The following is a 127,981-nucleotide window of genomic DNA, read 5'->3' as shown; positions in this document are numbered from 1 at the left end:
GGTTTCACTGAAGTCTTTCATGGTGTTACAATGAGAGGCTCTGTACGTGATGTGAGGCTATATAACTGAAGGCTGATTTTCGCTGGTATTTTGTTCTATATTCTATAAATTTCTTTAATGCGTTTAAACCTAAGACTCTAGACAGAGAATATAATCTTGATTAGAACAAAATTTTCTGACTTTATTTTAAATGTTGTCCCAGAAAATAAACCGTTGTCAGTACAATTGGTATTGATTTATTTCATGTTTGTTTACTGTTAGTTTTTTTAAGTATGAAGGATGATGTTATCATCCAATTTATTATGCAGACATTATTCAAGAAGCATGAAGTTTGGTTTCAGATATCTTAAGACATATAGAACCTGTTGTTTGACTGTACAAGAATATTCTACCAGTTTGTATTTTCCTGCATATTAAATACAAATAACAGTTTTAATGCTTTCATGGTTACTGAAAATGTACTATACTCCAGATGGCATTTCTGTTTTAATTTATACTGTACCAATACTCAATAAAAATGCAAAAGTCTAAGTTCTAGACATACATTATCTATATATTTTCATAGATAAAAATGTTATCTCTAGTTTAAGCAGTTAACATATTGTAGATTTTTTGATTGTTTGACTACCAGTAGAATTATTCCTTGAGATACCAAAGTCCTGAGTTCATGGCATGTGGCTCATAAAAACACCAGTGGATCAGAGTTTGACTTTTGAGTTAATTTAAAATAACCAAAATGAGATTATTAAAATCTCCGTTGTAAATTAACATTCTTGCATTGGGTAGTTAATTCATGAAAAGGGCCCAAATGACATACAGTAGACAGTCAATTTTATGCTAATTTTAGAATATAACTTCAACTTATTCCAGCACACAGTACCTTCATTTCGTGTCATAGTTTTGTATTATGTGTATTGTTTTGTGTTATTAGAAATAACTGTCCTGAGCACTATTTGTATTTTGTGAAGTACTGTGCATCTACTTTAGTTTGTTCTTTTCAATTAAAATTTATTTAACTTGGCAATAGCACATAAGCACGATATTGTTCAATCTGAAGTCACTGTAAAAGAGGAATCTTGTTTCTGTATTCTGTCTTGCTAATAGCTGTGGCATACATTAGATCAAGCATACAAGTTTTCTATTATTTCTCAAAGGTGGGGGTTGTGACTGAGTTTGTAAAGGTAGCTAATTAAGAGTTTGTAAAGTCTTTCCGAACAAAAGCTTGTCTCCTGACTGCCAAAGCCCAAATATCTTTCTCATAATAAGTGCACACAGGATAATCTCATCTTCTTAATGATGTGAATCTGTCATTTATTAACATCATTAACTTTGGCAAAAGAGGGCGTTCTAATTGAGGTCTTAGTCTTTTGTGGCTAGTTCATTAGGAAGTTAATTCACACAGTCTGAAGGAAGCCAGTTATTTTCATGACAAAAGAAAAGCAAACAGTGACTATGTATAGAAACAATAAGACCTGCAGGAAGCTAATAGATTATTCAGAATATGAATACTTGTACAAATTGCCTGGTGTAAACATTTGGCCAGTCTCTTGTAGTTAGACTTAATCAAAATTGTTCTGAAGCTCACAAGATCCTACGAATAAATCTGCTGTTGTTTTTTTTAAGTCAGATATGCCCAAACACTGTCGAATTACAGTGTTTGGTCATAATTCTTAATGTAAATATTATCAGCAGTTAAAGTTTGTACACATGTCAACTGGATTCACAAGGGTTTTGTACAAATAGATAAAGAAAAAAAATGTATTTTATTGCCATACAGCTTGACGCAATGCAGAATATATCTATACTAAATGCTGCCTTGCAATGTTACCTCTGCCACTCAACCTATTGAAAGATTCTAATTGAGACATTCTTCAGTTAAGAAGTAAATGGGGACATGCAGTAATTGACAAATATATTTGGGATAAAAATGTAAAATAAATGGTGTAATGAAATATTTATTCTTTTGCAATCATTCAAGTACTTCACAAAGTGTAAATTGCACTTGATATTTTTTATATTTCAGAATTATTGGTGACGGTCATGTTTCTGTTGTATCAGAAGAAAATGTTGTATGTTTGATTAAACTAACTGTAAGATTTTTTGTTTTTATTTATGTAATTTAATGATTTGTGGACAGCACACACAGGTTTAACAAATGTAGTGAATATTCTTACAAAAACACACTACACTGTATATTTAAATACAGTTGGTGGCAGGTGGCATTTGAAGCATTTTTTCCATGTCTAATTCAATTCTGCTGCTATATTTGCAGTATAGTTACTTCTCAAATCACTATCTTGTCTCATATAAATGCGTTTGTAGAAAATTAAACAAAAATCACATATTCCAGCCATTCTATCAAGAACTATCTTTTTTATATGAGAAAGTAAAAAAACAACAAACAGTGTCACCACACATCTTAATCCCGTGGAGTGGGCTCATTATAGAGTTTATTCATACACACACTCAAGGACACACACGTAATCTACACAACAAAAGAAAGACAAATATTGGATTCTTGGGAACAGGAGGAAGATTAAGAAGCATAAAGATTGCACACAATATCAGATTACCTGGAGTAAACATCCGCTTGTGTTCCCATTACTCTAAATGTGTTTACAAAATAATGTTATCTATCCTTATTTGAATATAAATAATTGAATACTTTCTCTTTGTTTAATTAAAATAATGTGTGGTGTGTTTCCCAGGGCAGATACACCTACATGTAACTTATTAAGCGTGTTATTAAATTAACTAGTACTGTATAATGCTGGATAAAAGATTTTCTATTATTGACATCAACAGTTGTTTATTATATTTATTCTACTTTTTTTAACGTTTTCATTAGAAATATGCTTGATTTCAGAAGGAAACTTTGTGCAATGTTTTTTTTACAATGATGAATCCATTTTTGGACATTTAATAAGAATGAGCATGTCTTAAAACCTATAATAATTCCCATTAAAAATTCATTGGAACACTTGAGATTGGATTCATTAAGAGCTCCCAGGATATATAAAGGGCTAGGTGCATCTGTCCGTTGCTTTTTCAAATATCCAATTCATTCTTTTGAGTCTTCCACCAGACAAAGAGGTTCCTGCTACAAATGTGGAAAGCCCTTGACCTTTTTTAAGGATACAAACTGTGATGACACCTAATCACTGATGCAGCTTTAGTAATGCTTGTAAATTTACTGGATGTACTCATCCAAATAAGAAATATAGTAAATATAGTAAATTCAACTACCCATCAAATGTTTTTACAAAAATGTTTATTGCAGAATAAAGTGATTATTAGCTGTTTATTAAAACAATTCAAATAATGCGCCAGTAAGTTAAGAATCATCTGAACAACAGTTAGTCACATACTACCTCGTTCATACGGTATAAAGAATACATACAGTAATAATGAATTCCCAAGCTCACCTTTAATGACAAGTATAATGCAAAAAATAGAATTATCAATGAACAGAAACATTTTTCACACATGCTTGAACATCGTGAGAGTTATCCACCTCTGATTAGCCACCTCTTATGTGCAATAAGTACTCATGTGCTACCTAGGTGATTTACAAAATATAGAAATACATTCAAAAGTGTATTTTCCTCCACAGATGTTGGTTTATATTACACAACAGAGTGCAAGAATTTGCTTTACACATCAAGATAAATATTATCCCTAAACCCACCTCAAAACATGTACCAATATTGTCTACTGTTGTCCCAAGGGAAATTTCAAACACTACCCTATTGGTTGTTAAACACAGTACTCTATAGGTCTGTCAGGAGCTGAATCTCTTTGTGCGCCTAAACTGTGGGGTATTCATTTTAGGAACAGTTGTTTCCCATTATTTACAGACATGCTAGATGAAGAGTCCAAACAATATAGAATAGACTCTTTTATTTCACCCAGTGCTCAAAATGTCTTGGATTGCAGTGTCCTATTCGTGAGATACCTACATGTAAAAAAAGATACAAAATGTATGCAACAAAGGATATCTTCAACTTTTTTTTTCTTCCAGTGAAAACAGGCCTATTTAAGAGCTTTTATTTGTGCAAAACCTCTCATTAACTCCACTCATGCTGTCTTCCTCAGCTTGCCATTGCTTAAGTAGCGTGTTTTTTTTAAAGCTACCAATTAGTACCTCATCAGCTCCAATTAGAGGAGACAAAACCTGTGTAAAGATAACTCAATGAGAGGGGGCGGCACAACATAGTGTAATCACTTAAGAACCACTAAGCATTCACTGCTGCGAACTGCATCAGGCCCATTCACCTTGGTCTCCTTTCTGGACTCTTTTTAGGCCTAGTTTTGTTGTGCTGGGAAGATAGGCCTCCCAGGAGTCTCAGAAGCCTCCTATTCAGAAGCTACCTGTTTACAGCTCATAAAGCACTAGGGTCTAGACAATCCCATATTGTTCGCTCAATGCTTCCTTAAACTTAGGCCCCAACAAGGGCATGCTTTCAGTGGTTGCGCAGAATAAGTTAAAGGGATGGCTTTAGCCTCATTAAGAATGTATTTGCACTGTCCTATAATTACATGGGAGGGCAACAATGTATTTTTTTTTTCACTGAAGGTTTTTGGGGCAGTTAATTTGGTGCTTGTACTAAATGCCTTAAAAGCATTAATTAGTGCGCAGTGAAACCCTAATTTCCTCCATAGCTTTCCTCGCTATTTACTCCTCCTGTTTTATCCAAGGTTGGATGAGCTACTCTAATAAAATTACCTCATTAATGTCTTTATTCCAGCACAGTAACTCATTCATTCTCTGCCATTTAGCATTAATTTGATGCTGCCAGAGGAAGGAGGGTGCATTCACGTCTCCAATTCAGATTTTTCTCTTTTTTAATGGGTAGTTCTAAATAATGAAGAAGACAAGCGGTGAGATATAATTAGGAACAAGGAGCACTTCAGCAAATATTTGAAATCTTTTAAGGCTGGCCCCTGTATACTGTCGATTAATTACTTCCAAATGGGATTCTACTGAAAATGATTGCCAACTTTTTTTTCTTCTAGCTGGGAAAAAATACATTTTCCCTTCTTTCTCCTTTAGCTACTTTTAATCTAATGCAAATTATGCCACCTTACTGAACTTCCAATGTTTATAAAATCATTAAAAAGATTACAAATAGTTACATTGTGAGATACTGTAAATGACTTACATGTAAATACTATAGCTGTGTTTAATGAGTCACATCTTTTAGAAACAATTTAGTTTCTTTGTTCTTATTGTGTATTTACTCTATATTCTGCAGATAGAAGTGAAATGTTAAGACAAACTAAGAAGTAAAATTCTCAATAGATGGCGGCAGGCATATTTTCTGTTTTTTAAAGCTTAATGAAAGCTTAATAATGATTTTATAGACTTTAATCTCATAGCAATAATGTTTATATATGCAATATTTTTGTGTTTGGAGAGGTGTGAATGAAATTGTGGAGCTGAATGACTTTCTAAAGATGCCAGTAGAGAAAACTAATGTAAATTTTGAGATAATTTAAATTTCACACAATTTCAAAAGTACCTATATAGCCAGTGTTGCTGTATATGATATTTATAGTCACTTTTGAAATTAGGGTATTTGTGGACCAAAACATACTGTAAGTGTCATTTTCTATTAATGTTTTTTTAGTTTCAATTGAAAAACAAACATCAACTAAAAATTAACAAAATGTACTGTTTACTTTTATCAGTTGTATTTATGTGAATATAATTTATATAAATTATTTTGTGGGCAGTTAATAGATCAATCTACTGTATATTGGATTAAGAATCTATAAACTGATAGGACTGTTGTACTGTATCTTTTTATTTAATTTTCCTAAATGTTATGCAGATTTATACTCTACTCTTCTCTTTTAGTTCCAACATTTTAAAGCATTTATTCAAATATACAGTATAAATTTTTTGAGAAAACTTGAGGAACCAGTATACTATAATTCATGGTTTCTAAGAGAAGAGGACTCTTTATTCTGTTAAGCTTTATGTTGTTGGCCAACTTGCCCTTATGAAAAGTGGAGTAGAAAATTTTGCACACTATTTTTGTAGGGTTTCCAACCAGCTTTGCTTTACTTTTTCCCCCCCGTATGCCACTACATATTTACTTTTGCCTGGACCACCTAGACAAAAATCCCAGTATGATGAAATTGAAAATATAGTTACTGTAGTGAGTGATTTGCTTTACATAAACTGTAAAATGCACTTACATGCATCCCTGTTCTTCACCCAGAGGGTAAATCAAATCGAATTATATTAAACCATATACTATATGCTGAAACCATAATAACATAAAATAAAAATAACAATGGTAAAGGTAATAAATTCTAAAGACGCTCTCAAGTCTTACATTGTGTCGCTATACACCAGAGAAGTTGCACAGACTTGGGCTGAAAATACTGCGTAACATATGAAAACAGTCCAAAAAAACCACAACAAAATAGTCAAAGTACACCCTATTAAAGCAGCATGTAATCAACATTTTTACAATGTGTAATCAACAATATTATTAAAAACAGTAAATGTTTAACAGAGAGCAACGATTCAACAAGACAGTATTATGTGGCTGGATATATTTCTTTGAAAATTGCCAATATTTTCATGTTTCAGGTAGCCATCTTCTCTCTTAGTTTACTCAGAGTTTACTTAGTTTAACAATTAAAGTAAAAGGGATTTTTTCAGGTTCTTTTCTTTTTTCAGCCTTCAACATCTACTGTACAGTTTTTCAATGCAAGATTGTGAGGAACAGTGTGTGTGTGTAGACTAATTCAAGTTATCTTTGTTTGATTAAAAATTGTTATGTTTTTAAAAAATTATTTCAATGAACTGCAGAATGCTTATAAACACCGAAACAACAGTAAATATTGAGATGCTTTGGAACTTTAACAATACCGATTTAAAGAAAAACTTGGTATCACATTCTATTTATTGTTAACTTATTTAGCAAAAACCTTTCTCTTATTTAGAATACATTTCTTATTATTTTTAACCACTTTTTTGTAGGTATGAGTCCAATGTTCTAACTTTCCCTCCACATGTAATATAGATTTCACCTTAAAAAATTATTTCATTCATAAATATAATGTTATTAAATCGAAAGATATAATTTGTCCTTCTAAATGATATTTTCTCACAATGAAGATTTATTTCAATCCTTTGGCCTTGCCCTTTTTTAAATCAATTTAAAGTTTAAGTTTAAAATGCTACCATCTAGTGGTTGTTTTGAGATAAAAAGCAACTGGTATCCATTAAGGAACTTAAGACAATACAGAAATTGTGTCTTGAAGGCTATAAAACGTAAAACACAAAATATATTGAAAATAAACTTTAAACACAATAGTGCACACTTATCATATTTTGCATGGTGTTCCCAAATCATGTACTTTGTAATAAAAACAAAGAGTTTTGTGTGTTTTAATTTCTGTGAAAGGTTAGATATTAGAAATATTTTTTGCTCTGTGTTTAGGTTCACTTCTAGTATTTGAATCAAAGATGTCAAAATCTAATATTCATCTTACTGAAATAAGAAAAGAGTTGCAAACAACAGTAGACATATTGAACTGATTTCTCTGTTAGTAGAAGACTGATCCAAGATTCTCATCTAGTTGTTTCTTGAAGAAGCCATGGTAAACTAAGATTTGGTTTATGTTATGTTTAAAACTAAACTCTTCAACAGCACAAGTTCATTGCATTGTAATAGAGTCAAATTAGAATTAATTTACTATTTTTATATATATTCTCTTTGTACACTGTCAGAATAACCTAAACCTTGCTAGAACCTCTACAGTTAAATTTAAGTAATACCGTACAACTACACAAAAGTTTGACAATGTTCTTCTGAAAGTCTGTGAATCATCAGTTTATAAACTTCTTTTTTAATTTCGCATTCACTGTAAAGCCCCTTCACGCCAACCTCTAAAATGCTCATATAAAACGTGCTGTTCATAACACTATTCTGTTTTAACTTTTTTAAGGCCATTGTTAACATGCTATTTTCAAAATTTATTAAGATTTTAACATTTACAGACACAGTATATTTTTTGTTTGTTATACTGTAGCAAATAGATTTATAGGAATATCGAAAAATGGTTCAACTAGGAAAGACAACCCTAAAGTCTATTTTTAAACCTTAATTTAAAAATCTGTATACTAAGAAAAAAGAGAAGTCATTGATATTATGCCTTGCATTTATTATTAACTTAAACCATTGCAAATCAACTCATGATTAATTAAATTAAATAACTACCAGTAAATAAACTTAAACTGTCAGACCAGCTTGCGATTTTAAATCCACTTCCCATTCTTAAAAAAAACAGGCTAAAAAAGAAAAAAATATGCAGGGAAAGACAGGCTTATTCATTGTTTTGCGCTCCGGATGAAAAAGGTACACTTTGTTACGACTTGGCAGACAGTCCAGCAGTAGCAGAACGATTCCATTTGCCCTCCTGCCTCTGAACAATCATATGACTTTAACCACATCAAAAACACTGCCAAGGCTGAGAAAAGGAAAGAAGGGAAAAACAGAAAGAGTATTTAATTAGGTTGGGCAGAAGGTCAAATCCATTAAGAACCCAGTTGTCATCATCAATTGGGATCTAACCTTTACACACCCGGCCTGGGTCCATTTTAATGATCGAATCCAAGGTGGATCTCGGCTCCACTAGCCCTCAGACCTGTGAAGCAACTGTTCTCTGGGATTAAAATAAAAAGATGCAAAATGAAATCTTTTCAGGACTTTAATGTAATGTATTGGGATTTTTCTTTAAAAAAATGATACATTCATATATCAGTTCATATTTTTTTCTACATTTTAATCTGGCAACTGTCTAAACTTACATTTACTACAGCATTTCACCTAATAATGATTAAGATACAGTAAGATATCAATAAAACATATTTGTACACGTTTGTAACTGTCTCTTAGGAGACAGCAGATTTTGATGCCCCCCCAAAAGAACAATCTGCAGTTGATGTCAACCTTTTCGTCCTGGATTGTGTTTCAGTAAGATTTCAAAGTCTCAACCAAAACCCTGAGTGATAGTATGCATTAAATAGACACAGTTGTGATATTATTATAAGTGGCTTATCAATAGATATATGAGAATTATACAGAGAGGCACTTTTTTAGTCTGGGCGGATTTTTTCATGGCTAGTGTTTAACAAAAGGATCTTCTCTGTTTTAGCACTCCTCTAGTGGTAGTTTCTGTTATGAATTTTTATTTTATTTTGTGCTAGCTTCCACATACAGTACAGAAGCATACAGCATACATCCTCTGATGTTCGGTGTCAGAATGTTAAGGTTTACCTGGACTAATTTATCCCTTCTCCACAGCTTTAAGATGTTGATTTGAAATAGACATACCATAGAAACACTGCTGGACTCTGGACCCTGAGGACCAGATTTGCAAATACATGATGAAATGAAATACATTACATCTCCTCTCCTTTAAAACAAGACTAAAACTATTTGGGTTTTTGTAGGTGGTTTTGATGAAGAGCAAAGTCAGATCATTTAGGTTGCTTCTTTTCTGTCTTAAAGCTGACTCCAATCAGGGGCAGTTGTGTTCTAACTGGAATAGATTGCACCGCCAAAAAATCGTAGTTTTCACAGCTGGGGCTCTCTATGTACAGTACACCACAGCACCTTGAATCTAATTAGTCATTTCCGAACTCCAATATCCAGTCTTGCATTGTTTGTGTCATGACACAGCGAGCAAATGAAGAAAGCCATGTTTTGCTAAAAGGTTGTCAAAAGCCAAAAGCCAAGGCAAAAGCTAGATCTCAGTGAAGGCTCAGAGAGAGATGATAGTTGACAGAGATAGTCAACGCAGGTTGGAGAGTGAAGGCAGGCAGAGATTGGAGAAATATAGGACAGCTTAGCTATCAGGGCATGGTGGCTGCCACCACACAGTAAGACGGGAGCTTTGGTCCTGTGCCACTGATCCAGTGCTTGGCTGGATATACTGGATGTTGACTGGCAGAGCGGGTCCGAGACAGCCTGAGTAATAGGCTGAGTTCAAGCTGAGTGTCCTTATGGAACCAGGCTAGTTGTGCTGCAAGCAATACCCTGGTTAGAAGGTATCTCGATGACAGAGCACTAGATCAGTGACAGATCAAGGTATAAATATCCTGGGCAAGTGGAATAAGCACATGTTAATTGGAGGCAGGCAGTTACAACAATTGGCCTGAGCAAGTTTGCCCAGGGCATAACAGTTTCTAGAAATGCTTGATCAAGTCCAAGTCAAATACTTTTATACCATAACAACTAGTTGCATGAAATTTGGTTCAGTGAGCATAAAAATACAAATATATGACATAAAGCCAATAACAAAGTGCACCACCCAAGACATTCACAAACGATCCTAAACACATTCTAATCACTCTTCCCGGAAAGTAGTTTTCATTTCTGCAACTGCCTCTTGTGCCATTTGTATATTCAGGGTGTTCTTTCAATCCAAACATTGCAAACAGATATTGTGTGCTACAGTCTATGGTCTAAGGTGTAAGCTGCAGTAGTACTCTTCATAGCAAAGATGTGGAAGCTAGCAGAAACATGTCTGAGAAAGGGTGTGAGAATGTCATATGAATTTATAGACACGCTATTGATGACTGTGCATTGTGACTGATAACAACTTCATTCCTGCAGGGCCATCACATATAATCATGCTCTGGCCTTAAAGACGGTGACCATGTGACTGACATGAAGGTGATCCATTTTTTGGTGGTTTACGACATGTAATAACACATCCTTCTTGCAGTGCCAACTCAAACTGGTACTTGGTGCACTGACATGAGAGAGCTTGCAGGATTTTGCCTGAGGTCTTAGAAAAGTAATTATTGTAACCTTCACTTCACTATGCTGTAAATTCTTACTAATCTGTAATTTTCCTACTGGAAGTGTGAGAACTACCTAATGTACACACTCAACCTGTCACACCCTCTACAGCTAGAGGGCGCTCCTACTCTGTCCTGTTCCCAGTTTCTTTGTGCTTTGCTTGTCCTTCTGGTGTGTCTCTGTCAGGGGATATATATTTCCGGGTCACCCTTTCCTCCTCACTCAGCATTGAACGATCGGATATCTTGAGACCTAGCACCAGGTCGTCTCCTCCGAGACCTGAGGGCATAGGTTTCTATCTGACATTGTCTGACCTCCTGAGCCCGGGCTAACCCCCATTTTGCTGCTACGCATAGGGTCTTTTTTGCTCTCCTGGCCATTCCACGGCTTGCCCTTCTGACATCTGTGACACAACCCTTTCTGTGAGATGAAACTTTTTAAGGCTATCTAACTAATTGGAACATCTTTTGTCCCATTGAATGGGAGATTAAAAATCATGAGAGGTACCCGTCTTTATTCAGTACATCAAAACTATGCCTTTTCCTACTCCTGGCCTATTTTTTGAAAATGCCAGTAAACTGTATGTTTCTAATTGGGATTGGTATGAAATGTTTTTTAATTTTTAACTAATTTCTGTGCATTAAAGCTACTGTATCTTGCATTGTATTTTCACTTGCTCATCAGCTTAGGTGCTTTCAGGTATTGTAGTTGAAGAGGGGACTTCCTGGGCAATGATTTTCTGAAAAGCCTCTCTCTTGTACAGGATGTCTGAGACAATGGAGACACAAGCTCCTTCAAGCTCCCCTTCCTTTACAGCTCTCTTCTCTATAAAGTTATAAATTCTAGCCCTCTGAGGCCATGAAAAATAGTTGTATTTCCGTATGATTACTGTTAATATCTCCAACTCATTTGGAATCAGGTTAAGTTTGCATTTCACTGTAATGGGTCGTATTATGTGCCCTTTTCATATTAGGTAGGGGATCAGTCTACTGATATAAAATAAAGAATGTTCTTGAAAATGTTTGCTTTCGGTTTGCTGAGCTATTTTGAGACTTATTGTTTTGCATTATGTTGTTTGGTAATATTTCAAAAATGCTAATGAAAGACATATCTCAGAGGAATCAATAAGGATACAGTATATTAAAACCTCTGTTATTAACTTCTTTAAGCCGCAAATGTATGAGTAAATTGAGAAAATTGTTTTTCCTAGAGAAATTAAATATTTAAATCTAAATGAGACAGTTTTATTAGTTACTGTGAAATACCTATATAATACTTTCCTCTTTATTACAATTCATGTTTTTATTAATCTCTTTTTAAAGGGATACACATAATGTACAGACAAATATGTACGTTTTCCTGTGCAATATATTTGATTTACAAAAAGATGGTACCAAATTTAATTGGGAAAGTGAATAAAACATAGAGAAACATTCTCATATAATTCCTTTATGTTGCATTAGCTTTTTAATGACTTCAGATTTGAAAGCATGGCTAAGAAATTATAAGGTCAATAAGCACCCTTTCTGTTGCCACAATTAAGAACTAATTCACATTTATTAGTGTTTTTAAGGGCTGAAGCTCTTCCCTTGCTTCATTTAGCCCTAATAATAGACTAACAGGATTTCTTGATGAAGGAAGCTGAGCACAGCAAGCGTTGTCTACCATAATCACAAAGCTTAAGCCAAGAACTCCATACACATTCACAATAGAAACCCCTTAAAATCTGCAAAAATATGCTATAATTGTAGGGTAATCGGGAATAGGAACTAGGTGATACCTCCTACATTGACATTTTCTTCAAAAAACAAGTGATACGGAAAAAAAATAGTATCAATATATAGAAATAACTGTCTAATGAGTGAATGAGTGAATGAAGTGCCACAATTTCCAGACACACAGCTACCCATAGTGAGATATTTTACTATAGAAATTTTCCAGAGAAAATATAAACTACAAGAATTACATGAACAATAGGATCAAGTAATCAACAATCAAGTCTAAAAAAATCTCTTAAAACAAATGTGCAAAAGCCTTTAAAGTTCTAGTATTTTCTTTTTTAATAAATAGTCCCATGGGTGAAAAAGAATAAATCGCTGTTAAAAGATTGCAGAACTATTTTTTAATCAGTGATGACATTTACATATTGTTTTAATTCACGATCTTACTGTAATTGCTATGTTCTGCAGTGTAGCACTGGACTATTTCAAAATGGACTCTGCTACTGTATTTAAAGATGGACTGTTGTTTTGAGCTAATATGAAAGAACATGAAAATAGATTAGGAGGTGACAGAAACACTTAACAAGGCTGATTCTCTGTATTAGAAGGTTTGCATTAATATTGTTTCAGAACATAGCCAGCCATACTTACATACTAATGCTTATATAGTACTCTAATCAACATTCCACTGGATTAAAGCCAATATCTCTGCTTGATGGGTGGCAGCGCAGAGTATTAGAGACAGCCATTGCCACACACATTTTTTGGTATTGAACTAACATGGAACTATACTGTTTACTACACACACGACACACCAACTGCACATGACAAGCTTCCTGTAATGAGTCCCCTGTTTTGTTAGATCTTTGCTAGGGAATAACTTTATATAGTCTCATTTATTCTAAATAATGTTTTCTCAGTTTTTTTAAATCTTGCTACAGTAGTTAGAAATATCTTTGCAAAAAATAATGTACGAATTTTATAGTCTCAATTCAGAAAAAAACTTTTTATTATTCTAGAAATGTGGAATACCTAATTTCAGATCCCATTTTGTGATCATTTGTATTCGCCAGAGCATATAATAAACAATATACTTCAGAGCTTGCAGACACAAAAATGTATTTAGCAATACATTGCTAAAGAAAATATACAGTATATGCAGCTATGCAAAAGTCTTAGACACAATCAATGATGCATATATTGAATGTATTGAGTATAAGCATGAACAGTTTATTTGGAACCTCCACTAGTGCTTCTTATTATTTTAGCAAGTTTGTCTGTTATTAATATAGTTTATTTTGAGTCAGAAACCAATAGTCTAGTAGCAATACGGAAATCACTTTGATCACATACTACTACTTTTTTTGTAGATATACAGATCAATCAGGATTAAATGTTTGCTGGCAAAACGTGACATAAATTGCAACACAAGATATCAGGATTGTATTTCTACATAAAGAAGAAAAAATCCAAAATGAAAAGAATAAAACAAAATGTATAAGATGTTTGCAAAGCAGGATATATATATATATTATAGCTCCCCCTTTAACACAAATTAAGATTTACTGTAGCTAGTTAATAGTCTTCTTATTTTGAAATTACACTCTCAGGAAGCAGGTGTAATGATACCTTCTCCAATGGTCTCTAACAATAATCTTCTCCAAGACCATATACTGTATATCACACTTCACACATACCAAGACAGAACAGAATCAGTTCAGCTTGCAATACCAGAAGGACAAAAATGGAGAGTGTTTTCCTAACACTTATTATATTAACAATATATTGCAAATACTGCAAAAGAGCAACCAAAAGATGCAGGTTGAAGGTGTCCCTACTTTCTTGATTTATTATCCTAACAATTTACAGCTTATCTCAAATTTGCTTAGAAAAAATAAATCTTATTAATCCTTGACCATATTGCCTTTTCCCAAAGTACTGTTCTTGTCAAAACTACCATAGAGGTCTGCTTTAGACATGGACATATCTGCTTGTCATCTGCTTATATTCATGGAAAAATAACCCTCACATATAGTGACAACATTTGAACAAACCTGTATAGGCTGTGCTGTGCTGTGTGGTGACTCTGTGGCTATGGGGCTATGGATCTGTGCCTGTGGCTGGAAGGTTGTGAGTGTGTATGCCGCGGCCGGCAGAGGAATCCTACTCCATTGGACCTCTGAGCAAGGCCCTTAACCCCAACTGCTCCAGGGGCACCGTATGAATGGCTGACTCTGTGCTCTGACCCCAAGCTTCTCTCCCTGTCTGTGTGTCTCATGGAGAGCAAGTTGGGGTATGTGAAAAGACAAATTCCTAATGCAAGAAATTGAATATGGCCAATAAAGTGTTTATCTTAGTGGATTACTTACTTATCTTAGTGGAAAATGTGGAAATAGGAAAACATGGAAGGGAGATTCCAGAAACTGTGTTTACACCTGAGGCATTTTTATATGGATGGGGCAGTGGTCCTATGACCTCATCTAACACATTGCTGGTGGTCCTCAGTTCTCAGTTCAGTGCCACTTCCGAGACTGCAGGCCTAAGTCAATATGCTGTAGTTGAAGGTGTGATCTCCAGTCCACAGTTTCTTTTGAGCAAAAATACTCTGGATTTTGTTACTACAATATTAAAGATTGCCAAGCTTTTTTAAACTTTTACATGCATTCTACTTGTTTATTTGCATACAATACATTTCATATGTATTTGCTCTTTCTTACAACTCATATTTTTCTTTCACACTTACTTAAACCAGAAGGTTATGCTTTCATATTCCTTGGCACACTGATGCTGCACCCTTGACTAAGGTACTTCACTCAGATGTATCCAGTAACATTTCTCCATCTGTATAAACAGATACAAATATTGCTATGGATAAAAATAGGGAAATAATTATTAATTATTAATCAAGATGACGATGCTTGCTCATTTATGTCTTTCTATTTAGTGAATCCCACTCACAGTTAACTAACAGCAGCGCAAATTCATGCTGTTATGTCTGGTTTAAAAATATCAATGTGCTCACAGGGAAACATGCTTTTTCCTCAAACGTTTAACTTATTAATAAAAAGTCATCTTAATTTACTTCAGAACCACATCTCTCAGTTGATAAGGGGGTCAAATCCAGTCCATATAAATACTTAACTAACCAACAGTAATGGTTATTCTTTTTAAAAAATGAGGTCATAACTGATTGTTTATACAGTATGTGCATTTATTTAGTATAATGTTTGATTCCATTTTGAAGAAAGAGCATTTATGTTACGACTATTAAAATAAATGAAGGAGTAATTTCAATGGCCAATTTAAGGTGTTCAGGAGCTCACAGGGTATTACAGTGAGCCTTTTCTGCCACCTTGTGTTTGTTTTGCATTACAGGGTCTTTTTTAAGATACAGCTGAAGCTCTGTGGCCATCTAGTGGTGTCTCGTAATGCAAATGTTTTATAGCCAGAGTAGTAGACATGCAAAGATACTGTACATCAGCACTATTGTCAGAAACAGATAGAGAAAGAGAGGAACTACAGAGTAACGTATTAAGCTCTTTTGCACAGTATGATACAAAAATGACACATCATAAATACTGTTTTTTTATTGTTCAATGTTTATGCAGTATAATACAACAAGAAAGAAAAAATATTTTAACAGAATCGCTGTATGAACATGGAAGTGCTGAGAATCACTAAACACTGATGACACACTGTACTTTACTTGACTTCACAGATAACACATATAACAAAATAACATGATCAAGTCCGAACTGCTGTAGTCCACCTGTTATTATGAACCTGAAATCTAAAATAAGCAGCATATATGGAAGAGAAATATGACTTGAAAATGTTTTGAAGTACAGTACATCAGACAAAACATTGAAAACATGTATGCCTATATACTGGTTCCTGAGCCAGACATTGACATAACTGAGTTTTTCATTATGTTTTCAGCAGTATTTGAATAGATTTTTCTAGACATTGAAAACTCTCCATTGTAACGCTAAAATATGCTTTCACAAAGTTTAATATTTCATTTCCATGTGGTATTTTTAAAAACAAGATGAATGAGCCAGTACAAGCAGTCACTGCCCCTCACAATCCACTGCTGCCAGATCAAAGCAGAGGTTGCCATGGTAGCCCCTTGAAACAGCTTGCCAGGAAAATTATGTTCTACAGGAAGTGTTTTTGTTGTACAAGAAAGTGGAATCCTTTCTTCAGAACTAGTGTAGAAAATCCCAGCCATCCTATGATCATGATAGGAGGCACTATGCTTCATGGATGAACTATAAATTAGGGATCTGAGAGCAGTGTTTGGAAAGAAGAGGGATACAAACTAAGGCATCATGGTCAAAAGCTGTCCAGTCCTTTTTATAAATACTGTATCTCCAGTTCTTTTAAATTCTCACATAAGAGTCCCCTTATCCCACTTCATCTACAGATTCTCCAGAATGTGCTGTTGCAGAATGAAGGTGGAGTTACTGTCGAGATGATTGCCCTTCCAGCCCAGGCTTTGGTTAATAAGGCACCACCATGTGCCTTTCTAATATGAAAAATGTTACAGTAACTTGTAGGATTTGAATATGTACAACAGTATATGCATCTAGAAATATACAGTACAATAAGAAAATCAGCTGAACAGGTGAAAGACTGATGCTAACATATGCCAGAATACCTCATGATGTTGGATCATTAAATTTGTTGTAAGCATTTTTGCTGGCTTGAATAATGTAGAAAGCAGCACCATAAAGCATAAACCTACTGTAGGAAAATGTTCTTGCAATATTGATAATAATGTGTCATATATTATCCCAATATACAGTAATTATACATGCACTTCATATGCAAGAGCATATCTACAATTTCGATTCTTGATGATGCCACAATTTCTAACTAAAATCTATTATCTTTTGGATTTTCCTTGCAGACATACATAGTTTTAGCATACATACTGGAAATTATCAGGAATAACAGAAATTCATGTACTGATACAGATACCTGCTGGCAGTAATTTTTACTAAGACCTCTTCTATGGGATGATTCTGCCATAGTCATTGGGATAATCTTGTGTCGTAGTTGAACAATTTGGGAAGAGAATGAAAGAGAGTCTCAGCTAAAGCATTTAACATTGAAAACTTTCCATTCCTCTGCAAACTCAGAATCAACCTTGGCTGCTCACATATGCTAGACAGATTATGCAATTGTACCTCTGGCTATTATGGAAGTCAAATCCTCAGTTTTATGTTCCTTGTCTTGATTTATATTCTGTGGATGATAAAATTAAATTATGTTTGTTCTATTTGCAAGGCCATAGTGAACATTAAAAAGTCTGTGTTTTGTATGACTAATAAAACAGATAAAAATATTAAAATTCCATACCTAAACCATACCTTCATTTCTTTAATATAAACTGTAAAAGATACAATGCACTTGGTGTGGGCAAATGAGTACACTGTGAATTAACAGATGTGGAGTTGTCTCCAAAACCCATCACTTTTCTTCTTTGTTGCCTCACCAGGATAACAAAATATACGTTTACATCTGTACTTCAGGAAAATACAGACTGCAATCTTGCAGGGAAACTACAGGTACAGCATATAGGCTTGTTTTGTAAGCAAACACTTTCTTAGGCAACTCTTTTACAAAACAAAATTTATCAGGACTCAAAAACAAATGTAAGCAGCACTAAAACATCAAAACATTTTCAGCCAAGCCCAAAAAACATGTAGAGGTCACGGGTAGTGGATTCCACCTTCTGTCATGAATTCCTCCAAAGACCTTTATAGCTTTCTAGTTGACCTTTGCAGGCCAGTCTCCACCATTCTAATAGTGTCTCCTTCTGGTATGTTTATCGTACATTAATAATGCATGAATATTTGGAGGCTTATTTGGAGCCCGGTACTTTTTACACTTTTTTTAAATTATCCCTCTGAATATTCATAGTTTGGAAAATGTCAAAAAATGGGTCAACTTTATCTCGAGGTCAACTACCTAATTTTCTGAATGTATTTTCATGGATTCAAGATCGTCTTTCTTTCAAGAAGAAATTTGTTTCTCCTTGCTGGTAAACTCACCTGATTCCTATAAGACTTTCTGCTAAATCTATAAAAAACACCTACTGTATATACAGTATACATAACTTTAAATATCCTACAGTATATTATATAGTATTTTATTATAATAGTATATTATATAGTATATCTTAGGTGTATGTTTATTGATAATCACAGTGGATTAGTGTTTTGACAAGGTAATTTTAACTTTTTTCACCATAATTTGGTATTGTTAAAGTTACTACCTACTGTATAATAAACTATAAACAACTAGGTTCCAAATCATACAGACATTTCCTTTTTTCTTTGGAAACAACATATTAACATATAAAAAAAAATATGGATAAGTTACGATAACTTTGTCTTGTTATATGTATATTATCTAATATATCTTAAGTTTACTTGCATACAATAGTATTACATATGTTGAATACTTTGTCTTTAATCCTTGCAAATTGTTTGCCTTATCACACACACCTGGTTTTCCTTTCGTGCATATCAACACCTGAGACCAAAGACTAATTTCTGTGGAAGGAATTTTGCAGAAAAAGTTCTCTGTGTGTACAAGATTTTCTCAAAACTGCAGATAGTTTGTACCATGTGTATTCTCTCTGAGATTTTTTTTTTCCTTTTGCCACTTTCATTTCTAAAACAATATGAGATAGCTATGAATGTATGGGTTTGTGGAATGGTCAAAACTAGCCTACATCTGGCAACTTTTATAATTATCTAGTGATAAATGTGCTTAGTAGTGAACTTACTTGAATTACTATTACTATTACTTGGATGAATGTAATTGGAGTGTCTGCAAGTTTTATAAATGACAAAACAGAGGCATTTTCTTGACTCATTCTAGGAGCCCTAACAAAAATTAAAACGATGTATTGCCTTCAAACATCTAGTTGAGTTAACATCCAGTTCTCTAAATTCAGCTTTGATCCAAAACCACTCATAAATCACCATAATAATACGTCATTTAGCGGTTGAAAAGAATGACATGCTGTGGTCACAATTTGTGTAAGTGGTCTTGGAAATTGGTCAGCGTCCTCTTTTTCTTTACTCAGATGCAATGGTATTTTCTCCCATTGCTTCACAGATGATCAACTTTGAAGGCAACATCTGTGACTATGAAATAAGAGAAAAAGAGCAAATGAAAACAGATGTTAGCACCACATTGTCTTACAATTTACCTGATATATAATAAGAATTCAGTTTGACTTCACATCCATCAGTTGTGCTTCAATCTTTCTCTCTGTGAATTTTCTCAGATAATTTCCACTGGTCTTTAGCTTTGATTGAATATCATGCATCTACACTTAAACCATGAAATACAGATATAGTCATGGATATTTCTGTGTTTATGTTTCTTTTTTAAAAAAGTCAGATTATACTTAATGAAAGCCTATTGTTTTTGCCTCACGACAAATTTACTTTAATATGAAGTGTCTTATCGAGTCATCTGTACATGCTTGCAGTGCTAACTGGAGTTACAAATGTGGACTTTATTAATTGTCTGGGGTCATATTTAAAATAATAAAATGTACACATCATATAACATACATTTGAAAATCTTGTAAAAAAACTTTTCTCTTGAAGATATAGTAAAAACAAGGGCACTTATTTTACAAGTAACGCTTAAAAATTAAACACAAAACACAGTTCTTCCAAAAACAATTTAATCATGTGCCCAAAAATAGCTTCAGAAAAATAGCATCTGGAATATATTTATATACATATATTACAAAAATAAAGATTTCAAGAAAGAAACCAAATTATTGTTGTAAGCTATTCTATAAAATGTAAGATTATTTTGATATGTACACCAGAATATTTTTTTCCTGCACGTCTACAGATGGATATTTAAAGTCTTTTATTTTTAATTTACTACTAATGTAAAGCTCTAGTGGGTTTTCTTTTCCGGACATTTTTCGATGTCCCTCTTTGCCGAAAATCCTCTCCTGAACCCAGATCCACTGTTTCCTGGGTTTCTTTCCAGGTGTCAGAAGGCATTGGGAACTCTTCTCCAGAAGAATGGGTTCTGTGACCAAACACTTTGCTTTGGAGTTCTGCAATGTCATTTCTGATGTCTGCCATCATCAACAGCAAGAAATCAAAGGATCCTGGTGGGCCCTTTAATGTGAAAAAAAAAAAACCATTGTATGCAATGTTGATTGTGGTGATTTTTTATTCCCAAGGCCAAATGTTCCACTGTTTCAGTGCAGCATCATTTTTCCCCTGACATTTGGAAAGTTTCTCTTATGAACATGATATTGTTTGTAATATTTGACAACATGAAGCAAAACTACTTAAATTAACCTGGTGTTCAACATTTTTGACCCAGAACACTCACCGTGCACAATTCTCCCCTTTCACAGTGTTTACATGCAATCTTGAAATGTTTAGCACAAAAATACGAAACACTCTGGATAACTAATACAAAAAATGTGGAACGTCCATTTTGGTCAATATCATTTCCAAGTGTGGATAATTCACATTTATCACAGCAGGTGTGCTTCAAAGGTTACTGACATTACATGCAAATCATTACACATCCACAGTAATTCTTTGCATTTCTGGACAGTACAGACTATAGAAAAATGGCTGTACTGTAATTGAGAATCAATTCCACATAAACATTCAGGGTACTGAGAAGATTCACACAAGGTATCACATAAGCAACTCTTAAAATACACAAAAACAAAGATACAGCGTATTGTACATCAAGTAGTTGGAAACATGACCTGTACTAATATGATTCTAACTCTAAACAATTTTCACACTATTTTTGTAAAAATCAGAAAGTGCAGACAATTCAATATTAGCGCCATATTGTATCAATCTTTTTCTATGTCTATGTAAACATTTAATATTAGCATATTCATTTCCTTTCTCACATTATGTAAAATGTCAACAGAAATGTTAAAAGAAGTGAAGACAAATTAGAAAGAGGCAGTTACGTGAAGAGAGGTGAAAATGATGGGGACAAGACAGGTAACAGTATTTTAAGAATTACTTACAGGGGGTCCTGCTGGTCCCTGAGCACCTCTCTCTCCCTATAAACAAAATCCAAAAGTATCTGACTATAGTTATTTCTAGGAAAGCATATAATAAATGATACATGATGCCAGACCTGCGACTGGTACAAAATAAAATACATTTCTGCTGTTTACATTCCTGAAATAGTCTTAAACTCCACCATATGTAAATAATAATCTAAGTATATTTCATTGTTTTGTAGGTTTGCTTTTCTAAGAAAGTTTCAGAATTATTCACAACAGATATTTCAGCTTTTCCATAAACCCGTTATTGGTAATAACCCAAATGTTTTGGTTAAGATAATTGGGCATATGTAAAAATAGTTATAATAGCTTCATCATTTTTATTTCATTGACTGTAGGATAATCAACCTGCACAATACATGTAAATAATTAAGAACAAGAAAGGTTACAGATATGTCATTAGGAACGTTTGTCTTTCCCTGGTGACACTGGATCCTGTTTTTTTTTCAGATTCTGCTCTGTGAACCATTATGTAATGTTATTTCTTTAATATGTACAGTAGTTTAATTTGACATTTGTTTGAATTTTAATATTTTGGGGGGTTGGTTAAATAAAATTGAATTGCATTTATTGTGAATTATGACATTATATTTTCATTAAAGACACTTCAAAATGGTTTTAAATAGGTGTCACATATCCAAAAATTGATAGAGCAGACATTCGTTTCAATGCTAGTTCAGAACCAGCCAAGCCAGAAAGCTGAAACATACCTTTGCGCCATCTCTTCCAGGAGCTCCTGGTGGACCCTGAAAAAGTCCAGTAAGATCAAAAACATAAAGCAATTATATTATACCAAAACATTTATCACAGATTTTTTGGGGGTGAGGTTCGATTACTATAAGGTGACATCAGTTTGGCACCGTACAACTCTGGAAAGTCTTATCCAGAGACACTGCAGAAAGAAAGTTTTGATTTATATTTAATCTTAAATGAGAACAGAAGGCCTCGCACTTTAGATGCTGAAATTCATAATTTAACATGTAAGTTGAAAGTTGTTGATACAGCAACCCTCTCCTTAGAAAACTAAAGGGAAATGTCATTTTAATGGCGGTCTGAAGGGGAAAAGAAACAAAGAAAAAATACAATGGTAAGGAAAAATCTCTCGATTTCAAAACCACTGTCACAAAAGAGTTTATGAGCAAGAAAGGTTTTCTTACAGGAACACTATGTTTGTATTCTGGATTTCATATTTTCTTTGGTGAAACCATTAATCAAATACGTATATCATCATTTTTATTTTTCCTCAGCTTGAACTGGAGAGTCTCTTTCATGTGTCATACACAGTAGATGTTTTAAGACTTGCAGCCATGCCATCTTATGATTTAGCTCACTAAAGTTCTGGTAGAGCACAGGACGTTGATGCTTCATTTGAAACACTAGTTTGCTTTATTCACCTAATTAGCTGCTGAAGTGAAAAAAATAAATTAACCCTGTCCTCTAAATAAAAACAATTGTCAGGATTTCCTGCAATCCATATTCAAGACATATAAACACTGTGTTACAGATTATGATTCACAGAGTACTATTGCATCATTCAGCTATCATATGTTCATTTAAAGGTATTGGGCAACACATATAAGAAATTGCCTCAAGTTATTTGCTGGTATTATTTGTTGGTCCCTCTCAGTCAATAGTAACTAACTTAAATCACAGCTTTCCTTGCCATTTGATTTTAAAATCATCATGTGCATTTCTGAGAAAACATATTAGTAATGCATGCAGAAATTCACTATAATTTATACTGCACAAAGGTTGTATTGGCTCCTTTGAATACTGTACATTGTTGATAGCACTTCAAAATAACAGGCTATTTAGCAAGAATTTAATGTGGAACTGAGATTGTTAGTCATTACTGGGTAATACATATAATTTGCTGATAGAATGGCTTGCAAAATAATATTTCCATACTGCCTGAGATATTCAGGTTTTACTGTTGATATTCAGTCAAACTCAGTATTCCATATTGTTACCAGTCATTAAATAATATAATAATGGATTTGGCTGCATGTACTTTATGAGTAGGGTGTACTGTGATGTTTGACAGGGGTAAAAAGCAAATTACATTGTTACATTTTCATTGCATCTTAACAGCATTTCCAGGTATGTGATTTTCAGACATACATGAATGTTTTCTTCTTCATGTTTGTTTACCTTGTTTGCATTAGTTTGTTTACCATACCTTGACACAAAAGTTTTCTTTGCTCTTGATCTAATTAGTCTATAAAAGGGTTTACTTATTTAACCCTAGAAGGCAGCCCTCATATGTCTGGAAGAACCAAAGTGAAAAAAAATCAATTTTAAGGCTTGCATCTTAGATTTAATGTAAATTAAGTGAAATTTACACAATGTAAATAGATATCTAAGCAAGGAGGTCTAGTTGTATAAAGAGCCTTGGCAGGAACAGTGATTGGCACAATTTTCCCATTTAAATATTTGGAAGATGAGTTTTAATCACTTGTTAGTTCATACTGGTGGTTGAAACACTTTAACTGGAGGTTGTCATTGTTTTGAATAAGAAACTGCAAACTCTTTGATTTACACTTTTTACACAGCAAAGTGTGAACAAAGGAAGTCTGTAGCTTTTCTACATGTCTGATAGCTCCATCTAGAAGAAAGAATTCACTTATAAAGGCCTCATTTATCTGAAGACCATCCAATACAGGATACTTTCCCTTTTAGGACTCCTCTGGACTCTGAACAAGTAGGAAAAGACTAAAGTGTTAATAGTTGATCAAATTGCAAGGAATGCAAGAGATTGAAAAAGGCATCTTATCCTTCAAGTACACCAAGTACTGAAAATACTTCTGCAACTCAAACTTAGAGTGTGTTTTAGTCACCAACTTTTTGTTTCTGCTTTGCACTGTTGAACTTTCTGAGACACTTTTTGGCTGTAAAAGGCAGAAACAATACAGAGCGCTCTTTGCATTTTTTTCAATTTCCATTAAAACTTTTGAAGAGCACATTTATAGCATGCGTCATTGAAACAGGACTTGTCTGTTCGTTTAGGTTAGATGAAACAGCTCCACATCCTCTGCCAGAGTTCCTTTGAGGCTTTTTGGCTATTGCTCAGTGTTAAATCGAGAGATAAATATTAGCCCTATCTGGGTAATGGGTGATGAATCCTTTCCACTGTTTTATTTTCCTTATAGCATTGAACTTGTGTTATGCTAGGAGAGCATAGCTATAAAAAGGTAATTTCACTAAGATGATTACTAACACAGAACAAAGTAGTTCACAGCCTGTATGACTGTCTGTGTCCATATAGATATGCTTACACTGTTGTGATTTGTAGCAAATTATAAACTAGAACTTTACTATTTTATTCACTTCAATCAATTCACTTGAACTTCATTCAATTGCCAATTATTATATCTGTTTGTTACATAGAATGTTCATTACATAGAACATGCTCTTTTGTGATTTTATTCCCCTATATCTCAGTCTCTATGTATATGCTCTCTGTATAGTCTCTGTCACTGCGTACAGTATATAATTTTGTCAAAGACTGTGATACTGACCACGGGGCCTCGCCTTCCATGTTTGATGAGAGACAAATCAGGAGAAGGTCCAATTGGTCCCATCATCCCTCTGGGTCCAGGCAGGCCTGGAGGCCCTGGGGGTCCAGCCTGTCCAGAAGATCCCTTTGGTCCAGGAGGTCCTGCATCAGATCACAACATTTTCATTTTTGTAATACAACTATTGTTTGTCCACAATCTTAATCACGTTGATCCCAGGTCTAGCTGTTCCTGTGTAAACTTCACTTCACATTTTTATTCCCAAATAAAACAGCATCAAAACTTTTATTCCTCTTTTTTATTGCCATAGGTTCTCTTGATAAGCTTAGTAGCTTTAATGTTACCTTTAACTCTTTCAATTAACTCTTTCCCTCTGTATTTATCTTTAGTAGAAGGGATAATCTGTATTAATAATACCTTTGGACTAAACTAAATGGCAGGTCACCCCATTCTACAAATCATCCAGTAGATGGTACCCTTAGCAGAGTTGTTCAGTTTGGAATGTACAAATGTTCCCTGTGGAAACTAAAAAATGTGAAATTCAATGTTATTGTAATGATATCAGTTATACTTTTGAGGTGATGGTACTTATTTTTCCTAATATGCAGTTTTGGTTGCATAGACTAAAAGTGATAGGATTTGAACCAGCAATACTTGATCAGTGAACATACTGTATTGTGTACTCCAGATGTCTTAACTTCTCTAAAGAGACTACAGGAAAAGGTGGAATTATTGTGTGTGTTTTGGACTCTGTTGCTCAATGCAACACATTGCACAATCTCATGTGTAAGTTTGTTAGTGTATAACTTGTCTGTTGCCCTCTCTGTCCCCTTAGATCTCCCAGAACCATGATAACCCGGAGCTCCTATTTTGCAAGTCTGCACTTTGATGTACTTATCTGAACCATTGCTTGCCTGTTACTGACTGACCAGTAAAAAGCACAAAAGAAATCTGGTACTGTGTTCCTTCATCATCAATAGGATGCAACCCATGCCATGATATATTTCTTAAACATACAGTAATATACTTTCAGAAGATGCACCAACAATGTTAAGAAAAAAGGTTAATATACTTTAGAAAGTTTCAAACCTGACAAAGCTTACCAGCTGGGCCTGGCTGGCCAGGGGGTCCAGGTAAGTATGAGTGTGGCAGTTTTTCACGGGTTATCTGTTTGTTAACTTCTGCACTATTGGGCAACAAGGCAATCTAGAACAGTAACAGAAAAAATGGTTTGCTTCAATGCTGCTGATAGTCATTTGCATCCACTTTATTCTGAAGCCATCAGCTCTCTGTTGTGACAAAAAGGTCACAAATGAGAAAATGTGAAAAATGCCCCCTTCTGAGCAAAGAAATAAAGTATTTAATTAGAATATAATCTTATATTTTAAATACTCTTAAACCTCAATTGCTAATAAATGGATGGGCTTCAAAGCCTCAGATACTAGCCTAGAGGTAGAGCTGTAGCACTGTGTAGTTTGAAAGTATTGAATGTTAAGTTATCTGCATTGTTTGCTTTAGCCGAGGGCTGATCAAATTGTCTCACCCCACCAACTAAGATATTTGTTGTTAAAATAGTAGCCCTCTACTGGGGCAAACACTCCCTCGCTCAGTCTGATTGCATTTGGCAATTGCATCATTTGAGCAAACATCTGGACTACTGATACATTTCCAGTCTATCGTCAGCTCAACTTCCATATTCTGTTCCCCGTGGGATGAAATGCTGAGTGAGAAGTACTACCAGGAGTAGATTGCCAACATTTCCATAGTTTTCCCTCCGGGGCCACACCAGTTTCTCATTTACAACTCATTCTTATGGCTCTCTGCTTTTTGAAAAGATAAGGGCCATTCTTATGGTGCTCTGCTCTCCTAAGTGATACAGACTATTTCACTTCAAAATCGTTGTCAAAGAGTGAGATAGAGGAAAAAGAGAAATTGCAAAAAATTGTATCTCTTTAAATAGAGCACAAACATGAAAACATGACTTTGCAGGTATTGGGTTTTCTGAATAAGTTTTAATTACTTGTTGGTCTGTCTTTAACTGGTTATGAAGTTTAAATAATGTTTTAAGGTGTTCAACAATATAGCCTTTTGTAGGTATAATTCCCAAAAGTCTAGCACAGCCCCTGTTGCCATAAATTAACATATTAGCCCCTTGGCATACAAATGTTACATTTTACATTATACATGCACAGATGTCATGTGGAGTTTGAAACTGTCAATGATAATCATATGGATTGACAGCTGACAGTATATTTAAGTAACTCCCCTCAGGAAGTGGTATCACACCTGGAACTGTACAGCTTTTGAGTTCTGCACTATGGCATTAAGGTCTCTCTGTAGTTCAATTGAATTGTGAGAGTCTGAATCAATGAAGAATACTAATCCATTGAAAGCGACATAAATCATTGGTTCTGATTTATTACCAACTAAAACAATTTACTAGTGTTAATTATTTATAAACAATCCTTCTTCAATAAACAGACAATTTTGTAGAGCAGAAAGGCTCCAAAACCACTCATGGAAAAGCAATGAAATGGAGTGTTCAGCACCCTGTCACATTCGGAAAAGACCCTAAAAAAGATGTGTATCAAACCATAGACATCAGCAACATATTCAAAGCATCTGAGCTACACAATCCCTACAGTAAAAGTATTTACATTTTAATAAATGATGAGGGAGGTTTCCTGGGCTAGGTATGAGAATTTATGAATAGATAAGGGTACTTAAAAAATACCTATCTTGTAATACCTACTGTACTGCACAGAGAATTAATGAAAAACTAAGAAGTGTACAGTATACTGGCCTTCTAGTTCCAACAGTATTTCATTAAATGCTATGAAGCTTCAATATAACTCTACAGTGATTTATTTTCCCACTATAAACTGGAAAAAGAAAAAAAACAGATGTCAAATGAGACTTAGTCTCCAACAAAAAAAAAAGATTTCCCATGTTTTTCATTAGCAACATTCTGCCGTTGCAGAGATATTCTGCATTTGCACAGGATGTTTGCTTTTTTGTGTATTGTTTTTAATTCCTTTGGTGGCAGCCTGCAATGACATTCACATCTCTTTCTAGCACAAGTGAAGGTAGATGTTAAACCAAACATTCCAAGAAAAAGCATAGGGGTATTTTACTAAATCGCACACAGATCTTTAGCTTTTTAGATGCACCTCTGGTGTTTAATGTTCATGTTTATTTTCTTGACCATCAAAGTGAAAGCATTATTAGCTGTAAAGAGTGCACAAGATTCATATTACAGCTGTAGGAGGAATCAAATATCTGTTACATGGTGTAGAGAGTTTAAGGTAGCAAAAACCATTGATCCCCAGTGTGTCACTGGTTTAATAAAGGCTGATGTACTCTAAATTACATTAACCTGGTTAACTGAGATCTCAAGCATTTTTACTTGGTTTGGTTTTGGAATCAATGAAATCTAAAGAATTTTCTAAAACATTTACTAGTATACAATCCTTATTTTAATAGGTTTAATTAAAGATGAGGCTGGATCACAAGAAAGTTGTTAAAATCTATGAAACTTTATTCCTATTATGCTGGACATTACAATAGTGTGAACATTCATTAGAACATCACATATTTCTGTTGTTTTGTGCATATGAAATTCAAAATGGCAAACATTCTGAAAACTGATCAAAATGGCAAATATAATATTGTCTAAGTTCATGGCTAGCTGTAATATGCTAAAAACGATTGATTTCCAATATCCAGAGGAAAGTAACACAAAACTACAAATAATAAAAAGCATGTGAAGTTTTAGAGTTCTGCCTAATTAAAACTTCAAGAAAAAGTTAAATCAAAGCACACCATGGACTTTGAGAAATTACATTCATATGATTCCAAAAACAGTACACTTGCCAAGCTTTTATTTGAGGCCAAAAGAGTCTCAAATTAATGCTGAATATTAACATGGTAGGAACAGTCTTATATAACTATTTTCATCATGTAATTTTATTTCTAAGCTTATGGTAAATAAATATATAATTTATTCAATGTGTCAACACCTTTGTACGGTACGTGCAAAGCTCAATGCATGACAGATGCTGAGGCATTCCGATAATTGTGTAAACTGAATGTGTTCTGAAATGCTTAGATGTTGCACTGGAAAAAGCACCATACAATTGTGATGAATAGAGTGTTTTGAAAATGCACTGCTCCTGAAAAAAAAATGGTAATCTACCGTAAATACCTTTTGTTTGAGCTGTAATACCGTCATCTTTATCTGATGAAAGTCCTCACACGTAGCTGAACATGTTCCGGCTTTCATCACATTATCTGACTTCTGAAAGTGACCAGCTAGAAAAGAACAAAGAAGCCAGTTAATATCAATCTCGTCTGTTTTAAAGCTATTTTAAAGCAGACAAATACATGTAATGAGGCAATACCAATTAAACTGAAATAATTCTACCTCTTTCAGAAACACCTTCTCAGTTTAGGATGGCTGTTAAGACCCTATAGTCCAATGAATGATGTGTATGAATATTACAGGAGCTCTCACCCAAATACAATGCTGCAGGAGTTAGATAGAAGGGTGTTTCTTCTAAAATGTCACTCATTCCAAGATTCATATTACAGCTGTAAGAAGGATCAAATATCTGTTATATGGTGTAGGGATTTTAAGGTAGCAAAAATCTTTGCTTGCCAGTGTGCCGCTGAGCCAAATGTCCGTGGCTGCTAACTTTGACCTATATATACAAAAGGCAGAATGAGAAGTCATGTGACAGTTTTACTCTCATGTAGCATTGGGATTGGACAATAGCTAAGTATGTTCACATCTAATGTACCTATCAATGGCATGTAAATACAGTATTATCTAAGATCTTTATTTTAGATTGTTATTTTCTCACATTAATCTTGATTGTGCCTGAAATTAGAACAAAATTCTCATCTTTATTCTTAACGTTTTGAGCTGTACTGCATGTCACAAAGTAAACAGGTTTTAAAAGCTGTTCTTTGATCAGGCTCTTTTCTAAATGGCAAACAAAAGATTAAATAAAGTTAACTGGATCACAGATCCAAACTATCAGTCTAAACGTCAGTTAGATAGTCTTTCTTTATTTTCAATACTGCTTTACATATTCCAGACTCACTATCAGTAAGTGTTTGTGGTATTTTGAATAAATGCAATTCTGGGCACTGTTCAGGCATTCTGATGGTATTCTCATTTCATTCTTTTTCATCATTTTTCTCCTTTACCTAAATACTGACATGTTGAAGGATGAGACACCTTGCTTTTAATCATTACCATACTATAGCATTTGCAAATTTAAGAAACATATACTGGATTGCTGTCAGGTTGTATTTTTCTTCATTTAACAATTGGATATTTAACAATTTAACAATTCTGCTTTCAAAGTTTTGGCCTGCATATGAAATGATAAAACATGTTATGTTGTCATTGTCATCATCATTATCAGTTTTCAATTATCAAACCACAGCTCCACTGCTCGTTGGAGGTCTCCAGTCTCCCCATGATCTTTCCCCAAGTGTCCATCTTCATTTATCCACATTCAGATTGCCTCTGCCAAAGTAATAATTTCAACTTGCCATCTTACAGGTGGTCTGCTTCTTGAATGCTTTCCTTGGTCCAACAATTGTTCTGTCTGCTAAACTCTCACAATGCAACATGCTCTTTTGTTTGTGTTATAACACATTTGTTTCATTTCTTGTCTCTGCTTGTTATTCCAAACATACATCTTTCTGTGCTTCTTTGGGTCATCTGTATTTTCTCTGTCATTTTTTTTTTATTAATAAGGAATTATCCCATATGATAATAGAGGCCACACACATGTTTTGAAGACTTTCCTTTCAAGGTAGAAAGGCAATTTCCTCTGTAGATTCATGCTTAATCTTCAGAAAGTACTCCAGCTTATCCTTTCACTTCTTTTTATTTGGTAAATACAACACCTCTTGCCCTGAGCCTGACAAATGTATCCTACTGTTTAGTATTGGTTTTGTCATGATATACTAAAACAATCTTTATTATGGCTTTTTTTGTGGAAGTAATTTTATGAACAACATGATGGAATAGTGTACGTCTCATGCAATGACGTTTATGCTAGAATGAAGGTTCTGTTGTTGAGAATAAAAGTTTTTAGGAAGCATTATATCAGTAGTAAACCTATTTGTGGCTGACTTTGAGCTTTGAGTAATTTTACTATTAACTGTACCTTCAATGAACTGAATATTGTAGGTAATCAACCATACCATACTTTAAGATATATTGTATATTACCAATTTTCTAAACTGCTTTATCTAATACAGAGTTATGGAGGAGCTGGAGCCGAACCCAGCAGGCAACACACACAAAGCAGGATGCACCCTGGACAGGAAGCCAGTCCATGTCCACACAGCCACAAACACGCACACTTACACCAGGGCCAATTTTCCAGAAGGCAATTAATCTACCAATTTGTCTCTGGACTCTGGAAGGAGCACCTGAAGGAAACCCATGCGAACATAGTGAGGCCATACTGTACAAACTTCACATAGATAGCACCCCAGGAACTGAACTCAGGGCCCCAATACAGCAAGGCAGCAATTCTAATCACTGCATCACTGGGCCTCCCTAAACAAAAATAATTAGGCTAATTGCTTAATTGATTATTCAGGCTGTAACAAATACCAGAAAGCACTAGGCCCTCACATTGAGATGCCTCTTCTATGCCGATAAAGGGGTCCTACTACTCACTTTATTGTGACTGGAAATAAGATGGAGGAGAAAAAGCAATCAAGAGATTGTGGAAACAATTTTCATTCCCCTTACTTTTGTAGGGTTGTTTTTATGAAGATAAAATATATAATGCTTTGCTTTTAAAAATGATCAAGAGCTTTTTAAAATGTTTTTCTGCTTGCCTTTAATGTTGTCGAGTATGCATTTTGTTCAGCATATACTGTATTGTCACTGATTTTGCAAGGCTTACATTAGACAACATCTGCAGTCAGCTCTTTCATGGACCACTGGATATTCAATTTAGATTTCCTTCTAAATGAAAGAAGGCAAAGCTGTGTCCAGATTTTAGATCTTGGGTGTTGCAATTGGAAGGGTTCAGCTCAAGGCATCGCTGTGGTCCGGTTAAACAAAGTTCAGATTACAGGAGTGATTGAAGGTTTTGCTGCACACCAAAGCAGCTGTATCATAGTTACAGTAAATGACAGCAGGGCAAAGTGTGACTTGTCTGAATTAGCTGGTCTCTCAGTTTTATCCTGCCACATGCAGTGATGATTATACAGTCTGCCATGTTTCTTTTGAATAAAGTAAATATTAAGAAAATTTGAAATGAAAAAAATAAAGCCAAGAATGGAATGTTTGACAGATTTGTCAAACATTCAGAAAAGGAGAATGGTCTAAGGTCCATGGATATTATGCAAAATGGATCAAAACAACAAAATACCTGCCAGATTTTTTGCTTAATATAAAAATCATATTTTGTACCATTATACAGGAAGGTACTGGAATTTCAGAAAAGCAATAGCTTTGGATAAAAGGCATCAGAATAAAAAAAACATGATCACAAAAGATTAACCTCTTTCCCCTTTTGTGCAGGTTTTTCCATCATCTTCTAAAAAGTAGCCTTTCTCACATTCACATCTGTAGCTCCCTGGAGTGTTGATACAGATCTGGGAGCAAATTGTTTCATTTTTGTTGGCGCATTCATCAATGTCTGCAAAGAAACACATTGGTAAAAAACAAGGAATGTTGTGATCTCATACACTGTCATCTTTCAAGAAGAGAATAAACTTCTACAAATGAAGATATGGGTTTGAAGATTGTACCATCTATTGTGAAATAGAATTGTAAATTGTGAAAAACTGAAAATAAATGACACAGCGGTTGACAGTTTTACAGTACTGTACATCATGCACAGTATTCTATTTGGAAATAACTAGGTAAAGATATGACCCCTTCATGTCTAGCTGATCCCACTTTTCATTATAACTTTGCTCAATATTGCTGCTTAAAGCTACAATTTTTACAATATAAAATGTGTCCTTTTGAATAGCTGTCAGTACATGCATTACATAACACATAACATAATTAATTTAGCTTGTAGCTGTAGATTGTAGCTGATTTTTTTAAAATTTGCATAATTAATTATAAAAGAAGATGTGAATATTAAATGACAATGGCATTGCATACAACATGTATCACCCTAACAACTTAATCTTACTTGTGAAATGCTATGCAATTTGATCCAATATAAAAATGGCTCTGTTATGAAATATGTTATGAATGAAATATTAGACTACATATTGTTACCCTTTTCTACATGTACTGTATGCTTTACATATCCTAACACAGCATGAGAAATGGGATTGTGAAATTAAAAGAAATATTACACTTAGACCTACCAAAGCATTCCAATTAGCTCCCTAATATGAAGAAATTTTAAATAAACTAAAAAGGCAAAACAATATAAACAATTATAAAACCATTACATAAACATTGATAATTTCAGCATTCTTGGGTTTGGAAAGGTGTTTTATAAATATACATTAATAGGACATGAAACTAATATAGAAACACTGTACACAAATTTGTTTAAATATAGTATATTAAGAAGTAGAAATTCAGATAAAATAGAAATAAGGTAAGAAAAACAAAACAACTAAAAATAAACATTTTTAAAGAAAGGGAGAATGCAGTTTAAAAAGAATCTTGTCTATGTAATTAGGGACTGAAGTCTTAGTTTTTTTTGTCATTTATCCACCCAGTCTTGAAATGAACATTTGTTATTTTGCAGTATACAGATTGAGTTGAAGGCTATATTAGATATACTGGATTAACTAATGAATTCTAGGTCCTTGCTGTTTTTGGCACACTTGTTACTGTGTTAGCTAAGGAGACCACACACCATACTTGTTTCTAGCACATCTGTACAGACGACTCACAAACAATGACTGATCCCAAAGAAAAATCTACACCACATCAATTCTCACCAAGGCAATAAGGCTTCTCTCTGTTTCTGTGCCTCTCTCTGTCGTAACGGTACCCAGCGTAGCAGGTACAAAGCACTCGGCCAAAATGATCGGTGCACTGCTGCTCACAGGGTGCTCCTGCACACACATCATAGTCTGGAACAATGTCAAGGACATAACAGGAATGAAAGCAAACACATTTATAAATGAATTCAATTACAAAGCAATATACAATTATGAAACAATCACAAATAAGCATAAAAGAATAAATATATCCATCCAGTACAATTTAACAGAACCAATTATGACTTAATTTAGCCTCACTTATAAATATTAACTGTCAGACCTGTGGCTCAGCAGAAAGATGTGTGAGTATCATAGCTCTGATTTTTTTTGTAAATCTTTTCCTGTCTTGTGTTTAAATTATCCATTTGGATCTCTCTATGTTGCCTGTGGAGTCTTTTTTTTTTAATCTAGGACTATAAAAGGTGGAAAAGCTACATCAGCTTTTGCTACTATAATTCCCAGGCAGAGGAATCAGATGATGATGTTGAGTAATTTCAATTGCTGCTGTAGAACAATGAAAGAAAAAAAAAACAGTTCTTAACTGCCATGTTCTTAAGGTAACATAGTTATATCACGCTACAGGCCATGACTCACTCATCACATGATTCAAAACTAAACTCCCTGTATGAGCACAATACACCACTGGTAGCATTGTAAAAACATTGTGTTTCTAGCTAGAAGAAAGTATTCCACATTTGGTTTACAGGAAAAGGAAAGTACAAAAGAAACAACACATGGTTTTTCCAAACTGCACTTTGCAAAATTGTTACATTACCTTCTGGAATGCATTGTCCCAGCACAAATTTAAAACCTTCACAGCATTTTTTCCTGCAAGGAAAAACAAATATGTGCTTTATGTGGCGGGAAATTATTGCTATTTTTGTTAGTGCTCCCCAACTAGCATACAACCCTCTATTAGAAAGCTTATTGAAGCATAAGCCTTTGATACTGACTTGCTAAACTTTCTGTATAGGAGTTTCCACAACTGTTTTTTGAATTATTATCATACATAGTATAATATAATTCCCATGTACTGCACATCGTGCAGCCCAGACAAAAGATCATGCTAGGTTTCTGTATGTTTGTTGCCTTGCCTGTTTTATACTTTAGTATAAAAAACATCTACTGCCGTTTTCTCTGCCCTAGGTTTCTCTGGGAAGACAATCATGGATTGTTGATCCTGTGTCCATTCCTGGCATTTTTTTACCATTACCCCATCATAACCTGCAAGATTAGATAATGGTTCTACACAATGATATATTTTAGTACACCATGTCTACAATTCTATAAACTATAAATGTCATTTTATAGTTGAATATGACAACCTTCACATTTTAAATGAGTGGATATTGAAAGGAAGATCCATTATTTAAACATGCTGTGATATGCAGTATTATGTTAAAATATTCTATACACTGTAAGAATGGTACAGTCATGAGCCAACTGCAAAACATACTCTGCAAATTTACCATGATTAACTATTCTAATGGATATGGTCCACCTCTGACTACAACATGGCCTCAGTAAACCGCAAATTAAAATGTATTACTGTATACTGGTGTTGAAAACCCGCCAAACAGACAAACAATTTGTGAGTATATTAAAAAGAGTGATTCAGCACTCTATTAACAACATACAGTACCTATGATACTGTAATGTTGCATTTCTTCGAAAAATGTCAATTTAATCTTCAATTTAAACTGCTTCTATATGACAGCACCAAGATTTACACATAACACACTGGAGAACTGAAGTTTCTTCCAGTAGTATATGCTGGAAGGATTAGATTAAAGCAGTAATCAACCTTTATTTAATTTAATGACAAGCTGAACTGCTGGTGACTCTACATAATAAGAAATGTACTGTACATCAGACACATTTACTGCTCCATAGAGTGCCCTCAAAACTGCATGTGGTAGTATAACAGCCATCATCATTCATTTTTTGTCATTTTCTTTCTGCTGACATATCCACAGTTTTCTTAAAATTAAGACCACAAAAATCTGTAGAAATACTGTGAGTTATTCGTGTGAATGCTTTCCCCCTGTTTACTAAAAAAATTATTTGGCAGGGAGAAAGAATAGAGGGAGTTGGGTGCAGTGTGGAGGATGCAGAAAGCAACCATTTTATGCAGCACTGAAGTTAGACCATCAGGACCAATGTTACAAAACATTCCAGTTCGTCACTGTGGGAAAGGGGAATGGTAGACAACACTGCAGCTGGAGGCAGAGGAATGGGGTTAACATGGTGGAGTACACTTAAAATAAAGACACTGTTTTAAACATAACCTCCTCACCTTTTTATTCAAAATTGGAATTTGTCCTGAGCTATTTTCTTAACGGCAAAATCAATGTTTGTCTCGTCATTATTCTTAAAAGAACATCAGTTTACCAAGAATGTATAGGTAAATACCAGATTCAGTTTCCTACAGTATGTGCATGTTTTGACTTTTAATTACGTTTTATTTGTTATTCTATTACATCAGCTGTACGTTTTCTTTCTTTGAAACTGTATTCAAAAATTATTTTTATTGCTTAGCCTTCGCATCCTAGCAATTTTTAATTTGAAGGAGGTTGTGGCTCTAGAAACGTGGAGGATGTGCAAGCATCTTCAATTACAACTTATCTTTCCGCTTTCAATGCAATGTGTTGTGTACTTCCTGTATTTCCAAGTTGAGCAAGAATTCAAAACACTCCAGAAATGCACCCCCCCACGCCTCTTATTCAACATATATTTGCAGCTATGAAACACTGTCTGTGTTAAAGCCCTTAAGAGTTTGACAAGCCTTTCATCTGTTCTACCGATCTAAGATACATTCACAAACTCCTTGGTGGCCATGCACTGACAGGGCAAGTAATGAATGGAAACCAGACTCTTCTAGCTTCCTCTCTTGAGCTCTAACAACTAACCCAATACGAAAGGGCAACCTAATAATCAGTTTGGTGCATAAACCTCTACTGGATCAGAGCAGTATTATGGTCATGGTTTAAATTATGCTGTGTTTCATCCATGGGGCTTCCAGAATCTGACAAGGACCAGCATAGAGAAACATTCTCCACCATTGCTAAATTCAATGCAGGTTTGCTTATTTGGAGTATTAAAAGAGAATTACTGTTTGGCTCCACTCTGGTATATCTAGGTGATCTTGAACACAACACTGGAATGCCCTATATGTGACCCCAGGTTTTATCACAGAATAACATCACTTTATATGCAAAAAATACTGATAGCAAACAGTATGCCTCCTAAAATAAACAGCAAGAAAAAGACCATGTAAAGACAAATAAACCACAGCAGGAATAATTTTACTTGTATTGGAAAAATATAAACAAAAAAGTCATGTCTCTATTACTCAAACATAAAAAATGATTTATCAATTTACCAAGAAATTACCAAGAAAACATAAGTTAGGTATTTTAAATTTAAACCAAAGCTTCATCCTTATCTGTTTCTTAGTAAGAATGTTTTTTAAACTTAAAATTCAGTATGTTACTATGAAATAAAAATGTCGTAGTGTTTTATTAACAGAAAGGGAAATATTTTCATCCCAACTTCAGGAAAAAAAAAACTCTATTTGTAGTAACAGCCTTATTTCATTTATAGGAACTCGGCTTTTGACAGGATATCTGGACAATCCAGATTAATGATTGCAAAGTTTCTGACATTTAATATCAAATACTTGGCAAAATTAGTGTTAATGAAATAATACAGATTTCACAATTAATCTGTGTTTTAACTAGCTTTGTATGGGAATGTCAATGATAAAAAACACAAAAACAAAGAAGAAGAAAACAACTATATATCTGGGAAGAAGTCTTTGAAGCATCACCCTTTATCTTGCTGCCAAAACCAAACTCATAGGCTTGTTAATACAAATAGTTTATATTACAAATACTGTCTACCAGAGACCATGCACAAATAATAAAGATAATTTGAAAGAAATATATTAATTTAGTACATCTGCAGTAATTAAAAGTAAATGAATTAAACAGCTAGCCCTCAACATAGTACTATGAAATTGATCTGTACTAGAAACAAGGAACAAATTATCATGAGTGTGATAAAGTGGGACTCCAAGTGAAAACCAGATGTTCCGACTATACTCCTGGGAGTTGACATGAAGCTGATATTGATTAGCAGAGGTCAATGTACTCATGCAGTGAAATAATTATTTTGGTAACCAAACACATTTTCTGTGGCTGGTTACTGATTAAGTCTGAGAATGGGGGTATGAAGGTGGAAGGTGCTGTGCAGACTCTCCAGCTGAGAACAGTTCATAATGGTCTCCATCATAAGACTTAAAAAAAAGTAACTTACAAAGCACCACAGATATGAGATATACCATCCGCACTGTTGTGACGCTTCAAAAAGAAAGAAAATAACATCAACTAAAGGACAACACGTTATTTGATCAAGTAATAATAATAATAATAATAAACTTTATTTTATATAGCGCCTTTAAAGGTGGCTTCTCAAAGCGCTTTACAGGATGACATTAACAATAAATAAGAAGACTACAACAATAAATAAGAAAAATTTCACAAGACAGGACACAATTATAATTACAGCAATACAACAATAACAATAGAGGAGACCGTGGAAGATGGTATTAAGAAGAGCAGAGGGGTGAAGAATGGAACCAGTTAAGTAAAGGCTTTTCTGAAAAGGAGGGTTTTGAGTCTGGATTTGAAGGAGTTTAGAGAAGGTGACTCTCTAATATCCTTGGGCAAGGAGTTCCAGAGCTTGGGGGCATAGCAGGAGAAGGCCCTGTCGCCCATACAATGTAGACGGGCTTGGGGGACAGTAAGGAGGGCAGAATTTGAAGAGCGGAGGTTGCGAGGTGGGGAGTAGGGCGATAAAAGTTCAGACAGGTATTGAGGTGCCAAGCCATGTAAAGCCTTGTAGGTGAGCATGAGGATTTTAAAGTCTACGCGGAATTTGACCGGAAGCCAGTGCAAGGACTCCAGGATAGGAGTAATGTGAACACTTGCACTAGATCTGGTCAGGATTCTGGCTGCTGAATTTTGGACATACTGCAGCTTGTTCAGAGTAGATTTAGATACCCCAGGGAGCAGAGCATTGCAGTAGTCAATTCGAGAGAATACAAATATGTTGATCAGCTTTTCAGCCACAGTTAATGATAGCATAGGGCGTAGTCTTGCGATATTTCTAAGGTGAAAAAAAGATGTTTTGACAGTATGCTGTACATGTGGGTCGAATGTTAAGCCAGAATCGAATATAACCCCAAGGTTTTTCAATTTTGATTGGAGCTCAAGTACAGAGCCATCTACAGACAGGGTTACAGGACTGGCTTTGCGAAGTTGATGGGGGGTACCAATAAGCATGACTTCAGTCTTGTCACAGTTAAGATGAAGGAAGTTTTGAGTCATCCAAATTTTTATGTCAGAGATGCAATTAGATAGAATAGAGACAGCCACATCAGTGTCGGGTTTGGAATGGATGTATATTTGAGTATCGTCAGCGTAAAAATGAAAGCTGAGGCCATGTGATCTTAAAAGCTGACCAAGTGGGAACATGTAAATGCTGAAGAGCAAGGGGCCCAGTATTGAGCCCTGAGGGACACCAGACTTGACAAGACCAATTTCAGACCTGTACCCATTGAGAGAGACAAAGTGACAGCGATCAGTGAGGTAAGACTTAAACCATTTGAGGGCAGTGTCAGAGACTCCAAACACAGTCTCGAGACGAGAAAGCAAGATGTTATGGTCAACAGTGTCAAAGGCAGCACTGAGATCAAGAAGGATGAGTATGGAAAGAGAACCAGAATCAGAAGCTATTAGGAGATCGTTGGTGACTTTGACTAGGGCGGTTTCTGTGCTGTGAAGTTGACGGAAGCCAGATTGGAGGGGTTCGAAAAGGTTGTTTGTCATGAGGTGGTTATGTAACTGAAGTGTGACAGCACGTTCTAGAATTTTAGAGAGAAAGGGTAAGTTGGAGATAGGGCGAAAGTTGTTAAGATTGTACTCAGTAAACAAAGTGTGGACCAATTGTATCACTTGGAATTGATACAATAACTGCTTTGATTACCCAAGAAGTGCTGAAGAACCCTGGTTTCATGTCTCACTCAATGAATGCCCACAGTGTGAATTAATTAACTGATTAACCTTGATGACACCAAGCTTTGAAATAGTGCAGAAGCTGGATCCCCCCTATAAATTAAAACATAGAAAATATATCCTGAGGCATAAAGAGAAAGAAAGTTTATGTATTATTCTCATCTAAATTGCTGAGTACTTGTAACTATTTTCTTGACCCACTTTGAGCTTTTTATCATTTTCTGAGGATGCTCTTTAGACAGAAAAATAATATTTTTAGTCTCTGAAAGAATAAACTTAAAAATTAATAAAACAAGGGATATTTATTCCAGAAAAGCATGTACAATACTGTAAAAACTAAAATGTGATTAAAAGAAATTTAGTTCACATACAAATAGGACAATAGGTAATACATTCTCAAGGATAATCACAGAAGGCATTAATGTCACTGGTGACTGCTAGACCTTACAGCTTCCTTCACACCCTCTGGTTGATAATGAAAATGTTAATGCAGCTTTTAGTGTGAAAAATAAATAAAAGGAAATGTACTGTGGCATAGACTCCATTGATATTGTTTCCATGATGTAGTATTTTGTGGACATATAGAAAGTATACAAAATATAAAATACATTTAACATTCACCTCTGTTTTAGGTGTGAGCTTTTGTTAAATCAAGGGCACTGCCTCAGGAGAATCCAACACTTGTAGTCAGTAATTTTAACTCCATGGGTTAATGTTTTGTTAGACTACTTTTTTATTTTACACCCAAGCAATATGGAATGGGAACTTGTTTATTTGGGTCACAGTAACAACTTCTGTTGCTCCTTCTCCTACCAACCAGCACATCAAGTTCTTTATCTACTGATTGCCAGGACTGTTGGTTCCAACTGCAGAAACAGCAGTACTGCCTGGAGGCAGTACTGGGAGTTGTTAGAGCTTCTGTTGTGCTGAATGCCATGAAAGTCCTGCCCAACTCAACTTGATACCAGCTCTGCTCTTGTGGTGCTGTTTCATTTGTCACCTTTGCTTCGTACAATATATACTCATTGCAGTTGCCAGTGAAATAACCCAGGCTTGAACGCAAAACATTTAGACACGGAGTTCAACTTACTTTTCTGGGAGCCCCTTGATTATCAAACCTTTGATGAAAAGATTGCAAAGAAACCAAAGTTATACAGCAGCTTAAAGTTTTAACAAGGTCATAGTGCCAGCTGAATACAAAGCCATGTATTAAACATCCGACATTCACAATTCCTCCTTGTTTTATGTCATTGGTTTAATAATATGTTACATCTAAATGACACGTAAAGAAACAGTGAAAGTTATCTTGTTTGGGTGATATGATAAAGGTCCTTTAAATCGTTTCATTATGGATAGACACCATTATGTTAAAAACAAGAACTATTGTTAGCCTAATAGTTGTAGACCACAGGTACAAAGGATGATAAAAGAATAGGCTATAAAAGAAAAACTACTTAATAAAATATTTTTTATGATAATAGGTCAGATACAAAACCCCAAAACCACAAAGCCTCAACCAAAATAAAATGCAACTTTAAAGTCTCAAGCACAATTGCAAAATTTCCCTCTTTGGCGTTCCAAACAGCTGGCTTTGTTGATCATTAGTTTCTACCTCCCACTCAGCATGTTGTCTTTTTGCAAAGTGTAAAAGAGATCTGATAATATGTGGAGGAAGTGACAGCTGTGGACCAACATGTGCAAGCAGTGTGGCAGTGGCTCAATTGGAAGGTTTGTTTTCTTTGCCTACGTCACCAGGCCATTTCTTTGACTGAGCAAACCCATTTTCTTTGACCGAGAAAAACCGATGCCGGTGAACCAAATTCTTATTGTCACCTGGAGACAAGGTAGCTACTGATAAATGATAATATAATTGCCCATTAACCAGGGGGCACACTAAATAATAAATCAGTTATTGATGGATTTATAGCTCTTGGCTCACTCAAGTCTAGAGGGAGTTTCATTTATGACACCGCTGTGATAATCCTTACAAGACATATGAGGTACTGAAAATGATACCTTGCATCATGGTGGAACAGAATATGGTTTAATCTAGCTCAATATATGTCAGTTACATTGTAAATAGGCAACACCATTTCTAAATAAGAATTTTCATACTCTCATGGTATTTTTATTTCTTATTATTTTGTAGAATTTGGCATTTCGTTCATTCTTCTTTTATCTTACAATACCTTACAGCCAAGTTAGGTCTAGAATTATGTTAAGCTCAAAATAAATTTTAATTCAAACACTGACACTCAAGTCTAAGCCTCTGAACTAAGAAGGAGGTGTGAATTAGATATGCATCACTATAAAGCATGTTTGACCTGTGATCAGAAATTACATTTTTATGGTAGTTTTTCAGACTCACAGTACTGTATATTTTGTTGTCAAAGAGCAAAGCCTTAATGGATTGAATGTTTAGGATTTCATTTTACACATCAAACCAAACCTTGTTCATTAATTAAATAAAATAAAAGGTCTCTGCAGCATTTGAAAGTTTACTGTATCTTATAGAATATTGTCATTCCCTGCAGAGCATCTTACAGGAGCCAAAACCTGTTTGAGTCACAATGTGAAAGTAGACATAAACACCTCTCTTTCTCCTATAATGAAGTGGTTTGGAAATATTAGGTTCAGTTTTGTGTTCATTTTCTCTGCCAGGGTGATGCTGTGAATGTTCCTGCCACCTAAGCTTTGCAGTTGTTGGAGGACATTTTCGAAGATGGCTGCTACAGTAGGTCATCATCATTCCATATAATAATACCAGGAAACACAAACCCACCATAAGTCTTTACAGTGTTATGAGAGATACTGGACCACCAATCTCACATCTCTGAAGTGGTACCCCTTCATTTACATCTCGCCATACCCTGAAAGAAGTGCCAGTCTAGCAGATCTGTACAGTACCTGACAGTGCAAGTAAGACAGTTCAGTGCAAGTCGACAGTTACAGTAAGTTTTGGCACCAGGAGCCTGTCATAGATTTCTAGTGCAACTGAATATTTTTTAACAGTATGACACATGCCTAAACACGTTCAGAGATTATGTGGAAAAGTGATGTGCCACATGGCCTAATTATTAGTTTTATCCAAGGCCTTATCAAACCCTTTCAAACATCAAATAAATGTATCTTTATGCAAATACATCCTTTACCCTGAGAAAATCTGTCACCTTATTTATTAAAAGATCCTCACAATATGATTTTTAAGATCTCCACTCTATACATGAAAAAAGTAAGTATTCAGCATCTGGAGTTGGCTTTAGTGTAAGTACCTGCAACTTCTAATGAATAACCTGCAAAATCCTAATTGACTCAATGTGCTATGCAATGGAAGACTTTCTCTTTAAAGGGAGAAGGCCCTGCTCAAAAGTGTGGTATGCCCTATTTCAAAAGACATTCTACATTTTGGATGATTTCACACTATATTCCACTCTAGGATCTGGTGTGTTGATCCGCAGCCTCACAGTATAATTTTTTGTCAAAGAGCAAATTCCTGATTGATTGCATGTTTAGTGTCTCACTTAACACATCAAATCAAACCCTAATTCAAAAACCCAATTTTTTAAGAAAAAGCCTAGATTCTAATGGTAACAGACTCTTGCTAGCCCAGTCTATGCCAGAAGTTGTCACAGACCCACGCAAAAGTTGTTTTTCTTCATAAAATCAATTTTCCACATGCTCCACATTAATCCAATAATAAGAGTTGTTTTGAAAGGGCAAGTAGAACTGATTGATATATCATATGATTCAAAATCCTGGGTTGGTATTATAACAATTTCCCAATATGTTTGGGAAATTTGTAAAGTTATACAAATCACCTTTGAGAAGAATCTGTCTGAAACTCACGGAAACAGGCAATACACAAAAGAAACAGGGAATAGCTTGGCCCATCTGCTTCATACTGTATGCACTTTGGTTGAGAACTGACTCAGACCTCGTGACTCAGAACACAGCTATAGCCGTGACATTGCACACATAGCCATTGACATGGGCAAGCACAAGGGAATGAAACTATAAAATGTCAAATAATACCCGTCTTTGACCATGGGCAGAAATGCTGGTGTGACACCCCTGGCTCCATGTCAAGTCATCCAGACGTCTGAACTGGTGTAGGAAAGTTTACAGTTAACAATGCAGACTGGCCAAATGTATTCAGCAGTCAATTTCTCACAGTATAGGCAATGTGGGGAAATTAGTCATCTTGCATTATGGTAATGTCAAAGTGCTGTTGCTGGAGTACAGGAATCATATTCAGTCAGAATATCATGTTGATGCATGTCTGCAGATCATGTACAGTGTATACTGTAAGAACACACTGTAAGTCACAATTAGAAAACAGAGGGGGGCATTTGTCACATTTTCCTGCTTGGTTGCTAGGAACTTATTAACCCAAGGTTATGTCCAGGATTATTTCCAACAGCAAAGCCAAGAAGTTTGTTCCAGATATCCTTTACCTTCTTTGTAAAAAATGTTTCCTTTTTACTGTCCTCATGTCCCTACTTGACAATTGGTACTGAAGTGTTTGGGTTGGTTGGTCAACCAAGAGATTAAAATCTCCTTTAGACTTAAGAGATACGACCCTTTTAAAGTGTTTGTGTATAACTTCAAATACAGTAGTAAAAAAAAACCTGGGCACTATTGTTGCAACACAAGCTAACCCTTGAGGAAAATATGGATGCCATTATGTAGGTAGAGCCAAAAACAATTGTTCTTTCTCAGAATACTCCACTTCAATGTGTGTAGTACAACAATAACTTTATTCTATAAAACTTCAATTGAATCTGTTCCAACATTCGTTGCAGTAGCCTGGTTTGGTATCCTTAATGCACGTGATAAAAACAGACTAAGCAGCATAATAAAGTTAGGTACTGTAGGTCCCCTTTCCAGGCCATAAAGGCCCATGAGGAATTTGGGGGAAAGTGCCACCATTTTTTCTCAACCATCCAACACTTGAAGTGGAGGTGGTGTGGTCAGCATCACGATCCGGCCAGCCTATTACCCCCGGAAGGATTAACCTCCAGTACTCATTTGGAAAGCAGGCTGAGTGGACCTGGGGGCTGTCTGGAAGGAATTAGAGCAACCTCCATCACTTGCACCTACCTGGGATTGAACCCAGGATCTTCCGGTTAGGAGCTAGACACCCGCGCCGTCTGAGCTACCATGGCTCCAGATAATAAAAGTAACCAGCAAAATTATCAGTACACAACCGCTATAGCTGTCAGACATCTACATGAAACAAATAGTGCAGAAGGTAATTATAATCATTGACTGTCAAGACTTCTTCTTGCATAGTGAATTTGAGTTCCTTTCATCAGGGTGTTGATTTAGAATATGTAGATTAAAGTGCAACTAAGTTATCTTTTATTCCAACAGCTATTACTCTGTTTAATTTAGACAAGTAATTATATATTTTAATTAATTTATAAACAGGTATATTTTTTCATCTTGTTTCTTATTTGTTAATGGATTCATGTTGTGATAAGTGTATTGTGTTCTGTCTTTTACCTGCCTGCAAAGAAACTTTCCCATCTACTGTAGGTCAATAAAGGAAGTACCGTAAGTGTCACGCCCTCTGCAGCCAGAGGGCGCTCCTTCTCTGTCCTGTCCCTAGTTTCCGGTCTGCTGTCCTTCCTGTCCCTCTCTTTCCCTTGGGCTATATATTTCCGGGTCTTGCACTCTGTCCTGGCTCAGCATTGATGTTCGGATGTCCTGAGACCCGCCTAGCACCAGGGCGCCCCACGTCCGCTCCCTGAGGGCATAGGTTTCTATACGGCATTCCTGAACTCTTTGCACTAATGAGCCCGGGCCTTTTTCCCGTCTCGCCGCTACGCATATGGGTCTTTTTCCGCTCTCCTGCTCCCCACGGTTAGTCCCTTTGGACGTCCGTGACAGTAAGTGCCTCCTATTCTGTTCCAAATACAGTATGTACAGTACATGCATCCTTGTCGCCTATTGTTTGCACATGTCTAAACCGAATTCCTTTTGCAGGGGATTTGCCCTCTCATGAATAGTGTCAAAATAACTTATTTCCTGTTTGAATATGTTCTTAAAAGAAGAATTGGCCAATCAGGCAGTATGTAGCTGCGAAGCTAGATGTACAGTAGCTGTTACATGTTCAATTTTATCTTGTACAGGTACTCTTTCAATATAATATTCAATATAACAACAGATCTTTACATATGGTACACCATGTAAAGTTTCTTATAGAAAGAAACTTCCCATACACTGTTCTCATTAGATCTGCCACCTCTTCTGATAGCACCTTGAAATGTGTATATAGCTAGACTAACTTTGAATGGTTAAAATTACCTTATTGGATGAAACATAGGTTGAAACATTACAGTTGAAACATAGTAGTTCAGGTGGGTAGCTGCGTCAGCATGCGTAGGCTGCAAAGGAACAAGTAATAGGTTTATTCCATGCTGAAAAAAAGAAGAAAGAGAACACAACGTTTCGGCCGTGGAGCCTTCTTCAGGTGTGAGAGAGACAGGGCAGTAGGCAAAGGTAAAGTAGCGGGAGAACAAAGGTTGAGAGGGAGGAGGAGTGAGAGGCGGGAGCAGGGGACAGAAAGAGAGGCCAATCAAGAGGTGTGAAGTCAGAATGGGTGCAGAGAGGTGTGAAATGAAACTTCCAATGAATGGAGAAAATTTAAAAGAACAGTAATCTGTCGTTAAGGGAAGGGAGAATGTGTGATCCTAGCTGCAGAATAATTTTAGTTTCGGTGGTCTTTCTGATGTATGAGTTCGGAAAACCGTCTTTGAGAACACAGACGGAGAGATTAGAGTGGTCGTGGCCGTCAGAGGTGAAATGAGAAACAATGGGCTTGGAGAGATCTTTAATCTTCACAGCCCTGACGTGTTCTCTGAAGCGGTCTCCGAGTCTCCTTCCTGTTTCCCCAATGTAGATGGCTGGGCATTTACTGCAAGAGATACAGTAAATAAGGTTGCTGGAGGTACAAGATGCTGTCTGGGTGATCCGGAATTGTCCTGAGGGGCCTTGAATGAGTGTGGTGGTGGCTGTGTACTTGCAGGTGATACAGCGAGCTCTTTTGCAAGGGAAAGTGCCTGGTGTGGATGGTTGCTGAGGGCGGTCAAGGGAGCTGTGGACAAGGAGGTTACGCAGATTAGGTGGTCGGCGATATGAGATGATAGGGCGATCAGAAAAGAGGGCCCCAATGGAGGGATCATCCTGTAGGATGGAAAAGTTCTGGTTAATGGTCCTGGGGATAGGAAGTGTGTTAGGGTGGTAAGGAAGCACCAAAGGAATGCGGTTGTTACGGCGGGAGTTCCTGATCGGGTTGATGGTAAGATGGCACCATGGGTTGATGGCACCATCAACCACCATCAACCAGTTGAAACATAGGTTTATTTTCCTGCAAACCTTTCTTGGTACTGAGGCAGCATTGTTTTAGACTTATACTAGAATTTCACAAGAAGTGCTGTGCCCTGCAGTCATAACTGTAAGCAAGTTAGGTAATATGCAAATATTTTTGTCAAAGCCTTTAGCATGTACCCTATGTAGCAGTTTTGTTCTTAGATTCAAGATTTCTTTATTTGCCATATACAACAAGTGCATTGGAATGCTAACTCGTTCAGCTGTACCCAGTAACATTAGAGAAAGTGATTTTCTTTGCGGACCTCACAACCCTCTGTATGGCTTTTCTGTCCTGTACTGTGGCTCCACCATACCACACCGTAATACCACCAGTCAGGACACTCTCAATTGTATTATGGTAAAAATTGGTGAGCATTGTCTTGCTTATCCCCCACTTCCTTAACTGTCTCAGGAAGCGAAGGCACTGGTGGGCTTTATTGAGGATGGCAGCAGTGTTCTCTGACTAGCTCAGCCTCTCAGAGATCTAGAGGCCGAGGAACCTGAAGGTACTGACAGCTCGACTGGAGCCCCGTGAATGATGATGGGTGTGTGACTTCCACTGTGCCTCCTGAAGTCCACTATAATCTCTTTTGTTTTGCCGATGTTAAGTGTGAGGTTGTTGTTCTGGCACCACTCCACTAGCTTATCAGCTCCTGTTGCTGATAAGCTGTGGTCGTCAGGAAACTTGATGATGCGGTTGCTGTTAAATCTAGCCACACAGTCATGTGTAAATAGAGACTACAGCCATGGGCTCAGGCAGCAGCCCTGGGGGGGCCCCGTGTTGAGGATCAGAGGGGATGAGGTTTTGTTTCCAATCCTCACCACTTGGGGTCTGCCTGTCAGGAAGTCCAGGACCCAGTTGCAGATGGAGTTGCGGAGGCCCAGACCCCTGAGTTTGACCACCAACCTGCCTGGCACAATTGTGTTGAAGGCTGAGCTGAAGTCAATAAATAACATCCTGGCATAGGTGTTCCTCTTGTCCAGGTGCTCAAGAGTGGTGTGAAGGGCCAGTATTACTATTCTAATATTAATATTCTTAGTATTAATACTAAGAATGCTAGTATTCTTAGTATTAATAAATACAGTTTTGACAAAGTACAAAAGGGGCCATTCCAACAGCTATTACTCTGCTTCATTTAGACAAGTAATTATATATTTAATTAAGTTATGTAGTAAGAAAACAAAGTGAAAATATATATATATATTATCACCTGAACTCCCATATACAACCCCTTAAATTATAATCCTGTTTAAAGCATGTTGTTAGTGGGAACTGGACAGTTTATAAGTTTTGATAAATCTCCTTCATCAACCACCATTTATCTAATAATTCTCCTTGCACAACACAATTTCCTTTAATTGTTTTCTTATGTTTTAAAATGGATCAGCTTTTAATTCCACCATAGAGTATACAGACCACTTTATTGCACTCTTATGCTTTGTGCATCTTGATAGCAAGATCAAGAGAACAGAACATAACACATTGCTCACATTCCTAGACTCCCAGCCAGATGTTTTCTTTTTTGTTGCAATACCCCCCACACACCTCTTATGAGGCTTAGGGGTGTAGTGGGTTACTTTTGCAGTGCAAGGCTAAATCGTGAAGCTGTAACTAGTTTTTACATTTCGGTTGCATTTGTGTTACCATTTATATTTAATAAAAATCTTCAGATTTACTGCAGTGGTTAACACTATTCTTATTCTGCAGAATGGAGACTGATCTAAATGTTGTAATTTGACAAAATTGGGGCAGATGAACATCAAGACTCAATCCCTCTATGATTAATTTGCAAACCTATACATATCATAGATTATGGAAAGGGACACAGGCTAACAAACTGATTAACTGATGTAAATGACACCTAATCTATGACAATTGGTGTGTAAATAACAAATATTTTTATAAGTATTAATGTGGAATCTGAAAGCTTTTTTACTGGGCATTTTCAGTGAAACTTCTGAGCTTTAGCCAAGTAAAACCTGTCCTTCATTTTAAAAAGAATTAGGGTCATTATTGTCTGGGCCTCATTCGTATATTTGTTCTGCAGAATTCATGAAAGATGAAGCCCCTTATCATATGACAGCCTATAGAAAAAACTAAAATGAGACATAACTCTGCCGCAGACTCACTGGCTGTTCTGAATGGCATCAGAGATTTGTAAACCATGTACCCAAACCATGAATTGGCTGCTTAAAATGCCTACAGCTAATGAGGGACATATGCATCAGAAAACCAAAATAATTACTCGAAAACTTGAAATAAACATGAAAAACACTATAATGCGTGTTAGATTTTTTTTCATTTATTTCTCACTGAAGGAAAACAAGTCATTTTGCAACAGCTTTTCATGATAAATTAAAAACTTTTCTTTGAAACACCTTTCACAAAACTGAATTGACTTTTTAATGCAGAGGAGCACTCTATTGCCAACTTGGCCATGTCTATGATCCTGCTCTTGGCTCACTTAGGCTCCATCCTATTCAAGACACCTATCAACAAGGAACTAAGTACAAAGACAATACTTTTTTATTACATTTGTAGTGAAAACATATCAGTAACCCACAGTAAAGGACAGTGGGATTTGTATCAAACATAAGAACGTAAGATTTTTTTTTGTATTTTCCAATCTATAAAAACAAGCTTTGATCTGAATTTCCACTGCAGATTTATTTCTACATTTCATATTACATTTTAAGCAAGAAAGAGAGAAAAAGGCAGAATGATTTAGTCTTCAATGAATTTAACTAGCCCTTCAAAAAACCATAAGAAATCAGTTCTGTTTTTCAAGGGCAGAAGGTGAACAGAGTCATGATTGTTTGAATGTCAGCTATACACTGGTGTAATATGAGTATTTTGTCATTTACGACTGGTAGTACAATTTGATTGTGCTTCTGGTTTTTGGAGTTTTATCCAAAACTCCAAAGCAGGAGGTGTTTGAAAAGTTACCCCAGAGATCACAATGTGATCAATACTGAGAAACACCAAAAGCCACAAAGTAAAAAAAAACACCTAAAAGACTAAAAGTTTGCACCTAATAAAAAAAAAACTTGAGTTTTCACTCATCCATTCTGGTAGTAGTAGCAGTGGCAGTAGTAGTAGCAAAATATTCTACAAGAATCTAGATTTACCTCCAGTAAATTAATTGAACAGTCATAACTCACTGCGATACATTGAAATACACCCTTTGTAGTGTGTCCCATCTTATTATATTTGAACAATTGTTTTCATTTGTGGTCCAGACAGATCAGTGTTACAGTGTCCACCATTCCCAGCAAATTCTAAAGGACATCAATGAAAATGTTTCAGAGGACCAAAAAAACACATCAAAGATTACAATGTGTTATGCTAATATTCAAACACTATAAAACATAGCAAGGTATATGAAATGGCTCAACTGTAAGTTATTAAAAGAGAAGGCTGTTATATACTGTAATAGCACCACATGTGAGATGGGTATATCAAGTAACTGTTGTAATCTGAATAAGAACAATCCAATGGACACTCTATACCAAAGGTAAAGTCTGCCAGTAACTACACAGAGAAATATTTCTAAGAGGAAACAGGGAAATAGTTTCATATTTTGTATCCAAATTGAAAAGTCTAATGGGAATAGGTTAACAGGAAGACATAAATTATAACTGCTGTACCTTAGAAATCTGTTCCGATACCCTTTTGTTCTCCAATTTTTTAGTTATTTTTTGACAGCACATTGAGAGAAACATTTGCATGCCAATAATATCTTTGTCCCTGGACCAAAAGGATATGGATCAGACTCTGGTAATAACTCTTTTAAAATCATTTGGGGAAAATTGTTGCAGTCTGCTCTCCTTATTACTAGATTTAGTAATTTACTCCACTAGTGCTGTTATTTTGTTGTAGTACAATTCACGTTTCTCATTTTTTTGCAAATTGACTTAGATTACATTATTAAAGCATCACACTTTACAACAGTGAATACTCTCCTAAAATATCTTTAGGTAAATGTTTCTAGAATTTTACTTTGGATACCTAAACATACAGTAAACCAGGTCTTATTTTGACTTATTCAATGGCAAATATTTGGAAAACAAAATTCTTCTCTCACCACTATATAACATAAAATATTCTATATTTAGCTGTGCATTTTAATCTATCAATTAGTTGAGTGAAATGGCTTCCTCTCGTTTGTAACCTTTCATATGTTCTTCATTAATTAATCTATCGTTTTCTGAAGCTCCACACACTGTTGTGTCCTCAGCAGCACAAAATGATCCCGAGATACATGTTGATGCTCTTATCAAACTAACAAGGCTGTCCTGTGTTTCCACTCCCCTAAAGTGACACTAGGAATATTAATTAAAAATAAAATAGAGTCTAGTGAGGCATTTTGTTTTCTCAGGTCGTTTCCACAAACAAAAAATTCCAACCACCAAAATGTAGGGGCAAAGAAGTCAGTCTAGCTTAGCATGTTACATGATGTGCAAGGTGATCCAAGTCTGTGCTGGCTTACAAGCTGTCAAAAGTAGTCTAATTGACTTTCTGACCTGCCCATGAGGGCAATATTAAACTCAATTAAACAAACCCTGCATGGCAGCTGCAAAAATTCAAATGTTCACATAAGAATTTTCCAACCTGCTATGGAGCATTACACACATATGCTCTAGGAAAACACATTAAAAATAGTTCTGGCTGTCAGCCTTTGAGGATACAAGAATGAAAGTTAGGATCCAGTTTGGAGTATGGAGTAGTGGTTAAGGTTCTAGGATGTTCAACTAAAAGGTTGTGTGTTAAATACCTGGTAGAATGCTTTTGTTGTAGCCTTAAGCAAGGTATAATAAAAGTATAAAGTCAAATTTAATGCTGTATTAAAAGGCATTGAATTGTAAATTGCTTTATCTTCATAAGTAAAGGATAAAGAATTTGAATATTCTGATATTCTGAAGAATATTAGAAAGTGAAGTCTTTAAGCTTTCAGATTCTTCTTTGCTGTAACCCTTATAAAAAAATCACACTTTGACATAAATATTTTCACAATAAAAATATTGAAAAATCAAGATACTTGTTGCAAATAATTCGTTTTCATTATGATAATTGTAAACCTTTCATTAATAGATAATGTAGAAAACATAAGGAAGTGTTGAAAGAACAAATTGAAATTTATGGTTTAAAAAAACTATAAACTATTAATAATCAGTAATTAATATTAAAATTCACACTGTGATAAATTGTTGCACTTCTTCCACATCTTGTAAAAACATTAATTTACAAGACTGTGTTCAAGCATACATTAAATCTGACAATCAGAAAATAAGTAAAATATATACTTATAAAATAAAAAATGAAGGTAAAATATAATTTAAAATTAAGACAGGGTTCACTTTTTTTCCGTCTCTCCGTACTCTCTCTCACCCACTGCGATTCGGACACAGAATGGTTAAAAATGGGGGAAGGTCAGGCAGGCAGAGGGAAAGGGGAAGGGGGGGGGGGGCGTCTTCCCACCTCTATGACTAAAGAAAGTGTCAAAGAGAAATGGCATTAAGTGACATACAGAGCTGAAAAAGTTTGGTTCAGTCTTTTTCCCTTTAAAGGTACACTCATTGCGGAAGAATTTTCACCTCGAACATTTCCCACCAGCTAAGACGCAGAAACAAACTGAATACAAAATGTACTTGCGTAAATAGCGATTACAAACATTTAATGCAGGATCAGCGAGGGCACAAGCCCAAGAATCTGAATTTGATACAATATTATTAATAATGTATTCTGTATTGCATTGAAATTTGAATGTTTTACAAATATAAGAGGCGATACACAACATGTAAAAATAACCATTTTCCCTCCTTTAACTTAAAAAAAATCAGTGAAGAAATCCTAAATCAAGAAACCATCACTTATAGTAACTCATCCAGATACACACACTCATGCCTCATCAGCTATAATAGTGGACTATTTTTACTGTATATATTCGGCTATGTAAGAAACAAAGTAATTCTCTGATCGGGCTTTGAACCGCCTGGGTGCAGCGCACTTCATGACAGTCCATTGTCTATTACCACTATAAAGACAATAATATATTTTTTAAAAACAAACGTCAAATGTTTCCAAAGTGTCCCCTTGCGATATTTTAGCTGCTTAGTTACATGACTCCATATTAATATTACTATCAACAGGTATTAAATCAGTATAACTTTTTTTTTACAATAACAGCAAGCGGTGTTCCTAACACAAATTCTTAGAAAAGGAAAAAACGTTATAACTTTTTATGAATTACAGTATATAAGCTTTATAAGCACGTTAAAATCACAACCTTATGTAAGTTACCAAGTTGAAGACTTTGATGCATAAAATATTTATGCTTAATTAAAATATTTACAGTATGAAGAAGGTGGAAGGTTGTCCAACTAAGGAATCTTGCTTTAATCAAATATACCTACGTTTTAATCAGTTTAATGTTTAACATGCTGTAAAACACAGTTTAAAATTATTAAAAGTCTGAACGGTATCCAATTTAAATTCTGTAAATGGCAAAAGATTGTCCCTCAGCATTGACTGGGATTTGAAACTGGGCATTTTCTGCCTACAGCCCAAATGCTGCACATCAGACGTTAAGCTCGGCTCAGCTAAGCCCATCTCCATCTGGTGGTATTACAAGGTAATTTCACCCTATATAAAAAAAAACATGCAGTACTTTCTAGTTCGTTGCGGATCATCCACAGCGTTTTAGGGCAGCATAGGTTGTTGTTTTTTGAATGGCTGGATTACAGTAAAGGTTTCAGGTTGGAAGTTACCAGAAATTAAAAAAAGCATTAAGAAGAAACTTCAGGGCCACCCTCTTTCAGGTCACTGTATATACAGTATGTAATTAAAATATGAAAAAATACCTTAGTTTAAACCTCTAGCTAAAAATACAAAGCATGAAAAAATAAAGAGAATTTAAAATAGAACTGTTGGGAATAAAGAAAAAGAATGGTCTAATACAGATGCAGCCATTCAAAATGGGTGAGGTATTTCGCGGCATACCCCGGTGGGCGTGTCACAGTATCATGCAGTATCACGCGGTGTCACGTGTGTCACGTGACTAACTATCCGGCGTCGCCTTGTAAAACCGCCAGGGGGAGCTTAACCTCTCATGTACAGCATTTGAGCCTTTAATTTTGAACTGTGTATTACAGCATGTTAATCATCAGTCATTAAAATGTTGGTATATATTATGAAAGCAAGATTGCTCAGTTGGACAGAAGTACACAACCTACCTTTATCAGAAATATTTATGCATCAAAGCCTTTACTGAAGATATTACTAATAGTATTAATAATGGATGACTTTGGACAAGCTGTATACTCAAAGTATAATTTCTTTAGCACATTTGTACAAGCACTTGGAATCTGTCCAAGCCATACTTTGTCAGGCATTTTGTTTTACTTCAACGGGGCATAAAAACTTCCTTGCTTTTAACAGGGCGTTTCATAATTTCTAGCTACGAAAATGATTTAAAATGCGACACCTATCATTCAACTAGAGCTTAAAATATCACAAGCAAAAATACACACCGGTATTCCATTTCTCCCTAAACATTGTAAGCTTCGAAGTCTTTAACTAACGTGATACCGGAGTCAACAAGCATACTTTTAGAATTTGATTAAAAGGGAATATAATATGGAATCGCGTATCTAAAGAATTTAATAACGGTATGATTATATCCGTGTACTGCGGCAGGACTGTGTAAGGCTGTTTCGCCTACTTGATCATGTGAGCTGTCTTGTAGCCTACTGGTCTAGGTGCGTGACTACCAACTGGCAGGTTGTGTGTTCGAATCCAGCTGGTCCTGGACTTTTATTTTAACAAACATTTCTTCGAAAAAATAGGTAAGCGATATTATGGACAATCAATTGACTTTTATATTTCAAAATATCGCAACATGATCGATATTTGCGATATTTTGAATATATCTTCCCTTCTGACAGCGGTTCCTGCTTCTATTGTGTGTGTGTGTGCAACAGTAAATTTTTATAGAGAAATGGAGGCTGGACAGTATGCGTTACAATATAAACATTTATATTGATTTAAATCGTGTTCTGATTTAAATCGCAAACGCGTGTTTAATTATGTGTTTTTTAATCATGATCAGGCTAATGCATTTCTACATTTTGTCAAGACAGCTTGTGTTTAAATTGAGTGTAAGGTAATTTATGCTTCTAAAGTCATGGTCAGTATTGTTGTACTGTGCTGTACTGTGTCACATTATTTTATAGCGTTTTTATTGCGTTATTAAATCCGGTGGCGCTGTGTTAGTTTCCTGACTCACATTATTTAAACTGCGACACTGATCATTCATCTCTAAATAAACTTTATTTTATATAGCGTTTTAAGCGAATAGGTAATTAGATTGCTCATAAACCTAATCACTTTTTCTACATAAACACAGCGTGATTGCTCTCTGAAAATGCTTTTCCTTTATTTTTAAAGTAGGCTCAGATTTCAACTATAGATCGTATTATTATAAACTTTCTTGGAAAAATGTATTTTATGTAAACCATGTTTGCTATTAATTCATTTAGGGCTAAAATACGTTCATTGTCTTCTAATCGAGTCGAGTTGACATTGGAAGCCTGCCACACCCGGACCGTTAAACCAACGCATTAGCACGTCAAAGCCCATTGAGCCAGTATTGGCTTTAGTATCCCCCCCTTCTCCCCTCAATTCAATTCAATTCAAGGTGTTTTATTTGCATGACAGATGGGTACAAGCAGTGTTGGGTACTGTATGTATATTGTAACGCTTACGGCAGACAGGCACTGTGTAGGAGCCGGCGCACCAGAGCAGCGCCTGCAATTTTTATATTTATAACTTAGTTTTTTAAATTAGTCAAGCAATACGAAGCATCTCCTTTTACTTAGTGCCTGAGCATACTGCAACGCGTGTGAAGCCCATAAACGATATTAATTTTGGAACTTAAACATACAGTATATGGCTGGTCTCGGTACTTTAAAGAAAACATACACACCAGTATTCCATTTCTCCCTAAACATTTTAAGCATCGAAGTCTTTAACTAACGCGATACCGGAGTCAACAAGCATACTTTTAGAATTTGATTAAAAGGGAATATAATATGGAATCGCGTATCTCCAGAATTTAAAGACCAGACAATCGCAAACTCGTTTTCAATAAAATTATTTTATTCATTCAGCAGTTTGTGAGAGGGACATCCAGCAGGGAGAGACACACACACCGGTTTTCATTGACAACATTGTTTTTTTTTCAATTCCTCTTGTCTAACAGGAATGTTTTGTTTGTGGACAGACTGTTAGACAAGAGGAAAAGACCGCCTCCTCCTACGAAGCATTTCGTTGATCCGATCACGAATTCTTTTCCAGTCGTACGCAGCAAGGGTTAAGAATCTCCGATTCACCATCGTACTAATGGTTTCCCGGTGATTGGGTTTAAAAAAAACAAAAAACATACTAACAACTGTGCCATCCTACTCCTTAGTTAATACATTTTATTATTCATAAACAGTTAACATTGTTAGCAAAATATTTTGAATTATATTTAACCCTATTTTTTCTTTAGTTTTGTATTTAACTTATTATATGATAGTCAGACTTAATGTATATTTGAACAATGAAAATATATTTTTACAAGATTTTACATTAAGCACTTAAAATTAATATGGTTAATAATAGTAAACTGTAACATGCTGTAACAAGATCGGTTACAAGAAGAAAATGGGTGGATTTTTAGAAACATCCCATCAGACATCCCATCATATTCACAACGTGAAATCTAGAAAATAATATTACGTAACCAAAATCCCCAATATGGAAACAGAACCTGTGTAATTGTTGATAGATGATGTACTCGTAACATTTTTTCAAGACGAACTACAACATTTAAAAAATGACTTGTATGTACTTGATATCTCTAATCAATCCACGGGTCCCAGCACAAAACGAAAGTAAAACGCATACCGTTTCTCGCTTCTTATTGCTCAAAAGTAATTTGACCGTATGAAATGCATAATATAAACCTAGAAACATATACGTGAGCAGTACTTAAGCACTGTAGTATTGGTGTTAAGACATACCTCTCAAATACTGTAAATCAAGTTAAAAATATCTCAAGACCGATTCTGGTCGTAATGAAACCATGCAAGGGAGTTTTTATGTCCGTTGCAGTTCTTTTGCAACATGAATATAATTATATCGTTATTAATTTCTTGAGATACGCGATTCCATATTATATTCCCTTTTAATCAAATTCTAAAAGTATGCTTGTTGACTCCGGTATCACGTTAGTTAAAGACTTCGAAGCTTACAATGTTTAGGGAGAAATGGAATACCGGTGTGTATTTTTTTCTTTAAAGTACCGAGACCAGCCATATACTGTATGTTTATGTTAAGATTTCCCTTCAGTGGTAAAATTAGATATGAATATTCAATACTTAAACGGGCACAGTTAAGACATTAAATATACATATACATATTGTATACAGTACAGTTTGCATACGGTAATATGTTTATGTTACGCGATTAAAAAATAAATAAATAAAACTGGAAGGTCCAGCACCACCATTATGTTTATATGGTTGTTTTTGTTGGTTGGTTGTTATTATGGTTATTAATAATACGATCTATAGTTGAAATCTGAGCCTAAATAAAAAGAAAAAGCAAGTGATTAGGTTTATGAGCAATCTAATTACTTATTCGTTTAAAACGCTATATAAAATAAAGTTTATTATTAATTTTTAAAATACATGACTTTGCTAAAATTTATTTGAAAATAAAAACAATTACAACCGCCAGGGGAGAGAGAGAACAGGGGAGGGATGTTGGTTTTGCATAAGGGGCGGGGCTATGGAAAGTAGGTATGTTTGGGAATGTGTAGTTACATGCTCTGGCTGTTTGTGAATTATCGTTGTTGAGTATGGAGTGTTGAGGTATTGATTTTGTGTAATGCTTTATGTTGAAAATTGAGGTGGATTTTGTTTATGATAAACAGGATAAACTGGGATGGGAGGAAGGTTTGGTTTTGCATAAGGGGCGGGGTTATGATAATTGGAGGACTTTGCGAGTGTAAAATGGTTTGATTATTTGATTTTGTATTGTGGTTGTTATCTATGTTTTTGGTTGGTATTATGTTTATATGGTTGTTTTTGTTGGTTGGTTGTTATTATGGTTATTAATAATACGATCTATAGTTGAAATCTGAGCCTAAATAAAAAGAAAAAGCAAGTGATTAGGTTTATGAGCAATCTAATTACTTATTCGTTTAAAAAGCTATATAAAATAAAGTTTATTATTAATTTGCTGGACAGAGCGGTGAACATTATTATGCATGAGACAAAGATAACGATCCTGATCAGTTTAGAAATCTGTGTACGCTGTAAGGTTTTTACTTCTTAAACTTTTAAAATACACGTTTTGAATAGAAAGAAATCCTCTTCCTGGTATAGCACACCAGCACATCTTTTTTCTCCAATCAGAGGGGTGTCAGATGGTGTGAGCCAATCACCATTCTGCGTTGGGTAGCAACGGGTGACTGTTCTCAGGCGGAAGATGTAAGCAGCTTAATGTTCGTGTTAAATTTTTTTTTTAAATTCAATTAAACGGGCACAGTTAAGACATTAAATATACATATACATACTGTATACAGTACAGTTTGCATACGGTAATATGTTTATGTTACGCGATTAAAAAATAAATAAATAAAAATGAAAAGTCCAGCACCAGCTGGATTCGAACACACAACCTGCCAGTTGGTAGTCACGCACCTAGACCAGTAGGCTACAAGACAGCTCGCATGATTAGGCAGGCGAAACAGCCCTACATAGCTCTGCCGCAGTACACGGATATAATCATACCGTTATTAAATTCTTTAGATACGCGATTCCATATTATATTCCCTTTTAATCAAATTCTAAAAGTATGCTTGTTGACTCCGGTATCACGTTAGTTAAAGACTTCGAAGCTTACAATGTTTAGGGAGAAATGGAATACTGGTGTGTATTTTTTTCTTTAAAGTACCAAGACCAGCCATATACTGTATGTTTACGTTCCAAAATTAATATCGTTTATGGCCTTCACACGCTTTACAGTATGCTCCTATTCTTTTTATGCTCAGCTACTAAGATTTCCCTTCAGTGGTAAAATTCAATATCTACAACGGGCACAGTAAAGACGTTTACAGTACAGTAAGTCTTTCTACGACAGACCAACGGACCACGAGTGCCCCTGTCGGTCAACCAATCACGCACCGCGGTATCGCGTGTCATCTTACCTGCGGTATCTGTACTGCGGTGTCTGTACCGCGCACTTTGAATGGCTGCATCTGTACCATCAACAAGCAGATGTCCATTAAATTTCTGTTATGACATTTATTTAAAATGATAACTAAACATCTCTTGTGGTGATATTAATTCTGCATTGTAGAATGTCATGCTGTGCGGTCATTTTTGGGAAACCCTTGTTGTTTTCCTATGGCATATAAGGATAGCATTTCTTATGGATGGTGTACACACAAGGATATCAACTTCCTGACTTTTAATAAACAACACAGCATTGCATAGTTTATTCTCATTCATTATGTCAGCACTCTTCACTTAAATAAAATTTACTGAGTGAAATAAATTCAAGGCAAACATTAAATTGCATGTGACTGCTTCATTAATGGTACAAAGTGAAGTACAGTATGCAGAACTGGAGAGCTGATGCTGCACTAATGTCCAATGTCTAAAATGTATTCTGAAGGATTTAGATGAACCTTAAGAATTTGTTGTATGTTCATTTATTTTCCAATTTAAACTGTAAACTGCCCAGAATTAAACCCTAACATTATTTATTATGTTGAAATACTGAATTTTTCACTTCAGGGCTCTTTTGTTGAAGAGTGAGTAGAAGTATTGATATCGGTCTGCTTTGTGACTCATTACTTATGTGTCAGTGAATGAGAGACAGCCTGACACTGTGTTTTGTGCTGCAGACTTACAGTACCCACCTCAAACATTCAGTGCTGATCATTCCAATTAAGCTTTTAATTTACTTACTACTAATAAAACAACTTTAAGTGTATGTATTTAGAAAATCTATTCTAACTTATTCCTTATGAATATAAGCATGAGTCATTCTTGCCTTTGAATACAAAGATTGCAAAACTCCTTTGGAAATCCAAATATTTTCTCTGTTACTAATTACATACTACATGTATAACTACAGACATAGCACCAATATCACATTCTTTGATCTGAGCCTGTTTTTGGAGTCACTGAATATTTCTGTACGAAAAAGGCAATCCATAATTTTTACCAGCTTTGCCGCAGCAAAAAAAACAGTTTCTGTGCCAGCTAATTGCTTTTGCTGTCAAAAATCCCTATTATGTTGTTTCAATCCCCTTTTATAATTATCTTTGCTCATCAACCTTGAAAACATTAGAAATTTAGTGTTCCAGTGTGTACTGTGCAGTAAAGAGCAAAACCTAGAATTGCAAGAGTGAAACCAAACTGAACCCTTTTCACCTTTGTGCTTTTACCTTTGCTTGGAGCTACAGATGGATTCATCATAACCACCTCACAAAAGTTCCTGTTCCAGAACAAAAACATTGAAATTTTAGAAATGTCTAACTCTGCAACTAATTATCTTGCAGGGCTTCTTTCATTTGTTATGCTTTAATGTGTTTGAGAATTATTTGCTTGAAAATTCTTGAATGAAATAATAAATTACTTCATGTAAACATTTCTGAATAACAGCACTTGCAAGTCAGATATGGTCCCAAATACTGTAGGCTACAGTTGTGGTACTTTGCAACATTTGCTGCATAATGCCTAGCTGGTTTGATGAAACAGCAGGGGCAAGCATATAAGATAGTAGGAGACTGGCATGGTTAGTTTCTTGGGAATGTAAAGACCAAGAAAATGAAACAAAACAATCCTAACTAGTGTCAAATTGATATAGAAAATTGATCGTTTATTTATAGTTTGACAGAAGAATGATTGTTATTTTTCGAGCCCATGACAAATCAGTACCAACCAGTTTACATTGAAAGCAGAAGGTTACAGTTTGCTATGCTGCTGCATGCAACTGGAGCTATTTTTAAACCAAAACAGCAATTTCAACAAAAAAAAAGTAAAAGTGCAGACTGTACCTTTTTGCTACTTGTAAGTGTGTAAATGCTACCTATCTGAAAGAATCACATCCCGACTTATTGGTTTAACTTTGTGCTATTTGCTTGCTCCACTTACTAGTTTCTGCAGAATCAACACTCAGGGGACAAAGAGCTGGCAATAAGCCATAAGCAGACAGCATTGAATTAGACAGGTGCAGGTTTACAGTCACAATGACAAAGAAAACCTGTTCAGTCTGGTGAATATACTATGAAATGAAGTGGCCATTTTTCCTAATGTGGCTTGTCTGAAAACTGTATTATAAGGTTGGTGAATAATTTCTCATTAACGTTTAGGGTTTTCTCGACATACCAAAGGTCTCATAAACTGCTAAATGACGACATTTGAAAAGTATTAAACTGCTCGAATTAAGCTGATTTAGGTCAGTGCTTCAGAGCAAACCAATTGATTGCAAATCAATTGTTCAGGCATACTTTCCTGTATTGTCATAATATAGTTTATAATACATGACTGAATTAACTTTTATTACTATATATTTCTGATCTTCACACCAATCATAGTTTCTACTGTAAAAATGCAACATGACATACAGTAGGTGCTGCAGCATCACTGTGATCCACAGCTAAGTGAATTCTTTTCAACAATTCAACAGTTATGAAAAAATAAGACACAAAACAAAAAAATACTTTGATCTCAAAGTTGATGTGATTGCAGGGAGGTTTTGATTTAAAGTATCTGGTAATAAATCTCTTACTTTTCTACTCTGGTGTCATACCACACTATGATAGCATGCATTTTGTAAATAGTTTTAAGATGAATCTTACTATGAAAGGAAGCAAAATAACCAAAAGAAAAGATCAACCTTTCATCTGGAAACACAGTAAAGAGACCATGAATCAACGGCATGAATACATAGTCTACAAATAACTCTGAACATCCCCCTAGGTAGGATTTTTTTTCTTTTCGTTTTATGACAACAAACCTATATTATTTTTATTTGCAAGACTTTTTGACACTTTCAAATTTAAATGTAATTTTATACATTACTAAAACTGATTATACAATTTTGTACGCTGTTGGACACTTACAAATGTGCAAGTGAATAAAATGTGTTCAAAAACATTGTGGTTTCTTAAAATTCAGCAAAATAACTAAAATACATACAGTACAATTTACCAACACAAAAAAGAACAAAAAGAAAGAAAATCCTACCTAGGGGGATGCCACATAGGTTTTCTTTTAGTCCAGCACAGACACATATTGCCTCCTTTCACATTGCTTAACCTTTAAATTGCTTTCATTGGTTTGAAAGTACAGTACAGATTAACTTTAAATAAAAAAAACGAAACAATGCAAAGCTACAGAACATGAAAACAAATCACAGGCTCTACAAATGAGAAATGTATTCAAAATCTGGAATAATAATGAAGGAATTAAAGACTTAATGATCTCAGTATCACATGTCTCTTCCTCTGCTGTTACAGGAAATTACAAGAAGTAAGATTCTCTGCAAGATGCGAGACAGGCTTAAGCACTCCCACTTTCACTCTTCAGATCTTTAAACAAAACCATATAACGCTGACCTGAAGCCAAATAAATATTCATTGAAAATAATAGTGTACTACTGTTCTCCGAAATGTAATTCTGAGAAAAAAATGCTTTCCAAAACAAAGAAAGAAATGGTGTTGGTTCTGTACTGGAACTTAATGTGATAATGCCACATTATCTTGACTCAGACATACCGCTGATGTCTCCCAAAGACTGCAAACTAAAGGTGGCCATCCCGATTGACGTATGGTACTGTACTGTACTGTAGCTCATTTGACATTTTGTTAGCTATGTCTGTTTAAAATTTCATCCATCACTGATGTGCAACATCCACCTACATGATGCACAGCAGTCATCATTCAGCAGCAGTCCCAAACTGCTTTAGCAAGTGGATCTTTAGGTGGGACAGATTGCGCTAGATAAGAGTACAAATTAGTTAGGACACTGGGTTAATATCCCTGCACCGACAAACAATGCTATGGGGTCAAAAATAATCAAGCCAGGACTAATGTCTAATCAGATGCACCCCCTTAGTACATCATTTCCCATTGGAATGGAAATTACCTACCAGTGGGAAGAAATGTGCCAACTGGTCCACTGACACCTTGAAAAAGCAGCAACCTGGCTTTCTTCAGAAATCTCTATTCTACTGTAAGTGTTGACCTGGCCTACCCTTGTGTAGTTTTTGAGATCCCAATGAGATCAGGACAGCATCTATTCTCCATCTTTAATGGATTTTCTTTTATGCCTTGCCCTTTTTTCTGCTGATGAATCTGAAATAGTCTTCTGTGTTGAACATGTCTATTATGCTTAGAATGTTATAGACTTATATCAATTCTTTTCAGGGAATTCATAGGTTTGGTATCCAAAACATTGGTTTGGAGAAAATGTTATATTTACCATTACCACAGTAAAAGAACAGTAATGGATGAAGTGAATCATCAATCAGATATATCCTGTATATAAATATTTTACACAGCTCAGGAAAATATGCCTCTGGTTTGAGAGTAGTGTCATTCACTATTGAACAGATTTTTAATTACCTTGGGTGTTGCATACAGTAGGTTTGATTTAATGTATAAAACACTGCCATTCTGGCAGAGGAACTCTCCTAAACCAAAAAGGCCATGAGAACAAATTCAACCCCATTTTCTGCACACTGCCAAAGTGTAACGTATAAATGCCAAGTTGTGTGAATTTGAGAGCTGTGAGCAATTTTTATTTCAGTCCTGCAAAATATCTCAAATGATTCTTGTTGAAATATGGTCTGTTATCATACTTCACCTTGAAAGTCACACTCTCTCTGAAAAAAAATATATTTTTGTCATGAATTCCCCCAAACTGAGCAGATTATATACTGTATGTGTAGCATGTTCATTGTGGACAGATCCCCATGGACAAATGTAACCTTGGAGGAGAGAGTTGTGCAATTTGTCTTTACTCATGCCAGTAGGAAATCAGTAAGAAAGTCTAATTTGAGAAGACAACATCATGAGGAAAAGGCTTAGACTGACTTTCAATTAAGATAAAGGTAAATACCAAGTTAAACAAGTGATGTGAACAAGTAAACAGCTGTCTTAATACTACCCTCTTTTTAGTCCTTCCAAAAGTTTTTTTCATACCCCAAGAATGGTGTAAACAAGATCTGTATCTGAAATCTGCATTTATTTCACTATAAGTACAATATAAAGAAATGGAAAAGTGAACTTTGTGGAAATTACCCCTTTATGAAGTTGCGTATTGAGAGATGTAAGTGTAAGAAAATGATTAACCTTGATGAAACACATTTCCAGGATCACTTACAGTACAGAGATGATCATTTACAATGAAATTTGGTTCAAAGTAAAATGTTTTTTTTTGTCTCTCAAACAGGGGCCATTTTAAAATAGAAAATTATGCACAAGTAAAAGGTGAAAAGCATTATTTTTATTTTTCCTTTTCAGCATTTCCTAACATATCCAAGCCCACCCTGTGAGTTTTTACTGTGTTATATAATTTTAATAATTTTGTTAATCCAGAAATAACTTGGATTTTGTAACTCAAGCAAAATGAATGTTTTGCACTTCAAGAATCATCACAACCCAGGATGACTGTCAAACCTATTTAATCTAACCCAAATGTCAAAATGATACTGTATGTATATACATACTTTATATCCAAATAAATAACATAAAACTTTCAGAATAAGATTCCTTTTCATAAACAAATATGCAGAAACCCAGAAATAGCCCGTGAAAACCAATAAAATACATCAAGTCCTGAATATAACCTTTCCCACCTTTGAGAGAAAAGGAAATACGGATGAAGGTAATGCTTCAGTAAAATCTCCTGGGCTTGCATTTTATCACATACTGCAATAGCTCTTACATAAAAGGACCTGGAAAACATTACACAATTGACTGACACCTATATTAAAATGCAAAAACATGCCTACAAGATTAAAGGGATTGTGTGTAAATGCCAAGAAATACTATAAGTGAAGCAGTGTTTTAGATATTTTATTAAGAATACTGTAGACATCCAGCTGTTTGCAATACAAAAAGATTGGTATGACTGTTTTTAATAGTGCTGTGTAATATTCCTGTTGGCTTGTTTTGGTCCTGATGGACTGATAAATTATCAACTTATCTTTCCTATAGGGGAGTACAAATAAACCTTGTCATATTCAAAAAACAAAACATTGTCTTCTACACTCAGGTCAATGGTAGGATCCCATAATATATTAACAACTGAAATATAGACTCTGGCCTATAGTATTTGGAATGCAGCAATCTGATGTCAATAAGTCATCATCACTGTTTAGCAAAACAACAGTGAACTAAAACAATGATGTTGATGCACAATGAAGTTTTACAGTTCCAGGCCTTTTGGGTTACTACTGGCTCTACAGCATTATCTAAAGCCTGAAATGTAAGAACCCACTCACATTCAATATTACCAACACCCCGCCCTTGAAATATGAATTAACCAAGTACAGGTTAATTGCAATTGTTTCTCAGATTTGAATTGTAAATTTCTGAAGAGGATCATTGAGGCTACGAAAAAGTTTTAAATATTAAGAGCTGGCATAAGTGCTGTTTTAATGCAGTCACTTAAAAACAAGTTCCCACATCTCTTTACAGGCATGTTCTGTGCAAAATATTAGACATGGGTATTTTACAGTAGGATTTTAACAACCAATGTTCTATGCTTTTTAAAAAACACAATACTGACTGCTTTTTTATGACTTAACCACTGGAATGTCTTAACTTCTCAAGTCAATCTTTATGGTGATTTTATGAAGGCCCAATTCAACCTTTTTAGAAAAACAAAGTAGAACTCCTTGAACGATTCGTTTCCTTTTTGGAAATGATGCATTCACCCAATGCTTGACTGGACAGTTAACTCTGTTTATACAATATCACTGTATCACTGTTCTCTGTCTCCAGATTTTGGTGCTTTCTGCAGTTTCCTATTATGAAAAAATTGAAAAAGAATTACACCAATATATTTTTATGCCTCTGAAAGTAAATGTTTTTTTTCATTATTAGCAAAAGACCAGCTGGAAACACTATAAGATAATACTTGAGGACTTGAGGATTGAACATACATACCAAAACAAATGAAAGCTACTAGCTCAACAGGTTTATTAAAAATTGGGAAGGATGTAAAAAGACTATCAAAGGACCATAATGATTTATTGACTTACAATTTGAAAACTGGGCTGCATGTTAGATTGATGAACTATGGTCATTAATGGGTGACATAGGTAGTAACGTTGCCTCACAGCTCTGGGGCCTAGGGTTGAATTCCAGTTTTGCAAGTAGAGTTTATAGAAAGATTAGATTTGGTTAACTATTCTCAGTTTCTTTCGGGAGGGATTACTGTATATTACATACTTGATCGGCACTCCTCTATCTGCTCTGATGTGTAGTGATCACTGCTCCATGTCAACCAGCTGGTGCTAAACTTCAGTAGTGGATTAAACTGGTCACTTCCTACAGTACATGCAAATCTCTTTGGGATCCTTCAGGTTGAGAACTGCTTAGCATACCCCTTTAATTCTTAGTAATTACCATCAAAAATATCCACATTGTTTAATCAAGCCAGCAAAGGACACATTTAAAAGCTGAGGAAAAGTGCTACACATGGATCCCTGTGAACACATCAGAGCAATTTCACCACAGAATAAATATATATATATAAGATATTAGTATAAAGAAACAAAATAACTGAATGTCTCTGATTAAGTAAGGTTGTATAGGTAATTCATTTCTGCTATCATATCCCACCAGAATGCCAAAGTAAATATTGTTACATTGTAGTGTGCACTTACATTGACATGGATATCATCATCCATTAAAAAAATATATCTTTAATTATACAGGATTTTATTTTTTTTAAGTAATGGATTAATCTTTTAAGTGGCATGTTTAGATGTAAAAACTAAAACCCTTACCATCATACAGTTAGCCATTTAGTACAAGTAATTTCTAAAATATATTGATAATACCAGCAGAAGAAGTTAATCATGATTACTGTATATGCTCTGGAATTCAAATATTTGTGAGGATAACTGTTGTACCTTTCTAAAGCACCCTGCCAAACTGATTATAAACACTTGAAGGAAGCAGGTATACAAAACACAGTAAGAGTCCAACTAAAAATAATTACAGGCTGTTTTAAAGAGCTGTTTTTCTGCTATTTCAACAGTGTTGTTTTTGCACTTCATCCAGAGGGCTCCTTTGTCCTACTGAAACCTGACTAAGATGGCAAAATGGGAAGGAATTAAACTGTGAAATCTAACTCCTTTTTCGATTAATGTCATTGTGAGAACACAGCTTTCCTTAGGTATGGTATTACCAGTAAAAGCTATGAAATTACAAACTTTAGAATTAGAAGTCTGTAGGTCAGGGATACATTACTAACAAGTTGGTTTGAAAGGTCTGTTCATTTGGGGCCATTAAATGTAATTCTGCAGACTAGATTCTGTGCTCCTAACATAATATATATATGATTTTAAAGCATTTTCTGGATAGTTTATTACCATGTTTCTTAATATAATTTTAACTAAAAGGTTTTCTCTCAATCGAATGGCACTAAGGGGCACATAGAAGTATAGACGTTTAACTTTGATTCAGTCCACAAGGCATCATAAACAGGGCATGACATGTGGCATAATAACAACCTCATAACCCTGCATGCATGTTTAGGAGATTTCGGCACAGTCTTTGAGAAGTATTTCAGAGATTCATTTAACCTAAGGAAAATCAGAAAAAAAAGAAACATTTTTGAAGAACTGTGCAATGTGATGTTGGGACTAAATCTACCAAGTATGTTCAGATTTCTATTGAATGTAAATGTGTAATAATTAAAGAACACTTCTGACAATACTACAGTAGCACTATATAGTCATTGATCTTGCTTCATCAAAGTATCACGGTGTGATAATTGCAGTTCTGTTGCTGCTGATGGAATCCAATAAGGTTACAGGCTGTCTGGCTTCAGTGCCACCCAGCACCACTCACCAGACAGAGGTGAAATCAAACTAGAATGCAATACCCTCAATACAGATGTAACAAAATTAGTAATATCCCACATTCAACTACTCAACAAATGAGTTCACAATAAAGGAGTAGTAGTTCATAGGCAAGAGCAAGTGCAATAAGTGGTTATATGCAAAAATCATGGGTATTATTCGATTAAGGGGACCTAGGGTGATTGTGGGGAAGCATACTTACAGGTTCTGGAATCTATGTGGAATCCAGTATTCTGGTGTTGATGTGTGGGATGTGTGTGATGTATGTGTTGATGTATTTTATGTGTTGTAATGTTGATTTTTACTGTTTGCATGTTTACTGTTTTTAGTTTCTTAGTGAGTAAGACTTAGCTATAGAAAACACATTTCTGAGAAATCAAACTATAAAGTATTAGAATATCATATCAAAAATCCGCTTGACCAAATCTTCGGCTGCAGAATTCAGTGTTTCCGGTTTCAAAGAGGGTTATGTCACCTACTGTGACTCAGTACCAAGGAACATTTTCTCCCTCTAAATACCACCTCCTCCACAGCAACCTGAGCATTTGATAGACATCAGTCACTGTAATCTGATATCAAATGCAAGAAGTGTAATTTTGCCCTTGCTGGGCTTTGATCACAGGCATTCTGGGTGCAGAGTCACACAACACTGGTCTTGTGATTGATGAAGCCCACTGTGGTTAAGGTGTAGGTCCCCTGCTGTGTGAGAATTCAGAATTATCTAGGTACAAAGAGGGTGACTCCCATTTCCAAGGCATTACCAATGGGACATGTTACACAATGTGTCAAAGTAACTGATCACTGCAAGGAAAACCAAAATTAGCAGTAATCCCTGAGCAAGACAACAATCCTGTCCATCTTAATCAAACTGAAAAGAAAAGCAGGAAAAGTGTGTGGAAAGAGGATGATTTGAATGTACAGTACAGTGAGAGTATACTGGCTTGCAGTAACTTTAGATATGAATTCTGACCAGGAAAATTCAATTCAATGAGTTAGGGCATCATAACTATGTCATGCTGTAATGCTTTATAAAAATGAAATCTACTGAGCATGTACAGCAGCATGATTGGAAATCTTATATATAGTAAATGGTGTACATGAAAGATATGTACTGTACATATATACAGTATATATTTGCATCTGTACTGTTAAAACCTATAGACATCCTTCGTTGTTAAAATGTTAGCATGCCATTGCCTTACACTGTATCTGTTTTAACAATAAAAAGAAGAACTTGTTTCAAAGAAGCTAATTCCATATCAATAATATATCAGTTTATAATCAACAATATATTGATTCAGAAAATTGATAGTCTACAGCATTACAATTCTGACTTGTGACATTGACTGGTTATTGGGAACCTTATATCTTTACATGTTTAGTAGTTTGGGCTTTTCAGGGAACTCTGTGATCAGTGGCTTTCTGCAGAAGAGAGCAAACAAAATTGTATTTGGTCATCTTTGCCAATTTTATGTCTTGAGCTACAGTACACAAACCCTATTCTCATTTTGTCTGAAAAAAATTGAAACATGGCCAAGGGTTGTAATCTGTGTCCAATCCTGACAAGAAAAATTCCACATTTTCGCATACTGAATGAATGAATGTCTGAATTTATTTCAGCAACTTGGATGGATCTAAAATGACGTTGTCTTTTGGATGAATTTTTAATAGTGTATTGCATCCAGCTGATAGAACAGCATTTCAAAACTCTTTCCCCTTAATCCTCACATAAACAGATCTAACACTTGCTTCTATGATATGAAATGTGCTGGGTGTGCTGTCAATACTAAACAATAGCACTAGAGTACTGAAACAAAGGGCATAATGTTTAGCAATGTACACATTTAATTATTTCAAAAACTTGGCAACACTTTTTAACTATACCCTACAGTATGTCCCAAAAAGGGTACAATTGGTAGTAGAAATTCAAACTATGCAGTCTTGCAGCAATGTAGCGTTGCCTTCAATGATTATGAAACTTAGGAATCACATTGTTGCTCAAAGTATGTCACTGAAGAATGCTGGTGTACACATACCAAGATAATCTGGATAAAGTAGTGTTCCATTAGGGAACTGTACTGGTGAAGCAAAAAAAAATCTGAGGACCAGTACCAGGACCAATAAATATGTTAACTAAATATTTCCAGTATTCTGTTTAAAAGGGCTAATTAAATTTTGACAAACTTACTCTTAGAATGATTCAGAATTTATGAATCTATGTGGAAACCTTGACATTTAGTTTTGGCAGAGAGCTTTCTGAATTAAGTGCAAAATTGAGCTTTTATTTATTCAAGAGACAATGGTATGTGGACAGCTTCCAAAAATAAAAATATGCTTTAACAAAAAACCATAGAAAAAGAAAAGAAAATACTATATTGTCAGAAAGCATCGTAGAACACAATAATTGTTAGCATTAAAGATCCAAGACACAGACATCAGACAGTGTTACAAAACTAACAGTGCTGTGCAGAAAACCAAGCTTCATAAGAATTAGACATTTTGAGATGTGATGGGGTTTGAAAAGTTTCCTTCACACACCTTAAACTTTCTATGTAGTAACACATATCAGGTCATTTGACTTAGCCGTTCTTCTACAAGGTTCTGGGTTATATTCATATCTGAGAATGTAGAATGGATTGCATCTTGTGTAGAGACCATGGGTTATGACTGGATTGATACTATCGCTAGATTTACATTTAAGCCTTTTTTTTACAGGTTCTTGCTTAATAGGAATGATGAGGTAAAGAGAAGGCTAAGACATTAATGACAGTAGTGTCTGAATGCATGATACTCACTGGTGGGCAGTTCTGATTTCATCTGCTTTTATGGTAGCAAATCTACAGTATAAGCAGTGTGTAAAACTATAACTTGAAAGTCATTCACTTAAAGAGCCAAAATAGTGGGTTACATTTCCAGAATCTTACATGATAAATTAAACACTGCTATTTTTTTTCAGGTTAATAAATAATGCAAAATTACCTTTTCAAATATTTACAACACCAATTCAATACGATTGCAAGAAGACCTTGCAAACAGAAAGGTGAAATCTGCCCTTCGCATTAAAATATTCAATACATTGTACATTTTTGTTCTCTTAGTTGATTTCAGGCTAAATATACCTTTGAATTCCTTTGACTAATGTAAATTGCTTTACGAACAATATTGCAAAGAAAGCTTTAAATATAAGACAAACATTCTGACTTCATTCTGATAATTTTTGTAGTGAGTTGTTGAACTCCATGAGATTGCAAGTTTAGTTTGCAATGTAGTTATTTCAGGAAATAAGTTTATATACAAATATAAATATAGCAAATATACAAAACCATGGATTTTGACCAAAACCTAAGAATATACATGCCAGACAAGCGGACTGACAAATGATTAAGCAAATTCTAGTCAGAAAATTAATTAACATCATAGCTGCCTTTTGTATCCATTAAAATATTACTGATCTTTTTGGCTTTTTGTCATGTTGTGAGCATGTAAGCAATAATGTTGGTTAATTTGAACTGCATATTGACTGAATTTGGAATTGAAATTGAAACTAAATATGTTACCACCTGTTTCTGCTAGAATGGAACACAGATTGCCACATCGTGCTGCACATTTGAAAAAATAAACTTCAGCTTTGAAAAAAACTTTTTTTCAAACAGAATTTTTTTTTCAGCTTTGCTCATGTTCACAGTATTATTGTACTATTTTATTAATCCAATTTTCATCCAAAAATAGCACCTATAAACCCAAAACATACATATACAGCACAAGTATTAGAAATATGCAATTCTGGTAAATTCTCCATTGCTAGCTAGATCTTCTGGCTCATATTCATAGAAAGCTTCTTGTTTCTGGCTGTATATAGATATAAATTAAACACATTTTAAATAAAAAAATGATGGTACCATATTTTATATATTATATTGTATAGTGTCCATATACATCTACAGTATTTGACAAGAGATTAAATTGTTTCAATAATCTTTGTACTGTAAGAGTTTTTATAGGGAAAAAACATACTTTGTTGGATGAACTACTAGTTGACAAGCATAAAAGTATGAAGTATAATCTTTCTTTCTTAGGTTCTATTTTGGACTTCAGTCATGTTTTTAACAAGTCTGAACAGACTATAAGCTAGATCCAGTCATTTGTACCATATGAGATTGAATACAACTAGTGTCTGCCAAGAGCACAAATTTGACCTAAGAATGTAAGAAACGAAAACCTTTAGTTTCTCTGGATGTTACTCAACAGAGCACATTCAGTAAATAAAGAGAGCAGGATTCCATAGTAAAATATTTCACCTCAAGTGTGCTTTCCTCTTCCTAATTGCTATCTGGGATACAACAGATTGCTCAACAGCAGTGATTCCAAACTAACAACATTGTTCCCTGCGGTTCAATGACCATCACCCCAAGGTACTATTTTGCTGATTTTATGGATCTTAAAATGTGAGTTTTATGTTATACACTTGAGAGTATGGCATACTTATTTTTATGACCTATCTCACCTTTTAAAAAAGCGAGCCCAGCTCTCACTCCATGTACTGTATCTCTGTTGTCCTGTTTTCTTTTAAGAGATGAATTCTCATAACTGGAAGTTAGCCCGCTTAATAAAATGGTTGAGGTTTTTAATATGTAACAGAGAGAATAAAGTCCATATATGATTGTAATTCTCTTAAAAAGCCTTATTATAATTTGCCTAATTATTATTTCATGAAGCTCATTGTGAGTTCCCAACAGAATTAAACAGGCAAGAGGAGGTTGAGGACCTTTGCTTCCTGCTTCAGTGAAAACAATGTCACCCCTAGATAATGTTATGTACTTAGTTTTAGGCATGATTGTAAGTTTCTTGTTCATTATAAATCATTGTTTATAATCAGTTGCAGTGTACACATAGATTATGTTGCCTTATTACCCAGAACTTGATTGGGAGCAAGATCCTCTGAATCATTTCCTGTATTGTTGATTTCCTAGAAAAAAACAACAGCTGTGGGCTTTTCTTAAACAGAAAGAAATGTGTATGTGTGGGTATATTATAGTACGTGGACATAGAATTCTGTTACGGTTTTCAAAGTCTACTGCTAACATTTAGAAAAAGACTTTACTATGAATTGCACAACCTGTAATGGGAACTGTTTGTTACAGGGAAAGACCACCATGAAGAGTCAAACAATATAGAAACATTTGTTTATTGCATTTATTAATTATCTGTGTAAATTGCTCCACTGAAGAATATTTTCTCTTACTCTTAGCATGCCCAAGAGTTCCTTAGACACAGTTTATGGAGCCAGTCATGTATTTCTGTTCTTGTTCCGACCAAAAATTAATGACATTTAAAACATTAAAGCACATTTAACAGAACTCTTTTTGGACTGCTGAGTAATTCCATTTAATAAGCATACCCAGGTTCACACAATGAAATTGAATACTGAGGTGGAAACACACTTACCCACTCTTAAGCTTGTTCAGTGTCTAGAAAGCAGCACCAGTATCTTTTGAAATCATACAAAGCAGGGGATGAAGTAGTTATGATAACAACTATTAGACTATGATAGAAGCTGGCATGTCCATTTACACTGTTGCAGAATATCACGTTGCTCTGGAGCATGACAATCAAACATAAACACCAAGATTACCAGCATTACTGGAGACGTGCCATACAGCTGTATTCAACTTCAAAATGCTTTGTGGAAACAGAGCTTGACATTCTGCTTGTCCCACTGTGTAATGATACACAATGATGGAAATCAATGTTGGTAATTATATTAAATACCTATTTACCATCTTTGGAGGCTACTTGTGAGGCTGTAGTTTTTTCATATATGCAATCTTCATCTATTGACTTTCTATTTCTGATAAAATGAAAAATTTGAAATATTGCAGATATCTATTTAACGTACAATAACCTTCACAATCTTGCTCATTCAGTCTCCTGGTCTGCAGGAGTCACTGTGAAACACACGAAGCAGCCCCTGGGTGATTTTGCTCTCTACCCATGAGAAAAAAAAGGAATGATTTGCTTTAGTACTGAATTTCTCTTGCTTCCATAGTTCTGACTCTATTATCCATCTTAGTTGAGCCTAGACGACCAAATGGTCTCCTGGTCTCATGACTCCCCTGCACTCTCAGTGCCCTAAAAAGTTCATTCACTTACTTTGGTTGAGCTTGTTTATTTGCTTTACAAATTAGTGTCCGTTAAAAATTAAAGGCTTATCATTCCACTGCAACATGACACTTGTTTTTTTTTAATCTGCAGTCTGCAATTCTCAATATAGCCATACTTCAATGTGGGTCTGTTGTGTGAATTAATCTTTTAGGGGTGCAAGTCAGACACAGGATTTTAGGATTCTCTCATAGTCCCCACAAACGTAGAAAATGTAAAAGTATACAGTTATAAAAGTAAGACACTCTACTTCTAACACCTAGAGTTGTTGTAGTAGAATTTCAGTGAGTACTTGAATCTGTATACCATTACCTGCTATATGATTTCAATGTGTGGACTGTACTGTAAGTAGATTACAAATGGAAGACCTGCATTACTTCATTTGCTTTTTTAGTCCATAATGAAGATGGCAAAACAGCATTAGCACTCCTGAAAAACTATTTTTTTCAGAATCATACAGAATTATTTTTGTATTAAAGCAGCAAGACACTTGTTTGAAAACGGATTAAACCACATTCCATTGTATTATTTTCAGAGCCAACATTATGTTGTGATAAATGACTTGTAAGGGTCTTGCTTACTATTATTAAGGAATTCAAATGTAAAATTCCAACAAATCAGAAGAATTGTGATCTGACATTAAGTCAGCTTAATGTAAAATCTCCCTCTGCCAAATCTGCCACTTATCTCCATTTCATAAGGTCAGCAATACGGAGAACAACTACTTAAGGTTTAGTAAACTGAATAAAAAAATAGTTCCAAAAATGACATCATTTCATTTGCTTCAAGTGAAAACAGAATGAAATCCTCATATTAAACAATATGGGGCTAGAAGCTCATACTTGGGGCACAATTTTGAAATCCAATAAATCTTTCGAGCAGTTGGTCAAAGAGTTGAAACTGTAAGTACTGTATGTTGCAGTATGTGAGATAGCAACCACACACATACTATATCATTTGGATAGCATTGCCACAGTTTCAGGAAAGGAGATCTCTTTGTCTCTTCTCTGTTCTCTGTCCCAATTTATTTGTTGTATTGTACACATGATATACTGTAAATAAGATGCTTGGTTTTCAAGGACGATTGACATCTCTTCTGCAAAGTACAAACTGCAGATTTCAGGAATCCAATTTTCCTTTTTTTTCATGAATTTCTGTATACTTTGGTCTTACAGGTTGGTGGAAATGGTGATGTAGAGTAAGAATTAAATTGTGCTGTATACGTATTTAAAGGTCTGTGCTTCACCTTGCATCACAAAAATGTGTGGCATTGTCATTGCACTGCTTATATTTTGATCTTGAAATGTTTCTGTGTTTGGTTTGTTGTTTGGTTCTGTAATAGGATTAAGGCTGTAGTGGGTAATCCCTAACCTTTAACAAATAACAAATTTAACATCAGCAAAAGCCAAGGAAGGAACACTGGGCTTACTTTACTAATCATTTCTATGACTGAAAGCCAATGGAAGTTCACAGTGGAACACTAGGTCAATTGCTTTTGCATGCATGCTCTTTTTTGCAGTGAGGGACTGATTTATGGGGACAAAGAAGTGGAATTTCTGTTTTCTCTGCAACTGAATCTTAATTTTTGGTGAACACTGGAACTGAATGCAATTCAAACCACCATACCTACAGTATATATTTGCAAATAGGTTTTGTTTGTATGAGTAAATAATGACATTTACAATAACCCCCACAAGCCCATTTCTTAATGTGCAAAATCTATAAAAATGTAGTGATCTATAGACAATGATTACTAATACTGTATACTGTACAGTACAACACTACAGTACATGTATAGAAAAAAAAAACTAATAATCCAAGATGCATGCCTTTCCTTAAAAAATGTTTAAAAATAGTTTTATAAACCACTACAAAGCTGAATGGCTTCCATGAAGCAACTTCAGATTAAGTCTTAAAGAAACAACCATTGTATAAACAGAAGAATTCAGACAAACAATTTTGAATCACGTTAAGTAGTCTTTAGGTCTTGATCCTTCTATGTTCTTTTTCTCTGCTATTACACAGACACACAATACTCTAAAACATTCTCATATTATACACAGAATATCCTCCTCCTAACCACAGACATTAAAGATGCAGAACTAAACAGCCACCGGAACTTGTTTTGACTTGTTAAAAGGGAAGAAGACCAAAGGAGATAGTTTTTAAAAATCTGGATCTTATCCCGTCATTCTTCAGACACAAAAAAAAGAATTAAAATGCACTTCTTAAAATCAAGTAATGCAGTACACCTGGATGGCATTACCTACTGCAGGATACTAGTGAACCTCTAGAATGAGCAGACTATTAATGAAGAGCCTGCATTTCTCCTACTTCTTTAATCCATGATAAACACATGGAAGCGACTGCAGCCATCTGAGTTATTTGTGCTGAGGTCTAAAACTACACAGAAACCAATCTTAGAAATAGTCCTTGTATGACAATATGTAATTCACCTTGTTCCATAGAAATATGCAGAAGAACATGTTGCAAGGAAGATTTCTGTCCACTTCAGTAGTACACTACAATGACCATTCAGACCCTGATCATACTGTAACATGTGGAATTACTTTATAGTGGAATGGCGGTCCCTCAGCTTTATAATTGTATGACAAAATGATCTGACGGTTTATGAAAATAACTCATTTTAAATTACCAAACATGGGTAGAAAAGTATTTAAAATAACTAAAGTTGAACAGGGTTTATTGTACATGATCTATATTCATTGCTATATTGTTGTGGCATAAGATTAGACTGGGACTGAGCTTATATCAATACAGTTCAGTCAAGTTCGTTACTAGAACATTTTCTGATCTTACAAGCTTCTGCTTTTGCAGTTGCCACCTGCGGTACTGTAAAAAAAACAGATCTGCATATAAATAATAAGAAAGACTAAGTAATCTGCATAGTAATGAAATGATACCTCTTCAAAATAACATGTTTATAGTTGCGCAATAGTAAAAACCAATGAAGCTCTCTTGGGGCAACTAGTGCGGAACCAGCAGACCATTTAATTTTACAGTAGGTTCATACTCCAGCTCACCAACATTATTATTATGAGTGTTACATCCATATGTTATAAAAACAACATTTCTTAAACTTTGCTTTCATTCATTTCATGCTGAAAGACATCTTTACATAGAAAATGTTTCTTGCGTGTTTTCAAATCGGGCTAGTAATTTTCTACCTCATTTCTACATGGATAAATTAACTTTAATGTGAATGTCAACAGTAAACGAACCAGAGGGTCAGAGTCTCTTTGTGTACCGATTCTCTAAACTACTGTAACATTTGTGGCTGACGAGCATTCTTAAATGTAATTTACTCAGACTTTAAAGTTATTTCATGCTTTTCACTGCTTTCAAAATCGCAGCATGAATCAGAGTACAATTAGGAGTTTGCATAAACTACAGATTAGGTTGTACCGAATGCATCTCCTGCGTTTGCACATGTAGTCTACAGGGGGTGAGCCTTTATTTATTCCGATAATTAAAACAAGTGCTCTTCAGTCTAGCAGCAAAGATGTAACAGAAATCTGCGTTGGCCACACACACGAAATAATCATGTCAGAGGTGACGTCAAATAGTTCCAGTGACATCCCACAGTGATAAAACTCTTCTGCAATCACCTACCACTTCTGTATTCATTCGTGTTGCACACGTTTGCGGTTTGGTAGATAAAAGGAACAGAATATTTGAAGTAAATTTATTGGTACATTTTCGTTTCACTTGCCAAGCCACATACAGTAATTAATCCCAAAAAAACTTCCGTGCTTTATATTACTTGTGTTAAACACCAAAACGCTGTGGAACCTACAGTATGGATGTAATACTGGAAATGTAATACATGGGCTACTGTACTTCTGTAACACTGATATAATTTGTGCAATACAGCGCTTGAAAGATTAAGATTTTTTACTCAGCAATATTAAGGTTTTTTCCTGTACTATTTTTTATTGTTGCGAATTTTTTTATTTCTAGGAAAAGCAGTTACCTTGGCAAAACATACATTCAGAACACGTGTCAAATTAAAATGCGTAAATCTAGAATTATGAAAAAAATCTAAACTGTATTCTGTATTTTTAGTCTCAGATCACAATCAACTAGTGAAAGTAAAAAACTGAAATGCAAGAAATATGCCATGACAGACTTCTTATCTAAATTTTAAAAACGTATCAACAACGTACCTATAGCATGTGGTGAGTTCTCCCGTAGGCTTTAAGCAAGGGTACTTGGTTGTTGCAATTTTATTTTCAGAACAGACCTCTCTGTATAGAAAACGAAGATAATTTAGTAAACTGTAAAGAACAGTCAACAGGTACATACTGTAGAACGGTTATTTAAAGTACGGGCTGAAGTGGATTGAGTTGATTTAGAATTTATGTTTTTTACACATCATATACAATATTCTTAATAAGAAATAAGATCTTTTTTACTTAAAGACACCTAAAACGTTAACACCGCTACTATTAAAAAACAAAATTATACAACAAATCAATCATTACAGAAAATAAATAATAGTTCATTCATATTAAAGCATATTGGCTTTACCTTTCAGAATCATCAAGTTCTTCCCTGTACGTCCAGGACAACCCCTGACACAACAACATACCTATCAAAACAACCCTTATATTAATCCCCTGATTCTTGTAACTCATTTCCTCAGGTGAAGTTGAACAGAAGTAACCCAAGCCGCGCAACAGCTGTAGAGCGAGTCTGCTGATGTTACTTTAAATAAGAGAGCAGAAGGCTTGGAAATGAGTGATTGGCTCCGAGATGCAGCTGTTTCGTCTCGGCTGGCTCTCCCTCTCTCTCTCTCCCTCCCTGTCTCTCTCTCCCTGTGTGGGTGTTAATTTGATTTTCAGGTCTAAACTTTTTTTTTCTCTTCAGAATACGCCACTGTATCACTTTTGAATCTTTTAAATCCTTGCTTAACAGTTGTCTATTAGTGACACAAAATTATTATTAGGTAATATAGTTGTAATTATGGGATTACTTCAGTTTATAACATAAAATCAGACTGTTCCCCCCGATATCGTTGAGGTAGGGGTGTGTAGTTTTCGTCGCATGTTGACATAATGTGGAGTTATTTTCTTTCTATGCTGCAGAAGGCGTTTAAAATGTTCTTCAGTTTCCCCTACTGTGCGTGTACAGTATTAATCTTTTCATGACTAGACATGCTTTAAATTGGCTTCACACGAGCAAAATTGGCTACAGTGATGGATATATATACTGTATACAGTATATATTTGACTCTCCTGGACTGACTCTAAAAAGACCATCGCAAATTCACAAAGCACTGTAGCTACAATGAGCATGAACAAGCAAATATTATCAACCTTTTGCTATTACTACATTTCGACTGTATTTCTTAAGCATTCACATTAAATATTTCTTGAATGAGATGTCTAGGTTAGTAAAAAATAGATTTGATTATGAATACTTTTTAGTAAAGGCGATTCATCTGATAAATTAGTACGTTTTTTTAATTATCGATATTTTTTTTTTCCATTGGATTGTTACTCAAGTTCTAGTTCAACAGGGTAGTTGTACTACAAGTAGTTTGGTCGTACTGTATTTCAGCAGTATACATCTGTGTGTCATATTGTAAACTTTGAAGCACAGTATATAAATAGTTTGAACTGTCTGGATAGTGTATGTAGACCTTGTGTATGAAAAGTACTGGTTGGCACAGTGGGATGACATCTCCTCCAGGCTCCTGAGTTTCATTGCAACTTTGGGTATTTGTCTGTGGGGAGGTTTCACATTTTTCTTGTATTTGTGTGGGCTTTTGAATAGTGTGGTTTTCTTCCAACACCCAAAGATATGCAGTTTAGATTTGGTTGGCAGTTTTACATCAGCCAATAGGGTTTATTCTGTGGTCAAATTACCAATAAAATACTGTATGCATGGCATAATATGCAACACATGACCAGGAGACAGTATAGGACACAAGAAGTGTACTCTTAAGGAGATTTTGTAAAGCAGCAGAGATTGCTGTTTCACATAAAAGACTCCAGGAATTCAAGTAATGCATGAATTTGGATAGAAAAATGACTAAGAGGTAGACAGAGTACAGATAAGACGACAGTGATCAAATTGGGGGTACAGTAACAACAATGGAGGACCACAAGAATCTATATTATAAAAATGGCCTATATTCTGTCATATTTTGTAAACCAGTCAGGTAATACCAAAATAGAAGGACCACTATGCACTGTAGAATAATATAAAAAAAGAAATTTAGGATTGGACAGAAAAAAGCAGATTATTATCAATGATTGTTTGAAAAGGCTGGATCAATATGGTCAGCCACTCTAATAGGTACAGTACTCTGGCAAAGTGAGTCAGAGAGCAATCATAAGCCACATACTGTATAGTACTGTATGTTATTTCAGTTTCAGTTGAACACGTGAACATGTTTTTTTTTCCCCCAGACAATAAAAGGAAAATTAAAATCTTCCATCAGAACCACTTATTTCTTTACATGTTTCATATTTCAATGTTTAAGATTGTGTAATAAATTATTTTTGAATGTGGTGGTCTGTAGCACACTTATAACATATTTTGGCTGCATTAAATAAGTATATCCACTTAAGCAATATTCTTCATTCATCAATTCTAATTTTAATGTTTTTGATTGTAGATCCTTCCTCCACAATTATTGTTGCCCATTTCCACACAAATAGAAACTAATAAGAAAGGTATTTAAAACTGAAATGTGAGACAAGGAGGTGCTTTTTTACATAAAGAATTGTACTGTAGGATTTTGGAACAAGCTACAGGTATGTTTAAGAAGGGGATACCCTAACTTCCCTTAGGAACTGTGTCAATGATGTATTTGCAAACAAATAAGTTAGGGGTCCTCTCTTCTGTAAACTTTCATATGTTTTAATGTTTTAAAGTTTGATATGCAAATATAATTTCTATCAGAATTATTTTATTGTGCTATTACCCATCCCTGCAATTTCTTCTCAAAATACGATTATGTAGATATGTATCCACAGGAAAGCCTGTATAACTTTCAGGTCATTCACAAAAACATGCAGAAACAATGACAATACATGCTAATACATACCAAAACTTTCTTGCAACAGATTTTTTAACAGAAATCACAACTGTTTTAGATTTTTTTTTATTGTTTTTGAGTTTAGTAAAATCCCTTTAAAATAGCAAATGCATTGTCTTCAAAATATTGTTAAAAAGTAGCCATGTAGTACATTTTCTGAAACAATGTAATGATGTTAAAAAATCTTACCTCAAAGAAAACTGTGTTGCCCATTTGCTGTTAAAAACTATCCAGCTTCAATGATGCAGTGAGATTAAACATACTTGTAGGCTTGGAAAATAGACTGGGTGTCTTTTTAATAACTTAAACAATTTTGGTGCTTAAGATTTATAGCAGTGAGTTCGGCCTGATTTAAAAAATGATCTGTATACTGTATAATCACAAAAAGTAATTTGATGATGAAGAATTAATTTACATTTAATGATACCTATTATTTAAGTAGCATTACACTGCAATTGTGTTTTTCTTTTGTTTTTAAAACACTGTAATGCTTGCCAAAATGTTTGTATTGATATAAAACAGAGTGACAAAAATGGTAGGTGATTTACATTTCATTTTTCTTGCTCATTTTTAATGGCATGGACTGTAAGTAATTAGAAATGGATGATTGTGAAAATTTCCTACTCAGACAATGACTTCAATATCAGATTATTTTGTTCTCCATCCAGACATATACTGTACTGTTTAAATTCTTGAAATAATGTGGGTTTCCTGCACCATAATTCAATAGTTAAAAAAAAAAAACTAAAATTCAGGAAGTTATATGAAATTTGATGAGAAATGTGATGTATAATAGAATTGTATCACTGAGGGGTTCTACTTTACTTTGTAATTTTAGAATTGAAAGCTGAATTGAACTGAAGGTTATACTGACCTCCAGCTACTAATAATTAGAAACTGAAAGATGCTTTTCAATTACACAGCTAAACCAAATATCACATTCTAACATTAAAATCATATTGTGTTTTTTTTTTTAATTGTGAGGAATTTGTGAAATTCAGTTCCACCACAGATGTTACTTACATAGTCAGCAAATGGCTTTGTCAGCTTTCAGATGGTCAGCCAAGGTCAGATTTTGGCCAACAGACACCCAGAAAGTCCTTGGGCCCATGAAATTGGAAAATGAATTGGAGAAATGTCTACAGACCTGCTAATGTTTTGATCTGAAAACATTTCCAAATTCCCACGTTTTAAGCATATGATCCAGTGCATCCTTATTCTGTCATCACAACTCGACCATGGAGCATTTGATGTTTACTGTACATATACAGTATGGTAAGCTTATTTATATTTTAAAATTCTTATATTGCATCCATCATTCCAAATTTGCCATCATTAATCTGTCATCAAGAGATAGAAGAAGCTCAACTAAGATTTTCTTCAAACTCAGAACACTCAATGCCAGACTAAAGACTGAAACTGATTAATACACATTCAGCCATGACAATCCCGCTCCAGATCACATTTAAAACTCTTACAGCACTGGGGAATCTGCCTGGGTTGCATCATAAATGAAGGATTACAATGAAAATGAGGTGCTTGATGCAGTCCAGAATGACTCCCTATTGTAGGAGTATGAGCCTGTGACTTCTCTCCTCCTAAGGCATTGACCTTTTCCAAGATCATTCTATTCAGAACAAGTAAAGGTATACAAAAAAGGTAAAAAGAACAATAAAAAAAAACAAATGCCCTGTATTTGATATTTCTTTTGATGAAAATGTGTTTTCCTTTCTTTTTTATCATAGGAGGCAAATGCGAAATAAGTTATTGTGCACCCAAAGATTTTGTAGACCTGTGGCATAACATTTTACTTTCGTCTGTGTAACAGAATTTCTATTGCAAATTCATATTTGTGTTTCAGGGAAAAAATGTTATCCAGACTGATAACTCAAACATAAATGAGAATTTTATGAAAGAAAAATATTAAAAAGTTACTTTCCTTTTCCATTCTTACCTTTTTCCAGTTATCTTTATTTGAATTCTTTGTTGGGAAAAAAATGGACTGCTTATCTTGACAATACCAAACATAAGTTGCTGACAAATGTTACTCAACCATTCCTCTTTGACATTTAACAAGCCATCTATTTTGGTAAAGCTTTTAGGAAAAGCAATAAATATTTCATAATAGTGTAGTTATTATGATTCCAAACATAAAATATAACAAAATGAATTTAAATGAACTCTTAAGTATTATTTTACTCTCAGTGACCATTGTACTCATGGAACAATATTTGGTTGGCCCCTAAAAGTAGAAATAATTGCCAAAAAGTGCTGAACTTACCCCAGAAGTCATTTTTTTATCCCAGCATCAACATTTTTGGAACAAAAACAGGTATCTTAGAATTTTATTTGCTTTCGACCAGAAATATTATTGAAGATTGTGCAATAGGGACTAATTAAAAAAAAACTGGCATAAAAAGTTGTTTCTTTCTTTGCTATGAAATGCAGTAATATGCAGTAATATTGTCCATCCAGATCTTGGATCTTTCAAATGTGATGTTTTTTTTCCACTCCAAGGAGTTAGATTGCTATACTGTAAGTTAAATTCTCAAGTATAAACAAGAGTTACAGCTTACAAAAAAATATCCATTAAATGCAGTCCAAGTTTTGTTAGTGTTTCAATTCTAAATAAAGAATTAATACTTTTATTGGCTGTTGGATTGCAGATACTTTTTTTCCTTTTGTGTTTTCTGTATATTATGACACTGTCATGGTCTCAATTAGATTTCTAATTATATCCTCCTGGTATCCAGATCAAAAGTATTATATAGGATTTTGAGCCCCAACTCCTCATGGCTTTCAAGAGGAATACTTCAGCACTCCGTGGTGAATCCTATTTGTTTCCCTGAAAATGATTTTTACTGTGGGATTCCTGAAGGAGTCCTGCATGACTCCATAATATTTTCAGGTGCCATATGTTTGAGATTTGCAATGTATCCTTCTACAGTTTTCAAACTGTGATCATGAACTATAAAGGTTTAAAAATGTGCATGATGTACAGTTCATTTTAGTCTCAGGCACTTAAAAGTCCCTAGTAAATGGTTTACTTGTTAAAAAAAACAAACAATAATTTTATTAATGTTTTTTATTACTTTGTTTACTATGTAAAATAATGCTATATAAGAAATGTTGAGGTTTTGAATTAATAGAATTATATGATGTTTGGAGTACAGTATATTTGTTGCTTGTGAGTTAAACAATGGAATATGAAAAAATACTGGTTATATTCAGATAGAAACTTCAGACAGTGGATAAGCATCTAATTGAACAAAACCAAGGAGGTTAAGGCTTTTATCCAAACTTTATAACATTGAATTTTCTTTAGATAATTTATTTCCCTCACAGCCATTAGTAAATACAATTTCTGAAAACAATACTTCACATGCTATCTTTTTGTTTTGTTCATAAGTATCTTTAACTAATGGATATTCTGAACTGTGGCTAACCCAATCTGAGTTTTTTAAATGCCAAAATTAATAATGTCTGTCAGAAGAAAAAAAAACATAGCTCTTCCAAAATGGATCTTTCAAGCTCTTTTTGAAGATATTGTTACAACATACTGTATATTGAACGTCTGATCACAGTGCAAAACTTACAAAAACGTATATCTCTATGTTATATTCTTTACCTGAAAGCACAAATACAGTTAAATAAATATAATTCCGGAAAGTAATTTAAAATTGTGGAAACAAGTAGCTAGGATACAATCTACAGTATGTTTCTTTTTTTCATTCTGAGTTTATGCCAGGACCCGTTTATGTAAACTGGATTATGATTGAGTAATAAAACATAGAAAGATGCAGCATAAAATGTTATTGACAGGTTTAACAGCCACAAAGAAAACCATTATTAAATTCTGGATTTAACCCACTATGGCCAGTGTTCTGGCTGATTATGTTGAGACATATACTTCATCTTGAGCAGGAAACAGCTAGATTAAATGGCACAGGCTGAGAAACATTAGAAGCATGAATTCTGCTTTCCAGTTTCCTGGTCAGGTGCCTATTAGACTGAATTATGCATTTACAACATTACTAATATAAATGCGTTCCTCTCCTATATTTTTGTATGATCTCCTTTGTACATAATTTTATATCAGTGTTTTACATTGTTTTTTGGAGAAAACAAATGTTTTATGAAACATAAATTTAAATTCCTGTAATTGTCATATTGTAATTGTTTCAAAATGCATTGTAAATGTAATTCTACTGAAATCAAGCTATTCATTACATTATTGCTTTACAATATCCCAGAAGCTTCCTGCATCCAAAACAGGACTGAATAATGTGCCTTTATTATCTTGTCTACTTAGATCTACATTAGTTAAAGCTTATAACCTGCAGCAATACTAATGGCTTGCACACAAAGAGCTTCTGTTACACGAGATGTGTATTTAGCTGCATAGAATTCAATTTGTTGAAGAATAAACTCTTACTTTGATGACTGGGAATTTTGTGTATGGGCTTGTTTAGGGCTCTGGAATAGATGTACTGCCAAGCTGACATGCAGAACACACCCCTGAGCTGATCAACTAATTTGGGAACTTTAAAGCTTAACATACTTCTCACTGCTCTGTCAAAACATATTTTAAAAAAATGAGATATCAAGGCTCCATTCTGTCAGTATCGATACATGTTAGTGAATCCAATGTGTACAAAGAAAGAAAAATGTACTGTAGAAAAGCTGCAGTAGAAAATTGATTTCTGTCATTCATATTGGAAGTATAGTGATGTACTATTGTACATATTCTGTACTGTTCTATTCAGAAATACTCTGTAACCTATAAGTCTTCACAAAATCCTTGGGTGGTTAATTATTACAATGCTATGCATGGTTAATTCTGAAATACTGATGTAACTGAACAATCTAGTGGAGCTGTTCAAAATCTTAAATCATATTAAATGATCAACAAATTTGCCTAACCCTAAACACACCCTAAAAATTATAATTGATACAACTGAAGATTATTCTTTAATTTCTCAAGCAAGTAAAAGGCCTATAAGGACATTCTTCAAATCAATTTTTGTTAGTGTATATGCACTGTATTGTTTTTTTTGTTTAAATATCCTTTACTACCCTTTCCTTTTAATGAAGGATATTCAAACTTCAAATGCTTGACAACAAAGTATTGTAGTATTGCGATAAATAAATGATGGTCTGAAAGCAATAACCACTGTGTGCATCAAGTATTAAACACATGATATACAGTGTCAAAGATAACTTAAGTAGAAATTGACTTTCAAACACTTTGTTCATTAACAGTTTAATAAGGCTTTCCTTATATTATTACAAAATGAATTGTAAACAAATGCTTTAAGATGAAGTTATGGAGCACTTGTATCACATATTTGTAAACAACAACAACTGTATACAACAAAAAACAATTTCCAGGAACATAAATCAATAAATTCACATAATAATATTGAATGGGGTTTTTCTCTTGCACTCAGCTCATCTGTACCACCATGGTAAATACCCAATAAATGCTAAATGGGAATAGTTACTGAATATTTTTATATTAACATTGACAGTACTGTGGAGAAAAACATACTTAAAATTAGTTCACGAAAGACCGACAATCACTTTACATTCTTACGGTTATTATTACTAATTTATTTGCACCTCAGATAACCTTATCCAGGGTAACTTATAAGGATTTAAAAGAGTAAAGTAGAAGATTGCAGACATCCTAGCAACCTACTGTAGTTAAGAAAACAGTTCTGAATGCTTTCTACGATTTCAGTTTCAGCTTCTAGCCTCCAAGTCATTCTTTCACAATATACTGTACAAGAGGGAAACTGAAATTCTGCATGTGAACAAATTCTAACTTGTGACACATTTTCCAAACTTCATTACTAAATTGCATTTAATGGTGTATAGCAGGGCTACTCTACCAGTAACCCATCCATTCCACTTTATTGCAGGACAGCTAGCTCCTTAGTTCTTTATGTTAAATTTATTGGGCAGTTCTTTAATGGATTATTAAAAGGATCAATATAACAGTTAAGGAGCTGATGATCTCTCTTGAAAAGATCTAATAGATACAATCAGGTCTAAACTGAAAAGTTTGAAAGGTTTTTTCTAACCCTTTTTTCATGTGTGTACTGTATGTACTGTAGTTTTGTGTATTTTTAAAATGACTTACTTGTGAGTGCTTTTTCCAGGTTCTCAAGAGAATTTTACTTTTCCATATATTTTTTGTACCATTGAAGCATTACATCACTTTGGCCATACATTTCATACATTGATTTAATTTTTGGGATGAATTTGTTCCCCACCTCAAGAAGAATATTTTTGAAGTGGCATCAAACATTCCCTAATGATTGCTTATCTATTCTTTAACATTCAATTTTTCTAAAGCTCTCATTACCTCGTTGTAGGCTCTTTTGAAATTGTAAACCATAGCTGTGGATTAACAGTTCCTAATGGTTCTTCTGCTCTTCTTTGGAAATTTGAAATAAGTAGATAAATACACAAATTTGATAAAGAAAGCAGTGAAATGTCATTTCTCCCATTTAGTTTATTTTTATTCAGGTTTCAGATTAATGTGGATGAGGATGAGGTCTTGCATTTTACCACTTGAAAGATGCATGCTACAGTATATCCCTTCTTTTGAAAAATGGAGCATTTTAATTGGTAATGAATCAAAAATTATTCTTGTCCTGTAGCATACTGCTACTGCAATCACTAAGCCTTTTGATTTTTCCTGTATAAGAGTTCTATTCTTATATTTTGTTTGTCAGAATCACATTGTCTTTCATGCCACTCTAGAATATTCTATACTGTAGCTACTAATACAATGTTCATCCTCACCACTATGTTAACCACAAGCCATCAACTCCAGTGTGATCATAGTTTCATTGGAATGCAGAAGACTCATGTTTAGGTCAAAATAGAGAACTTATTTGAAATATTATTTTTTCTTTGAGTTTTCCTTTTGGCTCTTTTCTCATTCATATGCATCTACTGTACATGTCAGCTGTGACTGTTTGCTTGCTCTTTACTGCCATCTCATGGATGGTCATAAGCTCAGGCTTTTGTAATGATTTAGGTTAAGAACTGTTGAGAACACAGATAGGAAAGTTTAACATACAGTAGTTTTTCCACTCGCTAACACATTGAATTGCATGAGATTACCCGAGAGTTCATGGAATTACCCACTATTGAATAATTAATACGAATGGAATCAGCAATCAGAAATCATTTGTTTCACTTGGCCAATGTAATTTTATTAATTTATTGTAGTATATACAGTATACAGTTTACAGCTTTATGGAGATAGACCATATATTGCATCTTTTAGCTCCACTGCAAATGCATTTTAATTTTTCTCTCTTAACTTCTTTTCCCTTCTTTCTAAATCACCCTGTTATCTATCCTTAAAGACACTAATCTAAAAAAACATTAAAAAGTCTGACCCAATTATCCTTTTCATTTAACTAATTAATACAATGCTGGCAGTGTTGACACAAAGACTTGACATGAAGTCGTGCTCAAAATCTGCACTAAGATTTGGAAGTTGTTCTTTCTGGAGACAAAATGAGGAGCATCAGATTATGTCACCAGATGACAACAAAAGGTATGTTTTGCTAAAAATGCTCTTAACAGTCCTATCTCCCAGCATATGCAGAAGCAATGCCCATATCAGAAATCACTGTACATAAATATACAGTATACCTGGAAAAATGTATTTGCTCCTTTCAAATATAAAATTTTTTTTATCATATTTATCCCTCGGATTATCTCTTACTTTCGTATAATTCAGTTATCTCATTATGGACATTGATGTAGATCTTCTATTTTTATAAAATATATATTATGATATGTCTGTTTTGAGAAAAAACACATTAAAAGAAATTGTTGTATAATAATAGTGTATAATTATAATAACAACATAATACACATTTGATTTTTATATAACTCACTTTTTTAGCCTACTAATTTCAAGAGACAAAAGTATTGTAACATATATGTATTCACATTAAATATATTTCAGAGTATAAACATCTGTGTTTCATTGCATATCTCTTTGAGGTAATAAATGCTCGAAATCATCAGCCCATTGAACTCATCAAACCCTATGTATAATCTTGCAAGAAGCTTTACCAAATCTTTGCTTCAGTCATGCTGAGCTCTTGTGTTGTTCTGATTACAAACCTCTCTACAATATGTCAAACACATGCTCAGTAGGATATGAAACTAGAGACTGATTTGGCCAGTCAGGAATCTTCCACTATTTTTCCTGATGAACCTCTTGGTTGCATGGGATGTACCATATGTTTCTGGTCACTGGGCATTCTGTATGACAACAAACTGCCCAGTCATTATGTGAATATTTTCTTCTACTGTACATAAGTAGGCTGTCTCTGTAGACTTTAGATTTAATTCTTCTGCTGCCATCATTAGTTACATCTTCAATAAGGATGAGGGAGCCAGTGCATAGACATTAGCTGTTGTATTGTTACAAAGGTCTAAAAAGGTACAGTATAAAACAACAAGAAACGTGTTTATTACTAAAATGAAATCTGATCACAGCATTAAATCACCTGTACATTATCTAAATTGTAGAATCACAGTGTCAGACTTTCATAACCCAATGCTGGATGGCTTACCACCTACTCCTGGACTTTCCCCACTGACACAGAAAGGATTACATTCATGGTTTCCTACCTTACCGGCCAACCTCTGGACTAGGTTTCTAATCTCCTAAACAGGAACGCTCCCGAGACCGTAAACTTGGCTCGATTTCAAACCACTCTGCAATCCGTGTTCACTCAGATGCATTCACAGCACTTAGTCATCTCTCGTCTCATCTCTCTAATCCAAGGTCCATGTCCCCTCCAAGATTATGTTTCTGAATTCTGCACCCTGGCCTCCCAGATCGCCTGGAATGAGGAAGCCCTTATCCACCACTACAGTCGGGGCTTATCAGAGGAGCTGTAGGACCATCTAGTCCTCTTGCCCCTTAACTTTCCAACCCTGGAGACTTTTATTTCCCGCATCACTAAAATCGATATTCGGCTGCAGGAACACAAGGATGAACACATGACCTTTCCGCAACCTCCTCCCAGACTGACCATAGAGGAAAGGGAGTGCCGTCGCAGCAAGGGATGCTGTTTTTACTGCGGAGCGTCTGACCATCTCTGACCTTCCTACCCCATCCGCACCTCTTACAATGCACTGCCGTCAATTAAGCTCAGTGCTGTTCCTGCTCCTACTTCTACATCTGGACTTTTGCTCCCTGCTACTCTCTCCTGGAGCCAGGGTCAAAAGTCTCTTCAGGCCTTTGTCGACTCAGGTGCCGAGGAAAACTTTATTAATTTCAGACTTGCCTCCTCCGTAAATATTCCTCTACTCCCGGTCTCCCCTCCCATCTGAATCCTCTGTCTTGATAGTTCTTCCCCTCTCAATTTGCATTGGAGTCACACACCAGGAAGTGATTCAGTTCTACCTTCACCACTCCATGTCACTTCTCCTCATCCTCGGTTCCCCTTTGTTACAGCTACACAATCCCCAGATCTCCTGGTCTTATTACGAACTCACAGCCTGGGGATCTCACTGCCTTACCCAGTGCTGTCAAGTTCCCAAGAAACTTTCAGTCACCCTTGTCACCCTGGAATCCTCCTCTATACCTCCCCCTTATTCCGATCTTTACACAGCTTTAAATAAACAAAAGGCACTTTCTCTCCCCCTCCATCGTCCTTATGATTGTGCTATTGATTTGATTCTGGGCACCTTACCTCCAAGGGGGTCAATTTTTTCTTCTCTTTGTAAGAATCCAAAGCACTAGAAACCTACATTCAAAACTCACTTAAATTGGATTTCATTTGCCCTTCCTCCTCCCCTGCCTGCTTCAGTTTTTTTTTCGTTGAGAAGAAGGACGGATCCCTGAGGCCGTGCATTGATCACGGTCTCAGTGAAATTATTGTCAAGAACTGATACCCCCTACCTCTCATTCCTGCAGCCCTAGAATCCCTTCGCGCAGCTACTATATTTTCTAAACTAGATCTCTGCAGCGCATACAATCTGATTTGCATTCGCAATGAATGGAAGACAGCTTTCATTACACCTCACGGGCATTATGAATATCAAGTCATGTCAAGTTTTCCAAAGTTTTATGAAAGGTTTTCCGGGATATTATTAATAAATTTGTCTTGGTCTATTTGGACGACATTTACATTTTTTCTAACAATCCCCAAAAACACATCACTCACGTCTGGGAGGTCCTTAATCGTCTAATAAAGAACCAACTCTATGCCAAACTTGAAAAATGCTTATTTCATGTGTCCAAAATTCAGTTCCTGGGGTAAATCATTTCTCCTCTTGGAGTAGAGATGGATTCGTCCAAGACTGCCGCTATAAGGGATTGGCCCACCCCCAGGAAGGTTTTTGGGATTTGCTCATTTTTACTCCTGCTCTATCAGAAACTTTAGCACCGTTGCCGCCCCAATCACCATCCTTACCCGCAAAGGTCCCAGTCAGGGTAAATGGAACCCAGAGGCAGACTGCGCCTTCCAACGTCTGAAACATTTTTCACTACTGCTCCCTCCTCCGACATCCAGACCTGTCTCTGCCTTTCGTCTTAGAAGTCGAAGCCTCTGCCTATGGAGTCGGCGCTGTTCTTTCACAACGCCAGGGCGACAAGGGGACTCTCCATCTGTGCTCCTTCTTTTCAAGGAGACTGTCTCCAGTGGAAATAAATTATGACGTTGGAGATACAGTGCTACTGGCCATCAAGCTCGGCCTTGAGGAGTGGAGACATTGGCTGGAGGGGGCCCATAATCTATTTACCATCCTCACAGACCATAAACACCCGGCCTATATCCAGTCGGCATGATGTCCTAACACCTGTCAGGCCAGGTGGTCTCTTTTCTTTGCTCATTTCAGGTTTTTCATCACTTATACCTCGGGATCAAAAAACATCAAGGATATTTGCTTCTAAGCCCTGTGATATCGAATACCTTCTCAGCCCTGCTCTAAAGAATCAGTCTGTTCCTCTCCAGTGCCCCTCTGATAAGCTGTTTGTCTCTGATAATGTCCGCTTCGATGTCCATCAATGGGGGCATGACTCCCGCTTTTCCGGGCATCCTGGCATCGCACGCACTCTGGATCTAGTTTCCCGGGACTTCTGGTGGCCCTCTATCAAGGCAGACATCTCTGAATATGTGAAGGCTTGTTCCACTTGTGCCAGGATCAAGTTACCCCGCCAGTGAAAGGCAGGCCTTCTTCAGCCCCTCCCCATACCCGAGTGACCCTGGTCTCATGTCACAGTGGATTTCCTCACTGACCTTCCCAGGAATCAGGGCAACACAATTATCATGGTGGTCATAAACAGATTCCTCAAATCTGTTCCTTTTGTCCCTCTCCCTGCCTTACTATCTGCCCGGGAGATGGCTGACCTTTTCATCCGGCATGTCTTCAGACTCCATGGCATTCCAAAGGACATTGTCTTAGATAGAGGTCCGCAGTTCATATCATGCTTTTGGAGAGCTTTCTGCAGGATTCTGGGAACCTCCATCTCACTTACCTCGGGTTACCATCCAGAAACCAATGGCCAGACCGAGAGGGTTAACCAGAATCTCTTGAGCTACTTTCGGGCATATGTGTCTGCCTCTCAGGACAACTAGGCTTCATTGCTCCCTTGGGCTGAGTATGGCCACAGCTGCCTATATTCCTCAGCCATGGGCATGTCCCCTTTCTGGTGTTCTCTAGTGTATCAACCTTCTCCCATTCCCATTACCACTCCAGAGACTAACATCCCCTCTGTCCAGCAATACATTTCTTCCCTCTGGAAACTTTGGAAGAAAGCCCGACTTACCCTCCAAAAAACCTCTCATCGATACAAATCCACCACTGACCATCATAGAAGACCTTTTCCCAGGCTCAGGAGAGGACAACTGGCCTGGCTTTGTACTCGAAATATCTCTCTGCGACAATCCTCCCCCAAGCTTGTTCCCTGCTTCATCGGTCCCTTCCGGGTTGTTTCCCAAATTACTCCAGTCACCTACCGCCTTGCTCTTCCCCCCACCCTCTGTATTTACCCTGCCTTCCATGTTTCTCTCCTCAAACCCTACCACAGATCCCCACTCTCCAGACCTCAACCCCGTCCTCCCCCACCTCGCTCAATCGGAGGATCACCTACCTTCATTGTTAATAAATTACTGGGTACTCGCCTGTTTAGTGGTTCTCGACAATATCTGGTCGACTGGGAGGGCTATGGATGAAGAAGAGAGATCCTAGGTTCCCGAAGCTCACATCCTTGATAAGAGTCTCATTAGGGATTTCCATCACTCCCTCTCTCCTCATCTACAGTATCTATGGCGTCAGGGGCCTCCTGTGTAGGGGGGGTACTGTCACAAATCACATTAAGCATGCAGGTATCACCACACACACTCCACACCGCACAAACTCATGCACTAATTGATACCACGTTCCTTGCTATTTAAACCCTCTCTCCTCAATCCGTCCTCACTCACCATTGAGATATTTCCTCAGCTAGAGCTACAGTATTCAACCCTTCAATCCCAACTGATGCTTACACCCAACTGAAGTTTCACCTGATCTTCCTTTGGAGCAATGAATTTATACTTCATATTTTTTATATTTATATTTTTACAAAAGGAGACCTGTATGCCAACATGACTTGGTGTGAAACAAAGCATTAGATATGGAACAATAGTGCAAAAATAAAAAAAAAGTATATTTGAAGTTGATTTTAATAGGAGTTTTCTACTTTTTGATTTTCATTACATTTTATATTGCAATATTTTAAACACAGCTGACAATGTAGAATTATCCTCCCATTTTCTGTACACGCTCAGTATTAAAATTTAAACAAGGACAAATGTGGCTTTTTCTTACATCCTTTTGGTTAGCCTTGTCATTTCCTTTTAATTTTTACACAGTTTCATCTCACTTCCTGTTATTGGGAAATGCTTGTATGATTCACAGCCTTGAGTATAATTCAGTTAAAAATCACTCTTATTTGCACCGTTGAAACAATCTCAATAGTTTAGACAAGCCCTGTATAAAATAAATGCAATTACAGTGTTTGTGGCTTTAATTGTCTCGGTTAAACAGTAGCAGCTGGCTGTAATAATGAGGTGTCTAACCTACAGTACATGAGTAAGATGCAACAAGGGACTGCTTTAATAATGGTAGAGCACTGGTCACAGGAAAGGAAACTGACACATTTATAGCAACATTTATGTGGTAACAAGTGATTGGCAAGAAGAAAAAAAAAGAAAATGGTTTATGTTCCTCTTGAACTTTTTAACTACATTAAACAAGAAGAAAGAATGAGGTTCAATGTAAAAAATGGAACACATGCTCTTCCATACTGTATGTTCATAAGGTGCAAAATATAACACTAAACGATTCACCAGAGTAATTTAAGACTCCAAAATTATTTTCATGTCACACAAATACAAATCTTAACATCAATGCTGCAGTGTTCTTTTTGATTTTCATTGCATTTTATATTGCAATATTTTAAACACAGCTGACAATGTAGTATTATCTGTACATCTGTACATTAAAATTAACTATTAAAGTTTAAACAAGGACAAATGCGACTTTTTCTTACATCCTGTTGGTTAGCCATGTCATTTCCTTTTCGTTTCTACACAATCTCATTTCACTCCCTGTTATTAGGAAATGCTGGTATGATTCACAGCCTTGAGTATAATTCAGTATAAGACTCCAATATAAATATAATCACTTACAGTATAGTTGCCTTTAATTTTATTTTTAGGATAGGAATTGTGAGTTTTTTGTGATTGTATTACTATATTTATGTATAGTGGTTTTTACTGTTTACAATATAACTCTCAAATAATATTCCAGTTAATCTATTATATTATATTTGTGATGGTTATCAAATGTGAGCTTCTGACTTTCACTTTCAGCTTTGTGAATTTATCTGAATATTTATCTATATATTCATTTATCTATATAATATTTATCTTGTCACGATGACACTGATGTCGCGATATTTACACGTGATGTGTACAAATATCATTTTTTGAGCATTTACAGTAAATAACTGCAGGTTTTTTTATTACCAGAGGTGTAATGCAAGCCTTGACATAAATAAAAGACTTTGTTTTCCTCAGTCTGTGCGGCTATTCATCTTAATAATTCATCATGAGCAGACATCCCCTCTTCTGCGTCACCAAGGTCAGGAAGGAAAAAAAAAACACTGTCTGGGGAGTAGAATTTCGAAAGAGAGGCTCACACTCATCATTGCGACTCACTGACTGCAGCAGAAGCCACAAACACTGCAGGGAACATGCTCTCTGTAAGGGTCTTCCAGGCATTTGGAGTATTTCTGGTCATCTTATCTGGTACTGGGGTCACATCAGGTAAATCACCATATACAAAGAAGGGGGTTTTGTATTAGAAAGCTTTATCTTTTAAAGTTGATTTTGAGATGACCTTGACAGCAGCTGGAGAAGGGATGAACTGATGCCTAAGCCTTTTAAAGAACCTCTGTGTACATTAACACTGATTATTGTGATACAGTATGTTTTATTTTTACTAGACAGCTGGAAAATGGGTGTTGCTCTTTTTTATACAGCCCCTGCCTGTATGAACAGGTAATTTGTTAACAGGCCATTAAATGCTACATAGCTTTTATAATCATGACTTGCAGGCATTATTACTGTTTGAAGCTACTGCAAATAAATAGTTCATGAAGTTTCTGTCTTAAGAAACTGGTCACAAAAGTGCCATTACTCACCAGGATGAGTAATGTTGTAGGGAATCATTGAGAAGTTCATTTTCCATCAGTGTTTAATTTTTTAAAACAGGAAATGATCATTCAATTGCTGGGAGCCCAAAATAATGTTGTCTTGCAGAAGCAAATTAACATGTTCTATGTATTTAAAAGGCAAAAAAGAAACATAAGAAAGATTGTTTTATTAACTTATTTTTTGTAGAAAAGTAATTTGCTTTCTTTATGTGTACAGCTGGTTACTGAATATGGTATTTCTTGTCACTTATCTTTCAGATTACACAGTTGAGAAGGAATCAACAAAGAAGAATGTTTCTGAAGATGTCCCTGTAGTCAGCAACCTAGTTGTTGAAGGTACAGATGTATTTGCATACACATCATTCTAGTGTATTGGACAGTTTAATTCTAATGTGCTTTTGAGGAAGTTAACGTTCTAGTTAGAAATGCATAGGGTTTCCTCTTTTCAATGTATTTGAGAGACTTCAATTAAATGTGAACAAAGTACAGTGTGTGCTCTCACTTACATGACTGGCGTATTGTGGTGTTTGAGAGTGGGCATACAAATTGAATTTTTTTTTTAACTTGGAAGGCTTGTTTCCCTCCTAGGAAGAACGATTAAATAAATGTTCTAAAACCACAACTAACTCCCATATATGCATTTATTTTATTATACATAGAATAATTCTCTAAAGCAGTCAAGAAATGTTATCAATGCTTTTATGCTGTTGCCAGTTTGAGTAATTGGAATCAATGAGAAAAAATTGAAAGGAGGTGAAGGCCCAGTTTCTTCCATTCACGAGTTCTAGCTTGTACATTTCCTCTACATTCATCATGTCGCCTGCCTTCCATACATCGCAACCACTTTAACAAGATGCAATCCTGATGACCAACTATTTTATTTTTTTTAGGATACACTAATGCCTGGTTGAAAAAAGAAGTAGATATTACACAATTCGCCAGGCTGGAGCTTTCATGTGATTTACGTGGCCTTCCTCATGTCACAAATACAATTATTGGATATTGGAGAAAAGATGGCAAAGAGATTCCTTCTACTCGGGTTAATATAACTTGGAAAAATAAACAACATTACCTTCAAAATACGTAAGTATATTATCATTTTATAAGGGTATTATAAGGGTATTTTAACTGGTAGACAATTTGTTATGGTTACACTAGTTTTCCCCTTAGTCAGAAAAGAAAGGAATAGGAAGACGTTTAATTAACTGATAGGTCTATAAATTAAGAACTCATCCTCCACCATTGCCCATTTTAAATAGCTGAAGACAATTGAAGAAATTTCCAATTGAGGCAATAGAAATCTATGATCCTTACTATTCAGGAAAAATGAAGACATTTACAATGATTAAAGATACATGGTCCAATAGCTAGTTAAAGGTGCCAGTGTTTGGCTTATATGATCATATTCAGAAAGCTTTTAACAGATATTTGAGGTACAGCCAAAGGTTTACCTAGATGAGAGGCAGATAATCTTGGTACTGTATAAGAAATAATAATGATGATGATTTTAGGGTGTTACTGTATGTTGGTAATCTTTCTTATTCTTCACCAGAGCTGGTTACTTTATTTTGAGAGGCAATAATATCAGTATGAACCCATGGGTCACTTTTATTTAAATCAAATAAAAATAGGTAATTCTGGTGCACAAAAAAATATTTTTGAGAAATGTGAAAACTCTATGGATAGTGTCCATAGGGTCGCCATGAGTTGATACCGACTCGATGACACTCAACCACCACCACCATATGTGTTATAGGAGTATTTAAGCTTTCTGGATGTCTAACCTTGGTTTAAAAAAGTCAATCAGACAGAAATGTATGTGGATGAGTGTTGTACCGTCAGTGTCAGGCACCAAAGGTTTCTTATTAATTAATAAACAAGGGACTGAAATCTGTTAATTTTAAATGTATTCAGTAAATGCTTAATGGGAAGAACTGAAAGTTAGTTATTTCTTCATAAGCATATCAAAACAGGGTAAAATGCTGCGTGTTGACCTGCACATGGGAATTGTGTAAATTCATATTGTATCTTTACCATGTTGTTCTCTAAGAGACTTGTTCTTTATAATAAGCCAATTTTTAATGCAAAAAGCCTGCCTTACTTAAACCAATGGATCTTGTTTCTTGCACCTGTGGTATGTTGTGGGAGGGCCTACACACATTTAAACCCTCTCTCCTCTCTGGGGAAATGTGGAATCGGAGCTGAAGCAGGACCACCCTTTAGTGTAATAAACCTTCCCACCCATTGCATGAGTCTGTAATCTACGTGCCTATCCATTTCCTGCTGCCATAACCTTACACGTTGTCTTAGCTTGAGCTCTTGAATGGGCACTAAGCCTAATCAGCCACTTACGTCTTGACTGTAAAACTAACCCAGCTACTAACTCTCACCCCCAAAACTAAGCCTTTAATGCATTACGCTCAATGCATTAACCTTGTCACAACTTTACTAATGGGAGAATAGATAACCACTAATCTTTCCTGTACTAATTTATAGAGGAACTTCTCTTGTCATACAATATGTCTCAGGAAGTTTGTCAAAGCTGCTGTCTAGTGACTTAAAGACTTTGTATACATTTTGAAACTAGGCAAACATAGTGCTGGTAAGAATTTGCAATTTTTAAACAACATTTTGTTTAAAAACTGAAAATGTTACAGTCAGTTAATAGTGGGATCAAGCAATGAATTGTACTGCAGTATATGGTACTGTATATATTGTCTTATATGAATGAGGTGATGCTTATAATTAAGAATTGTAAAGCTCTGCCTGGATCTCTCTGTCCCTCCATATAGAGCAGCCAGGCAAGAAGGAAATTGATTAGAGATGTCAGTGGAAGGCCAAAGGCAACTTTGAAAGATCTGAGCAAGTTCAGTGGCTAAAGTGGTAGAATATCTATGGGTCAACAATATCTACAGTAAGTCAAGAAACAAGTTATAGGTTTATTCTATGCTGAAAAGAGAAGAAAGAAAACATAATGTTTCGGCTGTGGAGCCTTCTTCAGGCGTCACACCTGAAGAAGGCCCCACGGCCGAAACGTTGTGTTTTCTTTCTTCTCTTTTCAGCATGGAATAAACCTATTACTTGTTCCTTTGCAGCCTACGCATGCTGACGTAGCTACCCACCTGAACTTGTACATAAGTGTGTGTGAGAGAGGTTCAGAAAATATAACATTATATTTTCATACCTGTATATTTTAAGTATACATTATTACTTAAATGAATTAAGAACAATACCACTGATAATAACCACCTTCAAAAATTTAAGTTATTATTTTGTGGTGAGTGGATATAAAACATACAGCATGAGAACAATCGGGAATATCAAACTTGTAAGCTTTCCTGAACAGAAACATCTAAGTTTTCCATACTGTACAAACTGTGAGTCAAATTGGAAACAATATTCAGTTTAATCCATGCCAGTTTTTATGTTAAATCATCAACATTTCCAAAGATAATTTGTATTCTATACACAGTAACTTGGATCCATTAGATCCTATGTTAAAACATTTAAGCACTTAAATCTCCATTATTTCCTTGGTGTTCTGCATGTAATGTAAGTCTAATTTCCCAAAAAATTTCATTTGTCTTCTCTGCAGCCTTTTGCATTACAAATTTCTATTTCTATTTCTATTTTCAAATTTCTCGTAAGATCTGTAAGGTTCTCACCCTTCCTGTTTCATGTATGACACAGAGAGAGAAAAACCTTTTTTGGCAGATGTTTAGCTACCTTATATAGACTTAGTTTGTGTTGTTATGGAGACTAATAACTAACATTCACTACAGATCTACAGGAGTCAAATTACCTGGGTATTCGGGGACTGGTTGGATTAACTGCCCCATTGCACAAACTGTATACTGCGAAAGCTATACTTCAGGACCATACATATTGTACATGGACTCCTTTGCATGGCCCCTCTTCCCATTTAAATTGTTTCTGTATTATTGAAAACAGAGCTCTTATTCTTGCAGTTCCCATGAGCATATACAGTAGTGTAATTATGTCCTTCTTGATATGGATATACTGTATACAGTGCAGTACATTAAGCATAGATTGTGCACATAATACTGTGTATGTTAAAGCTATCCTATCCTATCCTATATTGCAGGTTCCACATTACCAACAATAGTCATCTGGGTAATTATTCCTGTGTATTTGACCTTAAACCTCCAGCCATAGCCACGTTTGTCATTAAAGGTCAGTACTATAGATCATGTAAAAATTTATGTTTGTGATTATTTGTGCAATAAATGGAAGATATTTGTGTTTCGTTTATTTGTGTTATAAATTAATATTGTTAAAAGACAAAGGATATTTTGTCTTAAGCATATAACAAAAACAAATATTATATTATATACAAATAATAAAAACACTAAACATTTTTGCATAATCAGCAAGTACTATGTGTTTAAAGCATAGAGTACTTACTAATCAACATAAGTTTGGTGGTATAGGCTCCAACAATGCTACAGTCACAAAAAATAATAACATTTAAATTATATTATACTGCAGTGTGTAGGTTATGTTGCCACAGTTTTGCATTATGCCTTTAGCCTTGTTATCATTGTTGGTTTTGTGTAACAACTAAAATAAATTCAACAAATAATTTTGTACAATTTTGTAACGTTTTATAATCTCATAAACAGTGTGCAGTAATCCAGCAATATGTTTGCAAAATAAATACTACCTAATATTGACAAAGCATTACAGTAAGGCCCAGAAATATGCATGTAGATAAAAACACTTAAAAATGAACATCGTAGTTGAACATATTTATTTCAGTTTTCACTACCTCTCACCACAAATAGATTTCAACAATGGCATTGAGAAATGAGTTCATATAGAGGTAAAGTCTCTATTCTCCTATGCATTCTTGATTTGCAAAATTTGGAATTTGGGTTGTGTAACTGCCTCACTCTCAGTTTCCTTATTTTATATGTATTTCATGTTTTGTCTGTTTTCAAGTGCCTGACACTGAAGGAAAAGATAAGCCAATTGTTAGCTATGTACGAGATTCAGTGGTGATGTACTGCAAAAGTAAACATGTCCCAGACAACTGGATTTGGTACAAAATTCATGGCAATGAACAGGTAAGTTTTTCATGAATGTCACTTACAATATGATTTTATTTAACATGCTAGTTTCAGGATAATGGTATTGGAGTTTTAAAGGTGGGATGTGATAAGTTATTTCAGTTATGACTTCTGATCTGTGGCATTTCTCAGTCTGTGCTTGCCTTGAAAAACCATTGCATTCTCATGAGGGCTCATGGATTTGCAGGACTTGCCACTGCTGACCAGGTCCCCTTCTGGTGATCTGTCCTAATGAGCAAATGTGATTTCAGTTATTTAATTGCTCTGTTTCCCAATTTAATGCTGAAGCACTGCATTGGTGGAGCTGTGTCTTTGTTAATTCCCGACTCCATTTTTCTGCCTGGTTGTAGTAATGCCTCCGCTCTCTCCATCATTCTCCAGTGTGGGTGACTGAAGTTTCAGCAGCTTTTTGCGGGCAGTCATCCCACCCTGGAATGTCAGACTTCTGCTGTCTTCTGTTGAAGACAACACCCTGAGAGATGAGGGTCCCCAATTCTGGTTGACGGACTGAGTGTCCAGGCTCCTGAACTCCAGGGCCTATTGCTTGTTGCTCATTCTGCTGGCCTCCTCCTCTCCGTCAATCATCCCTCTCACTTCAGGGGCAGCCTCTATCTTCCACCACCCCACTGTTACAAGCACAGCCGGCACCAATTGACCATCATTATTCAATCTCCTTGTCCCTCAGTATTTAAACCCTACATTCACTCCTAGTCCTTGCTCTGTATTAGGAATCTATCCGCCACCTGAGCTTGCAACAAGCTCGAACCTCTGGCTAACGACATACAGACCTTTCTAGCTTTGGACTCTTTCGTCTCGCCCCTTTTTGGAATTGTTTGACATGTTGTCTTCTCCAACTGGACTCTGACCTCTTGCCTTGGACCTATCGACAACCCTTTCATCTTGCCCCTTTTTGGAATTCTTTGCCTTGCGGCCTTCTCCAACTGGACTCTGACCCCTAGCCTGGAACTACCAACCACTCTGCTGCCTTGCTCCTCTCAGACTTGTAGCCATCAGACTCTCTCAGCAACCTGCACAGGGCTCATAACTACTTGTTCGTAATACCCACGGCTCTCTCCATGCAGTCACCTTCCCTCAGACTAGCAGCCCCATTCCTGTCCTGTGAAGGATGCTGTATGCTGGCCTTTTCTTTGACTCCACTCATCCCTACCACCTTCCTGGCTTTTCTTCATGGCAACCTTTCACCATTTCTTCAGGGCTCTTTCCTTTTTCTCACCCTCACCCTCGATCCCCAATCTGACAGGTATCTTCAGGTGTCTTCACCACACTCTGGTCACTGGTCACACGGGTCATTTTAAATGATCTACTGTATGTCTTAAACCTTCATTGACTTTACTGTTTATGGATGTGGCTCACAATGCACTGTAGCCCTGGGGGTGCAGTTTTTCCTCGAATGGACAAAGTCCTCACGGTGCTCCAATTACTACATGATCAAGTTGTGAGCCGATTTGCCCCTCTTTCTACCAAGCCATCTCATCATCTAACTAGCCTTACCATCTCTAAAACACCTGAACTGCCATGGGGAAGACCCTCTGTCATTTGAGCTTCCCAAAGACCATTATGATCCGAACAGTCCTTGCATCTTTTGGTTCTTATGAACTTAATCCAGAATAAACCCTGTTCCTGACTTCCAACCTTGACTGTCCGTTACCAGAACTTGCCTTGACCCTGTTCTGCCTGAAACTTCCACATGGCTTATTTCTCTGCCTGGATTCAGCTCTGCCTCCTGGCTTTTTAATACTTTTTCTCTCTGCCAATTTTTCCCTCTTTCCTTGGCAGTATCTGACAGTTTCCATAAATCACTGTCAGCCTGAACTAACCGTGTCATAACAGGTTTGAACAAAGAATGCGCTTTGGGGATGGACAGTTTGCTGGTGCTCATAGATGTTTCTGAGGCCCCACTGAACTGATGCAATTTCAGCCTTAATGAAGTCAAGGCAAATCACTGTTCAATCCTAATTTGTTGTATTTTACATGATGTGTCCTGTGCACACTCACCCCTCAATGTGTAACAGTGTGTTCTTTGGTTTTCATTGAAGTTTAAGCAATGGTCCATTGAATTAAATTCGTTTCAATTCGATTCAAATTACTTTTATTCCTAAGAGGGAAATTTAAGAAAACTGTTAACATTTACCTCACAAACAATGAACCAGTCTTGTTGCATTTGTTTTCATTCTTATTTTAGATCATTATCAATGAAACAATAGATCCTCAACGGTTCAAACTTGAACTATATAATGACACACACGGGTCAAAATCCACCATTACAATCCAAGAATTGACAGAGAAGGATGCTGGAATCTTCCGATGCAGCGCAGTGTACGAAATTGGGTCAAGTGAGGGCGACATTCATCTAAGAGTCTTAAGCTACATGGAGCCCCTCAAGCCTTTCTTGGCCCTTGCCGCAGAGGTCATTATTGTTGTGTCTATAATTCTCATCTGTGAGCACAGAGGCAAGAAGAAGAAAACTCTCACAGGTGAGAAAATTCATAGACAAAAGAAAAGTCCCACAGACAACTGTTTACATATTCATTCACAAATACTTGATGATGAAGACATAATTATTATTCCTGTATAAAACAAAGTTTTTCAATTTCACTGGTAACTGTCCAGTTCTATGCATAATATTTTTAAAAGTTTGATTGTTTAGGACATCAGTAGATTTAAGTGCAAGGTTTAACTTGCTTCCCCACAAGTTAAATTAAGTTAAATCAAGTTAAATTAATTCCATGACCTTGAATCCACATTACGTGTCAAAAGCAAATGGTATGTAGAAATAATTGCCTGAAGCTTGCATAGAATACAACACTGTGGTATAACTATGGTTTAAGTCTTAATCACTGGTATTCCTAGATGCATACAGCTTTGAATTGAAATGTTTAAAATGTCATTGCAACTATCAAGTAGTATAAGAAGGGGATCCATTTTACTTGCTAAACAACTTTTTATGGTTATTATTAGATGTGTATTTTTATCTTTTAGACAATATACTCTGTCTATTTTCAGACAACCATTTCAAAATACCAAAACCACTACACGTAATGTAACTGACATTATTTATTTTTTAGATAAAGAAGCAGATATTGAACTAACTGAAAAACTGTAAGTATTTTTCATTAAACTGCCTCATCTTTATGCCTAGTGGATGACCACACTGTAATGCATGTATGGTGCAAATGATAGTAATTGAAACACAAAAACAGAAAACGACCTACTTCATCCTAAAAATAACAAAATAAAAAGCTTTAAATGCTTTTATGTTCTAACAGAAAAAAGGAAGAAACCAATGGTGTGTCTGATGGTACTACTACAAGACACAGAAAAGCTTAATTTCCTTAATTGAAAGGTAAGTAATACCTATAATCTTGCATTTCTTATGATACCTTGATATCTTTGTTAATTGTAAGTACATAGAAGCGGAACATTTACCATGGGGCTTTTCTTAGATAAATGAGAAAATAATTATTGTATTTTGTACACAATGGTTAAAAGATTTAAAAATCATTTGCTTTAGAATGTCCTGGACAAAGTTGTTCTTAATGTTCTTCAGTTGTTCTGAAAGAAATTATAAATAGTCCAATGTCTTTTCAACTCGGTCAATGTTTTGTTACTTCTGACTATTCTTCTATTCTTCTGTTTTTGTGCATCTTTTCTCTAAAGAGGAAATTCACCACACCTTTTGATTTCATATATTTATATGCAATAAACAAAACCAAAAAAGTGAACCTGAGTGATGCATAAATGGTCTTCCAGTCAATTTGTTTTTATAATTTAATGCACAGACTTTCAACTATTTTCAAATTATGTCTTAATGTGTGTTTGCAGTCCCACAAAATGTATCATTAATTTTAACTGTAAATTGAAATGCCATAAATTAATTATACCCCAGTGATACTCTGCCTATACTAGCCATGGTGGGTAACTGCGTCAGCATGCGTATGCTGCAAAGGAACAAGTAATAATTTTATTCCATGCTGAAAAAAAGAAGAAAGAAAACACCTGAAGAAGGCTCCATGGCCGAAACGTTGTGTTTACTTTCTTCTTTTTTTTCAGCTGTGAATAAACCTATTACTTGTTCCTATACTAGTCATGTTGGGCTGCTATCCTAAAATTTGTCATTGTAACAATAAGGTAGATCTTTTAATTTTAATGACCTAATGGAGCCATTGTTAAAAACTAAAATGTTAATTATAGTAATCTAATATAATTTATTATTAGGTCCTGCAGAGATACACTGGATAAATATCACATTTCATGTGGATACCTTTGGATGAAGATAAACAGCAAGAGCAAATAAAAATCTCAAACTTTCTAACAGGACAAACCTTAATATGGCTGTGAGAATGGATGGTTTGTATTGGTTTGTGTAGAATTTAATACTGATTTAAAAGCTGATAATGTAAAATCATAAAATGTGTACATATGTGAACACATATCGGTAATATACTGATTTGTGTGTGAATAACTGTGCTCTGATGGAAATTTGTTTAGTTTAAAAAAACAATCTGTTTTCTGAATCTTAGTAAAGCAAACCTCTTACAGTAAACATGTGCAAATCCTACTAACTCACATTTATTTTTTGCTCTGCGGTGGATAATGTAGTTGAACGTTCTCTTAATTTCCATTATTGGTGGTTTAAATATAATGGAACTGACTTAACAATTCGTAGAAATTTCTGCCATGAATGCTTAGCAGATATGAGTTATTTTGTTGAAAGGCAGGTGTTTGTCATTATACTATATAGTAAATAGAAATGAACATCTACCTCTCTTCTCTTAAGAATTTATTACTGTATGTAGTCAGCTGATCTTATGACTTTTCTTTCTTTGTTTTATATTGGTATTATATGTGCATCTGTTTCCCTCATGTCTCAGCTTCTTTTAAGGATTTATATTTCAGCTTATCTGCAAAGCCCGCAAAATGTTATGGCTTTCTTCTGGAGAGCCATTGCTTAAAACTTTCATAGTAGAAGAGCAGCCATTAAATAGTTAGTTTCAATTTTACTATTAACCCAAAATAAATGGAATTGGCTATACCAAACAGTTTCCAGTAGCCTCATCCACGTAGCTAGACTGTTGTTCCCTCAGTCCGTATCTGACTCAGATGCAGTATCTATCCCATCTGTATCTGAAATTTCCCATCCACTGTGACTCCCAGTCCTAGGGTTAAACTGAAAGCAATTTTCCTATACCAGAAGAAGAATCAATTATAAATAATACTTTTTGGACGGAACTAGAAATTTCAGAATGGAGTGCGAAATTAGATTAAATTAGGGACAACATTCCCATATCTGTACTATACATTTCTGCATAATACATCATATTAGATTATTGCAACATCAAAAGCATAATGTACAATACATTATGTTTAAATTCGTTCTATAAATGTATATTTCACCACTAAGGGAATTTGACTCCAACAACTACTCGAAGGACAATGTATCTTCTTGAACAACCTAACACCCTGGCATCTGTACAGTCTTTGAAGAACACAACTTTTCTGTTCCTGTCTGAACATAGATTATTTCCATTTTTATTCCAATTTTTGCCAAACCACATACAAGTAAATCCTTTTCTTCACATCAACAACTATATATTGTTTATTTAAAAAATCCATAAAGGTAACATTGTCTGCATACACATTTTAGAAATATATATTATACTGTATGTGCATGAGATACCACATAAGCCCATTGCTGTCACCAAGGGAAAAAATAATTGCCCTCTTATCTTGTAATTACGATATAACGAATTATCTCGTACTTACAAGATAGCAATGATTACTTCAGTGTATGTATGTTGTGCACTGAATGCATCTAGAAGCTACCGTGAGCTTGGCTGACATTTTCAGTTTAATGATTTTGTCAATGTCCAGCGCTGCAGAATTTGTACGGATTTACTTTCAACAGGGGTTTAGTCATAATGAAAATTGTAGCAAATTTGAACATAATCATTATAAGCATGAGGACCAGTTTTGTGGGATTTAGAGATCAAAGCAATGATGGCTCTGTTAAGTAAAGTTATATAGTATGTGCCATTAGTTCCACTTCTTAAAACTGTAAGTAGGTATTATATATGACAATTGTGCTATCGTGTGATCACATAAAATACGCAAGAATTACAAAGTTATCTCGTAATTACGAGAAAATTATCTTGTAATTACGAGATACCTTTGTCAGAATTACAAGATAAGGGCGAGGATTTTTTTTCCTTGGTGGCAGCAATGCGCTTCTGTAAGATGCTGCTATGCATCGCAGCTTTGGTTAGGCACACTTTATCAGGGAATTCCTACCTTGCCTATTATAGTATAGTATAGTGGAAAAAACTGTAGTATTTTAACACGACATGCTTTTAGGAAGTTATAGAACATGCTAGCCACAAGGTGATCTAAGGGTCTACCATTTCTTGAAAGAAACCAAGATATCAGCTTCAACGACATGACTTGATAGATATTTTCTGTGAAGAAAAGTGCCTCGTGTTCAAATCTACATGCCTCCTTTAAAATGCCTCCTTTAAAATGTGGTTTATATTTCACTACTACTACTTAGTAGATTTTAATAGTGATCTCTAACTGTGAAACTGCAAATTTCATGTTTAACACACTTTAAAAATGTGTAGCATCATCTACAGTCTTTAGTAAAATTAGTTGTTTATTCACAGTTACAAAGTTTGACAAAGTAATTGTAATACATACTGTATAAAGACATAAACAATGCAAAAATAACAATATATTTTATGTTTCATAAGAAAATCTTTGTCTTTGTTTTCTATTAAAAAATCGTGATATTTTTGCCTTTTGAATTGCTTTTAGGAAAAAGTGTTAATTTTGCTTAGATTGGTCTTCACAGTTGTAAATGTAATGTTGTAAATGTCTTGTAAATCATAGCCTTTACTATTTAAAGGCTTATTTTGGAAGTTAAAGGTAATGTTAAACATTTACTGTACGCTGCTGCCAAGTGTCTCTTAGGCTCATTTTAACAATAATCTGTGTGCATTATTTTAGTTTTTGGATTGACTGTATTTTCCATTATGTAAGCAAATTCCTAGTGATCTATTTACATTCCTTTTCATTGTTTTTCTTTCAATGGTAATATGTCAATGTTAAAAAAAGGTTTTAATTTTCAGTGCAAAAGATACCACAACTTTTAAGTATGTCTTAAAAGTTGTCCAGGATTATCTGGCTACTCTCCATTGTCATGATGCGTGTTTATCATTTGTTATAAGGCAGGGTGCTTCTTAAATTCCACGCCGACAGGAGTTTACTTATTCATAGCATAAAGGATTCCATGCAACTGTAAACATTCTAGTTCTATGTGTTCCCACAATTTAAATCCAGTGTCTAAATACATTTCTATACAATTTTATATGTTTTATTGAATATTTTTAGAGTAATACATGGAATCATTTAATGAGTGATGGAATGTAATAAGGCAATGCCCAAATCAGCAAAAATGACCTGAAGCAAAAATTCAGTCAGTTAGAAATGTAACAATACAACTTCTGTAACATGTTTTTCATCAAGTTTCCTAATTAAAGACAGAAACTTAAGCAAACAAAATGGTTTGTTCAGTCACATTGCCTAGGAACCTAGAGGCATATTTCATTTCACCCAGAAAGAAAATACTGCTTTAGCTTTGTTCTTTACCTTGTGGCCTTTTACTTTATAGTACAGATAGTTTTGGCATTCCCATGTGACCACCTTGTTCAAATTGTTTTCAGACAAAGCTCTTGAAAATAAGTATGATACATTTCCACAGTTGACTTGCCAAAATCAAAACCATTTATATGACTCATGCCTTATTCATCTATAGAATGTTACATGAACCATTACACTGGTCATGATTTGTGATTACAAAGAACTTAGCACTGTTTTGAAAAGAAAAAAGAGTACGAAGGTGAAAAAAGCTACACATATGGTGGTATGTCAGTTCCTCTCACAGCTCTGGAGTCCTGCCTTTAATATTAGCCTTAGGTGTCTGTGTGGAATTTAAATGTTCTCCTCACGTTTGCATGATTTTGTTCTGAGTGCTCTGGTTTCCTGCCACCTTCCAAAGTACTGCTAACTGGTTTTGGTTATTCCTACAAAGTGTCCTCACAATGTTACAAATGGACACCCAAGACTCTTCAAGTATCCTTTGTTGTTGAAATTAGAACAAAATGACATGGGGAATTATGGGTATGAGATGCAGAGTGGGAAACAGAAATAGAAATAAAGGGGAAGTAGACGTTCATCCCCCTTAAGTCACACACACAAACACTTAATGGAATTTCTAACAAAGGCCTGAGTAATGACAGCAAATTCTTTTCCACCTCTTCTACTCTTATTCATAATCCTCTATGATATTACTTCTTGAAAATATTTACAGTAAATACCATAGTAAGCCCCACTCTCTTCATAGTTTGGTATTCTTCCACCCAATCACCTTTTCACCTTCTCTTTGGTTAACGTCTCATGTGATAAGGGTCCTAACGTACTCATCCTACTGTATGGCCTGGTGATCAACCCTCAGCCAAGTGGACTAAGCCAAATCTTTTTTTACCTGAATCTTCAATAAATATTCCTTAATTATTATTGTTATTCCTTGTGAAAGGGAGAGGTGGGTGAAGGTCCTTTCTCTACTGTTTCATGTTCAACATTGCAAGACACCAGTTCCACTGAAACAAGAATGGATTGGTGTCTGGTGCCTTTGAATAAAAACAAAATCGGAAAACAGCTAATGCTGGAACTAGTGTAAAAAACAGGGAAGTTCGTGATGCATCTAGATTTCATGAAAGATAAAAAAAATATTTGTGTTTTGTATGTAATGAAAATTCTGAAAAGCCAGTTTGCCTGATGCACCAGAAACGTTACCTTGTATTATCACATCAATAAAAAATGAAGTCATTCAACAGTACACAAGGAACAGAACGAAAAATACCTACCTTTAAATTGTATCCAGAAAACACCTATCCTCTACTCAGTTCACTGGAACATTTTTTAAATCAGGCTGAGCTCTGGCCCAATGATGTTGTATCTCTTTAACTTTTTTGTGTTAAATATTGTAAGTGATCCCCAGTTGATTAATTTTATTGGAAAAGTGACCATCAATTAAAAAATTACTGTGAAGACAACCACTCTATGCAGCAGGTCTATGAAATGAGAATGGCAAAACATATGCCGTTCTAAAAGTATACAACAGATTGAAGTCCGTTGGCTGCAGAGATGTGCAATAATATATCAATCACTGAAAATACTGAAAGTATTAAAAATAAGATAGAACAATAATTACAGTAAGAATAGTTTAACCTTTCCTTTCATCTGAAAGGAAATACAATTACACTGTAGGGGGTCCTACCCTTTTAGTTATAATCAAATAGTCTCAATGAAATGTGCAGCAATTAAACTTAAACCTGTGATCTCATGCTGAGATTGGAATGGAGCACAAGGTTACTTGCCAAAGCCAGGTGAAGAACCTTGATATCTGCAGGACATCACCACAAACCACCTATACTACAGAGCTTTCTTACCACAGTTCCCTTTTGTCTAAAGTTGCCATTCACACCAATAAATTTTTGCTGCAATTACAGCCACTGTATCACAAAGATTGCAAATATTTTTTAGCAGTATACATTTGCATGTCCTTCTGCCCTTTTCAAAATCACTCCATCACATACAATTGTATTTCTTTTGCCTTCCCTACCCCATCCCTAAGCCCATATTTTTGCTCTCTGTCTCCTCCACAAATTTGAAAAAAAAGCCAAATAACCAAAACATTTATATTTGTTTCTTCTTCCTTTTTACTTTTCAGCAAGAATTTAAGGTCAACTTTTCTTTTTTTCAATTCAGATACTTTGTAACACAAAAAGGCATTTTTTATTATGAAGGACACTGACCACAGCATTGTCATTAAGATGTGCATTTAAACCTTGGCAGCCTTCACTGACTGATAATAAGACTGCATTTCTTTTGATCATCATAACTGTACAGTATTTACTTAAAAAACAAGTATAACAAAATAATGCAATATCGTTTTAAATGAACAAAAGGTTAGTGGAAAAGGAAAGATTTACTAACAGCATCATTTGCCACAGCCTTGTGAGAAGCATTTGATATACATTACAAATACATTACAGATATTTTAATAAATCTGAAAGTCCAGATTCAGTATATATTTAACAAAATGTGTAATAAAAAGCCTGCTTGTAGATGTGACAGGAAAAGGACATTGGATCTTTTATTGGGTATACTGACTCACTGTGACTTACATTAATGTACTGTTGCTTGCCGAGAAAATGTCTCATTCTACGTCTGGTCTCCCTCTGTCACCCTGAAGTCAGTGATTAAAAATAAGAAACACTTATGAGGAGTTGTTGCATTCTTTAATACGCTAATTTTTGCAATGGATCCAGAAAACAGATTTGAACAAAGAATACCAAGCAGTAATTACTGCCCAATGTGACACACAAGCAGATAAAAAAATGATGAAGTATAGCACCAATTTACACAGCATTTGCAGATCATACATGCACAGCCCAAATCCCACTTTGACCTGAACAAGAGATAAAACACATAGTAATGATCATGTGCAGACACAACAAATCTGGAATTTAAAAAAAAAATTGTTAAAACATTTTTGGAAAGTTTGATTTCAATCAAATTAAATCATAGTTTATATTAATTAGCATTTTTTATTAGTTACTCTGGGTACCAAAGTAGAATAAAATAAATGCACCCTTCTAATCTTTGTTGTTTTTTACATAGCAATAAATACATTATATTTTGATGTAATATGTAATTTCCTTCTACATATGTTTTTAAACACTGTTTTTAAGAAACAGTCTGTAGCAATGGATGCAATTTTAAGCTTGGCCACATGATGTCACTTTCTGAACACAGTGGAATTGCAACACCTTTTGTAACTACAAAATGGATGATACAGGTTAAAAATAAATTTGTGCGTCATTATATACCCAGCAAGGTACACATACTGTGTAGATTTCATCTATTTTGTTGTTTCAGCACTAGGAGAAAGAATGCATAACATTATGGAAAGAAACTCAATTAATCTTTCAGTGCATGAACTTGAAACATATAGTGGCCTCTTTGAAACAAAGAGGCTAAAACTAATTTTTATGATGACAGCAGCACTTTACACCAAAATAAATAAATACAGGCAAAATATAGTGTATAAGTAAAATGCATTGACCTTGTTTGGTTGATGTATCCCATAGATACGCCCCTCAGCTACACACCCCTCACCCAAAACACGCACGAAGTCACATTCACACAACCTTAGCAGGAGGAGAGCCATTCATTTTATCTGACAGTCCTGCAAGGGCTGAGGGAATTCATTTGTATTCTACCGGCACCCTCCTACCTGCCTTACCCAATGAAATCAATTCCTTACCCAGTGCTTTTTATGTATTTCTCCAGTTAAGAAAAAAAATACAATGTGCCTGTCTCTGAAGACTCGTGCAGAATGACCTTAATCACCACCTATGGATGTCCAATTAGCAGAATCCCATCTGTGTCAGATGATTACTATGGCATTTTCCTCATTACCATTCTGTTTGAATTAAGAACATGCTGCAGAGGAAAGCTAGACTGTTCATCTATTTTTCAGAGTCCTGTGTTTGATACACAGGGTCGTAGCTTAGCCTAGCCTAGACACAAGTCTCACACAGATAAAGCAGTAATGCCACCAATACTCTCAATCACAGAGAGGATCATCAAAATTCTGCAATATCTGGCAGATTCTCAGACATGCTAGATATTCTGATGTAAGATAACAACAATAAATCATCCTCCATTTTCTTTCATCTCTCTCCTCTAGTAATAATTACATAACAACATGTAGTAATTATATTTCAAAGGAACAGCACAACCATTATGCATATTCCTTCCAAGAACAAAATTAAACTGAAATCTGGCATATCGCAACACAGATAAAAGTATATAGGAAATATATTTAGATGTCCACTTTGCAGTTCAGTTTTTCTTTAGACTTTATTCTGTTTGAAGTTTACATGAAAGGGGATGAAACAAAAAAGCCTTTCATGAGAGTTTTTAGAGGTAAAAGAGAGACAACCAAATACCACAGACTTGTCAGAGTTCTTCATTCCTGAATGTTAGGTAAGTCATGCAAGTTAACTCAATAGTCTTTTGGAGTTTCCTTTCAGATACTTAAAAATCAGAAATAAAATAATAATACCAATGTTTGTTTTTATCAACTGTTGCAGTATATGTGTATAAGACTTGGATCATAGCAATAGCTCGGCTGTTTGAAATATAACATCTTAAAGCATTTCAAAGAGGTACGGACCCCAGTGTGTCTCAGCATGTTAACATAAATTGGAATACAGTCTTTTATATGCTAAAAACATAAAAGGCAAGTGTATGTGTATGTCCCAGCACTGCAAGGTTTGTCAATGAACACCCATTGTTTATGCCAACACACAACATCATTTGTCAAAATCAGCAAATATTCATAAACACAAACAGTAGTGTGTTTTCTTTATACTGTTTCTGTCTGTTTCATGTTCATTTTTACCTGATGAAACACTCAGTATTGATCAATACTGTATCCATACATTTTTTAAACACTTCTTCCAATTCAGGGCTGCAAAGGAGCTAGAGCCTATCCCGGAAAGCATCAGACACAAGGCAGAGTACAGCCTTTAGGGGGCGCCAGTCCATCACAGGACTGACACACAGATCCAAACACAGACGTACACAAACTCACACCTTGGGCCAATCTTCCCAGAAGCCAATTAACCTACCAGTATGTTTCTGAATTGTGGGAGGAATCCTGAGCACCTGGAGGAAACCTATGGAGAAAACATAAAACCACAATGCAGCTAGCACCCCAGGTCCACGACAGAACCCAGGGTCTGTCATGTCCATGCCTGCAGAGCATGTGGAGTAGGCTAGTTCTGCATTAGCAGCCAGCCACATCTCTTCCACCTGTCAGTCAGGCTGGTTGCTGTGGAAAAGCAATCAGATAGGAACTTGCTTCACCTGTGGGTAATCAACTCCTCCATTAACTCCTGGTGAAGCAAACTATTTAAGGTCTGACCAACCAGTGCTCTGGGCATTATAAATGTTTACACAGGGCCTCTCAAGTCCTTAGTTCTATACTCCTAGTTCCCTATCTTGCACTCTGTTTGGTTCTTGACCCTGTTTTGTTTTGACCTTGCCTTGAACTGTGATTTGCTCATGTTATGAACCTTTCTGCTTTGTCCCAACCTCAGTCTGTGTATTTCCCTTTGTGCTTTCACTTAGTATCATATTCCACGCATTAATTTAAAAAAAAAACAGTTGGTGGTAAAGCCTTTAGTTACAGGGCCCCTAGCTTATGGAACAGTCTCCCACGCCATGTTTGGAATGCCGAGTCAATCTCAGTATTCAAATCCAGACTGAAAACCTATTACTTTAGCCTAGCCTACTCAACACCTAACATCATAGCCTGCTGCAACCATGGCTTCTGGTGCTGCTGTACATGCCATTGTGTGTCTCTGTGTTGGCCCACCAGGTAGATACATCTGTTCTGACCAAACTATCCTATTCTTCTCCCCACATGAACGGATGGTGCCCTGGCTGGGCACCATCTGAGTTGGATGCTGTATCACTGCCATGGATCCAAGAGGGACATCGTGGATATAGCTATCTTTTAGGAATATTTTGCTGGTCTACAGAGATCTGCATGGGGCACTGACATACAGAAGACATTATGGATGGATTAATACCCTTATTCATCTGTCACACAATGGCCTGAGCAAGGCCAAAGTAGGTCCGTTTTATACCAGACTGGCTCCGCCGCAAAAGCACCCAAGCAAAACAAGTGCAGTCTATTTACAGTGCTCCCAGTCCCCCACACCATAAAACAAAACCCCAAAAAGAAACAAAACTAATTAATCAAATAAAGTTAAATTCAATCTTTCTTGATGACACTACCTAATATATTAACCACCAACAAACAACACCTCATAGGCTGAGGAGCCACCTTAAATAGCTTGTAAGCCCATCCCCCCTCTGGAACAAACCATTTCTCCAATTCGATGCATGGTTTTTCCCATCCCCTTAAATAAGCCTTGAGAATTGCAGTTGGGTTTGGCCTTCTGAGGCCACCATAGGCTGACTCACCTGGGACCCAACACCAAAGGAACAGTATCATCCATTTTGAGAGCGCTCTCCATTCACACCACAGTAATTACTCATACCTGTGTTTAAGAATGTGAATGTATATGAAATTAAGTAATAGCAGTTACTAGTCAAGCCCAGAGTGTGCACCCTCAGGAAATTATCTAGCAACCGCTCAATGGAAGGTGTACGAATGTTGTATTTTCTGTGCTATCTGTACCTCGTGACAGGCTCCCCTGTCACATCATCTATTCCTTTTTTTAATTGTATAATGTTAGGATGTCCAAAGGGGTTGGGCAGCCAGTTGACCTTGGACCCCTAGAGGTTTTCTTTCTCCTTACTAAGGAGTTTTTGGTTCTTCTCCTCCGTTGTCTTCTGGTCTTTTCTGTTCTGTATACACAACATGTACTGTATGGTCCCTTGCTTTTTTAAGCGCCTTGGGGGAACCTTGTTGTGAAAGGTGCTATATACAAATACATTGAATTGAATTAAATTTAATTGAGTATCACCTGGCTTTGGAACCTGCCTGCTATGAACACGGATCTGGAATGTTTGTTTGTTTTCATGTACACCTCGCTGGCTGCTGTATTCCTGTTTTGCCTGCCTGGTCCCACTCCTGGGATCATTTACGATCCTTAGACCACTGTTTTTCATCACCTTAAACTACTACTGTATACCTTACAGGACCTCAGCTCTTCTAGACTAGGTGTTGAAAAATACTTGAGAAAACACACTTGAAAAACTCAACACTCTTTCTCATTTAATTGTGCTTTGGTTCCTTCCATTTTTTTTGAAAAATATATTTCAACAGTTTTAAATCAGTGTCAGCTAAACATTAAATTATGATACATTTATAAGTAGTTAAACATCAGCAACCATGATGATTTGGGTGGTTGGTATTTATTTTTGTTTGCAAGACATACTATTGGCTATTTTGCAGTTTTTTTTATTATTTCATTTATTTCAAAAGCTAAAAATAGCTTATGATTAAGAAGAAGGCCATTAGTTGGCATAACTTATAGAAAGTGACTCTCCAATAAATCGATTACAGACTGGATTCACTCAGTGAACTCAGCCTGTTAAATGATGGAGAGGCATCAGTAAAAGCAATGAAAATGGACATTTGCCAAGATACTACCATTTAAAAAAAGACGACAGAATGATTTGGCATAGTATTCTGCATTGAGCTTTGCTTTTTGTACCTCTATAATGCAGGCATTGACTCTGGATTACTATATAATAGATTGTTCTTCTCTCTAATGGCTCTGACGTATTAAAAGCATACCAAGGTCTAGAGGAACTTTATCAATGAATGCTTTAAATAATCTTTTCAAGCACAGAAATGTGTATTTCCAGAGCACACATATTGCACAAGATATTGCACAAGTGAAGCAATATCAAAACTAAAATAAAGGGACATCACTGACAATAACATTGAAAGCATGATTTTAATGAGATCATGGTTGCAAAGTAAAATTCTTTCAATCCTAAATCAGCTATTCAGAGTACTAATACTGTATGTAGATACTTGATTTTTTTAACTCGCTCTGTTGAAGTGTGAAAGGTATTTACATGGAATAAATGACAATAGGACAGCTTGGAATCATGATGGTAAATCCTCTTACACGAAAAATAGAAAGGCAAACCAAAATAAACTGAATTTAAGCTACTCAGTGTATACACAATGGCCTTGTCTTGTGCCATGATCCAAGATTTTGTGTGCGCTGCAAAATAATTGTTTTCTTACTGTAATGTGCTTGGCTCCAGTTTTGTATTTGTGAAAATAGCAGCCTATGGCTTCACTGATCCTTAACACCACAGTAAAATAAATTATGAAAAGTCCATGTAATATGTGAATAATTCAAAACAGCTTTTGGTCTATTTGTGGCACAATAATGTTTTTATTTTCTTGGATGCTTCTAAGAATTCTTCACCTATTACATATACCCCAAATTAGACTTAGCTGAGTCAGTAAGCAACAAGTCGCTTGAACTTGTAACAGCTGGTACTGATAAATTAGCATTAATCTACTGTATAAAGAATTTGGTTTGCAACATGGAGACCCTTGTCACTAACTCATAAATAATAATAGCACCGAAGTAGACCTGCAAGTTAGAGAATTCTGGCAGTAGGTGGGTAATGAACTGCTTTGTTCATTGACGTTGCTGCAAGATCAAAGAAATGTTGTACTGTATATGATGTCTTCTGGAAGATAATTAAGAGTAAATGTCAACTGCCAAATAGTGAGCAGGAAGATCTAATGCCTGAAAAATGAATGCAAAACCTCAGTCTTACTGTACCTACTTTATGCTGTAAATTTACTGTGCATAAGATGTCCAGTCTTCTGTATCATTAAAACAACCTGACTATTAAGAAGGATAATTAGTAATAATTCTTACAAAATCTGTCTTCTCTACATGGGGAGTCCATTTGATGTCTGAAATCCCGAACTGAAACACACTGTACATATCTGAGGTGCCAAACTTATTTTTCTCTAACCAAGCATTTGTTAACTTAATTGGTCTAATTATTTGAGTAAATGTACAACGTTAACACTTCTCTCCAGCCCTGAAAACATTTAATAACTCTTTATCAAAATCTTTAGAGGGTCCTTAAAGAAATAAATATTTAATGTCTAAATGAGCCAATAATTAGATCTGTTAATTAACAGTGTAAGCTGTAACAAAAAAAAAAGCTTTGCAGTTTTAGTAGAATTTAGAATTTAGTAAAATTTGTTTTCCTAAATTCCTTTTTTTGATGAAAGTTCCAAATGCCACTTAGACTGAAGGTACGGTCTTCAGTCTACTGTAGGTACTGTATCGTAACTCAAAATGCTGCTACAGTATTATTGGTCATTTCTGAATTTGCAATTTTAAGACATTGGATGGATATTTTACAAGGTTAAATTAAAAAAGAAACAAAGTAAATTTGTGAATAAATCACCAAATACATGTCATGGGTGGGGAGCACTATTTTATTTTTCAGCACTGTCATCAAAATTGGTCAGATCCCATTCTAATGCTTGCTTCAGTGGCAAAATGGTCTTGAAAAATACATACTTCGGCTCTCCCAAATTCACCTTAAAGGCTGTGTATATCTTTGTTCAGCAGAAACGGTGCCTTTATAAATGCTGACAACTCCTAGTTATGAAATAAAAAATACTGACATGCAATTTTATAGGTTAGAAATACTGTATTTAAATGACAACTTGGTGTTATGAATGTTATCTCACTATGTATTTTATAGATTGTATATATCACATGTATTTTCCAATCATATTAAGTGTTACAGTTCTCATCTCAGGTCAGCAATCACTAAATGAAGGCCTCAAACAGCTCATTCAGATTTGTTTTAATGTTTGCAGGCCAAATAGAAATTTTCACTAATGATGTTGAAATCCGGAATCATTCTGTTCTTGCAGTAATCAGAAACATCTGTTAGCCACCATCTGCGTCTGTGTTCTATGCTTTTGCCTTGAAGATCAGAATTTATCAGTATATTCATCAGCTGAGTGGCTAAAGTTGTTCAGGAAATTAATCTTGTCTTTATCTCCGATGATTATGGACACAAGAATTGTCAATATTGAATTGACAATATGATGTGAAATAAAACAGCAAATGATACAGATAAAGGAACAGTGAATGAACTAATGTGGCCAATCTAACCGTAAATATGTTTGCATTTTTAAATACACATGAATGGCTGGATTGTAGAAACTGTATATATTCCATGAAACATCGTATAAGGAACCTATGAGACATTTCTATTTATCTATGTGATGTTATATGTTGTTAGGCTCCTACTGCTTCTGATGTTTGTTTTTAATGTGACTGTGAAATAAAGAATAAAATGGCATGAAATGCAGGTTCTATATTCAACGTTTCATAAGTTATTGTTTGTAATGTAAAAAATACTTTTGCAGTATATAAGTACAATGGTATTGTATCATCAATAGCAAGTAGTATCAAAATGTAGAGGCTGATACACCGCACATCCAATATGAAGAAAAACAGGAATATTTCTCATTTGAGCCTTGGATCCAGGACAAGTTATGTACCAACAATTTGTTGTGATGAATGTGTGCTCAATAAAAATAGCACACATGAGTCTCTTTTTTGAAAAAAGCAATGTATAAAAAGATAGTTATTGCAATTAATGAGTTACCAATTGGTCGTTATACGCTTAATGTCTGTAGTCCTTATACACACACATAGCCCCAGGCCCTGTGTTACTAGGTGTTACGACCCCAAGTGTCTAGGGGTAAAGGGGTGTAACATAGGCTCTGGATTACTGCAAACCTTACCAGGAATAACCAGTTTCTTATAAGGCTTATATATTCTCATGTAGCCAATAGTCCAAATAGTTAACTTCTAGTCTGGTTCTGGAGCACCTGGTCAAAATATTACATACAGCACATTGTATATGTGGTGAACATGAGGAGAACATGGGAAGTACAGTATATGCACACTGCATGTTAGAGGAGCTCCACTCCAGTTCTCAGGATCCACAAGCAGTGAGGTTACAGCACTAGCCACCATGCCGCTATGTTACCTGCCAAACAAGCAATATGGCTACTGTAAATGGCTTACTGTCAAAATTCGTAGCAAAAGAATGCATTCTTAGCAAAAACAGAAAGTTGTGATCTTTCAACAATCAGTTTTAAGTAAAGAAACAATTTTAAATATAAAAAGAACTCTCATTACCATCCGATAGTTAGTCGATATTATTCAAATAGCAATGTTATGCAGTCCTGACATGTGAGACTTTGGCAGCCTATATATTTTACGTTTTGGGGCAGGGATATGATTCATAGGATATTATTACATTCGTCATATTTAGACAAATGAAAAGTGGATTCATGGACAGCTTAGTTGCATTGTGGAAATAACAGGATGATATGAAGCTACCCAAACGACAACAATTAAAATTAACACTGAAACACTAATTGCTGAAATTTAAGAATTTTCCTTACCACTGAAACGTGACTCATAATTTCTAAAATAAAACAAAATATGTGTTTGATGGAATGGACCATGTCTTCTGGATTTCATGTCTAAAGGAAATTGCACATTCTCAAATATAAATGTAGGATTAAAGTTCAACTAAGGTGAGACATTTTGACATTCAAATAAAAATTGGACAGGATTATGTTGTTGATGGATAAATCTTATCTACTGAGTTTGATGCCATTCCAAGTCATGTGCAGGATTAAATCTGAGAGATTACTTCAAATGCTCGTTCATGTCATTAATAGTTTTGGGATTATTTTTAAAAGAAATCCTTATTTTCTAAAAATAAAGTCAAAGAATGGAAAACAAATTAAATCTTTGCTGCTTAAGATAGAAATAAGACCTTAAAATGCATCCCAGCTTCTAATAATTAAACATTAACAATGACACATAAATGGTGTAAACATACAGTATACAGCCATAGCAGAATTACTGGTTATTAGTAGGAGTAGTAATTGGTGAAGTTTTATGTGTAGATGAGGTCTTGGATTTTTTGGGGAGAGTACCCTGTTCCTGGATGAAGGAATCCTACTGTATATGGAGAAGGATTGTGCAATGGTGGCACACATTCAATAGGATTGCTTTCCACTTTCATTTTTCAATCCATACAGGTATAACTTTTTTCCTGTGAATCATGTCAAGTCACTACTGCACTCTGTATCTTAAAATTATTTAATTCTCTAAAATATCTTACCAACCATTTGTTGTAATGTATGCATCCTCAAAAAATGTGTAAAAAGATAGTCATTGCAATTATTTAGTTACTAAATAGTCATTATACACTTAATGTGTGTAACACTAATACACATCCCCTTGGGCCTTGTGTTTCTTCGCTTAGCAGCAATAACTAGTTTCTGATAATGGTTATGTAGTGGAAAACTATTGGTTGTTCAATGTTTTAGCCTTTCAGGGACAAAAAAGAATAATATTACCATTTGCAAAATACACTATAGGGTTTCAAAATAATGTTTGTGTCTGAACTCAACTGATGTTTATGATTTTATGACAGAAAAATGGTTGTCGTCAGTGAATTGGAAATGGATGGGGGTGTCAGACATCAAGACTGGATATTAGTAGAAATACCCAGAATTTTGATTGAAAATACTATAAGATTGTTTTTGGGATACTTTTGTGCACTTGATAGATACAGAGCACTATTCAGAAGAATTAGCATCAGTGAAGCTTCAAAGAGCTTCAACATGTTTATTGTGAATGTAGTCAGACTAATGATAAGATGATCAATCTTTTCAATTTCTTCCCCTAACTGTCAATAGTAAGACAATGAAAGGTCAAATCTTTGAATCTTTTTCCTGGGCTGCTTCATCAAGTGTCATGGGAGCCGGTCCTGACTCCTGTAAAGTGCATTGTTTAGGACCCCATGCGGACGGCATAATCTGGAGAAGGATAACAGTGAAAACACAGCGAGAACAGGACAGGACTACAGACAGGAGTACACAACCATATCACATCCCAATCTACAACCACACATGTACTCCCCCACTCCTTCAAAAAATCATTTTGCGCTGGTATCCCCGAACTAAAAAAAAAGTTATTATTAAATCATCCCTTCCAAAATTATTAAATGGTTGCAGAAGGATCACTAACATTTGATGATTTAAACTTCAAAACACACACCATGATTTCAAACATCCAGAACAGGATGGTAAAGGCAATTATTATTATACATGTGTTGAGATACTTAAATGCAAACTGTAATGGTTGAAATGCAGAATACGTGTTACATACAGTATGTGTTTCAACAGTGCATGAACAGTGAAATTGGTGTGACCCCTATATGTACAGTATGTATAGCTATTATTCATCCTTGCAGAAACATTTTATTTTCAGTAATTCCTTTAATTTGTTCTCATTATTCATGTTTTTCTCAGTGAAGCTCTGTAGACAATCTTTTTTGCCCTTGAGGCAAATAAACACAAACATCTGTTGTCACCATTTCTCCCTGTTTCATTACCCTGAAATTACTCTGAATCATGAAACCTAATTGATTATTTCACAGTTGTGGCGGTTTTGTTTACAAGTATCACTATTTCATAACATTAATGCAGTCCTTCTTTGTTTATTTTTTACAGTCCTTCCCCTGAGGTCACCTTTCTCCTTCATTAGTTGAAAGTATCTGGCTTGGAGCATTTGTTACAAATCCTGCCCTTTCCAGTTATTCACTTATTGCTAACTAGACTGAAGTTATTCGTTAGCAACTGTCTGGAGATAAAAGCACTAAAATCCCAACTATTTCCAGTAGTAGTGTCTGTAACACAAGGAGCTGTGATTTATAGACAGTTACAAATGATTAATTTGAGTTAACTTTTTAAATACTGTTTTATGTTTCCTTCACCTTACCTTGACTTTGCTTTTCAGTTATTACAATAACACGTTAGAACACACAAGAACGTTTGGAAATGAGAACAGGTTGTTTAGCCCATCCAGATTTTTTAGTACAGTAGGTCATTGAGTTGAGGATCTCATCTGGCAATTTCTTGAAAGAACCAATGGTAACATGTTCCAGACTTCTACAACCCTCAGGGGATCATCACACCCATAAGTATGTGATATAATATATACAGTACAGCATACACATACTGTATATTATTATATTGCTAAGAGAATGCATTGCTGCATGGAGTATAATATTTTTTGTGAAGAGTTAGACTTCCCCTCACGTTGCAATCAGAGAGGATTTTTATGTTTGTGTTCCTGTGTTGCTCAGTCATAGAAGAGTTTTAAGGCCATGGAAATTGAGGCAGAAGTTATATTGCCCTTTGTCAAAATTAGAAATTCAAGTCTGGAATAAATGTGGTTGAAAGAATCCAACCTAGTTCACACAGGATATGTTAAATCCAGTCATGACTTGTGCTCTTTTCTGAGATATTAGTATTCTTGCCATGACAGCATAAATCAAGCAGCATTTCATTCTTTACAAAAATGTGGAAAGAAAACAGATCCAAGACATAAAAAGAAACATTTTGAAAGTCTGCAAGATGAACATGTATTCAAGAACAGAATTTTACATCCATTGTATTTTGTATACGTTGTATATTGTAATACATTTTAAAGCCATCCAGGTATTGAGAAACATGGGAGTTTAGAGACTACCATGATAATAAAAACATAGTTCAAAGTATAGTTGGAGACAAAAGGATAAAGAAGAAAGAAGCAGATGTTAAAACAACTCTAACTTTTAGTAAATACAGCAAAAAGCAGAAAATATCCTTTAACAGCATGTATAACATCCTACTGAAGAGATAAAGTCATTTATTACCAGTGACCTACATTAAATGAAACAGAATGGTCTTACCCAGTATAGTCACCATACTCCACTGTGCTATATTTTAGATGGGTTATGATAAATTTGCTGATAGCATTGTAACTATGCTATTAATCATCTTGCTTAGGTACATTGCCTGTAGGTTTAAATCTGCAACTTCAACAAAAAATATCTTGCTTTTTTTCTTTGATGACCTATTTTTAAATGCTTTTTTGTGTGATCTATTTAAAATACAATTCAAGCATTATTTACATTCACATTATCAATATCCGACAAAAGAATGTCTAGCAGTTGCATTATACATTATATCATGTTCATATTTCTCATCCTATGGAAAAAAAATGTATCAACATCCAATTGATATAAACTGTTTATTCTTTTCATTAAGCCCTTTCTGGTGATGATCATAATAAAATCACTTTAAACATTTAGAACTCTTTATTTTTTAATGCAGGTTTCACATTGTGAATTGATGCTGAAACATTGCAAGTTATCACAGGACTTCCTTAAAAATCATTGCATAGAAATACTAAAGAGAAATGTCTCCTTGTAAAAATCAAATTATTCTAAAAGTAATTCCTACCAGGATGATGTCAGAAAAATATTATACTGTATTATTACTTATAATAGCTGAAGGTATAAAGAAGATAAAGAAGAAAGAAGCAGAAATACAGTATAGGCTTGGATATTCACATACTGTACAGTTTGTATGTGTACTGTATGTGTTGTTTTCCAACGTATTTTTCTTTATTTTTAGTATGATAAACAATTGTGTTATTTAAAAGGCAAAATGGCTAACATGTTAACTCAACTAAGTAAACCTGGTTTTCCAAGCTCTGTGTTCAAAGAGGATGGTTAAGAATTCTTAGAGATATACAGCAGACTTCAAATACTGATTTTAATCTTCCCTCTTCAAAGGATTTTACCAATTATTTGAACTTTCTATTGTGTCTGCAGCATAATTTCTCATGCTTAAGAAAAGGAGTACAATAACTACAACATTGCAATATTGTCAGAAGAGGCTAACCCTTCTTCTTGTTTTCATGTCTCACAAACAGATACAGTATTATTAATTCACATGTCAAATTTATTTTATCAACGTTTCTTTTTATTATCATCTCTACTATGACACCTTTAAAGCTCAAGCAAAATATAATTTATACCAATTATATTGATGTTCCTGTAAAAAAATGTTGTTTGACTGGTTTTGGCATCATGCATGTGTCTATCTGTTAAACTATCTGCATACTTTTACTCTAGAATAGAATTGATGCAAGATATTTTGAATGGCGAAAAATATAAATGGAATGAAATAAAAGAAAACCTATTAAGTTCACAGTTAAAAAAATTCAACATGTGCCAAATGGAATGGCCAATATGGATTTGGAATTAAGTTTGTCTAAACTTTTAATCAACCATCTGTTTTTCACTTCATGTTCATGCATGTTCAACCAAGAACCAGGTACAGTATGTACTGTAGTAGTAGGGAAATTATGAAATTACCAATCTGACTTATTTCTGGCTATTTATTTTTGAAAATTAATACATATAAAGAAATAAGAAAGGGGGATGACATTTCTGTACTCCTTGCTGCTTTTTTTCTTTTTCTCTTTTTCATTTTTCTTTCACAACAAAATACCATGCTATAAAATGTTACTAGCAATCATTGCACCTTCACTAGATCCAGATTTAGGAAAAATGTATTCCGGTTGCTCTGAGCATAGAGTTTCTTATCATTCTTAAAAAGAATTAATTAAAATAGTATAGCTGTGATTAATGCACAATGTGTTCTGTAAACACTCTAGGATCAGCAACATCTGTAAACCGTGTGAGGTGAAATGATCATGTGTTTAGTGATTCAAGAGATTAGAATCTCCGTTCCTTTGTAACAGGGAATGTTATCAGGTAAAGTTAAGTTCAAAGGGATGTTACATGACAAAATAACTGGGAAATGCAGAACCACAATTCATTAGCTATCTATTATTGATACAACTTATTTCATCCGTATGTGTGAACTTCCGCTGTTTGTGGATGTTAATGTATGGTGTGGTGGATTCAGTCACAAAATCAAGAGCTGACCAGGTTAAATGCTTTTAATTCATGCAATCTCTTGTGAATAATGTTTTCTTATATTACAACCAAAATCTACTTACAGTTTCAAACTCACTTTAAGCAACACTGTTTGTTCTGGCTATACCTCATCTCTCATCACCACTTCTTATGTGAGAAATTGTTTCTCATAGTCTCATTGAAATGTATCAAGCCACAAGCAGTAACCGAAACTGACTTCTTTATCAAAACATGAAAACTACCTTTTGTTTCAATCCACCCATTTTCTAATGGCTTTATCCAATACAGGGTCACAGGGGAGCTGGAGCCTATCCGGAAAAGCAGCAGGCACAAGTCCACTGCAGCACATACAAATGAAGCACGTGGAAGCAAACACACACACACACTCACACCAGGACCAAATTTTCCAGAAACCAATTAGCCTACCATTTTGTCGTTGGACTATGAGATGAAACTTAAATGTCTAGAAACCCATGCAAACATGGGGAGAACAAACAAACTCCACATAGATAGCACTTCTGTCTAGGAATTAACCCAGGGTCAAAGTGTCGTGAGGCTGCAATACTAGCCACTGGTCCACCACACCACCGTGCTGCCCCTGCTTTTGTTTACTTTTGATCAAATCTCTTTGCATATTTGGATAGCTAAAATGCATATTGTATTACATACTGTATGGTAATAGCAGAAAATAAATTTCTAGAAGTGGCTTTTATAAGGTGTCCTGGAATAGTCAGATTGCAGAATCAATGTACAGTAGTTTAAATTATTAATTGCTTATTTGTAAAGTGGAATCAATTCCATGAATTTTTTTAGATATTGTTTGTATCGAAAAATGCAATCGGTTTTAAAATTATTCTGAACTTATGCGGTGAGGTGATTATTATGCATATTCAACTGTTTTTCAGGTGCTTTATAAATTTAGCAACAAATGATTCAGATTTTGTTTCCTCCATTTTGAGTTTTTTTTACAGATGCTTTTATAAGGGCAATATACTTGAATTTCTAAATGCTTTATCAAATTACTAGCCAGATGGTATCAGTTCTCTGGAACACTGTATTCAATTTAATCAGATTTTATCCCCTTTCCAAATCCTGAATACAGCTGATTAGTTCATGTGAGCAAAAGATTATCACAACTTTATCCTTCAAAGTTTAATAACTAAAATGGAATAAAGCGATTATGCAATTTAGTTGTTCTTTATTCTTCATTTACATGATTTGCTTCTTTCTGTCTGTTTATACTGAAAAGAAATCTGAAACTACAGGATTGTTTGGATTTGATTGATTTATGAAGCAATACCAACGGATGAGATACTGTACAGTTTACTTAACCAGTCTGTGGCAGATGTGCTGTACAAAAGGCACATGTATCTGCACCATGCAGAAGGTATGTTAATCGAACTACCAAGGGGACAGAACTGGCTGTCATTTTGTCATTTCAAAGGTTTTTAGTAGTGGAACAACTTCATAAAAAACACATCAAGTGTAGCTGCCCAAGCAATACATATAATAATCGGTCCTCCATGAAACTAAAGAAAAACAAGCCATGAGAAATCATGATAAGGAAAATTCAGTTTTATTTTTGTAATGGGAAAGTGCTTTATTAATTATGGACAAAATACAAGGGAAGGGCAACA

At 35.2% G+C, this 127,981-nt stretch overlaps 2 protein-coding genes across 3 annotated transcripts; one reads left to right on the top strand and one right to left on the bottom strand.

The window, feature by feature from the left end:
* Window positions 1-20,145: 20,145 nt before the first annotated feature.
* Window positions 20,146-79,710, bottom strand: ccbe1 (collagen and calcium binding EGF domains 1). Of its 2 annotated transcripts, XM_088628912.1 has the most exons (11): window positions 79,487-79,710; window positions 79,123-79,203; window positions 34,938-34,990; window positions 34,118-34,252; window positions 32,704-32,841; window positions 29,367-29,473; window positions 26,266-26,368; window positions 25,166-25,305; window positions 22,358-22,393; window positions 21,606-21,641; window positions 20,146-20,718 (listed from the first exon to the last, which is right to left on the bottom strand). In XM_088628912.1, exons 1-11 carry the CDS (start codon window positions 79,591-79,593, stop codon window positions 20,476-20,478), a joined length of 1,179 nt encoding a protein of 392 aa, XP_088485038.1. In that variant the 5' UTR covers window positions 79,594-79,710; the 3' UTR covers window positions 20,146-20,475. The 2 variants fall into 2 exon arrangements, with proteins under 2 accessions (XP_088485038.1, XP_088485039.1); XM_088628913.1 differs by lacking the exons at window positions 79,123-79,203; window positions 79,487-79,710 and adding an exon at window positions 62,923-63,046.
* A 16,499-nt stretch (window positions 79,711-96,209) lies between these two features.
* Window positions 96,210-106,904, top strand: emb (embigin). The gene is made up of 9 exons (XM_088628914.1): window positions 96,210-96,367; window positions 97,015-97,092; window positions 97,647-97,839; window positions 100,862-100,950; window positions 101,719-101,843; window positions 104,050-104,341; window positions 104,933-104,966; window positions 105,134-105,210; window positions 106,083-106,904. Exons 1-8 carry the CDS (start codon window positions 96,295-96,297, stop codon window positions 105,192-105,194), a joined length of 945 nt encoding a protein of 314 aa, XP_088485040.1. The 5' UTR covers window positions 96,210-96,294; the 3' UTR covers window positions 105,195-105,210; window positions 106,083-106,904.
* Window positions 106,905-127,981: the final 21,077 nt, after the last annotated feature.

Source organism: Lepisosteus platostomus, chromosome 4 (assembly GCF_059453375.1).
Source record: "Lepisosteus platostomus isolate fLepPlt1 chromosome 4, fLepPlt1.hap1, whole genome shotgun sequence".
In the NCBI taxonomy this organism is placed as follows: Eukaryota; Metazoa; Chordata; class Actinopteri; order Semionotiformes; family Lepisosteidae; genus Lepisosteus; species Lepisosteus platostomus.
The sequence above is the reverse complement of the archived record's forward strand: the minus strand, read 5'-3'. Positions and strand labels throughout refer to the sequence as shown.

Excerpts from the sequence above, each read along its gene's own strand:
- ccbe1 (XM_088628912.1), bottom strand. The coding sequence starts at position 79,593 with ATGAGTTACAAGAATCAGGGGATTAATATAAGGGTTGTTTTGATAGGT. Across the intron at positions 32,842-34,117 it reads AGAGAAGCCTTATTGCCTTG|ACATTGATGAATGCGCCAAC; the intron begins GTGAGAATTGAT and ends GTTTCTTTGCAG. Across the intron at positions 20,719-21,605 it reads AGGGACCAGCAGGACCCCCT|GGCCCACCAGGATCCTTTGA; the intron begins GTAAGTAATTCT and ends TTCACATTAAAG.
- emb (XM_088628914.1), top strand. The coding sequence starts at position 96,295 with ATGCTCTCTGTAAGGGTCTTCCAGGCATTTGGAGTATTTCTGGTCATC. Across the intron at positions 97,840-100,861 it reads CAACATTACCTTCAAAATAC|GTTCCACATTACCAACAATA; the intron begins GTAAGTATATTA and ends CCTATATTGCAG. Across the intron at positions 100,951-101,718 it reads AGCCACGTTTGTCATTAAAG|TGCCTGACACTGAAGGAAAA; the intron begins GTCAGTACTATA and ends TCTGTTTTCAAG.